The sequence below is a fragment of the Lithobates pipiens genome, unplaced genomic scaffold, assembly GCF_037356315.1.
Source record: "Lithobates pipiens isolate NorthernLeopardFrog02 unplaced genomic scaffold, aLitPip1_a1.2 Scaffold_17, whole genome shotgun sequence".
Classification (NCBI taxonomy): Eukaryota; Metazoa; Chordata; class Amphibia; order Anura; family Ranidae; genus Lithobates; species Lithobates pipiens.
In genome coordinates this window covers 5,685,200-5,829,378 of record NW_027507755.1, presented here as the reverse complement: position 1 = coordinate 5,829,378, position 144,179 = coordinate 5,685,200, and the positions used below count along the sequence as shown (strand labels likewise).

Below are 144,179 nucleotides of genomic sequence, written 5' to 3'. Positions count from 1 at the left end.
TCTCAGACCATGAGAAACAAAATTCTCTGGTCTGACTCTTGGGTCTGAATGGCAAGCGTCATGTCTGGGGAAAAAAACAGGCACCGCTCACTACCTGGCCAATACCCACATTTACTTCTATGGGTGACTCCTGTCTCTGAAATCAGGTACCGGTCTGCAGCACTATTTTCCAGCTCTCCTCCCCGCCAGCATCAGCTCCGATCCTGACACATACTGCTGTGCTTCCCACTTACTTCTGTTACTGCAAGCAAGGTGACATCGCCAGACAACCGCAGTTTCTCCTCCGCACCCTGTCACCTCAGTGTAACAGACAAGGGCAGCTTTCCCTAGGCTCCTCTTTGGCTCAGTTTTGTCTCCTCTCAGATCACTACAATGAAGGGCCTGGGAGGGAGAACATCTCCAGCCTAGATAGAGCCGTGCTATGTCTGAGGTCTGTGTTGGGGGGGGCAGAAGGATTTTGAATGTACTGGAAGGGGAAGAGGGTTTATACTGGTAGGGGGAATAAGGGGGGCTCGTTTGATAAGACCATGCACTCCCAATCTCTGCACACCACGTACTCCTGATCTTGGCACTCTGCACACCGCACACTCTGCCAGTGGTAGATGGTTTGTCTCAACCCTCTAACTGCTAAATCTGCAGGACAGCTTGTTCTGTTAAAAAACATCAGAATTACTGGCGGAATAACCAAGTAAAAATAAAGTAAAGAAAGTCTAAAAAAAGAAAACAAATGCAGCCATCGCATCTAATAATTGTAATTTGCAATAAAATAAATGTTTGTTTTTGAGTTTAATACCACTCGAAACTCTATTAACCATGCTCCTTTAAGCCACCTCAATATTCAGTGCATTTTTGCCATGCTGCACTCCGCATGTCTTTTCCATCTCTAGGTGTCCCTCAGTCACAAGTTCCAAGTTTGAGCGGTATGAATCTTCATCATTCTTCTGTCACCTTACACCCCCTGGCCACCTCCTCCCCACACTAGCAGAAGAAAGTGGGGATAGGGATCTGTTAAGCAAACCCTGCAAAGTCCTGGTCTGACAGAGCAACCGGTAAACCAGTAGCACTGTTACGGTAAACCGTTTGTGGGCTTTCTTGTGCATCATCTTTAGAAGAGGCTTCCTTCTGGGATGACAGCCATGCAGACCAATTTGATGCAGTGTGCGGCGTATGGTCTGAGCACTGACAGGCTGACCACCCCACCCCTTCAACCCCGACAGCAATGCTGGCTCCACTCATACATCTATATTGCAAAGACAACCTCTGGATATGGCGCTGAGCATATGCATTCAACTTCATTGGACGACCATGGAGAGGCCTGTTTTGAGTGGAACCAGTCCTGTTAAACCGCTGTATGGTCTTGGCCACCGTGCGGCAGCTCAGTTTCAGGGTTTGGCAATCTTCTTATAGCCTAGGCCAGAGATGGCGAACCTTGGCACCCCAGACGTTTTGGAACTAAATTTCCCATGATGCTTCACTACACTGCAGAGTGCATGAGCATCATTGAAAATGAAGTTTCAAAACATCTGGGGTGCCAAGGTTTGCCATTACTGGCCTAGGTCATCTTTATGTAGAGCAACATTTTTTTTTCAGATCCTCGGAGAGTTATTTGCCATGAGATGCTGTTAAACTTCCAGTGACCAATATGTGAGAGTAATAACACCAAATTTAACACACCTGCTTCCCCATTCACACCTGAGACAAGTCAAATGACACCGGGGAGGGAAAATGGCTAGTTGGGCCCAATTTGGACAGTTTCACTTAGGAGTGTACTCACTTTTGTTGCCAATTTAGACATTAATGGCTGTGTGTTGAGCTATTTTGAGGGGACAGCAAATTTACACTGTTATACAAGCTGTGTATATATATATATATATATATATATATATATATATATATATATATATATATATACACACACACACACACACACAGACACTGAAAGAACTTGAGGACTTTAGTATATCACTGCCAGGCTTCAAAAAGATAGTGTGCGATTATATTATTGCGTGTGATTTTTATAAACCATACAGCAAAACAACAAAAGAAAAGGAAAAATAAATAAAAAGTTTTCAGAAAATTGTTTTTTTTTTCATTTCAATTGAAATGATAATGTACTGCTCTGTTCTGCAAAGATTATGCCCAAAAGAATGCAATAATTACCCAAATTGCAGGACTATTTACTTTCTGAAGAAGGATCACTTTTGTATTTTCTTAGTGGTGCATTATGAGAAGTACAGGCGGTAATTGCAATTTTTGTAGTGCCCACTCTCAAGGAAATTAGGTTTACCAGAAGTAATTATAGGGATTGTAAAATCGTCTTGTTTTTTTTTTTTGTTTTGTTTTTTTTAAATGTTATACTTACCTCCTCTGTGCAGTTGGTTTTGCACAGAACAGCCCGATCCTCTTCTTCTCGGGTCCCCGTTTGCTGATCCTGGCCACTTCCGATGGGGGCACTGGAACCGAGTCATAGCTCCGTGTGTCCACTCAGATATGGAGCCCCAACCCAGCCCGCCCCCTCTCCCCCCTGATTGGCTGACTTTGATTGACAGCTGCGGGAGCCAATGGTGCCACTGCTGTGTCTCAGCCAATTTGCTCCAGTGGGGGAAAAAATAATTCCTTCCTGATGCCCAGAAGGCAACTAATATTGCCTGGATCAATAATCACTGGCGTTATTACCTACAAATGTTCAAGTGGTTGTAAAAGGAGAATACTTACTAGAGCCTGATCTCGATCTAGCATGAAAGCAAAGGCTATCTCCTCAATTGTTGGAATACAGAAGCATTGCCTACTACTGCTGTTAAATACAGCCAGCGATGAGGGATTGGGGCTGAGCCCTGTTCTGTGTGTCTTATGAACAGTGGGGCTAGGGAGTGAGCATGCATTCTGCTATGAGGGCACTCGAGGGGGGATGGGGGGAGCCACAAGCACTGGCGGAGGAGCCAAGAAAAGCAGGATCAGGGCTGCTCTTTGCAAAACCAGAGAGCAAGTAAGTATGACAGTTCTTTTTTTTTTTTTTTTATCTACTGAAAATGCCAGAACTAGTTCTTGAGAGAGTTTAGCTTGCATTTTAACAGCTTTACCTGTGAAGAAGCCTTTCCTTAAGTGGAGGTTAAGGGTCGGTTCACACCATGCCATCGTACAGAAATGCGCTTTGCGTTTCTGTGCCATTCACATCGCATTCAAAACGCAGTCCATTTGCGATCTTTAGATGGTGTCAATAACGAAACCTCAAAACGCAGTGTGTGTGCCCACACTGGACTGCTTGGTACAGATGAAATTTAGAAGCATATTATGTTTTCATGTTTTTTTAATTCAGGTAAATATATTGGTGTTAGGCTTCATGTACACGGGACATTTCTCAACCTCTCCTGAACACTGGAACAGAACAGCCAGTAACCCGTTTAAAAGCGTGTGTTCAGCAGCGTTTACAAGCCGGTTTAGCCATGTTTGCATTCAAAAGCGTTTACTAAAGATAACCTCAGGAGACCCTCCCAAATGATTAGAAAGCACTAAAAACAAGTATTTATCAACTATTTCAGCCATTATGTGAGAGAACAGTGTGAGTAGCAGCTGAGAAAGCAGTGTGCTTGTAGATAGATGTTATTTTTTGGTTGGTTTGTTAATGTGGATCCCATGACGAGCCCAACTGCTCCTAAACGTCCGTTTGCCAGCAGCAGCGTACATGAGGCCTTAATCAGCAGGTATTATATCTTGGGTCAAATCTTTTTCAAGACTAATTTTATCGGTTTTCATTTTTTTTTCACTAAAGGTTTACAATTCAGGTAAACATCTCTGATGCTGTTGGAGATCCTGTTTCCTAGGTATTTTGTTTCTTGGGTTATGTTTAAATTGGTAGTGAGAAGATAGAGATTTCCATTTCTCATTAGTAACATTAATATTAAACAGTTCTGACTTTGTATAATTGACTTTGAAGTCGACGCTGTACTAAAAATGTTTATGTTTTGCATATTATTCAGAAGAGAGATCAATGGTTCTGTGATAAACATAAGAAGGTCAACTGCAAATGCTGAAACTTTATAGTGCTTACTGTCATTGATTAAAGTCACGCTAAGTTCAAACAAAAATGAAGCCTGAAAACAACAGTAGGAGATTTAAAAAGAAAAAAAAAAAAAAAAGTGGCTTGGTATACTTGAAATTTTGTAAGCATTGATGTAAAAATGTGAGTTTAGTATCACATTAAACCTCTAATGCTCCCACTGGCTTAGCTTATGTAAAATCATTTTGATTGCAACAAAGAGGATTGGGGAGAGTTGACAACGGGTTCTGTTTTTAATCTGAATTTTTATTCCAATCAATCCATCGATTTTAATTCTTGCACTTGGGTGAAGCATAGGAGGTGGCAATAATCCTGCTACTTCGGGAGCTCAAAACCGCGTCTGTGGACCACGGCTTCTCCATATCCTCAAACGGCGTGGCAGCCAGCCCAGCCTGCAGGCTCTTGGAGACTGGCTTGTCACTTTCCGCACACCGTGGCTTCTTCTCCTCTCCACCAGAATGCCACCCAGCCAGCCCAGAAAGCACTTGTGAGAGGGTCCATTGTCCGTTTTTGGGTGCCTCCTATGCTTCATCATTCCATCTATGGATGCCGTCAGCCACTCACTGCCCCGGGGACCTTGAGTGATATTGTAAGCACTTTCCAATTTGATGTGATTTTACTTTATACTTCCCCTTATATTTATTACCCTATGACTGGTATTTTGATTCGGTTTCTGTAAGATCATTTATCATTAAACTTGGAATTTTTTACCACTGTCACTGAGGGATTCACCTGGCATTCCTTTGACCCATGCAGCGCTGACTTCTTTTTGATTTTGAATACTAGCAAAGTGATAACTTCTTCCAAGTTTTGCTTTTAAGTGGAGGCATAATAACATTCCTAAAATATTCTTCAGTTTTGTTACATTTCTCTTTTTGTTCTGCTAAGGTTATATTACCAATAGGTTAAAGAAAGAAAGGAAAACTTCCCAAGACCACGCACCCTGGACCTACAAATAAATAACAATATTAAATAAATATATAGTGAATACAAAATACAAAAATAGTGATAGAATTCAAAAATCAGTACAAATATACAGTTGTGCTCATAAGTTTACATGCCCTGGCAGAATGTATGATTTCTTGGCCATTTTTCAGAGAACATGAATGACAACACAAAAACTTTTCTGTCACTCATGGTTAGTGTTTGGCTGAAGCTATTTATTATCAATCAACTGTGTTTACTCTTTTATTAATCATAATGGCAACAAAAACTACCCAAATGACCCTGTTCAAATGTTTGCATACCCCGGTTCTTAATACCATGTATTGTCCCCTTTAACATGAATGACAGCTTGAAGTCTTATGTGGTAATTGTGGACGAAGCTCTTTATCTTCTCAGATGGTAAAGCTGCCCATTAATTTTGTCAAAAAAGCCTCCAGTTCCTGTAAATTCTTGGGCTATCTTGCATGAACTGCATGTTTGAGATCTCCCTAGAGCCTTCACTTTATTCTACTGTAGCCAATGACAGATCAACTTGGAATTGTGTTTTGGATCATTGTCGTGTTGGAATGTCCAAGTACGCCCCATGCGCAGCTTCCTGGCTGATGAATGCAGAATGCAGTATTTTTTTAAAACATGCTGCATTTAGCTCACACATCCCCAAAACATCTGCGATCCACCTCTGTACCTTTCATCATAGGCCTTATTAAATCCTCTCCAAATGTAGCATTTATGGTTGTGGCCAAAAAGTTCAATTTTGGTCTCATTACTCCAAATGACTTTGTGCCAGAAGGTTTGAGGCTTGTCTCTGTGCTGTTTGGCGTATTATAAGCAGGATACTTTGTGGCAATTGCATAGTAATGGCTTTCTTCTGGTGACTCGACCATGCAGCCCATCTTTCTTCAAGTGCCTCCTTATTGTGCATTGAAACAGCCACACCACATGTTTTTAGAGTGTCCTGTATTTCACCTGAAGTTATTTGTGGGTTTTTCTTTGCATCCCGAAAAATTCATCAGTCCAAAATCACCAGGGTATGTAAACTTTTGATCAGGGTCTTTTGGGTAGTTTATGTTGCCATTATTATTTAAAAGGAGTAAAAACAGTTGATTGATAATACATGGCTTCAGCCAAACACTAACCATGAGTGAAATAAATGTTTTTGTTATAATTCATATTCTCTGAAAAATGGCCAAGAAATCATAAATTCTGCCAGGGTGTGTAAACTTATGAGCACAACTGTAGTATAAATTGAAAGCTGCTCGTAATGGGACCCTAAGGTCTAAAAATGAAAAAGAAATAAACTAAATTTCCATACCGCACTTACACCTAAATAATGAAAACATAAATTAATTATATTAAAGTCCGTAAACTGCCACAAGTAAACTCCACTCAAGTGAAGTAAATATTCTTTGATAATGTGAACAAGCACAGCACAAAAAATATTCACTTCACTTGAGTGTAGAATATTGGTGACAGTTTAAGGACTTTAATACTGATTCATTTATGTTATTCATTATTTAAGTGGAAGCATGGTATGGAAATTAAGTTGATAATATTAAAAAGAAATATAGATAATATTATAAAAAATGTTGATGATATAAAAAAAAAAAAGAAGTAGGGTACACACTAAGAAAATCGAGGAATGATCATTCGATTTTCTTTCTTTTCCAAGGATTTTATTGGAGTTTCTTAGCAGTTTCCAAAGAAAAAATCCACATGACGAATATATTAAAGTAAGGTGATTATGTCATACATGGCAGATAAAGTATCGTAAAGATAAAAGATAAACAGTCATATAATAAGAGGCAGGGTGGCAGACACGGGTCAAGAAGAAGGCATATTCTAAATGTTAGTTCTGTTAATACATTTATACTTTGCATTATATATACCCTTCACATACAGTAATGTGCAGCTGGGTTGGCAAAAGATCACAGACAAATTTGGAGTGGGGGGGGGTTGGAGTTTGGGAGTGAAGAGTATGGTTGTAAATTACATATGTGCTCGGGTTACAAACAGAAAACCAGAAATGGAAATGACCATCATCAAAAGGGCAGGGTGAGGTCTTGTCATAACTGGGAAGTGTGGAAATTATTATACATAGAAATGGGAGAAGGCCTCACTGTTTCCATCTCGGGTCAACGCGTTTAGGGGATCTGTCTGGTGAGAACTGTGGTATAACAGCACATAGTGAGCCTTGAAAGTCAAGCCAGCATGCCCACATGCAGGTGAATTTGTAAGGATCATCGCACGCTACACTGATGGTATTGGAGCCCCAATGAGGGGAAATGCATCTTCTGCCAGCAATTACAACAAGGTGCAGGGCTAGGTATTTGAGATAAGTGGATGTTGGCAAAGAGGAGTGGTGCAATAAGTATTAAGCAGTGGTGAAATCAAGCTTGTACCTGGTTATTTTTACTATGTCTGGGTGTATCGCAGACCAAAATGATTGTAGTTTTGTGCATTATCACTAAGTGTAAAAAAGGGGCAGGTGCAGACTCACATCTCCAGCATAGAGAAAAGACTGAGGATGAAAATTTGTTAAGTAAAGGTGTCCTTTACCACCCCTGAAAATCGTATTCTGCTTCCTGGATCGTTATGTTTATTGACAGTGGTAAAGAATCCTGTCCAAATCTTCCCCTGTGAGGTTAAGATCAAATTGGTATTCCCAGTTTTGACACATTCTACTGGCCTTTGGGGAGCTGTCTGAAAAAAGGAGAGCGTATAGCATAGATAGTACGTGGATTGTGGTGTGTATCTGAAGCATATAGCCGTGTGCGGGCGAGACCAGTCTGGAGAAGTTTTCGGGTAATTAAAGAAGTGCCGCAATTGGTGGAAAGTCCAGAAGGGGATAGAGGAGGTGCGCATCTAAGCTTTCAGGGCATTGGAAGATAGAAAGGTGCCTCTATGAAAGAAGTGTTCTGCAGAAATCTGCTCATGAGGCCAAATCTCTTTTAGGAATTGAGGGGACAAGCCTGGGGAGAAGTCAGGATTATATCGAAAAGGAGTAAGGGGAGAGAGAGAGATGAAGAGAGGGTGAAAGATTTGCATGCCAGTCTAAAGTAGAGCAAGGATGTTCCTAACATTGGGTGATCTACACAGTCTTGAGGAGTATGTTGCTTGGGTAGCCAGGGGATCAGGTGTAGGGGGACTCTTGAATTTGCCTGCTCTAGGCGGACCCATACTTTCAAGTTTTGGCGCAAGTTCCAGTCAACTATTCTTGTGAGATGACTGGCCAAGTAATATTTGTAGATGTCTGGCAAACCTAAGCCTCTTTTCAGTTTTTGTAGCGTAAGTATGTCATAACTAATTCTGGGACGTTTCCGGCCCATACAAAAAGAGTACAAGCTCTGCGGTAAGCTAGAAAGAATGCTTTAGGCAAAAGAATAGGGATTGTTTGCAAGACATACAAGACACATGGAAATACATTCATCTTCATGATGGCTGTCCATTCAAACCAAGAGAAAAGCCCCTTGTGCCAGGCTTGGAAGTCAAGTTGGATGTCACGGAGTAAAAGCAGATAGTTAAGTGTGTAGAGGTCAGATACGGAGGATGGGAGCTGGATCCCGAGGTATGTGATAGATCGCCTTTTCCATGAGAAGGGAAAGCTAGATTGGCATGCAATCTCCTCAGATTTTCGGCAATGTCACATTCAAGGCAAAACAATTTGGAGAAGTTGATTTGCAAGTTAGACAGGGTGTTATAGTGTGAAAAACATTGAGTAGATTAGGGATTGTAAATTTTAGGTTAGAGAGGAAGAGTAAAATGTCCTTAGCAAATGCTATTTTATAGGTACGTCCCAAAACATCAATCCCTGTGATATTGGGATTATCTAAGAACAAATATAAGTGGCAAAAGAGGGCATCCATGCTTGGTGCCATTGGATCGATTTTCGTATAGTGTGTACACAACTTTCAAAATCCGATTCAGACTTTCCAAATTAAAATTTCCAAAGGGACAAACTCCAAAAATGTTCCTATATGTAAACAGAATGAATGACGTTCATTTAATGTGTACTGTTTTCTTATCGCTTTCGTATGACAAAAATCGTATACGAAAAACTATGGACGATCAGCAACAAACAAAAAAAAGACTTAATTGTTTGAGAATTTTCGTGAAATTAGTACCATCCCTGGTTTGGACCTGCTGTGAAGCATCGAGGAAAACAAGACGATCGTTCACCCAATTTTCTTGTAGTGTGTGAGGCCATCACTCTACCAAAGGACTTCTTACATTAATCTGTTCATGGTTTTAGTGATTATAGTGTGTGGAACATTTAATTGTCCTGGTAAATAATGTTACTTTTAATTTAGTAATAATTGTTTATGTGTTTCAATTGAGAGCTTTCTTTTTTGGATCTGTTCCAGTTTTGCTATTTCTTCTGGTAGTGAATTATTTTCTCTTTCATTTTGTTTTTCAGTTCAGGGTGCTACCTGGGTATTTCTATCACTTTACCTAGTAGAATGGATTTATGAACGTCTCATAAAATTGCTGGGGAAGATACCGAGTGTTTATTGTTATCAAAATAGTCTTCTATTGTTAAACTTATTTTTCTCTATTGTTTATTAAAGTACCATTTAATTACCAGATGTATGTTGAGCTGTTCCGTTGTTGCAATGAAGTTTCGAGTAAATTGGTGTTTGGTCTGATAAATTGAACTGGCCTACATGAACCGCTGCAATTCATTTAACAAAGGCTTGAGAGATAAGGAAGTAATATATTCTAGAATATGAAATCAGGTAGTCTTTCGTATTTGGATTATTCACTCTCCAGGCATATGTAACTTAGTTTATATAAAATCTATTTAATCTTCTTTAGAGCTCTAAAATAAACCAGTGAGGTAGCCTGTGAGGAAGAGTCTTGATGTGGTTCAATACACAGTTAAATTTTCCTGCTGTTAATAATATTCCCTCCGTAAAGCTGGATACTTTCTCTTTTAGTTTATTATAAATTTGTCTCTTAGGGCTTGTTCACACTTGCTCAAAATACTGACGCTTATCAAATAGAAACTTGCACCACCTTAAATAACAAAAAAGAGAAGATAGAATCCCTGTCAATCAAGCTCCAACAGGCTGAGAGTAGACTCAGATGATCTAGAGAAGGTCAGGAAGCGTTAGTGGGCCAGATTCAAAATACTCAGGCCTTATATGAAGAGTCCAGTCACCTATTGAAAAAACTGCAAGAGAAAAATCAAAAATGTAAACAAGAAATAGAACATTACAAACAAGAGAGAAAAGGCCCCATTGAAGCAAACTCTGCTGCTGGAGATAAAGAGTAAAGCAGGAATTAAGAGACTCAAATTCGAGGAGAGAGTAATGGAGAAACGGGCAGAGAAATTAACATCCCAGTTAGACTATGACTCCATGAGGAACTGGAAATGGAAAGATGTAAATATTCATATTTCCATGGGAAACAGGTCACGATGAGACAGGGTCAGAATACAGGTTACCCCATAAGCTTCAAAAATAGTCCCCAGAGTGTACAGAGAAGGAAGTAGAAAGGGCTTCATATGGGCAGAAAAGGAAGCCTAGCACCCCAGTTAAAAAGTATGACACTCCAAAATGATAAAATTCTTAAAACAAAATGTTCCCATTTTTTACAAGAAAGGATCCCCAACCATCACTGACCATCTAGGAACATAAGAACGTACCTTAAAAAATCTTAGACATTCAGGACGATCGTACTAAAACTGAGTTACTACCATGGATATTTGAAGAAAAGTACAGTCAATTCTTTGAATCATTACAGGCCCTGTATGGTCAGTCATGGAGGGAGATTAAACATAGGTGTCAAATGGAGTTCGGACCCTACAAAACTGTCACCGCTGCCAAAGCCTCGGCCTACAATTTAAAATCTGGCCCTAATCAGTGTCCCACATAATTTCTGGACGTATTGACGTATTGAGAAGCACTTACTTTCTGGCTGAAAAAGACCCCAATCTGGGCCAGCCAGAATTCAAGACTCTATTTTATGAAGCATTACCTGCTTATATAATATTGGGGCTGGCAAGGGATTTTAAAAAGGGATGTGCCCTGGATTGGTTAGTCAGAGAGAGTGATCATCTATACTCACTCAATCTAGCGAAGGTGGGGTGAAAGGAGAAGCGAAACCCAACCCTAAAACCGTAGCAGCCACTACTGTGACCCCCTCAACCTCTCAGTCTGCAAACAGAGAGAAAATGATATGCTGAGGCAGTCCAAGATGGGAAACCCATGGGACCTCCTGGAGTTATGCCCCAGCCTACAGATGATGGGGGACACACAGAGGTTGCAAGGTTATGGTAGTGAGGATGAAAGGGGCACCGGGCACACAAAGAGCCAGAGGGTATATCCGCAGGGGTCCCAGAACAACCAACATTCAAATCTGAATTCAGATCACAATTTTAATAGGTACCCCTACTTTAACAGGAACCCTAACTTTGACAGAAACCCTAATTTTAAGAGAGACCCCAACTTCCAATTGTACACCAGTTATTACAGAAACTCCAGCTTTAACCGAGACCCCAACTTCATAAGAGACCGTAATTTTAATGAAAATCCTGATAATCACAGGTCATTTCCCAATCAGGAACACGTCACTAACCCCAGGGTTGGTGTAGCTCCCCTAATTCCCCAAAATCTAAGGGAACCACAGGAACTCCTGAGAGAAAGGACACAGCATCAAGACCAGAGGAGTGCTGATGAGTCTGATGCATCTCTGCAGTCCCGTTCTGAATATAACCAGGTCAGGCAAAATAGGGCAAATCGCCAAAGTGCCATGGGCCAGCGAACTGAACAGGTAGAGACTCAGATTAATTGAATGTGCAAACAAATGACACACCTGATTAACCGCCAATCTGCTAACCCATCTTTTTTAGGGGCCTCTCCTGTGACTAACCCAGTGTCACAGAATGCGTAAAACCCCAGACTGTCCTCCAGCAGAGGACAACCCTGAGTGCGATGACAGGAGACACACACCATACCCCTGACATTTTTCAGTATCATTCTAACTACTCTAATGTAGCTGAGCCGCTGAGAGTCAGGGAAATCAGTGTTGGATTGTTAATTCTGCTGCTGTTTTTCAGTATCCTTCTATCCCCGCTAATGTAGCTGAGCCACTGAGAGTTGTTGTAAATGACCAATCGGGCAGGATGCCTCCTACTCCTTGTGCTTGCAGTTCGAGTAGGCCTCGCAGGCCATCCGGCGGGAATCAGAAGCGTAAAGAAGCTGTGACATGCGGTGAGATAAATGCCAACTGTAAATTATTGGAAAGCCCACAGATCCTCAACCGCACTAATTTCATGTGCGAGTTGACTGAATCTGATGGAAGACATTTCAGTACAGAAAAGGCACATGAGGCCGGTGATCACCCCATTTCATGTTTACTTGACACGGGATCCCAAGCCACTATCCTGTTGCAGGAACAATTTAATGAAGTAGTAAATTCAATGCCCAACAAACCAAAACTTAGGAGCTTTGACTGCTCCTTAATCGGGGTGGTGGGAGAGGTACTGCGTGGCTTAAACTTAAATTAGGTAATAAGGAAATTAGGCACCCTATTATTATTGCAAATCTACCACACCATCATATGATAATTGGAATGGATCTCCTTAATCGATCCATTCCACAATTATTGACTGTGTGAACTGAGTAATGTGGTCACATTCAACTCCCTGATTAAATATGAGAGACTTAAAACTCCCCGTTCCCGGCAACACTGCCACCTGGTGGAAGAAAGGCCTGGTTCCCTAGAAATTTCAGGAACAGTCAGTTCCCCCGATGTTACAGTAATCCAACCTGACAATCATGGCCTGGGAGTAGGAGATGAGGACCATATTTTTAAAAATTCCCTGTGATAAAATAAAAGAGATCTCCCTCCAAGATAACGTACTGACCATATCCTTTCATTAGGAAAATAAAACTAAGAAAGGAGGAAATCACGGCCAGTTCCCCACAGAAGTGGAAAGGGTTAGCAGCGACCTATTTATTCCTATCCGGATAAATGGTCTTAATAGCGCAAAATATGCCAAAACTGATTTAAAGCAAGAGCATAGTTTTGTGAGCCATGGGCTTGTTAAGCACCTTTGTAAAATGTAAATGATCCGATTGCCTGCACAAGCGCCAGCACGGCAATTTATGTGTGTAAACACACAAATCCCAGTGCTGTCAGGGAAGAGGAGCCATATTGTTTGTTCCTAAGTAGGAAAAACAACATGTCTCCTCTTCTAGTCAATTCTATCCCCATACGGTTAGAACACACTGAGGAAACACACAATTAACCCCTTGATTGCCCCCCCTAGTGTTAACCCCTTCCCTGCCAGTGACATTTACACAGTAATCAGTGCATTTATATAGCACTGATCACTGTATAATTACCAATGGTCCCAAAAAAAGTGTCAAAAGTGTCCAATCTGTCCGTCGCAATGTCGAAGTAGAGCTAAAAATCGCAGGTAATTACTAGTAAAAAAAAAAAAAAATAATGATAAAAATGTCATAAATCTTTCCCATAGTTTGTAGATACTATAACGTTTGTAGAAACCAATCAATATATGCTTATTGCGATTTTTGTTACCAAAAATATGTAGAAGAATATATATTGGTCTAAACTGATAAAGACATTACATTTTTTTAATTTTTAATTTTTCATTTGGGGGATAATTATTATAGCAAAAAGTAAAAAATAGTTTTTTGTTTTTTATTTCAAAATGTATGCTTTTTTTTGTTTATAGTGCAAAAAATAGAAACCGCAGAGGTGATCAAATACCACCAAAAGAAAGCTCTATTTGTGGGGAAAAAAAGGAAGCAAATTTTGTTTGGGTATAGCGAACGACTGCACAATTGTCAGTTAAAGTGATGCAGTGCCAAATTGTAAAAAGAGGTGGCCACCGAAGGGCTGTTGAGCAGCCATTATCTCCGCCCCAGGTGGGGTGAATTAAGGAGGGGAAGGATTACACACCGGCAAGTGATAAACAAACTAATTACAAGGTATTTAAAGGTGCACTTGTCAGTAGATCTACTCAGTCGATTCCTGACAAGAGCACAATAATACATACACCACAAGGACAGGGTAAGGATAGCAGCCCACTGTGGGATTTCTGCAAACGTTTATAACTTACCGTAATTACCATTAGTAAACAGCCCATACTAAGGTATTTTCTTTTCACATAGATGTGGTATCGTCTTTAATGCTTTGTGATTCAAAAATACAGGCATTGCACACTAACTTTTAGACCCCAGCATCCTAATTATCCTCAACTATAACTAACAGGTATAGTTTGTTCTATATGTCTATAAATGTATCGCTTTCACATCAAGCACTTTTATATGTCTTTTTTATATATTCTTTACGGCACTTCCCTTCTAGATGCATGTCATAATGATAACATTTCTTTTTCACCTACTTTCATTCATCCTTTACTCTTTCACATCATCAATAACAGCATGTTTGCAGTGTTTTTACATCACATACATGCTCATTAAAACGCTCTTCTTCTACTGTGTTCTCACTTCACTTCATGTACACGCACCATGTTTAGTGTTTCACATATTTCTGACCATCTGAGGTATGCTGAAATATGCATTCAGCACCCCTCTTTGTGTGGTTTTAATTTTTTTGTATCCCATTTTATACATTCGTAATTTTAGCATTTTATAAAATATTGAACTATCAATTAAATCATGATGCTAACTGGGTTACTCATTGTGCCCTTATGGGAGATGTAGAGGCGTGTTCTTATCTATTAATTATATATTGACTGTTCCAATCCTTGTTGTAACTGTTTAAAAATCACTAAATACTATATGTAGCATGCTAACTTATACTACCTCATGAATTTATAGGTGTTCCGTTGCCCACGCTTCCCCCACGTGCCTTTGTGTGGGGAGGGACACGATTCAGTGATCACCTGCAAGCCTCTCGGACTGCCCTGCTGCTTGGAGGCGAGGATTAGGGGGTCAGTTCCCCAGGAAGATTTGGGATTCTCTCTTGGGGGGGGGGGGGAATCTTCTACTCTATTCTTTTACATTTTAAACAAAGTCTCTGGAGGATGCAAATTAACTGAATGGAAGGGGTAAATATATTGTGATTATTAAGTTGCATACATGACTGTATGTCATGAAATGTGCCCATGTGTCACTAAATATTGTAATTTGTACATTTGATGTTTTTATAGAAATGTAAGCACCCCCTGAAGAAGACTAGAATCTCTAAAGTTGAAATGCATTGGGGTTTTTCTATACATTGGATGGTATAATCCACTATTACGGGCTAACACCCGTTAATAAAATCAGTGATTTTTTAATGAACTTTTTCGATTGATTTTTGCTGCTAAAAAGCCCCATGGGGAAATTTCCATTCCTTTCAAATATTTGTTTTGGGGTGCACAGCCTCATCAGACTCCCATTTATGTGTCGCTTTATGCTATAAAGTGCTCTGGTCAGGAAGGGGGTAAAATCTTCTGGGGCGGAAGTGGTTAATAAAGATTTTGGATGTATTCAACGATCCATGGTGTGCTGCCGAAAATGTGCATTTGACCTGCAATGTCTCCAGTTCCAGCTGGTTGTTGCTTCAGCACCCACTGCTCCTAAGCCTTATTTAGGAAGGTGTGCAATGGGGATATTGGCACTGCTTTGGTTGACCATACGCACAGATGGAGGGAGCCTGCTGCAGTGAGGAATAAGGTAAGTATTACACCTTATTCCTCTATCCTTAGACTTAACAAGCAGGTAACCCTTCCAATGCATGTGTTTTACTCAAACTTAAAAAGTATTATATAATGAAAGTAAATTGTTCACTGCAAAGGTTATCATTTTCCTCCTTTTCATTTTACTGAACGATCAGTAGCAAGGACAATAGTGTTAGGTTAGGGGTTTGTGGCATTACCACTTACAGCAGCTTACTGTGCATTAAGTCCGATTAGTCATGTAATAACAGTAAACTATTTAATGGCCACTTGTGCGGCTGGAGCATAAAGACCCTGCCATTACTTCCTGCAAGGGTCCTTTGAGGCAAATTATATTGAAATGAACAGCAGAACAATGAAGACTGACAATGAATAGGACCTTGCTCTTCCGTGTTAGTCTCATTCATATGAGAAGCCATTACACAGAATGACTCCACACTTACCTCATTATCTCTTGTCAGTCGCAGGATCTCATCAAAAGTCACAAAAGTATCATTCCCTCGTACCGCATCTTTCTCCATATAGCCCAGGTGGATGTCAGTGGCCACCAGGATCTTAAATGTGTCTTCATCATCTCTATAGACAAAGAAGATGGGTGAAATTGTAATTCACAGTGGCACTGACCTGAGATTGAGAGTTATTATTTCATAATACAAAGGACTGCGCGTTCCTTATCCAGTTCCCAAAAGGCGCACGCCGATGTACGTCGGCAGAATGGCATGGGCAGGCAAATGGGCGTACCTGTACGTCCCTTTAAATTTGCCGCCCTGCCAACGCGAGCGCCCACGGGACCACAGTGAGTCTGGTCACGGGTCCTGCAGACTCGATCACCGCAGGCATACCCGCGATCGTCTCACAGGGCAGCTGAATGGAGAGATGCCTTTGTAAACAGCATCTCCCCGTTCTGCTTAGCAACTAGGGACGCTGATCTCTGCTCCATGTGATTGGAGCCGAGATCAGTGTTCACTAAATTAAAGCCCAGCCCCCAACAGTTAGTAACACACCCCTAGGAACACTTAACCCCTACACTGCCACCCACTGGTTAACCTCTTCACTGCCAGTGTCATTTACACAGGAATCACTGCATTTTTTTTACAGCAGCGACTGCTGTATAAATGACAATGGTCCCAAAAATGTGTCAAAAATGTCCGATGTGTCCGCCATAATGTCGCAGTCACAATAAAAATCGCTGATCGCCGCCATTACTAGTAAAAAAAAAAAATTATTAATAAAAATGCCATAAAACTATCCCCTATTTTGTAAACGCTATAACTTTTGCGCAAACCAATCAATAACTCGCTTATTGTGATTTTTTTTTTACCAAAAATATGTAGAAGAATACATATCGGCCTAAACTGAGGGGAAAAAAATGTTTTATCTATTTTTGGGGGATATTTATTATAACAAAAAGTTAAAAATTTGTTTTTTTCAAAATTGTCGCTCTATTTTTGTTTATAGCGCAAAAAATAAAAACCGCAGGGGTGATTAAATACCACCAAAAGAAAGCTCTATTTGTGGGGAAAATAAAGGACGTCAATTTTGTTTGGGAGTCACGTCACATGACCGAGCAATTGTCAGTTAAAGCGACACAGCGCCGAATCGCAAAAAGTGGTCTGGTCTTTGGCCAGCAAAATGGTCCGGGGCTGAAGTGGTTAAATAATAAACATGAATGCTGCGTTCTAAAATCCTTTTCTCTGAAGTTGATTGACGGACACAGCACCTTTAATCTTGACCTTAGGGTTATATCGCCCCCTTCAGGAGAGGACTAGGCAAAACATGTAAGAGCCTCTGAGAGTCAGGGGGATTAGTGTTGGATTGTTAATTCTGCTGCTGTTTTTCAGTATCCTTCTATCCCCTCTAATTTAGCTGAGCCACTGAGAGTTGACCAATTTACCGGTTCAAGACCGGTTCGAGTAGGTCTCACAGGCCATCCCGCGGGAATCATAAGCGTAAAGAAGCTGTGACATGCGGTAATATAAATGCCAACTGTAAATTATTGGAAAGCCCACAGATCCTCAACCACACTAATTTCATGTGTGAGTTGACTGAATCTGATGGAAGACATTTCACTACAGTAAAGGTACTTGAGACCGGTGATCAACCCATTTCATGTTTACTTGACACGGGATCCCAAAGGGCAGGAGACCTTAGCCACCAGAGAAGGGAATCCCTGACTAGCTGGCTCACCCGAATTTGACAATCCAGGGATGATGAAGAAAAGTCCCATTTGGACAGGATCTCTTTCTGCAAGACTCGAGTGTGGAATTGAGCATATTGTACTGCCTCGAAAGTTGCTACCATGAGACCCAGGACTCGCATTCAAAAATGCAGTGATGACCACCTGTGGGGGACACCAACAACTTCACCGCAGCTTAAAGAGTCTGCAGCTTGTCTGAAGGGAGAAAGACTTTCGCCTCTGAGGAGTCCAGAATCAAGCCCAGGGACTCCAGACGTTGAGACGGCACCAACACCGACTTCTGGAGGTTCAGTACCCAACCAAACTCCCGAAGAGTCTGTATGGTGATCACCACATCCTCCCTTAATTCTTAGGGGTGAGCTGCTCTCAGAAGGAAGTCATCCAGGTAACGCGCGTTTGCGATCCCTTATTGCCTTAGCAACGCCAGAATCGGGGCTAGCACCTTGGTGCAGATGCTAGGCCAAAAGGGAGAGCTACAAATTGGCAAATCACAGAAACCTCTGATTCCGGATGCATATGGCAACATGCAAGTATGCGTCCTTGGTGTCCAAGGATGACAGGAAATGCCCCTGATGGAGTGCAGCAACCAGAAAGTGAACTGATTTCATCCTGAACCTTTGTACTTTCACAAAGCAGGTGAGGGCCTTTAGATCCAGGACCGGATGGACCCCTTCCTTCTTTGGAAGTACAAACAGATTGGAGTAGAATCCCTGAAACCTTTCCGGCGTTGGCACAGGTACTATCACCCCACGCAGCAGCAGGTCCTGTACTGCCCCGAACAGGGCTTCTCGACGTGCCGGAAGAAGGTTGAAGGGAAAAAATCTGTTTGGTAGACAAGAAAGAAACGATCTTGTATCCTGATGAAACCAGTTCGGAGGCCCACTGGTCGGAAAGTAGGGCGGTCCACCGGGCTGCAAACTCCCGAAGGCGATCACCCACCCGAGAGTCGGGCGGGGGCAAACCTTTATGCGGCAACAGATTTGCTCACAGGTTTGTTTGGCTTGCGAAACCAGGGACACTTTTGTCCCTCAGCAGGCACCTTGTCAGATTGGGAGCATTTACCTGCTTCTGAGCAGAAAAGGAGGGCCCTTGCCTACAGCGTGGCTCTTTACCCTTCCTGGACTGTGGGAGTAAAGTACTCTTTCCCCCAGTAACATTCTTAATAATGTCATTCAGCGAGCCTCCCGCCCGGAAGGGCAAATCCGCCAGTGCTTTCTTAGATGCCTGGTCCGCAGACCAGCATTTTATCCCAAATAGGCAACGTAGCACCACAGCTGATACTGAGACTCTAGAAAGCAAAGGGGCCATATCTAAGGCCGCATCACAGACATACCCCTCAGGCCCTGCACCAACTGGTCTGCCAGCTGCACGCAGACCGAGGAAACCTGTCAGGACCCAGAGCCCCCCCCGAGGACCCCCGGCCAGGTACGTGCACCGCACTCCCTATGCCCAGTCAAACAGCGGCCCATAGCATGGGGAGGAGGGAAAGAGACAGGGACAGAAGAAAGGGAGAGTGAGAGACCCCCTAGTTGACATCCCAGGGAATGCCCAGCTGCTCCATCCTGCAGAGACAGGTGGAACCATACTTATTCCTCCTGCAGAGACTGCTGGACGCATTCTACGGACAGACCCATCACACGAGCAGTACAGGGAGATTGTCGGCCACAGCACACTGTGACACAGACAGCAGTAGTCCGGTCATATGTGTGCCCCAGAGCATATAGCTCACCGGCCGCCCCTGGATCAGACGGGGCATGTCGTGGCCGACCCAGAGCATAGCTAAAGTCTGCTAACACTCGACAGGCTGGGGAGACTACCATGTTCTATATTATCCAGCCTGTCACCCAGCCCGACCGTTGATTGTAGATCACAGGAATCCAAAAGCAGAAATAATTCCCAGGACCAATGGTCCCCACCGGGAGCAAGGTCCTTCTCATATACTAGGCATAAAAAAACTGAGCTGCTGGAAGCAGAGTGAGGGGTTATAGAAAGTAGGACAGCTCTCTGGGCAGTAATGTGCAGTTTTGCTGTTTTTACATGTTCTGCCTAGTCCCCTCCTGAAGGTGGCGATATTACCCTAAGGTCAAGATTAAAGGTGCTGTGTCTGTCAATAAACAAAAAAGAGAGAGCAATTTCCACACTATACAGTACATTTATAAGAAGAATTATTATCATTATCAAATTATACCTGTGGCTATTGCTGACTTTTTAAACATTTTTAAACAGGCACACATTAAGTCTTGATTCAAATAGTGTCTACACATAAAGATGATATCATTTTATACAAATTACACATGTCATTGGCATGGTGAGTTCATTTTTAGTATCTAAATTAACTAAACTGATATTTGACATATGGAAAAAAACATTTTTTAATTGACTTGTATATTTGATATCCTAGGAGTACAGAACAAGACAAACACTGGATATTCATAGACCCTGGGTTATTTCTGGTCATGCCCATTTGGGGGAACCCCTGTCTTCAGGTGATTCGACAATGGCAAAGCTTTTCATCACACGCCTTTGGGCTTTACTCATATAACCTTACCCCACTCTCTAAAACCTCAGAGTAACAGAGGAGAGGGTGTCATGAGTCCTATCCTGTACTCAAAAATGCAGGAGTTTACGGGAAAGTCAATTGACAGCCACCAAGAAGACCAATCTGCACCACCCAAAGGGAGTTCTCTAATGGATCCCAAAGGTGGTTTCAGCAGGGAAGAGGAAACCAAATTGAGTTCCCAAGGAAGCACAGGGAGCTGTAATGGGGGTCTGATCCATAAGACACCTTGAATGAAGGTTTTTACAAGTGAAAGTAAAGCTAGAGGTTTCTAGAATAGAATGAACAAGAAACCTGTTTCTTAATGTAGTTGTAAACCCCATTCATGAAATTTGATCTAAGCACATATATCTGTAGTGTTTACTTATCCCTCTCCAAAGCTCTAAGTGCTGTTTCTCACTGGTACTCCATTCCTCTGTTATCAGCAGAGTCACTTCTGACAATCTCTGACACGCGATAACATCAGCTGAAAATTTGTGTCGGGGAGGGTGCTTAGAGGGAAATGAGCAGGGAGCTTTTCTATTCATAATACAGCTGTGCATGTTCCTTTGCTCCTCTGCCTATGTGGAGGGGAGGGGGTGCCTTTCCTCCAATCAGCTCTCACAGTGTAAGTGCAGACTCCCCATCCACTGCTAAAAGAGAAAGAAAGATTTCTAACACGATCTTTTCAAAGAGTGTAGAAAGGGGAAGACAGTAGATATACATTAAAACGTATGTAGAATGATTTGTTTCATCTGTGGGTATCATCTGAGGCTATTTACTTCACTGGGTATATCTAAAGGATTTACAACCAATTTAAGAGTTATGTTTTGGTCAAGTTCCGACTACAGGAAGGCAAAAATGCAAGTTAACAAGTAACTCTGTGTTTAAAATGATTGTGTGCACACCAGTTGAAAAGGGATTTCCAGGTAGTATAGTAGATGTTTCTATAAGTGGCCTTTGAGTAAAGTAGCAATGACAAAGTCAGCTATACTTCAGTCTTTCAAAATCTAGGTTTCAGCAGTCATGCTGAGTAGCAAGACAGGACAGGTGCCCTGAGGCAGCCAACCTAGCCTGTTTGGAGGAGGCCAGAGGTTGTCCCCTAGGAATTTGAGCATGTCTGTGTACCAGGTTCTTCTGGGTCAGTTTGGTATAATGAGAAACACTGATTTATTTTCTTCCTCTATTATGCAGAGCAGTCAAGGAAAAATCTGCACTGAAGGGAAGGCATATACTGTACTGACTTAACTTAAGTTCAGGGAAATAGCAGGGCATTCAATGCCATTGGAAGAGGGCATTCATTTGGTCCTGGCAACAAACAGGAGTAACTTGTTGAACCTGAAGGTCAGGATGTCTACATCTGGGGTCCCCCATTTCTGACACATGAAGATGTTGAGATAAAGGGTTCATTCCCCTTTGTTCAGGCAGTGATGACTGGGGAAATCCACCAACCAATTATCCACTCCCAGGACGTGAACAGCAGAGACTGCTGGACAGTATATTTCTGCACAGGAGATGATCAGACTTACTTCCTTCAAGTCTGCCTGACTCCTAGTAACCCTTCTGATCATTTACATAAGCTACAGAAAATAACTGTACCCTAAATGACTTTCCCTGAAGAAAAGGGGGTCCAGTGGTGCAGATTATTGCTTTGAACTCTAAGATGCTGATGGGAAGCTTTACTTCCCTGGGTGATTAGGTTCCCTGAATTTTGAGAGACTGGAATACTCCTCCCCAGCCTCCAAGGCTGGCATCTGTTGTTACCACCTTCCGAACGTGTGGGAGAAACAACTTTCCTATTTCAATAGCTGGATTGGAAATCCAGCAAGCTACAAAGTTTTTTGCTTGATTAGAGAGAAGCATAGTGAAGTAAAGAGATGGGTGTTTTTGTTCCAGGCCAACAGAGTGTTGTGTTTGAAAGGCTGTAAGTGGAACTGAGCAAAGGTAACCATGAGGCCCAGGACTCTCACGGAGAATGCAAGGGATGTGTTTTGGATTTTAAAGTAAGAGAAGCTTCATAAAGGATATGAGATTCAATACTTGAAGCAGAACTCCAGGCAAAAACTTGTTTTCATAGTTTTAATGCTGCTTTTTTACCTTTCTAGAATATGATGTCCATCTTCTGATTGCCTCTGTAGTTTCTAAGAAACAGCTTGTGCATTATTTAAATAATGAGGTTGATTCCCTGTTGTTTCTGTTTGCAAGATTACAGGTTGCTGTGCCTTGCATTACACTGGCCTTGTCACGTCCCTCCTGTAGTTTAGTTCAGCCAGCATTTCCTGCTCGCTGCAGTGGGTGGACCAGAAAGTATGAGATACCCAGTTTGAATCTCCCACAGAGGCAGCGCTCCCCTCCTCCCATCACAAGCCCAGTTGGAGCTGAAAAGTTCCCGCAAACCATTTAACCCCATACATGCTGGGCAATCGCACAGGTAGGCAGGGGGTACAGATCTCGCTAGTGACATTAAGAAGGCACTGTGACAGCCCAGACATCGGAGATCAGTATTAACTATCCTGATCACTGGAGACACACAGGGGAGAGATAAAGAGTTTTATAGACTTTCTGTATAAGCAGAGGAGCATGGGGGAAGGAACTGGGTGGCTGTACAGACTTAAAGCGGGAGTCCACCGGGACTCCGCGTTTTTTTTTTTTTTTTTTAAAAGCCAGCAGCTACAAATACTGCAGCTGCTGACTTTTAAATAGTGACACTTACCTGTCCAGCGCGCCCGCGATGTCGGCACCCGAAGCCGATCGCTCGCTCGGCTGCCGGGTCCCGCCGCCATCTTGGGTATGGGAATCAGGAAATGGAGCCTTTCGGCTTCATTTCCCGGTTCCCTACTGCGCATGCGCGAGCCGCGCGGCGCAATCCGGACGGTCCCCGCTGCCTCTGGGAGCTGTGTGTTTCCCAGCAGGCAGCGGGGCACTTGCTGAAGGGGGCGGGGCATTGCGGAACGGGGGCGTAACCTACGCTCGTTCCGCAGACAGCTAGCCCGGAAGTGGGTGCAGTTACCTGGATTATCCAGGTAACTGCACCCCCCTCCCCCCTGAAAGGTGCCGATTGTGGCGCCGGAGGGGGGGAGGGATCAGATGAGCAGAGGTCCATTTTAGGGTGGACCTCCGCTTTAATCTCATAGCTCCTGGGGAGTGCGTGCCATTCACTTGGCATGATGTTCACATTTAACATGTGTAGGCCTAGTGTACCCTCCTACATTCACTGCAATTCCCAAAACATGATGGGAAGTGTAGTTTCATTATAGTGTAGAGAGTGAGGAGAGGATATGATGCAATCCCTGGTGTAACAGCTCCTCCTTGGCAGAATAGATGTTGCATTTTTATGAATTACAGAGATGATTTCCTGAAAATTCAATTAGACTTTTCTGTTCAATGGTAAGGAATTTCACAAATATATTAACAGTTTAGTGTTTTATGTAGGGGTGTACTAATGGGGGAGTTTTTTTGCCGTTCCCAGAGTTCTGCTTTAAGAAAACTAGCAACAACAGGTCTCGCGTGCCTGTTTTTGCGGCTGTGACTAGGAGGCCGACTTTCTACATTGCTTTTGGGCGTGCCCAATGGTCCAGGATTTCTGGAAAGAAGTGGGTGCTTTCACCTCACTGGTGTTGGGTCTCCCAAATGTACTCCACCCCAAGAATTGCCTTTTAGGCGTCTTTGGTGATCCACCCATATCGTCCCATGCCAAGAGACTGCTCCGTATACTCCATTTTTATGCTAAAAAAACGATTCTAATGTCCTGGAAGGGTGCACAGATCCCTCTGAAATCCTTCTGGATAAACCTTATTAAGGACTCTATCCCACTTTATAAACTGACTTTTGAACTCAGGAAAAGGAACAAAACCTTTCACAAAATTTGGGGTGGATGGTTGGCTAGCCCGCTAACCCTATCCCAGCGCTGATTATACCAACCTCAGTTGTCTATTGATGTGCCGTGCCCCAAAGATGTCTATTAATTGGTTACACTCTCTTGCTCTGACTTGGCAACATATTTGCACTTTATACCATTATGCCCATGTTAAATCTTTTGGACTGATGTCTGTATAAATTACTATGATTGAGTATACTGCCTAAAGTTGTATACCCTCTGTATGACCAGACTGTCTGGCACTATTGCTGTTTTTTTTGTATTTTGTGGTTTGTGTATTTCTGTTTGTTGGTTTGTCTAAAACCTAATAAAAAATAACGTAAAAAAACAAACAAACAATAGGTCTCACGTAGTGGAATAGTGATAAAGGAGTATGTCCAATGTCCAATAACCTGAAGGTATTTTCCAGAGTCACAGCCTTTGACTTGTACTGTACAATTAGGATAATAAGTACACCCCCTACATTTAACATTCACTTCAAATCTATTAAATCAGCATCAGATTACATGGCAGTGATTATAATAAGCAGGTGGAATCTGGTTAAAGACAATGAAAAAACCCAGAAGAAAAATAATAAAAATGACCACATCTAAGGACGATTAAGCTTTATTATAATACATTTTTCTGAAATTTAGATACAATTTCATTGTAGAAATGGCCTTAACAATTTACTTACAGAGACCCCCCAGATGAACTCATTTCTACTCTTTAAGTGACTGCAAAGAACCAGTTGGAATAAAAGTTCGCCTACAAAAATAAGAAAAGAAAAAAATAATAAATAAAAGTAAGCATGTAGCAGTGTGTAATTCTTCCATTAAATATCACATACATTGGTCATTTATGATACATGAGGATTTAGAAATGTGTGCAGCACAAAACAGGCACTAGTTACCATTTTATAGGGCAGGTCTAAAAATGTAACTGAATTTCTTGTTAAAAAAAAAAAATTAAACTGAATAAAACATTTGAGCCTGATGTATATGTGTTCGTGGAACAAGCATGAGAAAGATTTTTAGACTGAATTGAGAATTAGAACCTCTGTCATGTTTTGCATTCTGTCTGTGTCACCATTAGTGAGTTTTCCATTTCATTTTAGTCCTGAAGACACAGCAGGAAGTGGAGGAAATTTCACCAGAACAGGTATATCAAGATTTACCCTCTGCCCCTGTTCTAGCAACAACTACGCAAGTCCTGGGCTGGCCATACATTATTCAATTTCATTTAGATTTACCTTCAATTATGCCATGCAAGGGCCTCTGCCTGATTGCATACAGATTGAAAGTGTTTAGGTTTGACCTCAAATTATATGGTTTTGGTAAATCTAAAGGAACATTGTACAAGAAAATTATATAATGTATGGCTACCCTCAGAATTCCCCTCACTTCAAAAACACATTCACCCCTGTGAATGGGCCCAACACATGGAATAACCTCAGCTCCAGGAAGCAGCTCCATTGAGAATAGGAATGGGCTCGGGCATGTCTGGATCGAATCTGCCAGGAACCCGTCTGCACACCTATCATAGGCAGCATGTGTATGTGCAGCTGCTGGTTGGGAAATGCCTCACTGCCACTATGATTGGTGGTGTGCAGTGATGGCTTCCTGGTGGGTTCGATCTGAACACGCCCGAGTCCATCATAATTGAGAGTAATGGCAGGCTCCCGGATCCCACAGGAAATCACGTCCACTCGCAAGTTATCGCTCATACAGTGATCACCTGTGAATGATCATATCTGGACACAAACAGGCTTATCTGTCTTCAATTGGAGCTAATCAAGTGAAAATTGTGCTCCATTAGTTTATTCCCTGACCACAACGGATGGGAAAATGACAACAGAAACTAGCATAGGTGTCTTACACTCATTCTAGATAGGGGGTGGGCCGCGGGTGGGACAGCGAAGCTCGGAAATCGTGGCAGGGGGAGTGGAACACTCATGGAAAGCGATCGAGCAGCTGTACATCTGCTCGATTGCTTTCATTAGGAAGCCGACATGAGGCTTATGAAGAGTTTGTAACCCCCCCCCCCAGCCATCACTGTAAGCCTTTTGGTGATAAAAGGGTTAAAGGATAACGCCACTTTTGTGGGGGGGAAAAAAACGAATGAAAGAAAAAAAGAATAAAGCACATACAACAGCTACACAAGCCATGTCGTAATTTATGGGGTAACTTCACTTTTGTGGAAAAAAATAATAAGCAACAAAAAAAAAACAATATAGCATATACAATTGCGACAAGTCATTCTGTAACTGAATGTTATTAAAAAAGACCTTTCCTTTTCAATCTGAAGAACTATCATTTTATATAGAATGTAATGCAATATGGTTACCTGGAGGAATTCTGTACACAGATGGTATACAGAATGCAGCTCTCCAGAAATCTAATTTCCTGCTTGTGTGATTGGCTTACTGATTTTCCCAGAAAGCTTCACTAAGATACAAGTCAGATTTTGCACATCTCCTGCAACAAAAATGTAATTTTTGGTAAGATACTCCCAAAGGGAAATCATGTCTAAAAGGATGCAGACCCTGCCACTTTCTTCATTAGCCACTTCAGCCCCAGAAGAATCTACCCCCTTCCTGACCAGAGCACTTTTTTACGATTCGGCACTGCGTCGCTTTAAATCGGTTGTATAGTCAATTTGATAACTTTTACCTACAGGTAAGCCTATAAGGCCAACCCTAGATTCAATCTGCAAAGGACATGGTTAACTACAATATATACATTGGCCGGGTGGGAGCTCTCTCCTTCTGACTGGACGTTCAGGAACGTCCTTCAGAAGGAGGGGGATCGTGCGCGCTTGCCTGCGCAGAGGCGCAATCCCAATGCGCTCGTGTCACCCGGACATGGCGCATCTCGGATCGGCAGGAGGGCTCTGTGATTGGCCCTCCTGATCACATGACGGCCGTGTCCAATCACAGCCGTCATGTGATGTAAACAAACAGCCAGTTGTTAGGCAATCGGCTCTCCACTCCTCACACGGAAGTTGCCGCTGAGGAGAGCAGATCGCTACAGCCGGCTGGTGATCAGTGATTATGAGCTGTTTTTTACAGCTTTTACTCTCTGATCATCAGTCTAGTGTAAAACACACAACACACCACACAGTGTAAACACACATGTCCCCAAATAATAAAAACACGTCCCCCACATATGTCCCACTAAAATCACATGCCCCAATGATTATATGCACACATATGTCCGTGATCACCTGCACACATCTGTACATGATCATTTGCGTACACATGTCCGTGATAACACAAACCAATTATTATACACTTAAGGAAAAAAAAATTACCAAAAAAATAGCAGAATACATTTTGGCTTAAAGTGGTTGTAAACCCTTACAACCAACTTTGACCTACAGGTAAGCCTAGATTAAGGCTTACCTGTAGGTCCGAGAAATATATCCTAAACCTACACGGTTTAGGAGATATTTGCCGAAAGACAGGCACCGTTGTCTACGGCGAATGCGCCGTAGACAGCGGCACGCAGGTGCACTGAGCACGCCGCGGTCAACGGCGATATGCCGCGAGTGGCGGCTCCCGTGCACATGCGCGGGAGTGACGCCATCGCGGCTTCACCGAATGACAGCGGCGGAGCAGTGAGACCCATCGAGAAGATGGATGTGCCGGACTACAGGGGACAGCGGTGACTTCGCTGTTTCCTGTGTCAGGTAAGTGACACATAATGGACTACTATGCGATGCATAGTAGTCCATTATGCTTTACCTTTGCAGGGAATGAAAGAGGAAGTAAACTCATCAGGGTTTACTTCCTCTTTAAATTTACAACAAAATTTGATTTTATTTGATTTCTTTTAAAATAGAAAGAAGAAAATAAAGTTTTTTTTCAAATTTCTGCTATTTTTTCACTTACATCGCAAAAAAAAAAACAAATAAATACCACCAAAATAAAGCTCTATTTGTGCGAACAAAATGATAAAAATTTCATTTGGGTACAGCTTAAGATGACCGCGCAATTGTCATTGAAAGGCTGGGAAGGAAGGGGGCGAAAGTGCCCTGTATTGTAGTGGTTAAACAAACAGCTATTTCTTCACAACAAAAGGTAGGAATGTGCTACAACGTTTGTTAAAAAAAAAAAAAAAAAAAACTCTGCAATGTACATTGATAAACCTGGAGGTGATTTCTTTTTTTTTTCAATAAAAGTGGAGTAATTTAAAAAAAAATAACAAAAAAACAAACGGCACAGAAAGATTATAAAAAAAATAGGAAGGATATATTTCTTTTTTTGGGGGGGGTGTTACAGGCCACTTAAAGTGGTCTGAAATCGTTCGATTGCCTCTACCAGACTCAAACTTGGGGCCAAAGATACATACAATCCAATTAACGTACCAGTCTGTTGTGGGAAGAATGCCGAACACCCACACAAACACAGAGAGAACACAACCACTCAATATATAAATAAACAAGTGCATTCATTATACTGACACAAAAAAAGCAATGACCATAGAAGAAAATGAACTGATCCAGAGATTTCATAATGTAATAAATCTACCAAACAATAAAAAAAAAAAAAAAGAAACAAACAAGCAGCAAACTCCTTTGTGCTGGGATTAGGCTGAAAGAATAAGATATGTGGTTACATGATTAACGGAGGCACAGGGGTATCTGAAACAGGGAGGCCAGAAAAATAAATTGTCTGCATTGCTTTGCTTTTACACTACATAGTTGAATTATTCAATATCACAGACGGTATAAATCATTTGAAGATCCAACTAGGTCGAAAGGAAATTATTCATCAAAGTAGGGGACGTTAAAGAAGCTCTACTGAAAAAAAAAAAAAACAGGCCACATAAGCCTTTATATACTGAAAAAAACAAGCATGCCTTCAAGAGAGATCCCACTCTAGTCAAGGAGGGGAGCACGGACTAGGACACTGAGGCTTGTTAAAGGCGGGATCTTCATCTAGTCTTGCTACTTGACAACATGCCTGGTTGACCTGTCAACCACAAGATATTCTAGACATTCCAGATGGAACACACTGCACATTTTTAGTTAACCCTTAATTTGGCATCTTCCAGCAATGATAATAAGGGCATACCACCAGACAACCAATTAACCATTTGCCTTGGACACCTGTTGCCTGGGGTACCCGAGCACTGATCATTGGCTTTTGTAATAGCTCCCTGCCTGACTGTTCACAAGAGCAATGGACCTGCATGGCTGATAAATCCTTGAAAAAAATGGATTATAGGAGAACATCTACCAAAGTATGATCCAGATTGTCACTATATTTCAATAATGAAATTTGTTTAACTGCCACACTGTCCTTCACACTTATCTGCATTTTCCTGTGTAGAAGTTCTCCAACCCCAACTTATCCATCAAGATCAAAAGCACAACCATCAGTCCCTTTCCTCATGCTAGGGTAAAATATGTCATTTTGGACTCTGACGTCTCCTTTTGGCCCCATGTCCAATCTACATCCAAATCTCTGTAACATTGCCAAAATTTGCCCCTTCTCAACCAATGACTATTAATTAGTTTGTTATCTCTCACCGACTGCTGCAACTTCCTCCTCATGTGCCTACCTCTACCCACAAAGTGTCAGAAACCATGAATTAGACTGAGACAGAAGTACAATCAAATCACACTTGTTTATTAATAAAAATAAAAAGGTAAATAGAAAAATCGTAGTCAAGCATAGCCAGAGTCCAGTAACCAGATCGGGTAGTCAGCCAGTCCAAAGTTCATTAACCAGATCGGTAATCAGCCAGGCCTAAAGGCAGGGATCCAAGAAGAGCAACTGCAAGCAGGATAAGGAGCCAGGAGGGATGTCAGCAAGCCAGTCTTGAAACAAACAGCAGGGGATGGTTCCTTGTGATGTGACCAACGCGAAGGCAGAGGAGAAGTGAGCTGGAAGGCTTTAAATAGGCAGGTCAGACGAGCATCATCAGGAACAGCTGGTAACTGTGGAGAGAGAAGAGAGCTGGCAATTAGCCAACAGCTGAGTGGCCAGCCCAGAGGAGGAAGGGCTAAGCCAAATCTGACAGTACCCCCTCCTCAATGACCCCTCTCCCTCGGAGGGCCACCGGGCTTGAGGGGAAACAGTCTATGGAACTCGCGGAGGAGAACAGGGGCTTGTATGTCAGAGGATGAAACCTAGGAGCGTTCCTCCGGACCGTACCCCTTCCAATGCACCAGGTACTGTATGCGCCCACGGAACCTACGGGAGTCAACACTGGATTGTACCTCATACTCCTTATGGTTCTCAACCTGAATAGGGTGAGGACGTGACACCGAGGTGGTAAATCGGTTACAGACCAATGGTTTCAATAAGGAGACATGAAACACATTTGAGACGCGTAAGCTACTGGGTTAATCCTGCGAAGGATACAGAAAGGCCCAATAAACCGAGGTGCAAACTTCAGTGAGGGAACACGAAGCCAGAGGTTGCGAGATGACAGCCAGACCATGTCCCCAACCTGGTAGGAAGGCGCAGGCAGGCGTCTGCGGTCAGCATGGAGTCTGTACCTATCATTAGCATGACGCAAAGCCTCCTGGACTTGTACCCAAGTGGAACGAAGACCACGGAGATGCTCCTCTAATGCAGGAATACTCTGCGGAACAAAAGAGTCAGGCAACATGGAAGGTTGGAAACCATAATTCGCCATAAATGGAGACAATCGGGAGGCAGAATTCAAGGCACTGTTGTGAGCAAACTCTGCCCAAGGTAATAGGTCAGACCAGTTGTTATGATGGTCAGAAATATAGCAACGTAGGAATTGCTCCAAGGACTGATTGGCTCGTTCTGCGGCCCAATTAGACTGCGGGTGATACGCAGAAGAGAACGCAAGCTGGATTCCCAACTGTGCACAAAAGGCTCGCCAGAACCGGGAGACAAACTGACTGCCCCTGTCCGAGACAATCACCTTGGGTAGCCCATGTAAGCGAAAGATCTCCTGAGCAAAAATGGAAGCCAGCTCCTTAGAGGTGGGAAACTTCTTAAGTGGAATACAATGACACATCTTTGAGAACCGGTCAATCACCATAAGGATAACGGTGCTGCCTTGGGAGTTGGGCAATTCCACAATGAAATCCATAGACAGGTGGGTCCAGGGCCTCTCTCCATTGGGTATGGGTTGTAGGAGGCCCACTGGAAGGTGTCATGGAGTCTTACTCTGAGCACACACAGGACAGGCAGCTACGAAGGCAGTAACATCAGCCCGTAGACTAGGCCACCAGAATTGGGAGATGGCCCAAATGAGTTGATTCTTCCCAGGATGGCCAGCTGCCTTGGGAGAATGGTAAGTCTGGAGCACTGCAGTACGGAGACTCTCTGGAACAAAGCAGCGGTCACAAGGTTTATCAGGAGGAGCATAGACCTGAGCAGCAAGAATTTTGTCACCCAAAGGAGAAGACTGGTGCGAACCGTAGCCAAGATACGATCAGGAGGAATCATAGGAACCGGAACCGACTCCGACTTGGAAGTGGAGGAAAATTGTCGTGACAAGGCATCAGCCCTTACATTCTTAGTACCGGATAAGAATGAGACAATGTAATTAAAGCTTGACAAGAAAAGAACCCATCGTGCCCTTCTGGGAGAGAGTCGCTTAGCCTCAGACAAGAATGTAAGATTCTTATGGTCAGTAAGAATAAGAACGGGCACAGTGGTACCTTCAAGGAGATGTCTCCATTCTTTCAGGGCTAAAATGATCGCCAACAGCCCTCTGTCACCAATCTCATAATTGCACTCAGCAGGTGACAATTTCTTGGAAAAGTAGCCACACGGATGCATAGTGCTCTCTGAGTTAGGACGTTGAGACAGAAGGGCTCCAACTCCAGTGTCAGAAGCATCAACTTCTAGGATAAAAGGCAACGTAGGATCAGGATGTGCCAACACAGGAGTAGAAACAAAGGCAGCCTTGAGAGTCTCAAAGGCCTTAATGGACTCGGGAGACCAACTCTGTGGGTTACCGTCCTTTCTGGTCATATCAGTCAGAGGCTTGACCAGAGACGAGAAGTTACGAATAAACCTACGATAGTAGTTGGCAAAGCCCAGGAAACACTGCAGAGGACGTAAACCCACGGGTCGAGGCCACTGTAGGGCCCAGAGAAACTTTCGGCAGTCCATCGAAAAAGCAGCAGTGGAAATGGCATAGCCCAGGAACATAACCTGTTCACGATGGAACTCGCACTTCTCCAGTTTACAATAGAGATTGTTCTCTCTTAGTTTTGAGAAGCACACGACAGACATCTGTGTGGTCGTTCTCCAGGGACTTGGAAAATATGAGGATATCGAGATAAACCACCACACACAATTGCAACAAATCTCGGAGGATATCCTTAATAAATTCCTGGAAAACAGCCAGGGCGTTACAAAGGCCAAAAGGCATTACCAGGTATTTATAATGGCCTGTTCTGGTATTAAACGCAGTTTTCCCACTCGTCGCCCTCCTTAATGCGCACAAGATTGTATGCCCCTCTCAAGTCAAGCTTCGTGAAAACTGTTGCTCCCTTGAGGCGGTCAAATAACTCTGTAATCAATGGAATCGGTTAGGCATTCTTAATCGTGACACAATTGAGACCCCTATAATCTATACAAGGTCTCAGTTCACCGCTCTTCTTTTTCACAAAGAAGAAACCAGCACCAGCAGGAGACGAGGATTTGCGGATGAAACCTCGAGAAAGTGCGTTAGCAACATACTCCTCCATGGCCTTATCTTCCAAGACTGACAAAGGGTAAACCCGGCCATGAGGAGGTATGGCACCAGGTTGAAGGTCAATTGGGCAATCATAAGACCTGTGTGGAGGCAAACTACCGGCTTGACCTTTATCAAAGACATCGCCAAAATCACGATACTCCTCCGGCAGGGAGGGGAGTGAAGCGGTGCACGGGACCTTGGATACCTTCAGGAAGCATGTCTCACTGCATTGTGGTGACCAGGAGAGAACTTCAGCACGGAGCCAATCAAAAGAGGGGTTGTGCCTCTGTAACCAAGGATAACCAATAACCAATAACCAGCGGAAACCTGGGTGAGGAAATAACTTGGAATTGGATTATCTCATGGTGAAGAGCCCTTACGGCCATGGACAACGGAACCGTCTCATGAGTTACATGGGCAGGCTGTAAAGGTCTCCCGTCAAGAGCCTCAATGGCAAGTGGAGTGTCACGCAGCTGCAGCGGAATCGAGTGCTGCGAAACAAATGCAGCATCAATGAACAGGCCTGCAGCCCCAGAGTCGATTAGAGCCTGTATCTCGATGGACGACTCAGCCCAAGAAAGGGTGACCAAAACCAGGGGCTTATCCTTCTGGATAACTGGGAACGAAACAACGCCACCTAAGGTCTGTCCATGACAGGACCTCAAGGTTCGGGCGTTCCCTGGATGGGTAGGATAAGACTTCAAAAAGTGACCTGCCTGGCCACAATAAAGGCACAATCTCTCCCTCCTCCTAAAGGCTCTCTCATCCGCAGAGAGACGTGTGAAGCCCAGGTGCATGGGTTCATCTTCACTGACCAACTCGGTACCAGGAGGCATGGGAGGTGAGGGAGGCATGGGTAGGACTACAAAGCTCGGAGGCAAATGTACAGGAGGCTTCCGCAAGCTCTCCTTAAGAGAAAATCTTTCTCTGAGTCTGGAGTCAATGAGGATGGCAAACGAGATCAAACTCTCCAGCTCAGTGGGTATATCTCGGGCTGCTATCTCATCCTTGATGGAATCGGAGAGACCATGAGAAAAAGCAGCCACGAGGGCCTCATTGTTCCAAGCACCCTCTGCTGCCAGAGTACGGAATTCAATAGCGTAGTCGGCAACAGTTCTCATACTCTGTTTGATGGACATGAGGCACTTGGCAGCAGAAGCGGAGCGTGCGGGAACGTCAAAAACCCTTTTAAAGGAGGCCACAAACTGAGGGTAACTCAAGACAACAGGTTTTTGTGTCTCCCATAGAGGGTTAGGTCAGGCCAAGACTCTCTCAGAAAGCAAAGATATCATGAAACCTACTTTGTTTCTGTCCATGGGAAACGCCTGGGGCAGCATTTCGAAGTATATCTCAACCTGAGTGAGAAACCCGCTGCATTGAACTGGATCGCCCCCAAATCACTGGGGAAGCGGAGCAGAACCAGACATACCTCTTAGGCCGCGTACACACGCGGGGACTGTTCGCCCAACTTTGTCCGTCCAACAGTTTCGGCAAACAGTCCGCTCAAACTTAGCATGGACGGACATGGCCACACACGACGGACGAACAGTTTGCTGAAACCGTGCGCGATGACGTGAACGGCACGCACGACGGGACAAAAAATACGACGTCCTATACACTGCATTATAGCTTTCGGCGTGAAAATCCTTTCTGAGCATGCGCGCAACTTTGTTTGACGAACAAGCCTACACACGAGCGGACTGTTCGCTGAAACAAGGTTTCAGCGGACAGTTTTACGGAATTTCCGAAAAACCTTGTCCGTCCAACTGTCCACTGAAACTGTCCGCTGAAAGCCCACACACGAGCGGACTGTCCGCCCAAACACTGTTCAGCGGACAAAGTTGGGCGAACAGTCCGCGCGTGTGTACGTGGCCTTATAGAGGTAATACTTGAGGCGGGTGCCTGCACAGAGACTGGCACAGCAGCAGGGACGGCCTGCGACTCAGGTTGTATCGGATCAGCCACTGTGGGGATTCCAGGTGAGCCGTGCGATTCAGGAGCATTTGTAACGCCAAGGCAAACTGATTCATGCGGTGATCTTGCTCATCCAAACTGGAAAAAATATTACCAACAAGTGGATTGACTGTATCTTCTGAATTCATGGCCTTTGCGTACTGTCAGAAACCATGAATCAGACTGAGACAGAAGTACAATCAAATCACACTTGTTTATTAATAAAAATAAAAAGGTAAATAGAAAAATCGTAGTCAAGCATAGCCAGAGTCCAGTAACCAGATCGGGTAGTCAGCCAATCCAAAGTTCATTAACCAGATCGGGTAATCAGCCAGGCCTGAAGTCAGGGATCCAAGGAGAGCAACTGCAAGCAGGATAAGGAGCCAGAAGGGATGTCAGCAAGCCAGTCTTGAAACAAACAGCAGGAGATGGTTCCTTGTGATGTGACCAACGCGAAGGCAGAGGAGAAGTGAGCTGGAAGGCTTTAAATAGGCAGGTCAGATGAGAATCATCTGGAACAGCTGGTAACTGTGGAGAGAGAAGAGAGCTGGCAATTAGCCGACAGCTGAGTGGCCAGCCCAGAGGAGGAAGGGCTAAGCCAGCCTTGACACAAAGTGTCCCACCTTCAGCCAATCATAAATGCTGCTACTACCAGACTCATCCGCTTTGCTGAACAAGCAGTTCACAAACAATTAAAGAATTAGTACACCTTAAAGTGGATATAAAAATGAGTCATGAAATTTAAGCTTGGCACATATATCTGCAGTGTTTTCTTATCTCTCTTCAAAGCACTATGTCCCATAGCTTTCTCCTGTTCCGTTCTTCTATTATCAACCTGAGAACTTCTGACAAGTTCTCCGTCAACTGAAATAAAAGCAGCCAGAGTTTTGTGTTGGAAAAGATGCTATAAATAGATTAGCAGAATGCTGAACTGTTCAACGAACAGCTCTGAAAGTCTCTACCTATGAGAAGAGTGTGTGTGTGCCTTTCCTCCAATCAGCTCTCTCGGCTGTATGCCCAGGCCTCACTGTAGTGCTGAACAGGAACAGAAAATCTTCTAGCATGATCTGAACTATCTAAAGAATATATAAAAAACTGAAGACAGCAAATATACATGTAAAACTTATGTAGGGAGATTTGTTTCATCTCCGTGTATAACCTGAGGATATGGAGGGTTTATATCCACTTTAACAAAAAAAACTGCCTATGCATGTAAGGGCTCCTTCACATGGACATGTTCATGTACGGAGCCCGCTCTGCTCAGCAGGAGATCGCTCCGTCGATCCCCGCTGAGCAGGAAGATGACACACTGTGCAGGGACGGACCTGTCAGAGCGCCGCTCTCCCCTATGGGTGATCGGATGACGACGCCACCCGATCCAATCACGGATTGAAAAATAGGTTTTTCCTCTATCACACTTTTTCGGATCGGAGCGGGTCGGATGTCAGCGGACATGTCATCGCTGTCATCTGTCCCTCCATAGACCTCTATGGAGTGTCCATTCAGGTCCGCCTAAAAAACCGACAGCTCGCCATGTGAAAGGGGCCTAAGGGTTCCTGTAGATAAGATCAAATTGTGCAGCTTTGACTTAAGTTGGATAGTGCCCTTGCTTCAGGTTTAGGCAATTTACGAATATATCCCAAGACCTGACAGAAATACTCCCACCATGCTTTGTTTCTAGGAAATTGTGAAGAAACTGAAAACTGTCACTGCTTACCCTCACAAGAGCAAGTTCTCAAACCCCAACATGTGTGGTCAACTAACTCCTCCATCACAATATTTCTGAGCTCAGTGCTACTGTGACAGGGGACAGAAAGTGCATGCAAGGGGATTTGAATTGGCTCAGAGTGGCCTAGCAATGTCCAAGCAACAGGGCAGTGCAAGGTGACACCATTTCTGGGAGTTTTCCAGCACTCCTTACTTACATAGGTTTTTTGGGAAGATGAACTAACCCTTGAAAGCTCAGGACTAACTGCCCAGATTTCAGTCCCACAATATTAAGCCCTGACGAAGGGGGAATTGTTCATACATCTGAAACACATTGGCTTTCAACCAGGGATTCTCATGCATCTGAACCTATCCCAATGGCTTGGCACTCTCATCCTTTTACTGCATACAGGTTATTATGACTGTCATTGTTGTACTGTGCCAGTGATACTCCCTCCCCTGTCAGACAATCATGGCAACAAATATATTCTGAAGGTGACCAAAAATGACAGCCGCATACTCCATGACAAGTTTGCTTTGAAGATATAAACAGGGTTAAGAGTCTTCTCAGCTTTTTATTCTTTGTTTATGTACGGATATGGCAGTGAAAGTGTTAAAGAGTGGACGTGAATAATGGCTATATGCACTGCTGTACCCAAACTATAAATCCCATTAAGGCCTTGCACTGACATTGCTGCTGTGCATGCATTTGGTAGCTACAGTATTCATGCAGGTCAGTGCTATGGACACTATGGGCAGTCCAAACTTTTTTTTTGCATGCCAGTGCTGCCTACATGGACACTTACAATTGTAGTCCATGTCGGGAAGAGAGGCCAGCTTGGATGTCCTCCAGACTCATCTCTCACCCAAACACTGAAGTCCTGCTTTTTTGTACTCCAATTAGCTGTATGCCGGGTCATTCCCCAGAGCAACGTGCATGATGGTAACCAATGTGCACTGCTCCTTCCAAACACACAGAAGTCAAAGGGAAAATGAGAGGTTCGGTAGTTCACGAAGGACATTACAAGGAGGCAGAAAAATAGATTACATGGCCATTAAAGAGGAAGAAAACGTCTATAGCTAAATTTTACCTATAGGTAAGCCTATAATACGGCTTACCAATAGGTAGTGTAAAGCTCTACTTAACGTGCGCAGTTCAAGGCAGTGTTTCTCAAAAAAAATTGTCGTCGGTGCACAAAAAAAGACCTAAAAAAATTTGCGGCACACCTGAAAAGATTTGCAATGCAGCCTCACCAGTAGGATGAGCTCAGGTGTGTTCGCATGGAACACGTGCAGAGCCCGCCAGGAAGTCGGTACAGCGCTGCACTAATCACAGGCAGTGAGACATTGCCCCGATGCGCAGCTGCAGAGATCGGGCAATGTCTCACTGCCTGTGATTAGCTCAGCGCTGCACTGACTTCCTGGCAGGCTATGCACGTGTTCCATGCGAACACACCTGAGCTCATCCCTACTCACCAGTATCCATCAATTCAGACAATGATTTTGGCTGAAGTCAGCTGATTGGCTGTGGCCAATCACACACATAGTTCTGCGTTTTCAAAAACACCCAGAACTCTGTGTACTGTGAACAACAATCTGGCTGAAAAAACAGACAGATAGTAAAGTAAAAGTAGCACACATTACATGTTGTTAGGTACACAGTTAACCCTTTGATTGCCCCAGATGTTTATACCTTCCCAGCCAGTGTCATTAGTACAATGACAGTGTACAATTACAGTATTAGCACTGATCACTGGATTGGCATCATTAGTGATGTCAGTTAGAGACCCTCCCAGCCAGCATCAGTTAGTGCCAGAGTGCCCGCTACATTATCACAGTCCCACTATAAGGCCCCTTTCACACGGGCGCCTCCGTTTTTTGGGATCCACTTGCTCAGCGGGGGGGGTCGCTGCGCTGATCTCCGATGAGCAGGCGGACAACAGGTCCATCTCCACTCACTGTGCAGAGCGGAGACCGACCCAATCCTGCTCTCCTCTATGAGGTGATCAGGTAAAAATGGACCGCCTGTCTGTTCTTATCCTATCCAACCTGCCAGACAGATGGAAAATAGGACACCCATCTGTCTTGTTTTTGTGGACAGGATCAGATCGGATAGGGGCGGGTGTCAGCAGACATATCATCGCTCCATAGGAGTGAATAGAGGGTCCCATCAGCTCTGCCTGAAAAACTGACTGGAGGACCTGATCGGACAGCCCATGTGAATGAGTCTTAAGTCTGTTATCACCACTATTATTAGTATAGTGTCATACAATTATATTTATTTAATTTCTTTTTACCCAAAACATGTAGCAGAATACATTTTGGCCTACATTTATGAATAAATTAGATTTTTTTTTATTTGATATATTTTTTTCATTTTTCATAATTTTCTTTTTTTTCCGTTTATATGGCGAAAAAAAAAAACCCCAGTGGTGATCAAATACCACCAAAAGAAAGCTCTATTTGTGTAAACAAAATGATAAAAAATGTAATTTGGGTACAGTGTTGCTTGACCGTGCAAAACGTTAAAGTAGCTCAGTGCTGAATAGCAAAAAATGGCTTGGTCATGAAGGTGGTAAAACCTTCCGGAGCTCAAGACTAAAGTTGCGCTCTTTCTCCTCCTCCTTTACATTTGCCCCTTTCACATGATAAGCACACTTAGATTCACCTGTCCGTTTTTCAGGCAGATCCAAATGGGCCACCCATTGACTCCTATGGGCAGGCGGATGCCAGCGGGGATGTCTGCTGACACCCATCTGCCATCCGATCCACTCAAAACAGACGTATGGTGGATCAGATTGGATGAGATCTGATGAAAACGGTCACGCTGTCCGTTTTCGTCCAATTACCCCCATATAAATCAGTGGGGCTCTGACAGATCCCCCCCGCTCGGTGAGCAGAGACGGACCTGTCATCCGTCGGCTCAGCAGAGCCTTCCCCCGTTGAGTGGAACCGCTCTGTGTGAAAGGGGCCAAAGGGCTCCTTACAATTGCGGATGAAATGGCTTTTTTGACATCCACCAAAACCGGCCCTCCCCCCTTTAAGCTGCAATAGGCAGTAGACTGAGCGCTTTACTCGCCTTGGCTGTGATGTTTTGCAGCTGCAAAAAAGTTAGCACAGGATTCATATCTCAGCAATGCTGCGATGGAGGAGGTAGTGGACCACATATTGTACAGGGGAGGATGACACCTCGCTCCCGTGATGATGGATAAGGATGAGCTCAGGCGTGTTTGCAAACAGCACATGCAGAGCCCGCCAGGAAGTTGGCAATTTCCTGATCTCTACAGCCGCGCATCAGGACAACGTCTCACTGCTTGTGATTAGCGCTCCGCAGTGCCGACTTCCTGGCGGGCTCTGCCCATTCTGTTTGCGAACACGCCTGAGCTCACCCGTAATGGTAGAGACTGGGAGTGTCGTAGCAACATCCTAGCAACAAGACAACATGGGAGGATGCCATCTCTGGGAGTTTTTCGGCCAGTACATAAATGGCCAACACCTATAGTAAGGGCATTACCTAACTTTATTAAAAGTCACAGTTTGTTTTCATCTACAGGCACCTCTTACGCCTCCATAGGCAGCTTGTCAGTGAAGTGAGGTGAAATAACCCTTTTTAACTGCCTGTTGAGGTCAGTTCTATGTCTATGATGAACATTGACATGCATCAGAGGTATCTATACCAAAGTCAGTCAGCTTATAATGTGCATTCACATATGTGCTCATGCATTTTGTTGGGGGGGGGGGGGGGATTTGCACCTAGCCGGGCAGCTGACATGGCAGAGCAGGCAGTGGTAATGTATAGATATCTAGAGGAAGAATGAAGCAAGTCCTGGCACAGCGCACAGAAGAAGCGCCTTGCAGCAATACCCACCTCACCTCACTCTGCAAAATCCCGGGAAAATGTGAGCATGCTGGGAGGAGCCGACTAAACTACCACTCCCAGCATGCTCTGCTCTAACCTCACCGCACAGCCTCACACACACCCAGTATCTGTCCCTCACTACTTCACAACATCCCACCTGACACAAGAAACACTCTTTACACTCAAAAGTGCATATTTTACAATTCTTCGTACGTATTTTATAGAAGTGTTTTAAAGAAGCCTTTACAAAAGAATGTCTCCAATTTCTCCGCTGTATAACTCTCCCTGGCTTCCATTTTCTCAAAGACCACGTTTCCCTAACTGCCTAACCAGGGGACCTACACAAAATGGCCACCAAACGGAGACACTTAGAGCTGCCTCTGGCGAGTGAATGTTAGAACGATAATGAGAAAGCAAGTGGTTGCTGTGGGAGACTAAGAAGTGCGGTGAAGCATCCTGGGAAGTGTAGTTTTCCTACCATGTACACAGAAGGGACTCTGAGCAGTCTGCAAGGTGAGGAGGGGGATGCAATGTTTTTGTAATATCTCCCCACATAGGACTTTGAATGCAAGGTTTGCATGTGCTAAGCTTTTGTTGGGGATCATAGTGTGTCTGATTAATAATGAGGATTGTAGATGGCACACTCTGTCTGCATCTTATTATTATATAACATGTATCAGGGACAGGCTGTATGGGGCCAGCAGTCTCTTCATGTGCTGACATCTGGTAGAGGAGGAAAACCTGCAAACCTTGTGTCTGTCAGCATTCCCTTTGTACTGCGATCCCTCGGTGTCTCTTTTCTAAATGGCTTTTCATCATTGCCACCCAAGTCATACAGATCTCTGAGGATCAGCTACTAAAATGGTTGCATTCCTCTTCTGTCATTCCTACCTGTAACCAGAAACAATCTATGACCCATCTCTGTCCAACACCAATAAAGGATCATTATAGGTCACATATTGGTTTCCCTCTGGGATGTATTGTTCCTTTCTGTCATTGTTTAAAAAACTGGGCGCATGCACACGCAGTATGAAAATCTGGCATCTAGTACAGGGCTTGCAGCAAGATCTTGCATTTAAAGTGCACCGCATGCAAACATTTACATGCATACAGTATTACAGGTAAATGGCCCTGCTGCTAGGATGCAGGCAGGTTCACAAGGAAGCACCCTTCGTTTCTAGGACACGCACGCCTTCTAGCATCGTCTGTTGCTAGGTCACAAGTGTCTTCTGAAGGTCGACCTCCAGCTATCCCCATTGCTAGAATGGAGGCAACTTTTAAAGGTAGTCTCCTAGCATCCTTAATTGCTATGTGGCAGGCAACTTGTGAAGGAAGCCTTCTGTCATCCTCTGTTGCTAGGTCATCTGTGAATTTTAAGGATGGGAGTAGACGTGGAACAATTATAACTCCACGGAGGCTCCGTCCTTAAGACCTCTTTCACAATACCGATCCGTTCAGGTCCCCTGTCAGTTTTTCAGGCGGGCCTGAACGGATGCTCCATAGAGTTCTATGGAGGGACGGATGTCAGAGGTGACATGTCCGCTGACATCCGACCCGCTCCAATCCAAAAAAGTGTGACGGAGGAAAAACCTACTTTTCCATCCGCCATCGCATCCGGTGACAACGGACTCTGTGGTCCGTCGTCATCCGATCTCCCATAGGGGAGAGCGCTCTGACAGGTCCGTCCCTACGCAGTGTGCAGAGACAGACATGTCATCTTCCTGCTGATCGACGGTGTGATCCCCGCTGAGCAAGCGGATATCCACAGGGTGGATCATCACTGATCCGCCCCACGTGAAAGGACCCTAAATGTTAAAAGAAGCCTCCTAAAGTTCTCCGTTGCTAGGACACAGGGGACTTCTAATGCACCAGAATAAAGGAAAGGGGTGGTCGGCACTCAGGATGACATCCAAAATAGTATTTCTTTATTAAATGTATGTTCAAAGCTGTAAAACAGCCTACGCGTTTCAGATGTTAGTCCTTAGTCATGGCTATGGAATAAGGACTAATGTCTGAAATGCGTAGGCTGTTTTATAGCTTTGTACATGCATTTAAAGAGGAAGTAAAACCCTGATGGGTTTTACTTCCTCTTTGTTCCCCTGCAAAGTAAAAGCATAATGGGCTAGTATGCACAGCTGGTTGAATTGCTTGCTATTTACCTTTTTTGACGCCTATTAGAGCCTATGGTGCCCGAATAGGGGGCCATGGATAGATTCATGCAATGCACAAATCTATCTATTGGTTATAGAGGGGGTGGCTGGAGAGAGGGTGTGGCAGCCGTGCGCCCTTATGAATGCACTGCCACTGGTTGGGGTGAAGCCAGTTATGAATATTAACCAGCTGGGATGCCAGATAGTAGAGGTAGATGTTGGGGGAGGCCAAGCCAGCCAGGTGGGATGGGAGGCATAGTGTTTCCAGTGCAACTCTAGGAGGTCGTCCCTTCCAGAGGAACGCAATACAAATAGAGTCGATACTTTTAAAAATAGATTTGGGAATCCTAGAGTCCTCGGTTGCTAGAATGCAGGAGACTTCTCAAGAATGCTGCCCAGTGCCCTCCATTGTTAGGAAGTAGGTGACTTCTAAAGGAAGCCTTCTAGGGTTCTCTGTTGCTAGGACACTGAAGCAGGGGACTTCTAAAGGATGCCACCCAGTGCCCTCTATTATTAGGACATTGGTGATGTCTTAAAGAAGTCTCTTATCACCTACCGTTGTTAGGACACAGATGACTTCTGAAGAAAGCCTCTGTTGCTAGGACGCAGATGACTTCTGAAGGAAGCCTCTGTTGCTAGGACGCAGATGACTTCTGAAGGAAGCCTCTGTTGCTAGGACGCAGATGACTTCTGAAGGAAGCCCCCTAGCATCCTCTGTTGCTAGAATGCAGGTGACTTCCGAAGGAAACATAAACACATCAATAACACAACTGGTGTAGCTTACAGGGAGGGTGGCACCATCATGTCAAAGATGTATCTCTGCGTTTGTCTAAGGAAAGGCAAAGTAGAAGCACCACATCAAAAATTTAACACAGGGTGAAATTTGCAGTCTTAACCAATTTTTTTGGATGTGTGACTTCTGATGGAAGCCTCCTAGCTGCCCGCTGTTTCTAGGAAGCAGGCAATTTTCAAATAAAGCTGCACAGTGCCCTCCATTGCTAGGATGCAGGCGATGAAAGCCACCTAGCATTATTCTGTTGCTAGGATGCAGGTAACTTCTGAAGGCAGCCTGGTAGCACCCTCTGTTGGTAGGATAAAGACGACTTCTGAAAGAAGCTGCCCAATGCTCTTTGTTGCCATAAGTGATGAAAGCCTCCTAGCATCCTTCTGTTGCTAGAACGCAGGCGACTTTTGAAGGAAGCAGCCTAGCTTCTTCCATTGCTACGTTTTAGGCATTTTTTTAAAGGAAGCAACACTGTGCCCTCTTTTGCTAGGACGCTTGTGATGAAAGCCAATTAGCATCCTTCTATTGTTAGGACACAGACAGCACTTGGACTCCAAAAGAGTACATTTGCGCTGTACACATGTAAATGTTGGCAGAAACATGTGTAGAGTTTAAAATACTGGCTATACCCAAAAGCTCAGACACAGAGTTGTGTTTTATTTTATTTTTTTATCCTTATACACCGTGTGCATGGGCGCATAGAAAACTATACATCTGCATTTAGACACGTTTAAAGAAAAACTAAAAGTTACTGATAAAACTGCTGAGTTTTATCCTCCGCTTTTATTTTTTTTTGTTCTTGTAGCAGCTCCACCCCTGCCACAATTCTCACCAATGTGCAAATGATTTATCCATTTCTCCCACAGCATCCTGAGATATCCCTGTCACACCCATAGGGTACGATGGGGCTCCATGGGACCCTGCAAGGCATCAGGGCTTCCCTCAAGATGGAAGTAAGATACATTTCTAGGGCAGAATCCAAAGAAGTGACTGGTTGCAAGCAGAAAACAAACAAGCAAACATTGTAAGCCTAAAGCCCCATACACACTATCAGATTTGGTGCAGATTTTTGTCTTCAGATTTACCAAAACCATGTAGTAGAAGGGCCTGCCTGATTGCATACAAACAGAAACTCCTAAGGTTTGACCTCATATTATATGGTTTTGGTAAATCTGAAGAAAAAAATCAGCAGAAAATCTGATAGTGTATATGGGGCTTTAAGCTTCGTACACACGATCGGATTTTCCAACGGGAATTGTATGATGACAGGCTGTTGGCAGAAAATCCGACCGTTTATGTGCTCCATCGGACAATTGTTGTTGGATGCCAGGTTTTTAAAATTTTCCGCAGACAAATGTCTGTTATTGGATTTTCCGAGCGTGTGTATGTACACAAGTCCATTGGACAAAAGTCCAAAGTACAAACACGCATGCTCGGAAGCAAGGACTAGCGTTCGTAATGGAGAATTAACATTCATGACGTGGCAAATTATGAAATCTCCAAATGCAGCGCACATTTTCTTCTTCTTTAATGGGATAATAATGAATCTGCTTTGCTGGTGATACTGATGGAGTTTTTGCAAACACATTTTGAAAGGCTTTTTTTTTTCTTCTGATATCAAGAATAATATTATTATGTTTTATTTATTTATTTATTTTTTGGGAAAGTTGCCACAACAACATTATGCCAAGAGTTGGTGAAAGCAGGGGTCATCCGGAGATAATTCCGAAAATCATCCGGATTATTCTCCTGGAGCTCCTGGAGCAACGGCATATGACATAATTGGTCATGATTAATAAAGAAACCAATTTTTGGTCCAAGAAGTCCTCCATCTCCTGTTCCTGGACTGGGTTTGGGTCAAAGCAATAACTCCAATGCCAATAATAAATAACACGTTATCTCCTCCGATTCTGCAACATGGCTGGTTGACGAATGGCCATTCAGAAACAGCCTGAAAAGCGCTAAATAAAAAGCAAGAAATGAAAAGCACAAATCAACACTCCCCAAACTTCTACTAACACAAAATTAGCAGAAGGAGCCCAAAGGGTGGCGCTAAAGAGCTGAAAAACCATGTAGTACGTCACTACATTTGTCTTTGTTGGCTGAAAATTCCTAGCCGCTTGTATGCAAGACAAAATCCAGGCACACGCCTTCGGACAAAAGTCTGAGGTTTTTGTCTGAGGAAAATCCGATCGTGTGTATGAGGCTTAAGACTTACAATATGTGCCACTTGTTCTGTTATTAAAGTTTTTTTACTTTGCTGATCTTCTGTGCACTGACCCCACATTCCATTTCAGGATGGCACCTTCCCCATGCAGGGTCCTATGGAGCCACCCTTGCATGCACACTCCTGGGGAGGACTACAGGATGCAGAGCTTTCACATGAATAATGCATTTAAATTCCAGACACACATCTGCCGTGGTGCTCTGCAAGATGGGACATATTCTCTTTTGTATCTACCCCCTCCCTTTTACAAAAATGGGAAGTGGGAGGGGAATGTATTATAATTTGTACCTTATGGTGCTGCAAGGCAGCACTTCCTACAATGTGGCCTAAGATGGACCCCACTGCCTCCTGGCATTGCTACGTCACAATATCCCAGAAGGCTGCTGTTGAGCTCCATCCAGGATGAAAGGCATTGCCAACTAATGCATAACCACCCCAAATGTATTTCACTTCTGGGTGGTGCATAATCCTAGATTAAGCTTCACCTGGGAGTGAAACATGTTGGGTTGATTGTGCCTGGTGGATTTGTCTGTGCATCGGCGTGTTTCAATAAACCTATCCTTGGCTTTTATGGGGAATTTTATTGCATTCAAGTGTAAATGTAAGATCTGAGGTCTTCTTGACCCCAGATCTCACATTTAAAGCGGGATTCCACCCTAAAGTGGAACCTCCGCTGATCGGAACCCCCCCCTCCGGTGTCACAATTGACACCTTTCAGGGGGGTGGAGATACCTGTAAAAGACAGGTATTTTCACCCACTTCCGGGCATAGACTCCCACGGGAGTCTATGCCCTTTCCTGCCCTGCCGCGCTGTCTGCTGGGACACACACAGGTCCCAGTGACTGCGCGGAGATTTCCTATTGCGCGGCTCGCGCATGCGCAGTAGGGAACCGGGAAGTGAAGCCGATTCGCTTTACTTCCTGATTCCCTCACCTCGAATGGCGGCGGCAGCAGCCGAGGCCCGAGCGGTCGATCGGCCTCGGCTGCCGGCATCGCTGGAACCCGGGACAGGTGAGTGTCCATTTATTAAAAGTCAGCAGCTGTAGTATTTATAGCTGCTGGCTTTTAATATTTTTTTTTTTGGGCGGAATCCCTCTTTAAGAGGTCCTGTCATGCTTTTTTTGTTTACATTCCTTGCAATAGGAATAAAAGTGATCCAAATTTTTTTTTAAAAGGACAGTGTGAAAATTAAAAATTGAAATAAATAAGAATTTTTTTTTTTTTTTTAAAGCGCCCAGTACCACCGAGGTAACGCGCAGAAGTGAACGCATACATAAGCCACGCCTTCATATGAAAACGATGTTCAAATCACACATGTGAGGTATCACCGCGATCGTCAGTGTGAGAGCAATCATTTTAGTCCTATAACTCCTCTGTAACTCAAAACTGGTCACCTATAGAGATTTTTAAGGGTCAAAATTTGTCACCATTTCACGAGCAGGCGCTATTTTGAAGCATGACATGTTGGGTATCAATTTACTCAGCGTAACATTATCTTTCACAGTATAAAAACAAATTGGGCTAACTTTACTGTTGTCTTTTTATTCAAAAAGTGTATTTTTTCCAAACAAATTGCACTTGTATGCGCTTGTATAAGTTTAATTTATTCTTATTTATTTTAATTTATTCTCTATGGTGTCTGAAAATAAATAGATATATGTATGTGTGTGTGTGTGTGTGTGTGTGTGTGTGTCTATATATATATATATATATATATATATATATATATATGTATGTATGTATGTATGTTTGGCGGTTCTAAGTAATTTTCTAGCAAAAAAATATACATATATATATATTTTAACTTGTAAACACCAAGTCTGAAAAATAGACTCGGTCCTTAACTAGATATAATACTGTGTCTTCCTTACTCTGGCTGCCTGGGGTGAGAAGGGGCAGGATAATGAAATGGCTAAGGGATAGAAAGACAAGAAAGAGCAGAGAAGGAATATAAGAAAAGCACATCAACAGGCAAACAAGACATGAACTTCACTGGAGAAGGATCAATTCTTCTTTTGTATGCCTGAAAGGGGGTCACAGAGATGACTTTCCAGAACAAAGGTTGTTCCTGTGACCTTAGGAAGTCTTTGTACTCCATACTAGAGTAGAAAATTAATAGAACTAGACCAGCGGTCTCCAAACTGCGGCCCAAGGGCCTGTGGCCCTTTGCTTGCTTTTTTCTGGCCCTATTCCTTCCACTGATACGAGACACTATTCTGCCACCTGATACCAACAATGGGGCACCGTTTCTCTCGCTGACACAAAAAATGGGCACTATTCCTCCCTATGATACCAGCACTGGGGCACTATCCCCCCCCCCCAATACCAAATGGGGCTATGCTTACTCCTATTATTGCCAGGAAGATTTCCACTCCCGCTGGCCAAAGTTCAGGCCCTGCTAGAGTGAAGGACAATAAACCAGCCCTTTTTTTAGAATGTTTGGAGACCCCTGAATTGGACCATCCAAATTGTCCCATAGATATATGGAATTCCTCTGTAGAGTTTTGCTAATTCCAATGCTATACTGGTTACGATACCACGTGATAGTGGTGGATTACATGTAATGTCTTTCTTTTAACTTCATTATTATAGGATTTGGAGCTTCTGGTCCCTGAGATTTTTAAAGTAGTATTAAACCCTCTGTGTTATTTTTATTTTTTTTATATATCACCCTGAGCACAATAACATAAACTTTCCCCAATAAAATATTTGTTAAAATTTTCCCATCACTTGCAGTTTGCCACGTTCAGTGTGCTTCACGTGCTTCCCTGAACTTCCAGTCTTGTACGGGAATGAGTGGACCTAGCAGCCTCCAGTCAGTCTGTGAGCTTGGAGGAGGAAGGAGGGGTGAGGAGTATAAACGTACCTTTCCTTCTTAGGCTATTGGGCTGTGTGCTTCTATTGATGCACAACAGGAAACCTAGGGCAGTGGTCATGGCACCAGCTTAAAGCGTTTGTAACCCTAGGAAAAAAATAAAAATTGGATCTTGTTCCTTTGAAGCCCTTTCATATTTAGCCATTGGTGCATCACTTTGCCGTCGTTTTAGCGGCACTGTTTGGCCATAAGCATTGGTTTTTAACCCCCGCTAATGGCCAAAGATAGGGTTAAATGTGCACAAAAAGCACCGCTGCAAAAACGATTTGCAGGTGCTTCGGCAGCGGTGCCCATTCATTTCAATGGACAGGGCGGGGGAGGAGCTCCTCCACCGCTCCAAAGATGCTGTTTGCAGGACTTTTTCTAACGTCCTGCAAGCACACTGCTCCAGTAGGAAGGCACTTCTACTGCAGCTGCAGGGGAGGAATATTTCAGGTGCTATTTTTAGGCCTTTAGCATTGTGAAAAGGGTCTAAAAGCATGTTATACAGCACAGTGCTTGTGCTGTGCAATTTGGCCCCACTGTACCACCGGAAAAACCTGGCTGATCCTGCCCGGTTCTGCCCTCCCCCTGTAAACTGACCACATTTTATCATGGCTGCTGAGCCCTGATACCATGGTCACCTTACGCACCTCCGTCATCCACAGCTCTTCTCTGTCCTCTCTCCTTGCCTGTCAGCTCTTACCAGTGCCCGCCCCTCCCCTCCTGCTGCTGAAATAACTGTGTAAAGTGCACACAATCCCCTCTGTTAGAAAACCTCCTATGCTGCCGTGTATATTCTTTGTAAAAAAATAAATAAATATGCCCATTACTGCCTTTTCATTTCATTTCAGTGCGCCACTTGGCGCCCACTTGACTCCTTACTGCTCTCCTCCCCGGCTGACGTCTTGGCTCTATCCTCCTCTCCTCCCTTCCTCCCGACTGATGTCAGTGGGGGATTCTTGGCTTCTCTCGCTGTAGCTGTCAGATCAGGAGAAGGAGCAGGAGTCAGTCATCTGTGCGCCCAGTGGCACTGTGAAATAAGGTAGAAATGGGCATATTTTTTACAAAGCCTAGACGCTGGAGCATAGGACGTTCTCTATCCAAGGGGATTGTGTGTGCTTTACAAAGTGGCTTTACAACCACTTTAAACTGGAACATACTAAACAAATGATTAAATCAGCTGCTGAAAGTTGTTCTAAAGCCAGGACAGTCTTTACCTTAATGCATTCCCTGCATTAAGAGCTATTAAGAGGTAAACAATGTCCAGTTATTTCATAACACCAAGCCCCCCCCGCTCTCCGATACTTACCTGAGTCCTCCCTCGATCCAGTGGTGTATGGTCTGCCCATCTCTAGCGGCTCTCTCCTCGCTCCACATTGACAGGGCTGAGAGGCAGGAGCCATTGGCTCCTGCTGTCAATCAAATCCTATGAACAGGGAGGGGCCAAGCCACACTGCATATGTCCGAAGCAAGCCCACACATGCAGCCAAGAGCGGGGGGCCTCAGAAAAGGAGGTTCAGGGCTGCTCTGTGCAATAACCTTGCACAGAGCAGGTAAGTATAATATGATTGTTATTTTAACAAAAATATATATTAGCCTTTACAATCACTTTAAAAAACTGAGGGTTTATTATTACTTGAATAATGTAGGCTTGTTTGCTCCTGTTTAATCAGGCAGTATTGTATTTTTCAACCACTTGTTTGAACAAGAGTAAATTCACAGGGCCCAAAACTGCATTTTAATAATGATAAAGATAATCAGTTAAGGATGTAGTATATGGTTATGTGCTGACATCTAGAGGGTGGCATTGTTCCTACATACAATGGGAACATGGAGAAAGAACGTAGCCACTCTCTAAGGCCGCGTACACACGCGGGGACTGTTCGCCCAACTTTGTCCGCTGAACAGTGTTTCGGCGGACAGTCCGCTCGTGTGTGGGCTTTCAGCAGACAGTTTCAGCAAACAGTCCGCTGAACAAGGTTTTTCGGAAATTCCGAAAAACTGTCCGCTGAAACTTTGTTTCAGCGAACAGTCCCCTTGTGTGTAGGCTTGTTCGTCAAACTAAGTTCCGCGCATGCTCAGAAAGGATTTACACGCCGAAGGTTGCATTGCAGTGTATAGGACGTCGTTTTCTAGTCCCGTCGTACGTGCCGTTCACGTCATCGCGCACGGTTTCAGCAAACTGTTCGTTCGTCGTGTGTGGCCATGTCCGTCCATGCTAATTTTGAGCGGACTGTTTGCTGAAACTGTTTGACGGACAAAGTTGGGCGAACAGTCCCCGCGTGTGTACGCGGCCTAACAGTTGCTGCTTACTGTCCAGCACTGTTTAGTGGCTCTTGTTGTGTGTAAGGCCCCTTTCACACTTGTGCGACCTGAAAGTCGTACAATTTTTGCGGCAATTGTTTTTGCAGCGATTTGAAGCAATGGCTGTAATCTTGAGGTCTATGGACCTGAAGTCGCATCAAAATCAGACCAAAGTAGTGCAGGGACTACTTTGAAGTTGCACTGATATGATAGGGCCTGCAAATATTTGTTAAATTTACAGTGTAGCCCTCAAACTGAACAGTTTGGAGACCCCTGCTGTATATTTGTTAGTCACACCTTATAATCCAACTGTACAGTCCCAAATGCATTTACAGATGACTGTTTTGTCGTGCAAAATTAAGCAGTTTGTTCAATTTATGTCCAGTCAAGGTAAACCTACACACTACATCAGTGTTTCTCAACTCCAATCCTCAAGGCGCCCCAACAGGTCATATTTTCAGGCTTACCATTATTTTGCACAGGTGATTTGACCAGTTTCACTGCCTTAGTAATTACCACAGCCGTTTCACCTGAGGGAAATCCTGAAAACATGACCTGTTGGGGCTCCTTGAGGACATTGCACTACATCACTCTGTACACCTTTAGATTGCAAAGTGTGGGGCCAGCTTCCAAGTAGAAACATATTAAAAATTCTCGTTTTGCTGTGGCTTTCAGATGACTAGTTTTCAGGAGGACACTTCCATCTCCATCCAGGACAAGATCACAGAGAGTCCAGAGGACGACCTCGAAGCCCAAGAGAAACTCGATCACTTTCCTGATGACTTCAATCAGCTGGAACTTCTGGAAACCCACAGACATTTGATTCCAACTGGAACCCAGAGCCAGTGGCCTGGAGAGTCTGATGACGATGATGAGGAGAAGTCTGAGGAATGGTACGAGACGCAGGAGGCCCAGCTACAGCATAGTCCTAGAGATTTGCTGCTGTTCGCTGCAGAAAATAACAGGGTATGAAAAAATGTTCACATTTGTCGTTTCTTAAATGTATAACACACTTTTGTATCTCTCCCTGCACGAAGTATATGTTTTGCTATTTTATTTTTGGCCACGTTAAAATGGAGCTAACTCTGAACCAGGCATGTACTGGCCATTGGGACTACAGGGAGTTTCCCGGTGGGCCGATGGCTCAGTGGGCCGGTCAGGTGCAGTCCTGGAGCCGCTCCTCTCCAACAGTGAGTGATCGCGATTTCATTTCTGTTAGGTGGAGCCCTGCTCTGAACCCACAGTTAGCTCCAGTATTGTACATGCAAAGCCTCCCCAGAAATAGTTGTGTGACCCCAATACACATTACTCTGCCTGTGGATACTGCTCTCCAATTGAGAACAGTGGCAAGGCGGCCATGCTGGTCATCATGGTTCCTTCTGCCTGAAAACCAGCCAAATCACTATGGAGATCTCCCTTGGGGGCTTTATACTGTCATTTTATGATGTGCTTTCCCCTACCTGATTGCGACATTGAAGAAATGTGAGTCTACAGCACCCTTAGTTTCTATTCTTTACAGTTGGTGGAAAGTGTAGATGAAAACTTGACCTGCAGCACCATCTTTCTTCCTTGTGGTAGCACTAATTAAATCCACAAGACAGTTCTTGGTCTCACTTGTCTTTGGGGAAACCTATACCAAGTGTTTTTTTTCTTACATAGTCATCCTCCCAGTCCACAACATGTTTCCAAAATTGCTATGAGGCTCTTATTCCCTGCAAGTAAAATAAGTTGGCAAATCCATACAAATATGTTCACAATACTGATAGCTTTGCGTAAACAGTACTTAAACCTCTAAAATAGTGGAATAAATAATGGCGCTAAAATGAAACTACTAGTAAACCAGCAAAATTTTGAAGAATAATATACAATAATTAAATTGTAAATATACTAGCGATATCAACAAATATTGGTGACACCTAAGTGATCAGTGACTAAATGAATATAAAAATATATTTCATAACACATTGCAAAAAAGGGTGCTGATAAATAGTCCATAAAACTGTGCGGTGTGGCTATACGGCAAGCATCTGAAGCGTGACGGAGGACGTTGTGACACGCTGCATCGGATAGTGGAAGCTTGGGGTGAGGAGTGGGTGAGACTAGTAATAGCTACCGCACTACCCTGGGTCCGCCGCGACCGATTTGTAGATCGATTCACCAGTACATGGATTTTCTTGTTGTGATAACCTTTGGCTTGTTTTAAATTTGACACATGTGAGTGCAATGGTGTGGGATTTTTTTCAATTTTTAATAAATTGGTTTGTACTATATCACACTATTGGAGGATTTTTTTCATTTTTATGTGGAACAATCATTTCTTGACGAAAAAAGGAATTGTGCCATACACGCTTGGAGTTTGGAAATCAATTTTAACCCCTATATGTGTTGGTTGAGGCAAGTTGTGCCAATTAATCGATTACTATTTTCATAATCGATTAATCGTCCAGTAACATATTGGGGTTAAAAAAAAAACTAAAATGAGCCCTTTATAGTACAAAAATATAATCACTACTGTAAATATTACTTTCACTGTTCTACAGTAAAAAAATGAACCCCTTCCAGTAATTATATGCTTTTTTTTGTACTTTTATAAAGGGCTAATTTTAGTCTTTTTAACCCCATTATGTTACTAAACGTCTTGGCCTGGTTCACATCTATATGTTTATTGGTGCTTTTTGAAGAAACAAGTTTATTTACATGGTTTCCTATGGGACACGTTCATATCTGTGCTTTTTTCAGCCGCTGCATATTTGGAAAGGGTCAGGGACTTTTAACGCAAAACGGTGCTTTTTTGGTTCAATATACTTCAATGGAGAAGCTGCAGAAAAGAATGTAATGCATTTTTGCAGCAATTTGTGTTTTTAAAGCGGGGTTCCACCCTAAAGTGGAACTTCCGCTGATCGGAACCCTGCCCCCCTCCAGTGTCAAAATTGGCACCTTTCAGGGGGGAGGGGGGTGCAGATACCTGTCAAAGACAGGTATTTACACCCACTTCCGGGCATAGACTCCCACGGGAGTATATGCCTCTTCCTGTCCCTGCGCGCTGTCTGCTGGGACACATACCGGTCCCAGAGACAGCGCAGACAATTCCTATTGCGCTGCACGACTCGCGCATGCGCAGTAGGGAACCAGGAAGTGAAGCCGCTTCGCTTCACTTCCTGATTCCCTCACCTAGAATGGTGGCGGCAGCAGCCGAGAGCCAAGCGATCGATCGGCCTCGGCTGCCGGCTTCGCTGGACCCCGGGACAGGTGAGTGTCCATTTATTAAAAGTCAGCAGCTGCAGTATTTGTAGCTGCTGGCTTTTAATATTTTTTTCCGCAGTGCAGTCCCGCTTTAAATCTGCTCAAAAAAAATCCAAAAAAACACAAATTGCAGTAAAATCACATGCGCAAAAATCAAACAGCACTGCAGAAACAGATCAAAAGCAAAAACTGCATAGGTGTGTACCGAGCCTTATGCTGGCCTCACGGATCAATTTTCAAGTGAGAATATTCAGATGAAAAATCTTTGTACATTCGCTGAATGAAAGAATTTTTTTGAAATTTTTACTTAATTTCTGAACAAAAAACACGTGCACTGTCTGAAAATTCCTTTGACCGAGAAGTTTTCTATGATTTCCAAATTTTCCTATCACTGTGGTTGAAAATGAACGTCAATTTGACCCACTTTTTTTTTTTTTTTTTTAAGGTTATTAACCGATTAATCAAAACAATAATCGGCCAACTAATCGATTATGAAAATAATCGTTAGTTGCAGCCCTATTTGATTTTACACCATTCATCAGATTATTTAGAGTTTTATGGACTATTTATCAGTACTCTAGCAATAGAGACTGAAATATTTCACACTTGTCACAGAGTGTTTTTTGGAAATGTGTTATGAAATATATGTTTATATTCATTTATTAATATTTTTTTCACTGACCAATATTTGTTGATATAACTAGTAATTTAACATTTTAATTATTGTGTATTATTTTTCAAAATTTTGCTGGTTTACATTTTAACGCCATTATTTATTCCACTATTTTATTCCACTATTTTAAGTACTGTTTACACATTTGTTCTATTTAAGTGGCAGCTGTAGTTTTTTTTTTTTTTATACATATAATTTTTTGCACTTATCCAAGAGCGCAGTGGTGGTAACACAGGTGTGAGGGCAGTATACTCGTGGACCATCAGTTTTGTAATACTGATAGCTTGTCTAGCACAAAATGTACAAGATAATTTTGTTGTTTAGAGCACAGATGGTACTCTGAGGGGGGCAAGTCCAGGTGACTACAGAAGGTGATCAAACTATTTAAACTGAAACTCATGGATGGCAACTTTGGTAGCTACTGAGGAACACCCATTTGGTCAATGATGTTTATAATTGTCTTTTGAATTCTGAGAACATTTTCCCAGTTTGCTGGTATATTCTGCCACAGTGGTGTTTTGGACTCTCCCAATATATCACAACCTCCTCCACATCTAAGAAAATGGTTGTAAAATAATGCACCTAGGAAAGGATAATCCCTTGAGAGAGTACAATATTGGGGGCACAGTGTTGGCCAGCACTACAGAGGAAAAAGATTTGGGGGTACTTATTTCAGACGATTGCAAAATGAGTAGACACTGTGTCCAGGCAGTGGGAAAAACGAATAGAATTAAAGAATGCATCACCAGCAGGAGGAAGGAGGTCCTGATTCCCCTATATAGATCCTTAGTGAGACCTCATTTAGAATACTTTGTCCAGTTCTGGAGACCTCACTTACACAAAGGAGCTCTGAAGTTCTGGCACAATACGCCAGATCTCCAGAGCGCATGCATCGCTGACGTCAGCGCCTGCATGCAGGGTGAAAATCTCCATGCAGCTACAATGGAATGGTTTAGATGAAAGCTTATTCCTTAGTCCGCCGTACTTTTGAAATGAACGGACTCGCCCACACACACGGAGGAAAGTCCGCTCATTTTGAGCACGTCTCCAGGTAACTGGGACCAGCGAAGGAGGCGTCGTTGGCCCCGTCACCTATTATGGACATAAAGGGGAATGCCTACGCCGAAAAAACGGAGTTGGGGTCCCCTCCTAGGTCCATATAAGACCCTTATCCGAGCATGCTACCCGGCCGGCCAGGAAAGAGGGTGGGGACGAGCGAGCGCCCACCCCCCCTACCGTGCGGCCCCCCCACCCCAAAGCACCTTGTCCCCATGTCGATGAGGACAAGGGCCTCTTCCCGACAATCCTGGCCGTTGGTTGTCGGGGGGTCTGTGGGCGGGGGGCGATGGGTAGGGGTACATTGTACCCCATAATCATTCACATAGGGTGGGGGCCGGGATCCGGGGGCCCCCTTATTAAAAGGGGCTCACGAATTCCGATAAGTCCCCCGCCCACAGACCCCCTGACAACCAACGGCCAGGGTTGTCGGGAAGAGGCTCTTGTCCTCATCGACATGGGGACAAGGTGCTTTGTGGTGGGGAGTCCGCGCGCCCTTCCCCAAGGCACCCCCCCATGTTGAGGGCACGCGGCCTGGTACGGCTCAGGAGGGGGGTCACTCGCTCGTCCCCACCCCCTTTCCTGGCCCAGCGTGCTCGGATAAGGGTCTGATATGAACCTGGGGGGGACCCCCACGCCGTTTGTTCGGCATAGGCATTCCCCTTTAAGTCCATACCAGGTGACGGGGCCAGCGACGCTTCCTTTGCCGGTCCTGGCTACCTGGAGCTGCGCTCAAAATAAGCGGACTTTTCTCTGGGCGGGAAAAGTCCGTTCATTTCAAAAGTACGGCGGACTGGCACACACACGGCCGTACTGTCCGCCGAAATGCGAGTCCGGCGGGCAGATTGGTGTGCAAAACTCCAATCTTAGTCCGCTGGACTTTTTGGTAAAAAAAAGTCAGCCGGAGCCTACACACGGGCGGATTGGACTTTTCCCCAGATTGTTTGATCGCGTGTATGCGGCATTAGAATGGCCCAGTCAAAGTCCAGACCTAAATCCAATTGAGAATCTGTGGCAAGACTTGAAAATTGCTGATCACAGACGCTCTCCATCCAATCTAACAGAGCTTGACTTATTTCGCAAAGATGAATGGGCAAAAATGTCACTCTCTAGATGTGCAAAGCTGGTAGAGACATCCCCAAAAAGACTTGTAGCTGTAATTGTAGTGAAAGGCGGTTCTACAAAGTATTGGCTCAGGGGGGCTGAATACAAATGCACGCTACACTTTTCACATATTTATTTGTAAAAAAATAAATTAAAAAGCATTTATCGTTTTCCTTCCACTTCACAATTATGTGCCACGTTGTGTTGGTAACAGCATATCTAACTGAAGTAACGGCATGGCATGCCACTGTTTCAGTGCGCGTGTGCCAATCACTTCGGCACATGCAGACACAGGGGAATATCTCCTAAACAGTACATGTTTAGGAGATATCCAGGGTAGCTACAGGTAAGCCTTAAAGAGGAAGTAAACCCCTTCAAACCACTTTGACCTACAGGTAAGCCTAGATTAAGGCTTACCTGTAGGTCCAAGCAATATCTCCTAAACCTATATGGTTTAGGAGATATTTGCCCGAAAATGGGCACCGCTGTCTACGGCGCATGCGCCGTAGACAGCGGCGCGCAGGCGCACTAAATGCGTCAAGTCCAAGAATGGATTTGCCTAATTTGTCGACTCCCGTGCGCATGCGCGGGAGTGACGTCATCGCGGCTTCGCCGCTGTCATTGGTCGGAGCTGCGAGACGCCACCAGCAAGATGGATGCGGCGGACTACAGGGATCAGCGGCGACTTCGCTGGCTCCTCTGTCAGGTAAGTGACACATAATGAGCTACTATGCGATGCATAGTAGTCCATTATGCTTTACCTTTGCAGGGAAAAAAAGAGGAAGTAAACCCATCAGGGTTTACTTCCTCTTTAATATAGGCTTACCTGTAGCATAAATTTATAAAAATGGGTTTATAACCACTTTAAGCCCACTTACTGCATCAAAGTCCCCCATTATCAATGGTTTAGAGAAGCGGGATCTTTCATTCTATGGATAGCGTAGGACCCATTGATAATGGGGTAAGTGGGCTTAAGCATTATATAGCCATATGGTGTGACTAAATCCCCATTTTTTTTTTTGAAAATGTTCAGGTGTTTTAAATAGCCAGGTAAATGTGTGTGTTGTTTTATTTGTATGGTCTTATGGCTGCACCATCTTTAACCGCTTCGCGCCCGCCCTATAGCCGAAATACGGCTGCAGAGCGGACGCTAACTGCCGGGAGGCCGTTCCTGAACGGCCTCCTGTTTACTTCCGCAATGCGCACTCCCTCGAGCGCGCATCGGGGAAGTTCCGTGCTGGCCGTGTCCCTCGGACACAGCCAGTCACAGATCGCTGTAAACGGCCAATCACAGCGGCCGTTTACAGCGCGATCGGTGTGTCCATATGTAAACATATGAGATCATCTCTCAGCGCCGCTCTCCCTCCTCACACAGACAGCGCGTGAGAAGGGAGAGATCAACGGCTGCAGCGGCCGTAAGTAAAAAAAAAAGGGAAAAAAAGTGCCATCCTCCCCCAGTGCCATCCGTCCCAGTGCCATCCTCGCCCAGTGCCATCCTCCCTAGTGCCACCTGTTAGTGTTATCTGTTCCCAGTGCCACCTGTTAGTGCCATCTGTCATCAGTGCCACATATTAGTGCCATCTGTCATCAGTGCCACGTATCAATGCCATTTGTCATCAGTGCCACCTGTCAGTGTCACGTGCCATCTGTTGTCAGTGTCACGTGTAATCAAGGCCACTTATCAGTGCCATCTGTCATCAGTGTCACGCGTCATCGGTGCCATGTATTAGTGCCATCTGTCATCAGTGCCACGTGTCATCAGTGCCACATATTAGTGCCATCTGTCATCAGTGCCATGTGTCATCAGTGTCACGTATCAGTGCCATCTGTCATCAGTGATAGGTAGTCAACAAGTTAGATGTGTAATTTATGCTCCTAGAACATGTGACGGTGCTCCCTGCATGTTGGGCCTCTCTATGTGGCCAGGCTGTGAAAAAGTCCCACACATGTGGTATCGTAATACTCAGGAGGAGTAGCAGAATTTTTTTGGGGGTGTCATTTGTGGTATACACATGCCACGTGAGAGAATTAACCTATTACAATGACAATTTTGTGGAAAAAAATAAAAAATAAATAAAATCTTAATTTTGCAAAGAATTGTGGGAAAAAATGACAACATCAAAAAGCTCACCATGCCTCTTACTAAATACCTTGGAATGTCTACTTTCCAAAAAGGGGTCATTTGGGGGGTATTTGTACTTTCCAGACTTGTTCGGGTCGCAAGAAGTGAGATAGTCCACCAGTACATCAGATGTGATCAATTTTGTGCCATTCGCACCACAGCTTGTAGACTCTCTAACTTTCTCAAAGATCAAATAATATCCACTAATTTGGGTTATTTTTACCAAAGACATGTAGCAGTATAAATAGCGGCCAAAATTTATGACAAAAAATTAATAATTTGCGCCCTGAGCAGGGATTGTTGATATGAAAATGAATGTCTATGGGTTTTTTCCCTATCGACATTAGTTGGCCTATTATTGTCTGGCCCCCCCATCCATTGTTTTGACTCTTTCTTACCCTATGCATGTAGGAACCAGGGGACAATCTTGAGTCTGTACCGATTTATTTACTCTTACAATGCTTAGGTAACAGCGTATATGATTATCTTTTGTCGCTATTTCTGTTGTAAATTGTTCTGTCTATTTTATTGTACCCTGTCTGACTCTTCAATAAAAAATTTGAAAAGAAAAAATTTATAATTTGCATAATTTTGTCACAGAAACAAAGAAATATGCAGGGTTTTTTTTCAAAATTTTCGGTCTTTTTTCATTTATAGCGCAAAAAATAAAAATCCAAAAGGTGATTAAATACCAGCAAAAGAAAGCTCTATTTGTGGGAAAAAAAGGACAAAAAAATGATTTGGGTACAGTGTTGCATGACTGAGTAATTGTCATTCAAAGTGTGAGAGCACCGAAAGCTGAAAATTGGTCTGGGCAGGAGGGGTGTTTAAGTGCCTAGTAGGCAAGTGGTTAATGCATCTTTTAGGGTGTGCCCCCCAAATATTTGTGTTAATCTATCACATTAAATCCCAATAAAATACATTTAAGTTGGTTGTAACATGACAAAATGTGGAAAATGTCGATGGGTGTCAATATTTTTTTCAATGCACTGTAAATGAAGCTATTTGTAGATAAATGTAATATGCCCTGAAGAGAGGGTTTCATAAAGGTACAAGCAACCTAGAGATGTGTGCTATATACAGGTGAAATTGGACCTGTGTTGATGGGCCACAGTGGGCAAGCGCAGCGTACTTTTCACATCTGTTTGAGATGCTTCAGAAATGAATGACAATTCATGCAATTACAAAGCATAAAGGGGCTTTTTGCCCTCCCGTAGAGGTCTATGGGGGGGAGAAGTAGTCCTAAAGCAAACAAATGCCTGTTGACACTGGCCCCTTTAATTTGATGAAGTTTATGAGTCAGTTAGATCCCTTATTATAGTTCTAGGTAGAGATCCTCTTGATTCATTTGCCATCAGTATAGATAACTATATAGAAAATGAATTGAAAATCAGATCTGCCGTTTGTTAAAAATCCAGGTTTTTCCACGACTTGCATGTCTCTTATTCATATATGTTAATTCTGTTCTCTAGTTGGGAACCGTCCAGAGAGTTCTTGCAACACACCCAGATTTTGTGAATGTAACTGATGAAGATCTCTATACACCGCTGCACAGAGCCTCCTACAACGGTCACCTAGATGTAGTACGGGAGCTGATTTTGAAGGGGGCAAACATACATGCTGTCACACTAGATGGATGGACCCCACTGCACAGCGCCTGCAAATGGAACAACACCGCTATTGCATCTTTCCTACTCCAGCATGGAGCGGATATCAATGCACAAACTGAAGGTTCCCTTACCCCTTTACACCTGGCCGCAGCCAACAGAGATAGCCGCCAGATCCTGGAGCTTCTTCTCATGAACCGTTACCTCAACCCTCATCTGACTAACAAAGTGGGAGAAACTGCTCAGGAGATTGCCCGGCGGACCGACGTGTTTCATTACCTCTTTGAAATGACAGAATATTGGACTTAATCTTTCTTTGGATCGTATTTGGTGATATTTATATTTCAACTGATGATAAGTTTGGTGAAAATTGTAAATATTTGTGTATTCATTGAAGGGATTTTCCCCACATTTTTATGTGTGCATTGTTTTCCCTGCCAAAAGTTTTGTCAGTGTGCCAAGTCAGAGCTGATCCTGCCAGACAGCACAGAATAGTTAAAGTGGAATTCCACCCAAAAAAAAACAAAAAAAACTGTAATTTCTATGTATTAAAAAAATAAAATAAAACATTTGGAGAATTTTTTTTTTTACTTACTTCTAAATGCCTGTTGCTAGGGGATCCCTCATAGTCTGCCTCCTTCAGTCCTCCTCCTCCTGGGCTCTTGATGTCACTTCCCTCAGCACAGGAAGGGATCTCATCTCTCCCCCCTCTCTTGTCAATCATCTGGGACATGTCACAGGTCCCAGATGACTGCGGGCCCAATCGCGGCGTGTGGCGCCGCTCACCGCTGCGTAGTGGGTCCCCGGCTGTGAAGCCAGAGCCGGGCACCCACAGTTACTATGCCGGCGCCGCTGAGCGGAGGGGGAGACGAGTGGGGCTTCGATCCCCCGAATTGCTGGACCCTGGGACAGCTAAGTGTCCGATTATTAAAAGTCAGCAGCTGCAGTATTTGTAGCTGCTGACTTTTAATTTTATGTTTCTAAGCGGAACACCGCTTTAAGTTAAAGTGCTCCTGCGGCTGTCAAAGTCAGTTAACCAAACGGGAGAGAGGGCCCGGGTCCGGAACCCGTGCCTGAATGGACACACAGAGCTGTGACACGGCTCAGGTGTCCCTATAGCAATCTGCTTGCTGTGGGGGCACTGGACAGGAAGGAGGGGCCAGAAGCGGAGAAGAGAGACCCGGGAAGCAGGCAAGTTACATAAAAAATGCACAAAAAAACAACAAAAGTTCCAATGTGAATAGTTCTTGGTTTAGCAGGTGACTTTCGTGCTCCCCCTCTTAGTTCCCCACTCACCAGCTCATTTAACCCCTACAGGGGTATTTCGCATATAGACTCAGATCCTGATGGCTTTGAATGATTGATCCTCCAAATCGCAGCATCTACAGGTTCTTGGTTATAATTTGATATCCAGGTATTTTTCAGCTGTAGATACACTCTTGTATGCTCCTCATAAAAAAAGAGATAATGGATCCCACGGTGTAGTACCAAAAAAATATTATATTAAAAAAGTTTAAAATAAGTTTTAAAACAGTTCCATACAGCATAGGTGTTAATACTTGGCAAAAACAACACTGGTGGATAGCAGAGTAAACCAGAGCCAGAGATTCACAGCATGCGCTCCAGCTGCGTTCTACCCGACAGCTCTCATTAACCGGAAGTGACGTTATGTGCGTGGCTCCGCCGTACGCATTTTGTCATTGATGTTGTCTGAGGCAGTCAATTGAATGGCAATGTTTACATGAAAACATTGCCATTTACAACTACAATTTCTATTCCCATAATGGAAATTGTAGTTTCACCAACTGGTGCCACACAGAGTGGAAAGCCACCATAATGCTGCCTCCAGGTTCCATGTCAGACCTGCATTAATGAAAGCAATGACGTTGCAGATTTTGCAAAGGTAAATTTATACTAAAGAGACAGATTTACTGTAAAGGTTCATAGGCTTAAAGAGGAAGTAAACCCTGATGGGTTTACTTCCTCTTTCATTCCCTGCAAAGGCAAAGCATAATGGACTACTATGCATCGCATAGTAGCCCATTATGTGTCACTTACCTGACACAGGAGCCAGCGAAGTCGCCGCTGTCCCCTGTAGTCCGCCGCATCCATCTTGCTGGTGGCGTCTCGCAGCTCCGCCGCTGTCATGCGCTGGCATGCGCACGGGAGTCGACACGCGTGGCAGCTCCATTCTTGGAAATGCTGCGCTCAGTGCGCCTGCGCGCCGCTGTCTACGGCGCATGCGCCGTAGACAGCGGTGCCCGTTTTCGGGCAAATATCTCCTAAACCATATAGGTTTAGGAGATATTGCTTGGACCTACAGGTAAGCCTTAATCTAGGCTTATCTGTAGGTCAAAGTGGTTTGTAAGGGTTTACAACCACTTTAAAGTGGTTATAAAAGCAGACTTTTTTTTATCTTATGGCATCCAGACTGCCCCCTCTGACATCCAGACTGCCCCCTCTGACATCCAGACTGCCCCCTCTGACATCCAGACTGGCCCCCCAACATCTAGACTGCCCCCTCTGACAACCAGACTGCCCCTTCTGACAACCAGACTGCCCCTTCTGACAACCAGACTGCCCCCTTCTGACATCCAGACTGCCCCCTTCTGACATCCAGACTGCCCCCTTCTGACATCCAGACTGCCCCCTTCTGACATCCAGACTGCCCCCTTCTGACATCCAGACTGCCCCCCCCCCCGGCATCCAGACTGCCCCCCCCCCCGGCATCCAGACTGCCCCCCCCCCCGACATCCAGACTGCCCCCCCCGACATGCAGACTGCCTCCCCCCCGACATCCAGACTGCCCCCCCCGACATCCAGACTGCCCCCCCCCGACATCCAGACTGCCCCCCCCGACATCCAGACTGCCCCCCCCAACATCCAGACTGCCCCCCCCCCGACATCCAGACTAGCCCCCTTCAGACATCCAGACTGCCCCCTCTGACAGACTGCCCCCCTCTGATTTTGCAAAGGTAAATTTATACTAAAGAAACAGATTTACTGTAAAGGTTCATAGGCTTAAAGTGGTTATAAAAGCAGACTTTTTTTATCTTATGGCATCCAGACTGCCCCCTCTGACATCCAGACTGCCCCCCTCTGACATCCAGACTGCCCCCCTCTGACATCCAGACTGCCCCCCTCTGACATCCAGACTGCCCCCCTCTAACAGACTGACCCCCAAAATCCAGACTGCCCCTTTTGACATTCAGATTACCCCTTCTGACATCCATACTGCCCCCTCTGACATCCATACTGCCCCCTCTGACATCCATAATGCCTCCTCTGACATCCAGACTGCCCCCTCTGACATCCAGACTGCCCCCTCTGACATCCAGACTGCCCCCTCTGACATCCAGACTGCCCCCTCTGACATCCAGACTGCCCCCTCTGACATCCAGACTGGCCCTCCTCTGACATCTAGACTGCCCCCCGACATCCAGACTAGCTCCCCCTCTGACATCCAGACTGGCCCCAGACATCCAGACTGCTCCCTCTGACAAACTGGCCTCCGACATCCAGACCGTCATTGCCGCACGGAAAGAGATTGAACTGTGGCGCCGCCCACCTTCCGCCCCTTTCCATTACAGTTCACAGACACTGGCAGCGGGGTAGGGGTGGGCGGCGCCACAGCATCTCTATTGTAGCCATCCGCCATGCCTTCTGGTCATCCAAATGGCGGACCTCTAGCGGCCGGCGGCGAAAATCGCGAATAACCGGATTTCCCGGGACATTTCCCGGAAAACAATTAAATCGGGAAAAGGGTCCTAATCCCGGGAATGTCCCGGGAAATTCAGGACAGTTGGCCACTATGGGCTTTATTATTTGTGCCTGCCTTGGGTGTAAACCAATTTACTGAGGAACTACAAGAGCCAGCATGCCTGGCTTGTACTAAAATGGCATCTCATCCAGCATAGACACCATTAAGGTACAGTAAGTTGTTTGTAGAACTACAAGAACCAGCATGACTTGTTTGCTATATAATGACATTGCATCACCCAGCATGGTCTGGTCTCTAGAACTACAAGAGCCAGCATGCACTAGGGTACTTGGTATGATTACAGCATTTACAGATAACTAGGCTGAGGAACTACAAGAACCAGCATGCCTTGTTTGCTGCATAATGACATAGCATCATCAAGATCATATGATCTGGGGTCACTGATACTAGTAACACCAGGAGACATGTTGTCTGTAGAACTACAAGTGCCAGCATTCACTCGGGTACTTGGTAAACGTTGCCACATTTACAGATATCTAGTCTATACAACTACAAGAGCCAGCATTCACCGGGGTACTTGGTATGTTGGTATGATTGCAGCATTTACAGATGAGGCTGAATAACTACAAGAGCCAGGATGGGTTGTTTGCTATATAAAGACATTACACCATTCAGCATATCTGATCTGTAGAACTACAAGAGCCAGCATGACTTGTTTGCTACATAATGGCATTGCATCATCCAGCATGGTTGTACCACACAGCATGCTGCCTCTTGTAGTTCTACAGACCACTTATCTTCTGTTGTCACTTACCAAGGACCCTAGACCACGTTGTATGATGCAATGTTAGTGTATAGCAAGCAGGGTGGGCTGGCTCTTGTAGTTCTATAGCCAACGTATCTGTAAATGATGTAACTTGCATTAGGTACCCCAGTGATACTGGTTCTTCTTATTCTGTTGATTGTTTATCACATGCCACCACTTCTCCCAGGTACCCCAGTGCATGCTGGCTCTTGCAGTTCTTTATCCCATTTATCTCCTGCTGTCAACTGTACCATGGACCATAGACCATACTGGGTAATGCAATGTCATTATAAAGCAAACAGGGCATGCTGGCTCTTGTAGTTTATCACCCTGGTTTGTACCAAGTACTCCAGTACATGCTGGATCTTGTAGTTCTACAGACCACTAATCTGCTGGTGTCACTAGTATCAGGGGCCCCAGACCATGCTGAGTGATGCAAAGTCATTATATAACAAACAAGGCATGCTGGCTTTTGTAGTTCTTCAGCCTAGTTATCTGTACATGCTCCAATTATACCAAGTACCCTAATGCATTCTGGTTCTTGTAGTTCTATAGACTAGTTTTCTTTGGATGCTGTCTCTTATACCAAGAACCCTAAGTCATGCTGGTTCTTGTAGTTCTATAGACTAGATATCTGTAAATGTTGCAACGTTTACTAAGTATCCCAGTGAATGCTGGCTCTTGTCATTCTACAGACAACATGTCTCCTGGTGTTACTAGTATCAGGGACCCAGACCATGTTGGATGATGCAATGTCATTACGTAGCAAACAAGGCATGCTGGCTCTTGTAGTTCTACAGATCAGTCCTATGCCTACATACATTTGCTAGTAGGTGTCCCTCATTCCCATCTTAAAATGTTGGGAGGTATGCTATGTAGCTTAACCTCTTGGTGTCCGCGCTATAGCCGAATGATGGTCACAGCGTGGATCTGAATTCCCGGGAGGGCGTCATATAACGTCCTCCCCTGTGCACACGCCGTGATCACTGAGTCACTGAGGCTCGGGTGATCACCGATCTGAGTGACAGCTGATCACAAAATCAAAACAAAAGCTTGTGATCTTTTTTTTTTTCCTCCTTACGCTGACAGCATGAGGAGAAAAAAAAGCAGATCACTGGCTCATCTGCCAGGGACATCGGTCCCAAAGAGGAAGAGGCAATTATGCCTCATCTGTGCCACCTATCAATGCCCACGAGTGGTGACAATCGGTGCTGCCTAGTGGGTATTGTAGGGTGGGTAGTGGGTGTTGTAGTGTAGTGGGTGGTGTAGTATAGTGGGTATTGTAGAGTAGTGGACAGGTAGGTCACTATACTGGTCAGTATCGGCAAGGTCAGTGTAGTGGAGAGGTAGGTGGGTGTAATGGTCAGTCTAGGAATCATGTAGGTCAGTGTAGAGGTCAGTACTATTGTAGGAAGGGAAGGTACTCAGAGAGTGCTAAAAGTCTGTAGGTTAGGGGGTGCAAATTTCTTGCCTTGCACCAGGTGCTGACAACCCACGCTACGATGCACACACCTGATGCAAGGAGGGACTCTGCTGGGGGCACCTGATGGTATCTGGTGGCAGGTGACACACTGGGGGGCCCCACTGATTGTGCATTATGCTGAGCTGAATGATTACATTTTATATTACAATGTAATAATAGAAATAATGCGCTTCAATCATCCTGACACCATAACAACCATGGTGTCAGGTTGATTGAAACACTAACACCAGGTGTTTGGTGTATCTTTATCTATTGATTGTTAAACAATGGAATACACATATTTCTACTGTGGTGTAGGATCTGGGGCTGCTGTCCCTCCATCCCTCTCCCCCCTTGATCACTTATTCATCTCAGACTCTAACCACACCCCTTTGAGCCACGCCCACTATTTAGCGTAACCACGCACGTTGCCCTATCTGGTTATCCACAAGGATAAGGTGGTGTTGTGTCCGCAACCGTCTTTTCTACCGAAAGTGGTCTTGAGGATATTGTATTGCCATCTCTGTGTCCTAAGCCGAAGCACCCTAAGGAGGTGGCCCTTCACACTCTAGATGTGGTTCGGGCTCTTAAGGTGTATTTGTCTGCCACGGCTCCCTTTCAGAAGTCAGACTCACTATTTGTTTCGGTGGCTGGTCCAAAGAAAGGCATGGCAGTCTCGTTGGCCACCATTTCCAGGTGGATCAGACAGATTGTAGTACAAGCCCATGCCTTGAAGGGGCAGGTGCCCATGCCTTGAAGGGGCAGGTGCCCACTCCACAAGGGCAATCGGAATGTCTTGGGCCTTCCGACACCAAGCGTCTGCCACTCAGGTGTTTAGCGGTGACCTGGTCGTCTGTCCACAGGTTTACCAAGTTCTACAAGGTAGACGTCAGTGCATCGGCTGATGCCTGTTTTGGCCGAAAGTTTTGCAGGCAGCCGTATAGTTGCAATTGAATATGCAATATATATTTTCTGTTTTTCAATAAAAACACAGTACTGTTATGTTAATGCATAACTTCTGCAGTTTGGTGCGGTTTTGGGTGATCACTCCTGTTGAGGATACCCGTTTTTTGTGGTGTTTTTTTCCACACACTGTTGTTTTTGTGGGTAAAGTTTCACTAGTTCCCACTTGCCATGGTGGATGAAGTTTTGTTTTGTTTTCCCACCCCTCGTTTGGCACTGCTTGGGAAGTCCCATTTGTTACAGAGAGGAGCTGTGACAGTCAGTGAATATAAGAGAAAATAGGATTTTTTGTACTCACCGTAAAATCCTTTTCTCTGTAATTCACCGACCGACACAGCACCCACCCCTCCTTTTATCTTTACGTTATACTGCTTGTTGACGTACTGAGGTCTGTCTACAGACGGGAGGGTTGTTACCCAAGGGACCGCCCCCCTTGGCGGAACTAAGGGTTCTGAGTGTTGTATTACAACTATGCCTAGTATTCTCCTAGTGATAAGGCTATCGACCCATTTGTTACAGAGAGGAGCTGTGTCGGTCGGTGAATTACAGAGTAAAGGATTTTACGGTGAGTACAAAAAATCCTATATTTCCGACGGAAATCCGCTCAAGCTTGGCTTGCATACACACAGTCACACAAAAGTTCGCTGAACTTTCGACCGTCAAGTACACAGTGACATACAACACTACGACGAGCCGAGAAAATTAAGTTCAATGCTTCTGAGCATTCGTTGAATTGTTTCCGAGCATGCGTAGGAATTTTGTGCGTCGGAATTGCTACAGGCGATCAGAATTCTCAAACAGAACTTTTTCCAACTGAGAACATGCTCTCAATCTTTTGCTGGCTGGAATTCGGCCAACAAAAGTCCGATGGAGCATACACACAGTTTCAGACCAAAAGCTCTCATCGGTCTTTTGCTGGCCGAATTTCCAATCATGTGTACGCGGCATTAGGCCCTTTTTCCACTATTGCAACCCCAAAGTCACGCGATTTACAGTGTGCGATTTTACAATGCGATTTTTGATGCAATGTCATGCAACTGGTGAAAACCATGTGAGAACAAGTCAAACCGAACTCGTAACAAAGTAGTGCAATTAGAACGAGGACTATTGAAATACAAGTCGCACAACAACTCGCAGTAGAGGTAACAGAGCCTAAATCTTACATGTAAAGAAAATCTAATAAACAGTATTTCTATTGTAGCGCCGGCTCTTTACGAGCACGTGCTATTTGTTTTTGAAGATGAATATTCCTGAAACCACAGTTGGGTTTTGGCTAACTATGCTAAATTATGGTTTCAATACCAGTCTAGCTGGATTGCACTGGGTTCTCCTTGGCCGCAGGTGTTGCTGTCATCGGCGGCGAGTATGAGAACGCAGTTTAGCTGGGCGTATTGAATGCCATTCTTCTCTCTGAACCAACCCAGTGGGAGTGTTCTCCTCCTGCACATTCTGGGAGATGGTATTTAAGGTACTGACATCACGTGTTTTGGGGTTCTGGTCCAGAAGATATTTTCTGTCTGTTTGGTCCTGGTCCTCCTGACCAGCCCCCATGGCCCTCCTGGCCTGGGGTGCGGATCCATGCAATTCCAAGGCTCGGGGCTGGATAGCCTGAGGCGAAACAACTGCAGGGACAGGCCTGAATGGATATAGGGGTCTAAGGATTCAAAGGTGGTCCGGTGCCGTCTCAGCTAAGGAGAGGCCCAGCAACTGGAGGAGCATCCAGGGGAGGACTCTTCAGGAGAAGGCCATGCACAAGGCTGGCTTCTCTGAAGGAGCCTGGAGGCTCAGTTGAAGGACACTACATGGATCTACACTCATACGGTATTGCCGGACTGGCTGAGAGATACTGGTACCGTATGATAGCTCTTTAAATTTGTCTACGTCCCTCAGTTCTACATCCAAGTCTGTGGCAGAGACTTTTCTTTTACTTAACACCCTACCGGCTGCTAGGCCTAGTGAGAGGAGGTCTATCCGGGGGTTGTGACAATCCAGCTGTGAAACATTTTTTCTCTGGATTTATTCTATGAGAGACTTTCCTACTCTTGCAGTTCAAAAGTGCCTGAGCTTTCCCTTAACCCTCTACCCTCAATTGAGAGACTGTTTTATCTTTCAAATAAATAACCCAAAAGAAGATTCTGTGTGTCAGTTTCTACATTACTTTAGGCCATCTACCACGAGAAACCCTAGACGGAGACAAGGTCAAGAAGGTAGCGGTAAGCCCAATAAAACCAGCAGCTCCTTCGGGGGTCAGTGCTACCCTATTATTAAACCTTAGTTAACCCTAATCAGTCCTGCATAGTTATTTCTTCCCCTTCATCCCATAGCTACTGTTTTTCTGCAGATTTTTTTTTTTCACCTTCTATTTTATTTAGTATTAACATTTACATTTTTTTAATTTTCATGTTTTTTATTTATTTATCATTATTGTTTTTGCAGTAAATATTTAATTATACCACTTAACCTGAAAATCAAAGGCCCCTTTATCCCAAAAATATGCATATATTGTAAAGGAAGATAAAGATGTCTTTATTGTACAGTATGCAAATACTGTTAATTCATTCAAGTGATTGTAAAGTCTATTTTTTTTTTTCAATAAAAATAACAAACATGTTATACTTACCTGCTCTGTTGCAGTGGATTTGCACAGAGCAGCCCGGATCCTCCTCTTCTCAGGTCCCTCTTCTTTGCTCCTGGTCCCTCCTTCCTGTTGAGTGCCCCCTCAGCAAGCAGTTTGCTATGGTTTCACCCGAGCCAAGTCACAGCTCCCTGTGTCCAGTGCCCTGCCCCCTCTTCCTCCTGATTAACTGACTGACTTTGATTGACAGCAGCGGGAGCCAATGCCGCCGCTGCTGTGTCTCAGCCAATCAAGAGGGAGAAAATAAGGTAATAGTAGGGGCGCTGAAAAAATTATAAATATAAATGTCAATTACAAATGTGAAAATTAATAATCATAGAACACCTCAAGTAATAGACAACCTATCACCATGAATTAAAAAACAAATAGTTGCAAAGAAATGGATAATATAGACAATAGAAAATAATAAATAATTTATTTTCTATTATTTTTTATTTATTATTTTATTTATTATTTTCTATTGTCTATATTATCAATTTCTTTGCAACTATTTGTTTTTTAATTCATGGTGATAGGTTGTCTATTACTTGAGGTGTTCTATGATTATTAATTTTCACATTTGTAATTGACATTTATATTTATAATTTTTTCAGCGCCCCTACTATTACCTTATTTTCAGCACGACAAGTTTTTTTCTCTTGTTTCTAGGGAGCAGCTATTAGTGTTTCATTTAGTTTATTTGATTCACTGACTATTAGTTTATTTCTCTTTTTACATTTGTATAAGTGGCGCAGAGTTTATTAGCTGCTGTTTTTCAGCTATATTTTCACAATCAAGAGGGAGAGTCTCGGACAGTCGTGACACTCGTGTACATCGCTGGACAGAGGTGGGGCTCAGGTAAGCATTACGGGGGTTGAGGGCTGCTGCTGAACACAGAAGGCTTTTTATCTTAATACATCGAATGCATTAAGATAAAAAACCTTCTGACTTTACAATACCTTGAAAACCAACAAGAGATATCCAAATATGAATGTTAGAATGTTGACAAATGATCTTCGCTCAACATAATTCGCCAAACTGCTTCTTCAGGAGTAACACTGATCCTCCTCCCAGCCAATTGGGAAGCAGAACTGACACCCATCACCCAATTGGCTGAAAGGACAGGCAATCCTATTGGATGCCTAGGAGGAGGGGAGGAGACTCACAGCGGAAGCGAGGAGGAGAAGAGCCGTCCAGTCCCCGCTGATGCCTGGTTCGTGCCGCCGCTGCATGGATGTCCGATCCCCACCGCCGCTCTACGGCTGCCGATCCCCGCTGCATAGATGGGGTAACTGCCTAGACCGACGGACAGCGGGGGGGTTGGTTGTTTTCTGCTCCCCCAAACAAAATAACACCAGCCGCCACTGAACTACACCAATATTGTTCTTTGCTTTTGGGATAAAGGTTTTACATAACTAAATAAAATCTGATCATTGCAAGCACCCCTGTCAGTGATCAATGGTTTGTCTCATCCCTGTAACTGATACATCTGCCTGAAAAAGTTAATGAATGCAGCCACCACATCTAAGCTGTATTATACTTGAAGCACCCTGATGTTTAGGCAGGGTTGCTAGTAAATTTACCTGTCAGGTATGGTTGCTTTGGCCAATTGATAGGACATCAATTAATTCCACACTAATTCTGGAATTGCTGCCATTCTCTCTTCTGTTACTAGATGGCCGGGTATCTGGTGGCACTGGATAAAACAAGGGCATTGCAAGGACAGATTAGGAATAGATGGGGTATCTCAGCCAATGGGCAAGGATATTCTTGGGTCCCTAGGCCTGCTGGGAGAGCCTGTTTATTTTGTTGAGGTCAGGTGATCGGCAGGGTTCTGTGCCACTGGGGTGGTGCGGGCGTCAGCGGTAAAGCGCTGCTATTTTTAGCAGCGCTTTACCGTAGTTTTAGTGGCCGAAAAAAACCTGCTAGCGGCCGAAAAGAGTTAAAACCGCCCGCAAAGCGCCGCTGCAGCGGCACTTTGCCGGGGATGTAGCCGCGCTGCCCCATTGATTTCAATCCTTCACTGCTCCAAAGATGCGGCTAGCAGGACTTTTTTCACCGTCCTGCTAATGCACCGCTCCAGTGTGAAAGCCCTCCGGCTGTAGCGCTTGAAAACCACCTCGGTGTGAAAGGAGCATAAGGGACCATCCACCTTGTTACTAGGAACCACCATAAGTAGCTGAAGCAAGTACCAGAGCAGTATTCTCCCCAACCGGAGACGGTGAAGAATCGGGAAACTTCAGCAGATGTCAAGCCAGCGACCCAGCCAGCGGAGGTGACGCTTGCAGCGCAGTCTTGTGTGCCAAGCCAGGGACCGAGCAGGCCAGTGAGGTGACGTTTGAGGAGTATCTGTGAGTGCCAAGCTAGGGACCCAGCAGGGACATGGGGGGTGATGCTTGAGGAAGATACTCAGTGAGAATATTTGAGGAGCACAGGAGATCCGGTGGCAGTGGATGAGTGGGTCTAGGTGATAGACTGGGAGCTCAGTTGAGTGAAGATCTAAAAAGGATATTGTGGGGGAAGTGAAAGCGTTCATTTCAACTTGTGATAGAAACTGTTCAAGTTTGTTGCCATAGAAGACAGCGTGTCTACGCATGCAGATGTGGTGTCCGGCTGGGAGCCTTTCCCTGCATGGCTGTCTACCTATAGAAGTCTTGGAGCCTGCTAATTAACATTGCAACCACTAAAGGGTGTCCTGGCCCTAACCCTCTCTCCCACAGTTCTGTTCAAGAGAAAATAAACCTCTTTGCATTCAAAAGTGTCTGGCACCCATGAATCTACTTAGCACTACACCTACCATGCCTCCTAACCCACTCTACATAAAAGGATGTCAGCTGTCCCTAACTCTGGAGGTCACCATTATGCCTCTGGGACCTCGCTACATACTAAATGTTTGCTATGCGTTTAATAATGCTTAAGCCCTGTGGCTTTGAAATCACGTTACTTCGCTATACTTCAGATATGGAATTTCATGCAATGTTCACGTCTATAATAAATGAGGCACAGGTAATGGTCATATACCACCAACCTTGCCAGATGAGAGGATATTCCTTTAAAAGAAATCTGTACATGTAATGTAATGTAATGTAGTTCCTGAGGGTTTCCTGAAGTCTGGCTATGACAACCTTGGTCTGTTACTGAATAGCCTGTCTGTGCAGTCTATGGAAGAGTTAACGGCAATCCTGCTCAAGTGTCATCAGGTGTCCTGTACTCCATACACTCCTAATATAAGAGTCCAGGTAGGATATCCTTTAGCTTAAAGTGAGGTGTTAGGATGAAGGGAGCCATGTCTCTGAGGGTCCTGGTCAGTGCATATTGTGCAATTACTGGGGTTTTTAGCGTTTTGGCTGTACAAGATGAAGACCTGGATGTGCAATGTGGTATGGAGAATATGCAAGTTGTCATTCCAAGACATATAAAGCATGATGCCAAACTGAAGGTTCTACGTAAGTTTCCTTTAATAACAAACTGATATGTTGTATATTTCATGGTTGGATATTCCTTTATTTCAAGGAAAATTTGTGTGTGTGTGTGTGTGTGTGTGTGTGTGTGTGTGTGTTGGTTTGTGTTATATTTTTATTTTTTTTTTGCTGAAAAATTATCCACTATGTAACTCTTGGTGGGCTTTGTGCAACCCATTCAATTGAATGTAGAAGTGTTGCAAATGCCCTGGTTGCTGTTATACAAAAAGATGGCAACCAACCACCCCAATTTATAACTCGCCTTTGCAGTGAAGTGCACACGGGAGGGCAATGCACAATACAAAAAGTTCCTGACGTTTACCAGCTAGGCTGTAAAATTGCTAAATTGGCCCTGTCTTTCAACTTCTGTTTGAAACCAATGGCTTAGTTGTGCGCTTTTGCAAATATGTCAAGGCTCCTCAGTATGCTGTGGTCCTTTTTAGATTGTTATTGTTATTATTATTCACACTGCGTCCCTAATAATGATGTGAATGTAGCTTTGTGCTATATTGAGTGCAGAGAATGCTTTAGCTCAAAACCTTCTGCCTTTACAATCAGTTTGAATTTTAATTCCTTTTGATCGGCTTGCCTGTTTAAGGTTAGTAATTCAAAAGTAGAGATGCCAGAAACTGTTGAGCAACCAGTCTTACTGGCTAGCCGAGATCCCCTGTACAGTATTCCTCTTATACCTCTCTGGTTTCTGTCTGCATCCCTCCCTTGACATATTCTTTCCCTAAATGAGTAAAAAACTATCCAACAAGGACTCCAATCTCCTGTAAAAGCTTGACAGAGGTTATATTCCCCTCCACTCCAAATCTGTTCGTGTAGCTCAAAACCTGCTGGACACTGTGCTATATACCAAGTAGCAGATTTGGTGTGAGAGGTATCTGGATATGGATAGCTTTTTGTGTGTGCATGAGGCCCTAGAGGAATTTCACTTTTTTTTTTTATTTATTTTTTGTGAAGTTCTGCTTTAATGAACTGGACTGTCTATTTACCAAAGCTTTTTTAGGTGACCTTAAACTGAATGGCATCTGGAATTTGCGCTGTGTGATCTGTCATTTTTAGCAGATTGATTTGGACTCCCTGGCAGAATCATGGCAATTCTGCCCACAACTCAAATGCCCAGGTGTGAATGCAGCCTAAGAGAAGGCTACTATTGCCAGATTAAAAACCTGGTATAATTACTGCTTCCCTTCAAACTTCATAGAAGCAGTAATTATACCAGGTTTTTAATCCGGTAATAGTAGCTTTCTCTTAGGCTGCATTCACACCTGGGCATTTGAATTGTGGGCAGAATTATTTTGGACGCCGTTAAAAATAGCGGTGCTTTACTGCCAACGCCCGCCCCAGTGTGACAGTAGCTGTACTCCAGCTCGTCTATGGTGTCACACATGGGTCTCAACCCATGTTTGCCACCATGGACGAGCTGGAGTAAGGTTACTTTCACACTGGGATGGGCATCGGTGGTAAAGCACTGCTATTTTTAGTGGTGCTATTCGGCCACTAGCATGGCACTTTTAACCCCCGCTAGCAGCTGAAAAAGGGTTAAACACTGCTGTGGTGGTGCCCCATTGACTTCTATGGGCAGGGGTGTTCTAGGAGCAGTGTATACACCACTCCTACAGTACTGCAAAGATGCTGCTTGCACTTTTTTATCATACTGCAAGCGCACCGCTCCAGTGTAAAAGTACTAAGTGCTCAGGCTTTCACACTGGAGAGACAGGAGAGGCTCTTGACAGGCGATATGCAGGCTTTTTTTTCTTTGCACTGTAGTGCCTGTAAAGCATCTCAGTGTGAAAGTAGCTGAAAGGAAAATTGATCTATGTAATAGAACTAAAGGTATAAGGTATTCTCGCGCCAAACTACGTGCCCTAAAGTAAAAATAAAGACTATGGTTGCAGCAAAACACCGGTAGGGGTGATAACCCCCTCCCCAAAATAAGTGATAAGTAATAGTTGGTGTTGCGCTCCAAATAGACAGAAAGAGATACCAATATAGTAAAATAAACTAGCTATAGTGCCTAAACATCAGTAAATGGTAAATAAACGACGTGCCTTAATAAACTCAAACAGTGTATATATCCACTCTGGTGCAGTACATCAGACTGTGCACCTAACCCAGTGCTAACAGTAACAGATCAAGTGTTATGTGTAAAATCCATAATCAAAAAATTTACAAATAGAAGTAAAACAGCGTGTAGCATAGATAAAATAAAAAATATAAAAAATAATGAAAATAAAAATAAAAATGAGAATAAATAAAATTAAAATAAAATGAATATAAAAAGGGGTATAAAAATAAAAAAGTTAATACTCAAAATATACAAAAGGATAGGACTTGTAAAAACTTAATAGTGCAACTTAGTATAGTGCAATAACATCCAGTGTATCTTAATCAAAGTGCATATAGTGCTGAAGATGATGATCAAAATCCAAACGCACATCCAGAATGTGCTCTAAAGTATAAACGTCCAGAAGGTGCTCTAAAATATCTCATCAAATAATGGTAATCTATAGTCATGCAAAATGTGGGTCCATTCAGTGGTAGATAAATCAGTATGCTGCGTGACCAAAAAAAAGGGGGCTGATTCCACCGGTGCTCCTGTGAATCTTGTGTTCACACACTAGGTGCAATAACTACCTTACCTTACTGCTGTAAGGTAAACGGCATTCCAAAAAGCACTTGCTATCCGCTCGTGTGGGTTCAGTAAATGGTTTACTCTGGACACTCAGTCACCATGTATATGTAGTCATCATAAAGGAAAGAAAGGGGAACACTCCAATGGTGAAGTATGTATTCAAAGTTTCGATTTATTCAATAGGAAAAGTCTTGGGTACTCACATTTAAAAGACATAAAATGCACAGTTTCAAAACCCGAACGAGCACCGCGCTCGTACTCCGGACGTCACTTCCGGTGTCCTCACTCTCCAATAGCGTTCCTACGCGTATCGTCATGTGACTTCATCAGGGAATCCCGGACGTCCGGAGTACGAGCGCGGTGCTCGTTCGTGTATTGAAACTGTGCATTTTATGTCTTTTAAATGTGAGTACCCAAGACTTTTCCTATTGAATAAATCGAAACTTTGAATACATACTTCACCATTGGAGTGTTCCCCTTTCTTCCCTTTATGATGACTACATATACATGGTGACTGAGTGTCCAGAGTAAACCATTTACTGAACCCACACCAGCGGATAGCAAGTGCTTTTTGGAATGCTGTTTACCTTACAGCAGTAAGGTAGTTATTGCACCTAGTGTGTGAACACAAGATTCACAGGAGCACCGGTGGAATCAGCCCCCTTTTTTTTGGTCACGCAGCATACTGATTTATCTACCACTGAATGGACCCACACTTTGCATGACTATAGATTACCATTATTTGATGTGATATTTTAGAGCACATTCTGGATGTGCGTTTGGATTTTGATTATCTTCAGCACTATATGCACTTTGATTAAGTTGCACTATTAAGTTTTTACAAGTCCTATCCTTTTGTATATTTTGAGTATTAACTTTTTTTTTTATTTTATTTATTCTCATTTTTATTTTCATTTTTTATATTTATTTTTATCTATGCTACACGCTGTTTTACTTCTATTTGTATCTTTTTTGATTATGGATTTTACACATAACACTTGATCGGCTACTGTTGGCACTGGGTTAGGTGCACAGTCTGATGTACTGCACCAGAGTGGATATATACACTATTTGAGTTTATTTACCATTTACTGACGTTTAGGCACTATAGCTAGTTTATTTTACTATATTGGTATCTCTTTCTGTTTATTTGGAGCGCAACACCAACTATTACTTATCATCACTTATGTAATAGAACTATTCTGTTGTAACAAGCTTTTCATGACAATGTCTGTATTCTGTATAGTGGGTCTCAAGAGTATTATTTTTTTTTTCAGATAAAAGTGGAAAAATGGACATCTTGCAAACTTACACTTCCTGCAGCCTTTGGGTGACCCAGAAACCAGATGGCTCTGTGATTGTTGGAACTGCTTACAAAGGCTGTTATGTCACTCAAACTGTAAGATCCATCAAGACAGAAATTGTATAGGGTGGTATATTACATTTTTCTCATACTGGCTTAATAGAAATGTGAACTTGCCAACGTACTTGCAGGCATATGTAAATCATTCTGGAGAGGTTGTGGGGAGGGGGGGGGGCACAGGAGGAGGAATGGTTTGGTTTAATAGTATGTGTAGTGCAATCCCGCCCCCGCCCAAGGGCCTCCAATTTTATTTTTTTATTTTTTTAACAAAATAATGCAATGACAGTCAGGTACATGGCAAGAGTCCATAAACTGTTTAGGGGATGGTTTTTGTTTTTCATGTATTCCTTAATGAATCTGGAGAGTGTGTAGGGTGGAATGGGATGCTGTGAGAACACTACATAGTTCCAGAAAGACACTACACTGGTTACACTTCTCTGAACAGTCCTTGCACCAAGAACAAATAAAGATAATCTTAAGCCTTGTGAGGGCTACCTCAGCCAGAATCACCACTGGCACTCTCACCCAAAGGACACCAGCACTCAGTCACTAGGGCCAGAATTTTCAGGTCTAATCTCAATGTCACAGGATAGCCAGAAGCCTCTTTCCGGTATCCACCAGACACTCCTCAGTGAGGGAGAAGTTATTGCCCAAAGTGCCTCAGGATTAGGGATGGCCGAACGGTTCGCCCGGCGGTCGTTTCGCGGCGAATTTTGGCTGTTTGCGGTCTGCCTAATCGGGGGCGGGGGGGGGGGGGGTACAGGACAGCCAATTGAGACATTACAGCACATGGACACTTGGACATTCCCCCTAACTTATAAATAGACCCGATCCGGCGGCCATTTTACATTCTTTCTACTGTCACTATAGGGAGAGGTTGCTGTGTGGAGCAGGGAGAGACTGCAGTGACCCAAATCACTAGCTATTAGGTCCACAAAAGTTCTTTTCAGGACTGGTATGGTATAGGTGTTAGGTGTAGTTCAGGATATAGGTTTGAGGCACTGCTGTGCTAGTGATTGTTGCAGCAGCCTGTCTTTTGTCAGTGTAGAGAGAGGGACAGGACGCTGTATGCAGCAGGGACAGTCACTTTAATCATTAGCTGTTACTATTAGGTCCACAAAAGTCCTTTTCAGGACTGGTATGGTAAAGTAGTACAGGTTATAGTTTTGAGTGCTATTCAAGTTATTGTTCCAGCAGCCTATGTTTTGTCAGTTTAAATAGGGACAGGCAGGAAGCTGTGTGGCAGTGAGGGACAGTCAGTTTAATCAGTAGCTGTTACTATTGGGTCCACAAAGGTTCTTTTCAGGACTGCTATGGTAATAGGCTTGTACACGTATAATATTCTTTCTTCCAAATATAGAAAGAATATTATACTTGACTGCTGCCCTTCTGCTGCAGTAGTCCTTTATCAGTATAGGGACTGAGGTACAGTCTGCTAATCATTCACAACCTACTTGGTCCACAAAGGTCCTTATAAGGACTGGTAAGGTATAGGGTACTACAGTACATAGGGTTGAGTGAGGTACAGTCTGCTATTCCTTAAGGACTGGTATAGGTCCACAATATATAGGGTTGAGGTGCACTACTGCTGACTGCTTCCCTTTACTGCAGCAGTCTTTTATCAGTATAGGGACTGAGTTTTGTCACAGGGTCATTTAAAAAATGACAGGCAGAGGAAGAGGCAGGCCTTTCCGCAGGGGTGGTAGGGGTAGGGCAGGAGCCAAAGTGGGAAGTTGCAGAAGGTGCGTTCAATTACTTTAAAGGAAGCACCAGACTTGGTTGAGTGGCTCACTCAGCCTTACTCTTCTGCACCCTCCTCATCCTCTCGATCTGAACCCTCTTCTAGACTCTCTGCTATGTGCACCCCCAAAGACACTACCACCAACACCGCCACATACCTTCTACTTGAGTCACAGGAATTATTTTCCGATCCATATCAAGACATTTCTGATGCGCAGCCACTCTTGGTATTGGATCAGGAAGAGGCGGTAGCAACAACTGCCACTCAGCAGTCTGACGACATTACCCAGATCCAACCAAGGAGGAGGTTGGTCCCCGGTGTTGCTGCCTACTCCGAGATCTCTACTTATAGCGGTGGGGAAGGTGACGTTGATGGTGACGTGTCTAGTGATGTCATGTGGGTGCCCACAAGAGGAAGAGGGGAGTTCAGAGGGAGATATGGACCAGCAGATGAGGAGGAGAAGCAGGAATAACTTGCATGGCACAGGAGGGACAAAGCAGACTGCTAATGTATCAGGAGCGAGTCATCAACCATGTACGGTCACATCGGCGCTCCCAGGACGCCGGCACATGGCTCCGCAGTGTGGGCTTTTTTAACGTGTCCACTGCTGAAAAATAGTGTTGCCATCTGCAATCTTCGCAGTCAACGCATTAGTTGCGGTAAGCCCAACACTCACCTAGGGACGACCGCCTTAAGAAGGCACATGAGCAGCCATCACCGAGCCCAGTGGGAGCAACGGAACACACAAAGCCACACTCCAGGCTCTCACCGTCCAGCCTAGTCTTCTAATTCTCCTTCTCCTCTCTCCTCACAATTATCCTCCACTCCACCTTCCATCACGCCAAGCTCACGTTTTTCTGCAAAAAAGGCAGGCTTCCGTGGGCCTAATGTTCGAGCGTAAAAAAATGATGCCGGATAACCCTCTTGCCCAACTGTGACAGCTGGCTTGTCAGAACTGATAGCCTGCCAACTACTGCCATATAAACTGGTGGACTCTGAGGCCTTTCGCAAATTTGTGGCCATTGGAACACCACAATGGAATGTCCCAGGAAGGAAGTATTTTTCACAGAAGGGCATCCCAGAGCTATATGGACATGTTCAGCGGCAAGTGAATGTATCTCTGGCACAGTGTCGGTGCCAAGATACATCTGACCAGACACGTGGTCTAGCAAACACGGGCAGGGAAGGTATATCACTTTTACTGCCCACTGGGTGAACCTTCTGACGGCCGTCAAGCATGTAACCCATGGCACCCATGTAGATTTGGTTTTTACCGCCACGGATTGCATGCAGGCCTGGCTCTTCTTCTCCTCCATCCTCCATCCTCCTCCCTCTCCTCCTCAGCTGACTCCTCCTTTTCCGCTGCTAGCATCTCTACTGCTGCTCCGCCCAAGCTCCCCAGAACCTATTCGACATGTCAGGTGAGACGTTGCCATGCCGTGTTGTGCCTGGAAGCCAAGAGCCACACTGGCCCGGCACTCCTTTCAGCTTTGCATTCACAGGCAGATCAGTGGCTAACACCGCTCAATTTGACAGTTGGTAAAGTGGTGTGTGACAACGGTGCCAATCTGCTTAGCACACTGAAACAGGGCAAAATTACACACGTGCCATGCATGGCACACGTCTTAAACTTGGTCGTGCAGCGTTTTGTTGTCAAATACCCTGGGGTCCAGGACATCTTGCGGCAGGCAAGGAAAATCTCGGCCCATTTCAGAAGATCTTACACGGCCATGGCTCGCCTTGCTGACATTCAGCGGCGACACAATCTGCAGGTCAGACGTCTTATTTGCGATTGCCTGACGCGATGGAACTCAACCTTCTATATGCTTGATAACTGCACGTTTCTGCTGGAGCAGCCTAACGTCTACCTGTATGAACTCTGCGGCAGAATAGGTTCTGGGGAGCTGTTTTTTTTTTTTTTTTTTTTTTTCAGTGGCTGCTCATGCGCGATGCATGCAGACTTCTGCGGCTATTTGAGGAGATCACCAAACTGGTCAGTCGCAGCCATGGCACCATCAGTGACATGGTACCTTATGCCTTCTTTATGGAGCGTGCATTGCGTTGTCATTGATCAAGCTGTGGAGGAGCAGGAGCGGGAAGATGAGGAAGTAGCAATGCTGGATGAATTCCCAGGGGGGCTACTCTGAGACAAGTGAACAGGAGTCTGAAGAAGAGTCAGAGGAGGATGGTGCCGGGGCAGATGAGGAGGAGCAAGAAGAGCATGCTTTAAACCTTTCTGGGATCCCTGTTGTGCATGTATGGGGAGAGGAGAATGAAGAGGACGACATTATCCTGGATGAGCAGGAGCCAGGCCACCACACCGCTTCCAGTTCAGTGCAAATGGGGGGCCTTCATGCTCCAGTGTTTTAATAGGGACCCCTGTATAAAAAGCACAAGGGTCAAGGACCAGTACTGGGTGGCAACGTACTTAGACCCCCGGTACAAACACAAAATGGCGGAAATGTTACCGCCGTCAGAGGGCTGTCAGAATGGAGCACTTCCAGGCCTTGCTTCGAGAAATGCTGCATTCTGCTTTTGCGTGTGCGCTGGCAGAGGAGCAATTCCCACTCTCAGAGAAGGAGTTGCGGGTACCAATCCAACAGCGCCTGCAAGAAGAGGCCGGTTTGAAGATGTGTTGGTGACTTCGGATATGAGGTCATTCTTTCAGCCGACCCATCGACAGGTGTCATCCGGATCCAGCATCAGGGAACGCCTAGACCATCAGGTGTCCGACTACATCGGGTTAATGGCCGATGTGAACGCTCTGAGGAGTGATGAACCCCTGGACTACTGGGTGGGCAGGCTTGACCTCTGGCCAGAGCTTGCCCAATTTGCAATCGAACTGTTGGCTTGCCCCTCATCCAGTGTCCTGTCCGAAAGGACGTTCAGCGCAGCAGGGGGGGATCGTGACTGATGAGCGTACTCGCCTAGCTCACCAGTGTTAACCATCTCCCATTTCTAAAAATGAATGAGGCATGGATCTTGGAGGAATTCAACACATGTGACCAGTAGACCATGTATATGTCTAGAAACGTGTGTGTTTTTTCATTTCTTCATTTTGGCTCACTTCCTTGTCCAAAAAAAGCACACCGTACTACCGTATATACTCGAGTATAGGCCGACCCGAATATAAGCCGAGGCCCCCAATTTACCCCCAAAAAAACTGGCAAACTTATTGACTCGTGTATAAGCCGAGGGTGAGACATGCCTGTCCATCCCTGTGTGTGTGTCCGTCCATCCCTGTGTGTGTGTGTCCGTCCATCCCTGTGTGTCCGTCCATCCATCCCTGTGTGTGTGTGTGTCCATCCATCCATCCATCCCTGTGTGTGTGTGTCTCCATCCATCCATCCATCCATCCATCCCTGTGTGTGTGTCTCCATCCATCCATCCATCCCTGTGTGTGTCTCCATCCGTGTGTGTGTGTGTGTGTGTGTCCAGCCTACCTTTGTCCCGAGCCTCCGTCCCGTGCCTTGCCTCCTTGCCTCCGTCCCGTGCCGTGACTTGCCTCCTTGCATCCGTGCCGTGCCTTGCCGCCGCCGTCCCGTCCCGTGCCGTGCCTTCCCTTGCCTCCGTCCCGTGCCCTCTTCGTCGGCGGCCATTGTAAAGTTCAAAAGCTGCGCCGCCGCCTTCGCCTGTGATAGGCGGAACACTGAATTTCCCAGCAGCCTGTGTTCCGCCTATCACAGACGTCGTATCATCCTCGTCCGTAGTACGAGGATGATACGATGTCCGTGATAGGCGGAACACAGGCTGCTGGGAAATTCAGTGTTCCGCCTATCGCAGGCGAAGGCGGAGCCGGAGGCGCGGCTTTTGAATAGAATGGCCGCTGTCTGTCTGCTCGACACGCTGATCGAGCGGGCAGACAGCGATGACTCGAGTATAAGCCGAGGGGGGCACTTTCAGCCTCAAAAAAGAGGCTGAAAATCTCGGCTTATACTCGAGTATATACGGTATATGCCCGTACCCTCCTCTTTGAAGAGGTTGAGCCGTGTCCTATTTTTCTACTGGGGCTGCTTATTATGAGGGGCTCCCACCATCCCTGTGCTATGCTGACTTCCTCCTGGGGCTGCTTACGCTGCTGGTGTCAGTGCTGTCTATCACGCTGCTGGTGATCATCTCCTGCACCCTCTTCTTGGCCTACCCTGACCTTCCCTCTCCTCCATTGCCTTCATGCGCTCCACAGTCCTGAATTGTCATAATTTCACATATAAAAAAGAGTGCTTGTAGTTGTCGATCCCAGATTCACCTCATACATGTGTTATGTCATTGGCCATGTGGTGGGACTATGTGTGCACAGCTAGTAATTATATTGTGGCTGCAAATTTGACCTGTAAGTTTGCAAAGTTCGCCTCCCATTGAAGTCAATGGGGCCCGCCGCGAACGTTACGGTTTGCGAACTATCGGCCGCATTCGCGGTCCGCGAAACGTCCCGTCGGAAGTTCATCCATCACTACTCAGGATAGCTAGACCCTTTTCAACCTCCACCAGGCATTCTTCAGTGAGCTCTTAAAACCAGATCTTCTTTCCAAGAAGATTTAGAAATGGGCCCCCATCTGACACAGGACCTCAAAAATCAGCTTGAACCAGTAGAACTACCGTAAGTTGGGGTAGAGCATGGAATCCCTCCAACTGGAAGGCCCTGCTGTCAACATCAACAAAAAATAAATAAATGCACAACTGTGCTGTGCGGCGGGCCTAGGTGAAAATGTGTACTTCCATTAGGTGCTTAATGGATGGCTTCTGCACGCCCCACTGCCTTAGCCAACTAGGGGGAGAACTAAAACAAGGAAAGAGCCACGTGGCCTAGTGCATTATCCTTGTTAAAACGTTTATTAAAAAGCAGACGGAGTACTCACATTTGGTATCTGGAATAACATTGTCATGAGGCATGTCATGCTCAAGCTGTTGCAGAACTACAAGTCCCATGAGGCATTGCAAGACTGACAGCCACAAGCATGACACCCAGAGGCATGATGGGACTTGTAGTTTTGCAACAACTGGAGGTCCGCTAATTGCATATCCCTGCTCTAAGAGGTTTTAAAACAATACTCATATCTCGTAGGATAGTAAGATGGAGTGATCGTCTGATGGGTTTCTCTTCCTCTGAACCTTTTGAAACCAAGTCTGGTCTGCATATTTGTGTAGCGCTTGTATTTTTGCCTGTTGGTACTATGTAATGTTAAGCTATGGACAATGTTATAAATTTGGTACTTGCCACCATCTAGTGGCCTAAATGTAGAAGGGACTTATTATTATTTATTATTTATTATTATTATTTGGCCATTTTCTCTTTGGGACGCGTGGCCTGCCTACAAGGACCTGTGGGGAGGCCTTCCGGAGAGCACAGCCTCCAGCAACTGTGGAGCGGAGCAACCAGCGACTCTGCTTCATAACTGTGTGCTAAAGAGACAGTGTGACCAGATCAGGAAGGATCCAGAGACGCCTGAGTCATCTGAGGGCCCTGTGTCTTGCGCAAGAGAAACAGCGTGACGACGCTGGCTTAAAGCAGGACTGAGACAACCAGAGCAGAGGTTTCCTATTCTTCCAGGCCTGGTTTGGTGAGAGGGCTGTTGCCCATAATTCTTAACAGTTAGACTAATACCACAGTGCTGCTGGGACTGGTAGTCCCGCAGAGGAGGTGACACACTATTAGACTGAGTTCAAGCAGGCCTCAAGCCTATGCTCCACTAGGACCCGATACTGTGCGGTTTGGAGACACCGGAGGCAGTTATAAGCAAGCTACATCATAAGAACCGTTTCTATGTTCATTCTACACTATTCTTTATTTGTTTAAACCTTTTTGGATTACAATTTCTTCAATACAATAGTTGGCAAAAGACCAACTTTAATTGCAAGGCCTTGCATTCTTTCACTATAAGAAAGGACTGCATTATAAAGCAGGGGGAGCTCCCTAGCAATTGTATTGTACAGTGTTGATGGCTTTGCATTTCTGTGTCTATTACAGCATGCTGGAAGTGGGAAGGTGAACTGAGTTGAGGCATTGTCCCACTTGGAGACACGCATGCAGGGGTTACCCAAGAATTCTTTAATTGTTAGTACAGTGGGTATTCTCAACAATCCTATCGCATTAAGTTTGTGTGACAGTGTAGTTATTGTAATTACTGTTATACCAGTTCCAGTAAAAATATATGTTCTGGTTATTTACAATTGGTGTGAGGCTTTGTTCCTTTTTTTCCTACAGGTGGAGCAACAGATACCTAGGTAATGGTACACAATTGTTGTATTTGTACATTGTGGGGTCATCCTCTGTTAGCTTCACAACACTGCACCACAGTTGTGTCAAGCGGCTTGAGCCAGGTTATTGGGGGTGTAATAGCAGAGTGCAGGCACAATCAAATACCAGCAGCTCCTTCTGGGGTAAGTGCTACATGTGTAGTGGACTGGATGGATGGTATATCCTTGGAGAAGTCCTCCTTTGAAGATGGAATAGTCTTGATTTCATCACAGCACACCAATAAATGGTGATGGCATGGCCCTTCTACCAGATCCTGACCCGTTGGGCTGAACATGCAGTGCCTTGGGGTCCCTTGGTGTCAGGGAACTCACCGTACGTATGCCCGTCCCCGTATAGCAGCAGTTCCCCTTTAGAGGCGTACGAGTTCCGGGACGAACGGACGTATGCTAATCCGAACACTTGGACGTACGCCAATCCGAACACGCGGAGACACCCGTGCAAACTGAACAGATGTACGTATTCACGCACGGACGGCCATTTCCACCAATCCTGGCTCACTTCCCTCTATATAAACAGGATCCTGGCCTGACACCAGTGCTGGATCGTCTTCAGCTACTCCTGAAAGACCTGATCGTTGCTCCTGTGACCTTGTTCCTGTGACCTTACTCCCCGTGATCCTTGTTCCTGTGACCTTGTTCCTGATACCCATTCCTTGGATACCCCTTGTTGCGCTCTCCTGGACTACCACTGACCTCGGCTTGGACTTTCGACTTTTTTGGCTTGCTTCCTGATTCTGTACCTTATTTGCTAGCACGTTACCAGACCTTTGCTCGTCCTTGACTACGCACCTGCCTCTTGTTCCTGTACCGCATTGCCCGCCAGTTGCCGACCTTGCCTGTTACAGACACGCAGTGCTTCCTGCATACCTGCTGAACTTCCGCTGCCTACCTCCGTGACCAGTCTACGCCTCTTCTACCGTGAGGACCCAGCGTCTCCAAGGTCTTCAACTTCCACCTGCAGGCACCTACACCCTTTCGTTGTCCTCATGCTCCCTGTTCCCATCTCCAGGGGCGTGGAGACTGGAACCGTGCGAGAGGCCACCCTCAACAGTCTGACTCCGCTGTAAGGTACGTGACACCTGGACAGATGTTGGACAGATGTTCAAGTGGTAAGGTTCCTGGAGAGACGAGTCCTGTGCATAAAGGCTGTACAGTGCCAGATCTCCCTCTCCCGTCTGCTCATTTGACTTTCATACTCGCTGTTCCAGAAGCCTCTAGAATGTTTACACACACCTCTACAATCAAACCTGCAGCCTTTGAGATCCAGAACAGCCCAAAGTGATCAATAGGTGCTCCAATGATTGGAGAAGCCAACAAAAATGTAATTTACCTAGCAACCTATCTAGGAGGATGCTACAAGTCTTTCAATCTCAATCAACCACATGTGTGGTTAATACTTTCAAAATTGTCAGCTGTCTTGTCTTTATCAGCAGAATCAAATGCTATTTTAATTTGATAATTCATTGTATAAAATGGGACTTTACACCAGTTTTCATTGGGGGCAAGGATCTTTACATACTCTTAACCTTTTGTGTATACTGCTAACTACAAGAGGTTTGGACACGTTGCAGACTAAAAGGGACCAGCTCCTAGTGGCTATATGGTGTTGCAGGGGTGGGCAACTGTAACCCTCCAGCTGTTGCAGGACTACAGGTTCCATCATGCCTCTGGGAGCCATGTCTAACAGTCTTTTACAATGCCTCATGGGACATGTAGTTTATCAACATCTGGAGGGTGACAGTTGCTCTTGATGCCTACTTGCAAGAATAAGGTAGTACTTGACCCTTGACTTCCTTTTTGCCCATGGTTGTCTATTCCATTTTAATATGCACAAAGTACCACTTTCCTGTGTAGGGATTGCCACCCTCTGAATGTGTATAAAGCATTTGTTTACCATACTTTGCTTATAGATGGGTATTGCCTCTGCTTGCTAGCTGGGTCAAAAATTTCAATTTGAGGACTACTTTGTATAAAGGTAAGTAGCCACAGAACTAAGCTATATGACCTTCCACACAAGCAGCTCCTGTGTTTCACCCAGACCAGAAGGAGACTATTCAAGTATTACTATGCTTTAATAGTTTCACTGTCTCGGCCATAACTTCTTGATCTGAACCTTAGTGACGGAGTCTCTGTTCTATTCTCTCACATGCACAGTGCCAGATATCTGTGTGTGTGTGGGGGGGGGGGTGTTGATATGCAGCTCCTGCTATTTTAGTTAATGCGGTCCCTTCTGGTCTGGGATTCTATAGCTAGTTTTGGCTTGGGGCACTAGAGCCAGGTTAGGCGTTTGATAGTCACTTGGTAGTTGAGTTCTAGTTGCGTGGCAGATTATAACATATTAGGGACTAAGATGTAGAGTAGATGAGCCAACTGAGTTCCAGCGGTCCCTGCTGGTGAGAAGCTGCATTTCCGCTGGTTGGACAACAGCTGGAGGATCTATTGCTCTTGTCAGGTCTTCAACCCCAAGACGGACACAATCAGGATCCTCCTCAGGGGTCAGTGCAACTGAACCTTGCTGCAACATTCATCTGTAGGTTTGACACATTTTGCCATCTTCAGTCTTCCAGATCAAATAACTAGGCATGATTCAGTGAGTGCCAGTTGTGTGGCTGAATATGCCTTGTTGATCTCAGTAGTGAATGGGCAGATGGGTTGTAATGAGTGGTTATTGGTGTTACTGTTGCCTTTCTATCATCTCTAACCAAAGTATGCAGAATACCATCTATGAATGCACAACTCTTTGAAACCTTGAAGCAGATGGGCTACAGCAGCAGACCAGACCCAGCACCACTCCTGTCAGCTAAGAATAAGAAACTGAGGCTACAATTTACACAGGCTCACCAATAGATTGGAAAAACAGTGCCTTGTCTGAGTTGTGATTTCAGCTGTGACATTCAGATGGTAGGGTCAAAATTTGACAGACCTGTAAGCATGGCTTCATCCTGCCTGAGGGTGATGGTGTGAGGGGATATTTTCTTGGCACACTTTGGGCCACTTGGTCTCAAATGAGCATCATTTAAATGGCACACCCTAGCTGAGTATTGCTGACCATGTCCATCCCTTTATGACTACACTGTACCCATCTTCTGATGGCTCCTTCTAACAGGATAATGCACCATGCTACAGCTCAATCTCAAACTGGTTTCTTGAACATGACAACAAGGTCACTACACCAATGACCTCCAGTCACCAGATCTCGGTCCAGTAGAGCACCTTTGGGATGTGGTGGAATGGGAGATTTACATAGGATAGCATCAAGCAGTTGCTGCATATTTGTCGGATGCACATCTATCAATATGGCCTAAAATCTGAATAATCCTTCCAACACCTTATTGAATCTATGCCACAGGGGATTAAGGCAGTTCTGAAGACCAAAGGGGGTCCAACCCAGTACTAGCAAGATGTAACCTAATCATGTATGTGTATTTATATTTTGGGGGTTTCGTTTAATTTTCTAGCAACAATGCTCCCCTTTTTTTTTTTTTTTTTTTTTTTTTTTTTTGGGGGGGCTACGCTATTGTGGAAATGTATTAGATGCAGGGACCCCCATTAACAGTACGTAATGAGTAGATGGTCACTTTTCAATGACAATTAGTAATGTGACTATTAGATTTGGATCCAAAGCACTTCTGGTTAATAACTTCTCCTCCTTTAGGGCAGAAACTTTGTAATGACTATCGGCTTTCCAACAAAACAAGATGGTGGGAAGAAAGTAATTTTAAGGAAAGAGCTTAAGTGTTCTATGGAGTCATGTAAGTATCTAAGCTGATGTAAATTGGCCCATTACTGTTCTAGGAAATTGTTGTAGAAATCTAAAAAAAAGGGGCATCAAAGCTCAAAACACTTGGTGACTGAATAGGAAAGGAGTCACAAGAAATGGTTGTAGTTTCAGATGTTTGTTTTTTGTTGGGTGCTAAATTTTTGCAATTTGAAAAGCGGGAAATGAAAGGTCTTTTAAGTCTTTATGTAGTCTGCCATAACTCATTGTAGTTTTTAAAAGGTGGCACTGGGTCATGTCAACCAACTGCCAAACCAATGTATCTAAAGCAAAAAGTCTCCTACTCCTTGTTGGTCAAATACTCTTACCTGATGAAAAATGCTGTGACTTCTTCTATTAAGTTGGCCCTGGTTTTTCCTGACTTTAAAAAAAAAAAAAGACCACCCTATACATTACTTTACTTTACATGCAGGAGTGGCAATCGAATCTAAAGTGTTTCTGGTACCTTCCAGGATTGTAAGTCTTTCTTTCTTCTGATCTTCAGATGATGATGATCCAAGTCCAGACCAATGTGCTGCAGTCTCTAAACCTGACAGACTGAGCTGTCCTAGTTTGCTAGACTCGTGTATAAGTCTAGGTTGCTGCTATGAACCTTCAGACCAGACAACGCCATGTTACTTTGGCAATAAAGGTAACCTTTTAAATCCAACTTATTTATTTTGGATGATTCTAGCAGAAATTGTCTTATATGGTATTGGCAAATTTGATTGCCTTTTTCAGAGAACACTGAACAATTCACAAATATAGCCTCCTGTCACTTGCATAAACATAACTCTAGAGTTGGAAGTCAGCATTAAAAGCTTGGAAGTAAATTTCTGCTCCAGTGCGCTTAAAGCGGTTTGGTACCTAAAAATTTTATTTCAGATGTTTGTGCTGACTTCCGGGTTGTCCTCCCATGGGAGTAGGCGTGGTTATCGTCCTTGCAATGGTCCCTGGGAAATTTCTAAGCTATTTCCCAAGAATCCATGGGGAGACAATGAAATTGCCAAATCTTGCGAGATTTCACTAGGACGCCGGTCACGTGATGAGGGCGTGTCCGAATTTGCCATTTTTAAAGTGGGCAGGCAGCTGTATCTGCCATTACCACTGCTATCACGGAGCATGCTGGGAGCCGAGCGTCATCGATATACAGGAAGTAAATGCCTGTGGACTTCAGACGCCCACACTTAAAATGGGAAAACACCAGAGCACTTTTTTAAGTCATCCCGAGGAAAAGAATCGTCGCGCCGGGGGTCAAAAAAACGCCGGACATGAATGCTAAGCGAAGGTAGCAGTCGCCCACCTGTGACACAGGTAAGGAAAAAAGAGCGGAATCCCGCTTTAAGCCACTTTGCTCAACAAGCTTCAGTAAGCTATAGCACTTAAATATAGGATCAATCGGCGTAAAACGTATCCCTATGGAGCAGTTGTAACGCTCAAGATCAATATATTAAATCCTCAATGGAAATTCACGAATGGTGCAACTCTAATATTAAAATAAGTCGTGTCTAATTCATAAAATGCAATCTAAAAGGTAATGGTCCAAAATAGAGTCCATACATCAACAGTGCTGTAAAAAAGTCAGGGAATGGATAGAAAGATATGACATGTGATCACTGTGCTTGGACATCTCAGCTGTGTATCCATAAGACCTCCGCCACAGGCAATAAAAGCTGCTCACCTCACTGCATGGACCTTCTGAGCCAACAGATGGGTCAAACAAGCCTTCCCATAAAGGGTTAAGAGATGACTGGTGCAGTTGCAGGACTACACCGCTACAGATCGCCAGCCAGACCTCAGTCAATGGGGACCAGATAAAATCGTTGCACCATGTAAAATTTATGCTTCAGGAGCAGGCCAGGTAAAGAATGTGTGATTGTAAAAACCAAACTCTCCCAGTGCCCGCAACAGCCTGATTCTGAAGCATGCATTTATACATTTTACATGGTGCAACAATTTTATCTGGTCCCCATTGACTGACTGAGATCTGGCTGGCGATCTGGAGCAGTGGAATCCCTGCAGAGGTGCCAGTTGTTTCTTATCGCTTGTTTGACCTGTTGGCTCAGAAGGTCCATGCAGTGAGGTGAGTGGCTTGTATTGCCTGGTGGAGGTCTTATCACAGATGCACAGCTGAGATGTCTGTCTAGGCAGCTGAGGATATCTTTCTATCCATTCCCTGTTCCTACTGCTTTTTTCTTCACTGTTGTATGTACTTATCTCAGATTTTGGACCATTATCTTTTAGACTGCATTTTGAGTTGTACACATGTATTTTAATAGTGCAGTGCTAATATCATCTTTGCAGCTATAGCGCTTGTCACATATTACAAAAATTAAGAGACATGGGAGTGCAAGATTAACCACTAATACATCGATGGTGATTAATAATTGAATCACTTACCCCTTAGGGCGTTGTTGCCGTAACCAATTGGCATATAGGAAAGGGGGTGTACATGCCGGTGTTCTGGCGTATAGAGTCCGGGCATCATAGTGTCCACTCCGTACTGCGCATGCGCAGTACGGAGCAGACGAAGCTTCGGAAAATCTCCGAAGCTGAACGGCGCCTGCGCCGTGAGTGGAGGTGGTAGCCCCACCATCCAAGCGGACATAGGGTTGTGAATTTTAGAGGGCCCCTCGCGGGGGCGAGCTTCGCTCGCCACGCTTCGGGCTCGGCCTCGCTGCGTTCGGCTCTTTTTTTTTATTCTAACTCTATGTCCACTTGGATAGTGGGGATAGAACCTGGACTCATGGCACAGGCGCCGTTCATGCTCAGCAATTTTCGGAATCTGTGTTCCTGTGTACTGCACATGCGCAGTACGCAGGGGACACTATCTGATGGAGGACGCTATTTGACAAGACACCGGCAGACCCAGCATGTAAAGAGGTTACCACTGACAACAATAAATGGTTCAAAATCTTTTTAATAAAGCAATAGTATATTTTATTTCAAAAATTTATTTTAATGTAAACTATCAATTAAAGCCAAGTGCAGTTCATGAAAGTTACCCACATAAAATCCAATTTCACAGACCAGACTCGCAGGACATGCATAACACACATGCACGAATAAACGCTCATCGCAGGTCCGGACCAGTTGCTGTAAGCCACTAACCATCATTTGATCTAATAAAATTGGGTTTTAATTATGGTTAAGTATCATGCAAACAATTGTTCTAGAAGTCAAATTGACCACTAGATGGGTTAAACAGTAGTTTAGAGCAGACAAGGGAAGGGGGTTTGGCGAGCGGAATTGAAGTAGATAATTTAAATAGCAACTTTAATAATCTCTGATGTGTTAACGTAATAATTACTAGTGAAAGTACCAAGTCAATACTAAATATCTGCGACAGCTTGCTGTAAAATATGCTCCGATCACTGATTTTTATGAACTCCTTATCTGTCAGCCTTATTTATAGAAGGCACTGTAATCTCTTAGGTAGCGGCAGCTGATAAAGATACACCTTTATTGATCATTTACCACAGATCAAATTGCAACAGATTTTCAGAGGTTATAAGTCTATCAGACCCCGTTGAGATTAGAGCCACACATTCTTGGCAGGTAACTTAAAGTCTTTCCATACTTTACCACTGCCATATATGTATTAGCGCCTGGATGATCAAAGCAGTCTATCAATGTTTCAGCGGTATCCTGGTTCTGCTGCTTTATGGCCCTGTGTCAAGCAGTGGACCCAGTGGAAGCAGAGTGTCTAATAGCGGTTTCAATATTCAGCAGATACTGCTAATGAAAGCTGAATCACCCGCCACTACATAATGGCGAGTTCAAAGGGAACATAGCTGTAAACCCGATCAGTCTTTCTCGTGTTTTCTCTTTCGTCCTTTTATTATCGGTATGTTGTAATTGGTAACCAATAAGAATTTAATCATAACATCTCTTATCCTGTTTTCAAAGTAACCCGTCTGGCAGGCTAGCCTGTTAAATACACCACTAGCTTATCTGTAATTGGGATATATTTAGGTTGACACCGCTAAATGGTAACTGAGCAGGACTTGGCGGAATGCAAGGAAACATACCCTTCGTTAGTGGATACTCCGACGTCGCGTCAGGCTCTTTCACAAATTCAGAGCGAATCGACGTATCGCCCAGACTTCTGGCTCATCGGCCCACAAGTTTGGGAGAATCACCCACTATAGCACTTGTCACATGCCTGGTTTATGCAGAGGAAGGCTTCTCTTGCACCTCTGATTCGGGCCCCTGGTAGGGTAAACAGGTGGCGCAGGAGTGCAGAGTCGCGAGTGACGGTAGACATGGTTGCTGCTGATCCACTAATCCACCAAATGGCAGCAGATCTGTGTGGGCAGCAACAGGCTGGCAGCAGGTCCCAGAGGTAGCTTGAAAGGTGCTAGCAACTTGGTGGCTCCTGGAGGGGCTGGAACGTAAACGGGCAAATATGCACAATATCTGTAGTGTTTGGTGCTTCTGTAACAAGTGACTCCCTCCCCCTTGGTGTCCCCACTTGCCAGAAGTATTAGATCCTCAGCTTTGCAGTCTGGGATCAAAAAGGCAGTGATCTGATATGCCGGATGCTTCCTCAGCAAACCCTTCCAAGAAGATATTTTATAACAGGAAGGATATACCACACTACACTCCAGGGGTGTTGCTAGGTGGCAAAAAGACCAGGGGCTTCGGCCTGAAGTCAGAGCCTGGTTCCGGGGGGGTTGGTGTCAGGGGTGGTGTTGCCTACCTGACATACACTCACCTGGTACCATCTTAATCTTTTCTGTCAAACTCCCAGCCCCCTCAGCTGTAATTCTAGCCTCCTGCTGGCCGCTTAACATAGCATGACTCTAGAGGGCGAAGGGTGTCACTGTGCTGGCTCCATACAAGGAGAAATGGAGCACCACCGCTGTTCTCCTGATGCTTTCCTCAGTCTGGACGGCATAACTGTGCAGTGAGCAGTGCTGTAATGGGAGAATTGCGAAGAAGGTAAAATGTGGCTGCCACCACTGCTGTCTGTCCATTCTTTGCCTCTTTCTCTACAGTGACTGCTGGACCCGCTTAGACACACTGGGCTATTGGCCCCACATTCAAGGCTCCAGCCTCAATAATCACCTGTTAATTATGCATATGCCACACTCCATAAATGGTGAATACAGAACTCTTAGTGAAATACCGTTCAGCATGAGTTATCAAGAGCACTAAATGCGCAACTTACAGGATATCTGGCAAAGACTGGCATCGATTAAAAAAAAAAATCTGTGTGTGCGCTCCAGAGGCTGAAATTGCATCACTGGTTAGCACAAACCAGAAGTATGTTGACCCCCCCCTACAATCTACAATGGGGAGGACGGGAGGACAAGGCGACCAATCACGGTCAGTGTGAAAAACACACTAACTTCCTCCTTACATTTGCTGTTGCCAAATAAAAACTTTAATCTAATTGGAAGCCCAAACAGACAAAATTACATGTTCGGCTATAAATCTACAATACAACACATAATGTGATGGACATAAGCAAAAGATTTCCAATAACTGATCTTAACGTATGACAATTAAGAAAGTATAGCATGAGAATTAAAACACAAAATTAAAAATAAGGGGGGAAAAAAATAGATTTATACATAAAATTAAAAGAAGAAAAATGACACGCAACAATCCATTAGAAAAAAGGGCACTTCTCAAATATTACCAGTTGGACAAATAATTGCTCTAGCTCAATGTTAAGGCCATGAAGATTAGCCTTTTTTTTTTTTTTTTTTTTTTTGGGCAGACAGAGCTTCATGTCTTGCCTGTATAGTCCAGGTTTAGTTACACTACTTTTTTTTTTCTTGTTGTAAATTATCAGTTATTGGTAATCCTTTGCTTGGGTCTACTGCATTTTGTGCTGTATTGTAGTTTTTTTATTTTATTTCTATAGCCAAACGGGTAACTTTGTTTTTGGGCTTCTGTATAATATATATTTTTTGAAGTGGATGGAGCTAATGGCCATTAGCCAAGACTTGGTAGCATGTTGTCTATACATACGTTTTTATCCTACTGCAGCATAAAGATTGGAACAGCCCCTATTAAGGGGAAGTTGGACCTGTGTGTTGCAACAAATGTTGGGAAAACTGCAGTGTAAAATGGCTTTACAATTTGCCTGAAGTTGGCTTTCATTCTCTTACAATATTCCTAATGTCCCTTTGGAAGTCAAAGAAATGCACATACATTTTACATATAGCATTTGTGCAGGGTGTTGAAATGCACTGTGCAGTCTAATGGACACCAGGTTTGACCCAGTGTACTCTGTCATTCCCTTCCTTATGCGGTAAGTCTTAGCCCTTGTACACACGGTCAGAGAATCTGCCGGAATGAGTCTTATCGGACCGTGTCGTCAGATAATCCGACTGTGTGTGGTATGCATCGGACTGATTCCGTCCGAATCTCTCCGTCCAACCCAATTTTCCAACATGTTGGAAATATTTCCCCACCAACTGGGCCGGTCGGACCTAATCCGATCATGTGTAGAGCATTTTCTTCGGACCAAGTGCCACGCATGCTCAGATCAAATTCCTACATCAAAGCTATTGGCTACTAGCCTGAATGTAGTCCCATTGTAACGAAATTAAGTCATCACGTTCTGAAAGATCGCATTTTTCGCCAACTTGGCCCGACCGTATGTATGCAACAGTTTCAGACACAATCCGTCGGACTAAATCCGGGCAAAATCCGACGGATTTGGTTGGCAAAATCTCCAACCGTGTGTACGTGGGCTTAGAACCAAGCAGAAGAAAAGAGCTGCACCAATTAAAAAAAAAAAAGAGCGCTTATAATAAAACAGCACCACATTCATCAAAGTCCTGGACTTGTTAGATTAATAAAAGTCCATAGCGAGAAAATCTTTGGTTTTGAAGCCAAGCGATTCTCCTTCACCACAGTGATTCCACACATCTATCACTAATGTGCCCAGCTACCGACAAAAGATTGCGCTTACCAGATGGTAGAGCGTAAGGAGAGTTATGGTAAAAAGCCAGTCGCACCTCTCGCCTACACCAAATTTCATACAATTCAGGGGCAACGCTTCATGTATTGTAGATCTTTATGATGCTCCACACTCCCATTCACACAACAATGAATATGCACGTTGAGACTCTTTTGGACCCGCCATAAGAACTGTTGTAAATTCCTGTGTTTTAGCTTAAGAGGTCTTAAGCTAAACACAGAGGAATTTACAACAGTTCTGGCTCTAGCTCCCATATCATTACCCCCTACGTGTAAGGGCAATACATCCGGGGTCCTGTCCAGCCGGGAAAACCTGTGAACGTCTCCCAGTACCCTGCTCCATCTCATGCCTGATCCACCGGACCTGTGCCTCCTGTCCTGGATATACGCAGCTGTCTGCTGTTCGGCCGAACGTCGGCTTTCCTGGGCCCCCCAGTAGACGTATGAATGGCCAAGTATCCACACCATGCCAACTTCCTGACCTGTGAACAACAAATAACACATGTAATGCAATACCACCATGACTTAACAACACAAATATTTGTGAGCCCCCTGCTATACCAACAGCTGTGGGCAAACCTGTCAGAATCCTACCTGCCAATACGCTTGACCACCTCCTGACCCAAACATGCCCTGGACACCTCTGTAGCAGCCCCTATACGGCACGAATGTGAGGGGGAAAAAAATCATTGGATCAAACCCGGCAAAGGTGAGACCCTTCCGAAATACTGCAACAAATTGGAATCGTGAGAGGCAGGACCCATCCTCGTGGATGAGCAAGGAACCTGCGACCTGTGGCGTATCTCCCAGAAACTCCTTGCCACCAAATGCTGGACTCCGCGATCCTGCTGACTTCTAATTGACACCCCCTCCCACTCTGATCGGTCTTTGATCTCCTGATCCATATTCTGAGATGCTCTTGACCAACTTCAACATCACCCACCATCAGACCCCCTTGTACCCTTTTCAACAGACTTGCCAACTCACCCATGCTTAACGCCCAAAAAAAGCCATCGCGCTGCTCTGAACAAAGCTTGCTTGTAACCAGAGTTGCAGACCTTGTCCACTGCCGTACACAAAACCTGAAGCATGTCGAATGAGACAGGGCACCTACCATCACTCCTCTTATGTGCCTTCCTGTACCCCTTCACTGCTTGTTTAACCCAAAAATCTTTCTAGTCCCAGTGCCCTTGCCCCTTAAATAGAAATACCAAACCTGCTAGTTTCCTATCAATAGCCGCAGGTGAGACAGCTGTCTCCAACCCTGCACCAATTAAAAAAAAAAAAAAAAAACGCCGCAATAGGGCACACCCGGATCATCACTGGACATGCCGATCCTAGTCAGGCACTCAAACCAATCGCTCCATACCTTAGAGTAGGTATGCCATGTGGCCGTACTCACGGATTGCTTGACCCACTTTGCCACTGTCCCAATGCTATGCTCCATATCCAGTTGACGGATGACCCCGTGTTGCTCTGCCTCTGGTGCCAACTGCCAGAACCTGTCCCACTGAAAACAAGACAAAGCATCAGCCAAAGTGTTCTCAACCCCCGGCAAGTGCACAGCATAAATTGAATGCATTCACCTGCAAGCAGGGCTCAAGTCCTGCGGGAACGCATTGGAACGGAGTTCCTGTACTTTTTCCACAACAGGAACTCAGTTCCCATTAGCAGCCGTGTCCTGCAAGACTTTGAAGTATGCAATCTGTGTGGCAGGTGCTACACCAGCAGCCGCCGACACAGCTTGCAATAGTGAGTGCCGCACACCTAAACATTCAGGCATTGCCAGTAGGGGGCCCCATGACAGCTTCCGCTTCGATCTACCCGTCAATCACAGCCAGCTGTAGATCAGGTCCCTGCTGCTAAGAGATTGTATTTAATCAGACCTCTAGTGATGCGCTCCTCCCCGCTGGCCCCTCCTGATTTCCCATCTCCTCATCTTCCACCCTCCAGTCTCCTGCATACTTGCTTTGTGCGTCCCGCTGAATCCCCCCCTCCTCTATCTTCAGTGCCATATTATGAGAGAACCCAGAGGAGGAGCACAGCTATTTTGCTTACAGGACATGCAGGGAGAGAGGTGAGCTGAGAGAGGAACATCAGTTTGGGGTGGTAAGCTATCCAATACCTGGCAAAGTTTAATGGAGGGAAGTTTATGTGGAAATATGTGAAGGGTTGGAATAGCAGCGAGTGTGTGTTGGAGCCCTGCAGAGTTTGCAGCCCCCCCAAGCTAACATACATCTCCTAAGAAGGAACACATCCCTATCTCCCCAAGCATTCTGTCCAGATAATGTGCAGTTAATTTATGACCCTTCCGTTTAACCCTGTGTTATCCAAACTCTGTTCAAAGAAAAGTGTAAACTCGCCACATAAGCACTCTATATACAAAATAAAATTCCCCAATAAAGATCAGAACATGATGTTCACATTTGCACGGAAGCACAATTGAATGAATGCTGATTATTCAGAGAATTACCGTATTTATGTTTATTGAGGATTTTTTTTTATGTACTAACAGTTAAGCTTCATACACATAATACGAAAATTGGATGAAAAATACCACTTTTGAAGTGTTCGTGCATATGAGTGTATCTTTTTTTTTTTTTTTGGTGGGCGAGTGGATCTTGGGTGGGAGTTCCCACACTTTTTTTCCCCAGGACTTGACCCCTGCCTGCAAGCAACGCAGTACCAAATGTCGTAATAGTCTAACCACCGGCACTGATGCTGCCATCGGCCTGTTGACCACTTGTACCACCCCCCCATGTCGCAGTTGAATCTCACCTTCAGGCTGCGGAATGATTCCCCCCCCCCCCAAATCTCCATTGCCACCACATTTTGGAAATGGCTCCAACAGTACCAGGTTCTTTAGTACCCACTCCTGTGGCCATTGAGCCTCACACCACTGTCCTTTTGCAGAAGGCCCCGAACCCCGTAGAGCCCGCTGCATCAGTGAAGAGCTCCGGTTCGCAGTTGCTGACTGGGCCTGATATCCACAGGGTGTGCCCATTGAGAGACTCTAGGAAGTCTTGTCATACCGTAAGTCCTCCCTGTGCTCTTTAGACTCAAAGTGTGGACGACTGAACTCCTGCAGTTGCCGAGGACAACCGGCGGCAGAAGACCCTTCCCATTGGCATAATACGGCAGGCAAAGTTCAGTTTCCCTAGCAACGATTGAAGTTGACGCAGTTTTCCCCTGGTCCCCCAAACCTCCTCCTGAAGCTTGTCCCTCGGCAATTGGCATTCAATCTTCACTGAGTCTTTCTATGCCTAGGAATGTGGTGGTCGCTGTAGGACCCTCCATCTTCTCCGGAGCCGGAGGGACCCCAAACCGCTCTGCCAGGTGTTGCAACGTTCCCAGTAGGACTGCTCAGGTATTGGAGCCTGCCGGGCCAAAACATAAATCCTCCAAATCATGAATGACCGAATTGCCCACTCCAAAAAGGAGCTGAACTTTCAAAATGAGCACATGAAATGGAATAACCCATCGGAAGGCACCTGTCCACGTAGTATCCTCCCTCCCATGTGCAGCCCAGTAGCTGAAAGCTATCCGGGTGAACTGTTAGCAGGCGGAACGCTGACTCGATGTCTGACTTGACTGTACCCAGGCGACCGCCGCATCAAAGGAGGTGTATGTTACTGCACACTCCTCGGGGGGGGGGGGGGGGGGGGGGATGGCATCGTTGACAGACTCCCCTTTCGGAAATGAAAGGTGATGGATCAACCTGAATTTGGTGTGTTTTTGGCACAACTCCTCCCAGCGGAGAAACTACAAGGTCTGGAAGCAGTGCTTCTTGAAAGGGACCTGCCATGTGCCCTAAAGCAACCTCTTTGCCCAATTTTTTGGAGACCATTGCAGGGTGCAGCAGGGCTCACCATAAATTCCTAGCCACCGGGGTAACTATCGCTAATGAGCAAGGGACCTTGAAACCGGCGGCGAAACCCAATTCTAGTAACTTTGCTGCCTGGTCGGGGTATCTACTGAGGAAAGTAAGCATCCTTTCCACCCGCACTGTAGACTCCCCAGGACATCCCTTCCCTCTCAAAACGCTTGGACAGAGCGTGATTTCCACCGCAGTCGCAACACGTGTTTAAAACAGCAGTTCGCCCCAAATTTGCACATGCTGTCATTAAACTGCCAGCAAAAACCCCATTGTCTTTCGGTCGAATGTCCTGAGGCTGTGGAAGCTCCGACCCTCTGCCTGAAAAAACTGGTTGGGAGCCCGCGTTGCCGTCATCGGCACCATCCACAGGCTGATATCCTTGTGGTCTCAGTGCAGAGGGATGCACCGCCAATCGTTGACAAAATTGCTTGTCATATCTAAGCCATGCTACCTCACCGTACGTCCTTTGTGCCTCTTATTTTTATTATTTTTTTCTCCCTATGACTCCTGCCATGGTAAACACTTGAAGCCAATTGGTGAACGTACGAGGAAACAACCAGTACAGTCTTTTCTCCTCCTTACTTCTAGCTTCAACCTGTCCAGGTTGAACTTCTCCAACGGCAGCAAAGTGAATATTTATACATATTCACCCTTCCAGATTTTGTCTCGGACTTGAGCTTTCAAATGTGCTCCTAAGGGGCCCTCGAAGCAGACCTATTCTTCGCTGCATCCGCCAGCCTGATGGACTAAGACCACTTTTCTTCCGGGTGGTGTTTTTTTTTTTTCCTCCCCCCCCCCCCCCGGCCCTCTGGAGCCGCAACCCCTTTCTGAACCCTGGACAGCTCACTTACCTCTTTTTCTGGTCCAGCCACCATCGCAGGCGCCTCCCCGCAATCCTCTGTCACCACCACTGTACCTGTTAGTGCCTGAGCTGGTGCCTGAGCTGGCCAGGCACTTTTTTTCCTCCCCCCCGGCCCTCTGGAGCCGCAACCCCTTTCTGAACCCTGGACAGCTCACTTACCTCTTTTTCTGGTCCAGCCACCATCGCAGGCGCCTCCCCGCAATCCTCTGTCACCACCACTGTACCTGTTAGTGCCTGAGCTGGCCCCCCAACGCGTTTGGTTCAAAACGTTTAACCAGCTCCTTGAGCCCCAAAAGCAGGCCGCCTAACCCATGCACTGAATTCGCACTAGTCTCTTTTTGAAGCCAGGGGCATCGCATTGCTTCCCCCAACCACTACTGCCCCCCCCCCCCTTGTGCCGCTGGCCCTGTGACTACCCTGACCCAACAAGGTATGCAATAATGAAGCAATAGACAAGGATTGCACTCGCCAGGCTGCCCAGGACTGGGCCCAATATCCGCTGCGCTCGGACCCACTGCTGTCTGGCTGACCTCCTCACCACCTTCTGACTCTGACAGTTCTCCCTCCGATCTGTCGCTGCTGACTTCTGGCTGACACACCGTGGCTTGCGTTCCGCATGGACCTGCACCGTCCGTGAAGGGTCTGCAGTGCCGCTCCTGTACCAGTCTGACTCAGCCCGCTCCGTTCCTCTCGTGACTGGCTCCTCTGCCTGTGGCTCCAATGCCTGTCTGCCGGCTGCATCTCAACCTTGCTGTGCTTCTCCTGGGCCTGGACTCCATGTGCCTAGGACTGGGGGCCATGCCAACCAACATGCCCCCCACCTGCTGCTCACTGGGCCCCTGCTGCGTGCCTTGGGTGTCCCTGCATGTTCTCTCTGCTCCTGCTGACCGTCCTAGGCATTTCCTCTGGGCCGGGGGAGCAGAGCCATGTACAAGAACACCCCCCCCCATCCTCTCCTATTCTGCATGCCCCTCCCCGCTCCAGCGGTGGGGGTGAGGTTCTTGTTTGCTGCCTGATGTGGCCCTGCAGGGCCTGCATCGGGGCTAAATCTCAGGTGGCCAGGATCATCTTGCCACTCCCACTGTAATGGCCGCTATCTGGTCCCTGAGCCACTCGGCGCCCTGACTAGTGATTGCCGCCTTCAGATGTGCCACGAGGCTGTTCGTCGCCATTGCAGAGTAGAGCAGAGCGGTGAGGATGTGAATCTTTCCCCCCCCCCCCCCCCTCAAGACTGACATCACTTCCTCCTTCCTTCACTATGTTAAAGCTGACGTGCCATATCTTAAAGTGGCGACTGTGCATTCCCAGCACTGTCATGCAGTCCCTCCTCCTATGTCTGTCTCTTGCTCCGGGACTCTGTACTTGCAAGGCCTTATGATCCTTAGCTGCCACTGGACCCTCTTCCACACAACCTATTTTTTTTTTTTTTTTCTCCAGACCTTAGGGAAGCTATGGCTGGGACCTCTGCCCTCCAAACAGTGTCTCCAGAGCCCAGAATGTTACAGGATCACCAGTGTTAAATGGTTGACTGCCTTCTTGGCCAGTTGGATAATCTCTGTGGGGTCTCCGTATTGCCAAAGGTCTGATGGATGCCATCTCCATGGGCCCCGACAACTGGACTTTGCTGTAAAATTCTTCTCAAGTTACTGTATCTCTCTAGTAATGACTATATATACCAGGGTATATGTGCACAATTCTACCAGCACTCCTATTGGGCTCTTTACTGATAATACCTGTTTGTACATTAAAGGTATCGTCTTCGTCGTCGTCCTCGTCCACAATCCTGTGTGTGGTCAATGTTATATGCTGATTGCAGTAGTTCTTCTCCTCCTCCAATTACTTTACATGGATTACTGATTCCATTCCCAGGAATGGAATCCCCCTCTGTTCAGATGCCCTGTCCTGGGATTTATTTATTTTTTTCCGCACCCAGTGCAGGCTCCTATATTTACCTACAGGTTTGGTGCAATATCCAGTTTGGGGAGGGCTGTTTATCATACCCCCCTCCCCAAAAGAGGGCTACAACTTTTATCATTAAAGTATACTTAATGCAAGAATGTTTTAGCTTTATGTTAATGAGACGTTTCTTATTCAACTTCAACCTTTCCTCCCCAGTTACTGCTAGCTGCACGCCAGATGGCCTTTTCTCAATTGCTGTTCCCAGCACCCTGACTGCACCAATGCTGAACCTGAACTCTGTTCACTTACTTGGCAGTGGTGCCGAATGTGACCCAGTGGCCAGAAATGATGCATTCCTGCTGTATACGTTCCCTTTTTCTTCCTGTGGGACAACATTCAAGGTAAGGGTACTAAAATCAAACATTTTACTGCAAATTATGCTATGAGAAATATATACCAGAACATTTATTGGAATTCAATATTTAAAATTAAATCAATAACGTGAGGTATATTCTCTAACAATTGGACATATGGCATGTGAAGTTCTCTGGAAACAATGGTAGTGGTGGATTGAATCTATATTTTCTGTGGGCATTTTTATTTTTTTACCTCGCCCTCCTACCTAGAATGCGGTACACACCACCTGTAAAGGGAGAAACTCCTCTGCCATATTGTACTCTCTAAATCCCCAGGGGAGATGAGTGCTAATCCCAGTGAAAACAAATCTTGTCCTGCAGTAAGAGCCTCCACTGCAGGCCTGGTTCCACTTAACAGATATGCAGGTTCTCCTTTTCTTTAGGTCCATGTTTGCATTCATTCTCCTTTTCACTATAGAAGTCAGAGTTGGCCATCTTATTTAAAACTGTCCCTTGTGTAGCCTTGGCTTATGTCAATGGTTTGTGCATTTAAATAGAATGGAAGTGGGGGTGTTTAAGACTTAATAATTTTTGATTTTTTTTTTTGTATAAAATCGTTTTATCTTGACTATCTTTTGAATGATGTTATGAATGTAAGGTGTGTAATCCTAGGTGGTTGGAGATCAGGCAGTGTATGAGAATGAGCTGCTTGCCACAGAAACTGTACAGACATGGAAAGGAATATCTATTACCAGAGAAACCACATTCAGGTAAATGGTGGGTGTGTGGGGATTTTTTTTATTTTTCGGTAAGGGATTCACTTTTCCCATTATGCTTTCAACGGTTTTGGCAAGCAAGAAAACTGACATAAATTTAAAACTGCACAAGTAGGCAATTATTACTAACCTAGTGTGCCCCCCCCTCCATCAAAAACGCATGGAAAGTAGGCCATATGGGTTCCAATGGCATAGTTCACACCCGTGCAGTGTGTTTCAGTTCCAGAAACAAAAGTACAACATGCTGTGTGAAGTGTTTTGTGTAGGATGCACTATAACCCACATGCTTTGGCCAATTATGGATCAGGGGGTAAAAGGGGTGTTTAGCATTAAAAAATAAAATAAAAATGCTAGTCACTATATAAGGCCACCTGCATGTCCGCCCTGTGTAGTGTGTTGCTGGTGTTGACCGAGTGTCATTTCATTTAGATTGAGCAGGCAATAATATAAGATCTAGCTACAGTAGATATAGATAGGACTGCAGGCTGTTCCTGGTGTACTTTTTTCTAATATGCCATCAGGTAGGCAAGTGATTCAGTGAGCTACAGTGCATAATTAATCTCTAATCTCCTTTCCCTGCCAAAGTGGCCTATTACATCAGCTCAATGTCATCAGTCACTCCTTCCCTAGCCCCATCATTGTGCACGGAGGAGTCCTCCGAACTGTTCGACCAGTGTCGGGTACGTGCTGCAGGAGGATGCGCAGCGTTTTGAAGGATCTGATGATGGTACCCAGGTTGAGGAAGGCAGTAACATGAGCCCAGAGAGGGGGTGCCCAAGAAGGACAAACTGGCAGTCATGTTTCCCCAGCTGCAGTGTACTGCCAGGTTTGCTCCAATGACAAGAAGGGAGGGGCTGATGAGGTCACTGACTTTACGTGGGTGCCTGATAGGAGGGAGGGGGGAGGCACATCTCCGAGGCAGGATGCCCTCCAGGGGCCAGCTTAAGGGCAGCCACCCATCTGCGTCACACCACAGAGCCCTGCACATGTGCGGGGCGCTACTGAGTCCCCACGTATTTTGAAAAGTTCTTTGGTGTGGGACTTTTTGATACATGTGCAGCAGACCGCACCACATGCTTGACCAGACATGTTGACCTCCCATGCAGTCCATTGGCAACAGTACTTAAAGACCTACACCAAAGAACAAGGCGGACCTCTCCTTGCTCCTCATCAGCTGGGATCTCCAACCCCACTATATTTTCAGTCCTTTCAAACTTGCACTGAGAGGTGTAAGATTTAGGTGTGCCAAGTACTTGCGGGCAATCTTCTATTGCTACACTAACATTGTAGCAGGCAAATTTCCCTACCCCATCTGCTAAACTTGAAAAATTCAGTCCCAGCCATCCTCATGCTCAGCGGCTGAATGCTAGCTTGGCTAAATTGCTAGCACTCCAACTGCTGCCTTTTCAGCTGTGGACTCTGCCCCCTTTAGTGAATTTGTGGAATATGTGGTACCTCAGTGGCAGGTGCCCAAACGCCACTTTCTTTTCACGGAAGGCCATTTCAGCTCTCTACCGGCATGTGGAAGGCAATGTCTTGGCCTCATTGGACAGGGTGGTCAGCACTAAGGAACATATTACCGCTGACTTGTGGTCCAGCAGGCATGGACAGGGACATTGCCTTTCTTTCACAGCACAACTCTGCTGGCAGCTGGGAAGGATGCAGGACAGGGTGCAGTATTGGAGCGTGTTCTGCCACCACGCCTCCAAATTGCTAGTAGTGGTGATTCTGCCACACCTCTTCTCCACACCCTCTTCTTCTTCTTCCTCTTCAGTTTTCTCCTGATCCATAGTCAGTCATTCAAGGGGCTACTCAGGCAAAAATATGCCATGCGGTGTATGAGTTGGTCTGCTTAGGGGACAGGAGCCACACTAGGGCAGATATTGTCTGCTCTGCAGGGGCAGACTCAGAGGTGGTTGATGCCAGCTTCCGCCAGGAACGGTGGGTTGCAACAATGGCACCAACCTCTCCGACAGGGACACTTGACCCATGTTCCCTATTTGGCTTAATTTGAGTGGTTCTTGTGCAGGTAGGTACCCGGGTTTTCAGGATCTCCTGAGGCAGGCCAGGAAAGTCTGGGCATTTTTGCCAGTCATATGCTAGGGCTCGGCTGGCTGACTTTCATAGGAAATGCAACCTGCCCAAGAACCACCTCATTTGTGACATGCCCACCAGGTGGAACTCTATGTTGGCAATGCTGCAGCGGCTGCACACGCAGCAGAGGGCCATCAATGATTACCTGTGAGTATGGCACCAGGGCAGGGTCAGCTTGGGTGTGTGTGCTTCTTCTTTTTTTTTTTTTCTTCTCCTGACAGTGGTTACTAATCAAGGATGTGTGCGCTGTCGCCATTTGCGGAGGCCACAAGGATGTTGACAGTGCATGCATCAGTGATACTGTCTCTTGGCTTTGTGGGATAATGGACAGGGCACTTGAGGCAGAACAGAGGGAGGAAGAGGAGGACTTCCTTGCCTCTCAAAGCCCCCTTTTATCCAGACAGTGTTCCTGCGGGCCTGCCAATCGCACAGGAAGAGGATAGGATAAGGATTGTCAGCATGGAGGTGGAGCCTAGCACTCGGCATCGGCAGCAGTCTTAAAGGGATAGTTTTCAGTCCCCAGGACCCCATGCACTTGATCCACAGACACCTCCATCCCCCCCCCAGCCACGTACATGTCATCCTTGGTGACCCAGAGGACTCCGGATGAAATGCCTCAGCAAACCTTCACTTCAATGCCTCCCTGTTCCTGCAAAGCCTGCAAAAGGACCCTTGGATTCATGGTATCAAGGAGAGGGATCATTACTGGCTGGCAACACTCCTTGATCCACATTACAAGGGTAAGGTTGCGAAATTTATCCAGCTTCTGCAGAGGATGAAACCTCTTTGGGAGGCCTTGCAGAAAGGTTTGTGCAATGCGTTTCCAGAGCCTGGGAGGTTACAATTTCATGGTCCTCCTGGGCAACGTGTTGCTGAGGCTTCAGTCAGTCATAGAAGAAGCGGTGGAGAAGGTGGCTGTCTAACCGATGCGTTCAGACAATTAAGTCCACAGCCCCAAGGTCTGATCGGTTCCAGCAACCATTGCTAGCGTCTGATTTACATGGTGCAGGAATACCTAGGGGCAAGATCAGACCTGGAGACCTTTTCAACTGAAAATCCACTAGGTCACTGGGTCTTGAGGATGGGTTATTTCTGAATGCACATTCAGTGCTGCTGCAGGCTTTGTAACCGATCAGAATGTGCCTGTCCACAGACTCGGTTTATCGGCTCACCTTTCGATAAAATAAAATAAAATTAATCAGTCTTCGATCACCAGCTACCAAGCACCTGATGCTGATTTGGGCGGCACAGTGGTGTAGTGGTTGGCACTTTTGCCTAGCAGTAAAAAGTGACTCAAATCCCAACCACAACACTACCTGCATGGAGTTTGCATCTTCTCCCTGTGCCTGCGTGGGTTTCCTCCCACACTCGAAAGACATGCTTGTAGGTAAATTGGCCCTAGTATATGAATGGGGACCTCAGATTGTGGGCTCCTTGAGGGTGTAGGGACCAATGTGAGTGTGCAATTGCAGGGATAGGGACAATTGTAGACACTCAGGTTGAACTGGATGGACTAGTGTCTTTATTCAACATTACTAACTATGTAACCGATTTTACATTTTTTTTTTTTTTTTTTTTATGCATGTGGGATCCCTTGAAGACTGCCTATGCTGAGACTATCCTATTCCTCCTCCATGTTCATAGCTAATAAGAACATTTTTTTTTTTTTTTTTTTTTTTTTTCCCTTTTCAAGGCACCAGTGCCTAAGGCACAATTTTTCTGCCCCTGTTTAACAGGGGCACGTAATTACAATTTTTGATCTAATATTTCACAGCAGGGCCCGTCCTGGTTTCACCAGCACCTAAGGCCTAATTTTCCGCAAAGTATAAAGGGCAGGCCGTATAGTCGGGGCTGTCTTTAAGGCAGGGCAAAAGGGGCAGCTGCCCTGGGCCTTGTCATTGTTGTGGGGCCCAAAGCAGCTGCCTCGTACTTGCCAACTATCTCAGTTTAAATTCCCTTGTCCCTTGAGGTTCTAGTCCTGTGCTGTGTCCCAATATCTGTGTGAAGTGTTGGTACTAATGCTGCCCATCTCTGCCCTATTGTGTACAGAGGACTCAGCTGCAGACCTGTGTTTACATGTAAATAGCGGCGGCATTACTAAGCAAATGGCTGTGGCCGTCAGCATTGATATGTAAATAAAGGCGGCATTCATATGTACAGTATAAGTATATCATCCCCCCCCCCCCCCTGCAGTGAGATGTGCTGTAACCTAGCAACCAATCAGTGAGCAGCTTTACTGTACAGTAATTTCTAGCAACCAGTCACTAAGCAGTAATGATATGCTGTAACCACTGGCAACCAATCGCTGCTTGATCTGATACAGTAAACAGAGTTTAAGTCTAGCTGCTATTTATTGTATGTCTCAGAGCAGTTGGAGGGTGAAAATGGGGGGGCAAGAAAATGTTTTGCCCATGGTCCAATCAATGTTAAAGAGGGCCCTGCAGGGTTCTCCTTAATATCCATACAAGACCCAAAGGGCCTGGTAATGGGTGGGGGGGTTACCCATTCTTTCTTTTCTTTCCATTTTCATCCATATTGCTGGGACCCTACATTAGTTGCCAGCAGTTTTTTTAAATGACTTTTATTCCTTTAGAAATGTCATGTTGTGCAGGGACTGTTTTAAATACATCGAAAAATGTGCCACTTTACAGGCATACTATAGTCCCCCCGTGCGATATTTAAAGGAATAGTTCACTTTTATTTTTACACTATTAAAATCACTGCTCTCAACCTTTTATTTTTTTGCATTGATGCATGTCCCCTGGGGCAGGTCCCCAAACACTTTAGGACATTAACGTGCATATTAGCCTTTACAATTTGCCCTTTTGAATTTTCACTTTCAGGTCCCATAGAATTTAACGGCGTTCGAATGTTCGCGCCAACTTTCGTTCTGCCTCAAACCGAACCAGGGGTGTTCAGCTCTTCCCTAGTTTTGACATTTACAAATGCAGCAATTTAGTCTTTGGATGAAAAGGCTTGGTGCTGGTAAACACCACCTTTTTTGAATGTCAAATAGTTCATTTTATATACAACTATATAAATCGGATCACAAATGAGGAAAGGAAGAGGGGGACATTGCTCCTAATTGGACAGTTGGGAGCTATGCATACTGATTTATAGGTTCTTGTCTGATTCCCTTACCCTACTTTAATTGGGTTTTTCTTCAGCTAGCACATTCACATAGGAAGCTTAGTTATTTGTCTACGGGGACAAAGTCCCACCCCTTACATGCATTCCATTTAATGCTACTACGAACCTTTTAAAGAATGTCCATTTAACTGTGTTTAATGCTGGACACGATAACTGTAACCAATATATCTTTGTGCTTTTGTCTATAAAACACTGTTAATGTTATCGCTGTCATTTACTAAGTTTGTATGTGCTTTTGCCAAATCTATAAAAAAAAAAATCTGGAGGAAGTTTTTGTGGTGTACACAGGTACTGGAGGCAGGTAACTAGCATTTTCTCGAGGCCTTCAAATAAAAAAATTGACCTTTTTTAGTCTAATGCCTTTTACACAATAAGGGATGCTCTACAGCCTTTTGGCCCAATTTCTTTAGAGTAGCTGAGGCCCTGATTTTGTGATTGGTGAGAATCTAAGAATTTTTAGCTGTTGGAATTTCATGTGGAACTATATATTGCAGTGTTTACACCATTTTGGGACTTCTGCTAGCCTGTGGGTAACAGACAATTGAAGGTCTACCTTACAGGTATTCTATGGTCAAGCTTATGCCCAATCCTCAGGACACAATGGTTTTTCTGTAAAATTGCAAGCCAGAACAGTGTTCCTCATCTTCAATAAGGTAGTGTCTGGTGCTTGGAGAAAAAAAAAATGGTAGCCACAGAAATAAAAGGAAAGAACCTAATGTCGTAAATGGGTACATTTTGAAAAATTTAAATGGTGTGTTTTTTTTACATCTGAAGGGCTGCAAATGACCTTTTTGGTATATGCACTCATACAATGCTTGTGTAGAGCATGGCTGTCTCCCATGCAGAGAAGATCATGGTGGCTCTAGATTCTGAGCCCGATCCTATATCCTTTTGAGGGACTTCAGAATGGCAAGTGGAAAGTGCACTTGTGGACACCCATTTAGTAGGTTTATGGTGGTATGTTGAAAGGTGTAACATGGATTTTTAAAAGGTTCCAAACAAAGCTGAGTACAAGCAAGATGTCGCTTTTAAATGTGTAGTTTTTGTTTTTAAATTACCAATGTCACATCTCAGATTATAGGTGTAACATAAATTCCAAAATATTTCTACAATTCAACCTCCATCCCAACATGCAGCTGTTCACTCTGTCAAAGATCCAACTCTTGAAACTATTTCTATCTTCACCCATCTATTCGCCCCCCCCCCCCCCCCCCCAAAAAAAAAAACTTGAGCATTTGAATCTATATTCTGGGGGAAACTTGCTTTAAAATGTATATTTTGCCATTTAAAGAACTGGAAAAAAAAACTGTTGGTCATACCTATAATCACCAATTACGATACACTATATTTCCAAGTCTTTAGTCCGTAGAGTTCAATAGTGAGTTGGTCCACCCATTGCAGCTATAACAGCTTCAACTCTTCTGGGAAGGCTGTTCACAAGGTTTAGGAGTGTCTGGTCAAAAACCTTCCCATATTCTTCCAGAAGCACATTTGTGAGGTCAGGCACTGATGGAGAAGGCCTGGGTTGCAATCTCTGCTCTAATTCATCCAAAAGGTGTTTTATGGGGTTAAAGTCAGGACTCCAGCAAGACAATGCGAGATGGTACTGGGACCTGATGCCAGAAGTGATGCAACAAGACGTTGCATCAGCACTGGTCATAGCAAGTGCGTTTCACTGCCAGAATGCACTGTAGGGGTGGAGGAGGATGTCGGGCCAGTCAAGTACCTCCAGCCCAAACTCTTCCATGTCTTTATGGACCTGCACTTGCGCCAACTCAATATTGAACCCTACTGATGAAGACTGGGATGCTATTAAAGCTTGCATGTGTAAAGGCAGGTGTACCAATACTTTTGGTAATATAGTTGTAACGCTTGCCCCCGAAGGAGGGGCTGAAATTGATTCGGGGCCTGCACTCTGCTAATGAACCCCCCCCCCCCCCCCCCCCGAATTTACTCGGTCCCCTTGACACAGTTGTGGTGCAACATAATACAGTACAATATAATGTAATGCAATATACCTGTATTGGATACTCTGGCTTCACCTGCTGGGAGAAACACTCCACAAAAGCTTGATACTTAACCAGATATATTTTACTGTAAATATATTTCAAAGGTGGTTACAGTAATTGTGCTGTCACCCCAACATAGGACAACAGTACAATGAATTTCAACATAAATGATTGCATTATAATATAATGTATCTGGGAGCTCCCCCCTACTTTTAAAGCTATGCCTGAGATCTCACTTAAAGTACTTGGTCGTTGATCTTGTCTTCGCTAGCTAAAGTAACTCTTTAATCCAAAAGGTTATAGTAAGTTGAGGTAAAGGTTCTCCTGGTGTAGCTTCAGTATCTGTTACAACACTTATCTACGTCAGAATAGATAGGCCTCAAACCTGCTCAGTGTCAGTTACTCAGCTCCTCCTTTGTGGAACTATAAATCCCAGGTGAGACCTGTGTAAATAAAAAAAAAAAAAAAAAAAAAAACTGACCCGCTCACGATCAGAACTCCATAGCGTAGCTTCAGTCCGGTGACTGTAGCTTGCTCTTCTGTCAACTGACTCCATTCCGCTAGGCTGAGTGAACCCGATCTTCTGATGCTCAAACGAGTCTCTGGATGTCTCCAGTCAGGTCACTCACACATGCTGTAGAAGTTGCGATCTGTGATGGCTGTGGGCCCCTTGTAATGGGAGGCCTCCACACAGATCCTCACAGGCTGGCCACGTGATCCCAAGAGCTAAAATGGCCGCTTGGGGTCCTTTATGTCCTACCCAGCATGCACTGCTAGAGAAGTGTTCATGGGTAGGTTAGTAGCCTCTTCCTGTATTGTGTTCAACCATAGTTATCACAGTCCACTTCCTGTATTTGACTACTAGCTGGTGCCAAATACTAAGCCATAGAATTGTCCATAGGCTTTCATTTTAGAGTATTTGCATCACAGTAACCACTTCTCGATGGCACGCGACTATGTACGTCGGCAGAATGGCACGGGCAGGCAAACTACTGTACAGGTACGTCCAGTTGAAATTGCCACCCTGCCATCGCGTGCGTGAGTGCCGGTTGGGACCCCCGTGAGTCCGGTCATGGGTCCCACGGACTCTCCACGGGGATACCTGCGATCGTCTCACGGGGAGGCTGAACAGGGAGATGCAGAAATAAACAGCATCTCCCTGTTCTGCCTAGCAACAAGTGACGCTGATCTCTGCTCCCTGTGATTGGAGCAGAGATCAGTGTTCACTAACACAGCCCAGCCACCCACAGTTAGTAACACGCCCCTAGGACACACTTAACCCCTACACTGCCACCCCCTGGTTAACTCCTTCACTGCCAGTGTCATTTACACAGGAATCGGTGCATTTGTATAGCAATGATTGCTGTATAAATGACAATGGTCCCCAAAAATGTGTCAAATGTCCGATGTGTCCACCATAATGTTGCAGTCACAATAAAAATTGCTAATCGCCACCATTACCAGTGAAAAAAAAATTACTAAAAATGCAATAAAACTATGCCCCACTTTGTAATTTTATGTAAAGTTTGTGCAAACCAATCGCTTATTGGGTTTTTAATTTTCCAAAAATATGTAGGATATGTATCGGCCTAAACTGAGGAAAAAGTTGTATATTTTTGGGGGCTATGTATTATAGCAAAAATTTAAAGAGTGTGTTTTTTTTTTTTTTTTTTTTTTTTTTTTTTTTTGTGTAAAAAAATAAACCGTAGGGGTGATCGAATACCACCAAAACTCCGTTTGTGGAAAAAAGACATTCATTTTGTTTGGGAGCCACGTCACACGACCGTGCAATTTCAGTTAAAGCGATGCAGTGCCGAATCGCAAAAAGTGGTCTGGTCTTAAGCCAGCAAAATGGTCCAGTCTGAAAGTGGTTAATAGGCAAAAAATGTGTCGGCGCTACATGGTGTACATGAAAACTATACATACAGTATTACTCCGTTACTCAGAACTAGACCACCATTCTGAAACTAAAGTGCTCCTAAATAAAAATTTAAAAAAAGCACTACCACCGCACACAGGAAAACGCATTGTGTTCTCGTGTGGGTGTGTTTTTTTTTATTTATTTTCCTTTTAGGATCTGTTGCACCTTTTTGCTGGAGAACTGATTTTTAGTAAAGCAAAGTGGGTTGTTTTTGGGTATTGCCCAGAGAATGTAAGATTACCTAAGGTGACTATCCAGAAAAATGAGACCTCCAGTGTTCCACACTGTACAAAGTTTCCATCTCAGTAATGGATACTAATATCACATTGATGCCCTTCAGATTGACATTTTGAATGGTAAAAGTTGAAAAGTATCCCTCCCAGGGGCCTCAATTCCTCATAGAAGTGTTGCCCTAAGGCTTCCAAAAAAATGGCTATACATACAGGTTTCATTGTGTCTTAGCTCATTGTGCACTTGCCTTCTTTACAGGTTGCTGATTCGTTGCAGTTTTGCAGTCACTGGTTTCCTAGCACTGAAGGTACAAGTTATAACTTTTCCACCCCCGCCACCAGTATCCAGTGAAGGGCCAATGGAGTTTGACATGAGGATTGGTGTAGGTATGAATCTTTTATTATACACCCATGTTTAAAACTAGAATATAAAGTCCTAATTGAATCTTGCTTCGTGTTCACTTTTTACAGAACATTTGTAAAGGTGGCCTTACACCAGACCCAGTCCCCACTGTACTTGCCTCCTGTGATCCAGAGCTGTCAAAGCTCCTGCGAAGGTTTGGGGATTTGAAATCCTCATTGCTTTCTCTCCTCTCCATACAAGTACAGACTAGACAAGTTCTAATTTGTCAGCGCTGTCCATGTTTAAAAATTTCTGCTGGCTAAAATTCTTTTGCATGCTTTTTTTAAATCGTGGCCACAGTGGAATATGCCTGTGCAGTAGCTTTTATTTTGGTAATTCAGCTTCTGTAGCATTAGGCCTGCAGAAGCGCCACCCAACACGCAAGACAATATAAATTGGTGGATCTTCACCTCTCCACGGCCTCCCTTTATCTGGCTGATCAGGGCTCTCTCCTCAGAAGGCCAGTACTGGTTTGGGGTCCTGCTCCTTGGCATCCCCCGCTGGGGGGTCCACCAACAGCTGTCATACCTCCCGCCATCTGCACAAAGTATCTCTTCTCCCCCCCCCCCCCCCATTCTCACACAAGAGGGATCCTAGGGGACAGGCTAGACCGGCTGAGTCCCAGGGCGGCAGGTGGAGGAAGCGGGTGCTGCGTAGAAATGCCTGGGACATGCCACCTCAGAGGTGCAGGGGGGTGGGGGGAGCAATAGGCCAAAGCACACTTGGGATAGCGTAGGAATCCTTTTTCGCCGCTCTAAACGTTGTGCTCAGGATTAGTGCACCGCACTACACCTCTGCATATAGTGCTCACCCCCAGGGGGCTGCTGGAAAGAACCCAGTTATCCCTCACCTGTTCAGAGGCTGCCAGCCCAGGTACTAGCTCCAGAGCACACCAACAATTTTAGACAACATTGGTGACCTAACAGATCCATTCAACACTAAAACTTTTCCGTTGTGCACTTGCATAGCAACTTCTTCCTAATCCAGGCTCCTTTAGGCCCTTTGCCCCTAGGAGGCAGATTGAGTTACTGAAAAGCTGTTATCAGCATTATGCTTGGCTAAGGCCCCATAAAAACTCTGAACAGGCCCTCCCAAACACTTAACTTCTCCCCAGCTATACCTCCCAGGGATTAGAGGAGGCTCAATTTAAAATATTCGTAGCCCAAAAGATGGCCTCCTATTCTAATTCTGGAGGCTTCTGCAACTGAGGTAAAGAATGTGTCATGAGAAGGTGGTTACTGGAAATGGTGGGGTGGGTGCTGGTGAGTGTTTAGCCTCATACACACGATAGGACTTTGTACAAACTTTCCCTTGGATTTTTGTACAAAGGGCGTCGGCCCTGAACTTGTATTGCATACACACAGCAGGACTTTTTCAGCCAACTTTCACCAAATCATGTGTTTTTTTTTTTTTTTTTCTGCTCTTTACTGCCACCTTTGGTCAACTTCTGTATTGTTGTCTGATCTTTTGCATTGGTTCTGAGCATGCCTGTTTGTACTTTGTACAAAAGTCCTATGGTTTTCTATACACACAATCAGACTTTGCTCCATCGGACTTTTGTTGCCAGAAAGTTTGTCCGTGCGCACAGCCAACAAAAGTCCGATGATAACCAAAAAAGTTTGTCCGATGGAGCGTACACACAGTTGGATGTTGCTCCAAAACAGCTAATTTGCATGTTTGTTGTCAAAGTCTGATCGTGTGTATGGGCCTTTAGAGTTTCAAAGCTCTTTCTGGAGATGAGTGGACTCCCAATGATTGTAGGCATAATTTTTGCCCCTGCCTGTTTCCCCCTCAAAGCTCTTGAAAAACAAAACACGATATATTTTTGGGATTTCTAAAATATTTTAATTGCTGTCCCTTCCCTGGTTTGCTTGACCTGGGCAGGCCAGGGCTTATGAGGAAAGGGCCACCAGTAGGGTTCTTTTTTTCTTAAAAATTCTCCAGGGTTTCTCCTTGTGAGATAATGGCAGAGGAGTTGGAGGATAGAGGGCAACCATACCAAAAAATATAAGGTAAGAAGAACCTATATGCATATAACAAAATTACAAAAATTTGCAGCTGGGAATGTTACTCTGGGGCAATCCAGGGCATGAAATTTCGACTAGACTATGAGGGATTGAGGTGCCAAGAGTTTTATACAGAGTGGGGCTCAGATTACTGTGCTACAGGTGATATAGTTGCATGTGTGTATCTTTTGCTACTACCTCTTTTGGCCCATCCTTGCTCTTCCAGCTACGTTCCATTTTATTTTTTTATTTGTTTTGTTCAGATTCACAGTACAGTAACTACTATGAAGACCAGGACTATCCAGTGGTAAAGGTACTGCGGGAACCAGTGTATGCTGAGGTTCGGTTACTTGGAAAGAATGACTCAAACCTTAGCCTTGTGCTTCACCAGTGCTGGGCTACACCAACCGCAGATGCATTATATGAGATGCAATGGCCAATACTTGTTAATGGGTAATTGAAGATATTATATTATATATATTTTTTTTTTTTTCTGTAGAGGAGCTCTTGTACATCGTAAAAAAACGAATCAGTAGCTCCAAAACGGTAGCTGCTGACTTTTAATAAACGTACTCCCCTGTCCCAGGATCTCACGCTGTGCTCATCCAAGCCCTTTTTCTCTACCAGTCTTTGGTCTCCGGCGCCAGCATCTTAACTGTGGGCACCCTGTACATTGTGCATTCTCCAGGGGTCTTCTGGGACCTGTGCCAGAAGACTATGGGGAAGAAGAGGGAGAGGAGAACTTTTTTGGCTGGTACCTGTTTCCGCTTGGATCACCTAGGTGACATTTCTGAAAGGGGAGTGGGGGAGGAGGCCTTAAAGGGGAGCTCCACCCAAAAGGGGAAGTTTCACTTTTAACAGTAAGCGTAGGCAAAGAACGTTTTCCAGTAAAGTGTTTGTTACAATACCTGATGGGAAGTGAAGTGAGAATCTCTCCAAAAGGAAGGAAATGCCATCTTGGACAAGTGACAAAAGTGCCTAATCAGAAGATTTTTAGCTCAAAGAAAGGAAAAAAAAGTTGGCTTTTATGCCTTACGCCAGTGGTCAGCAGAGCAGAAAGAATGAATCTCTGCCTGGAAAGCAGATTGCAATAAAAACTTGCCAAGAGTTCTAACCTAACAAAATGTAGTGTTTGCTTTAGATTCACTGAACTTTATTTTATGATTTTGTAATTTTTTATTTTTTTTCACCATATGCAGTGATTGGTCTGGTTTCTGACGAGTTTATCTTTATATATATATATATATATATATATATATATATATATATATATATATATATTTATTATTTTTTAAAGCAGCTTTATGTAATTGCAGATGCCCATTCACTGGTGACAATTACATCTCTGAGCTGATGCCAATTGATGGCACCTCCACAATTCTGTTCCCGACCCATTACTCCCGCTTCAGTCTGAAGACCTTTCTGTTTATTGATGAGAACACTGGTCAACCACTCAGAGGACAGGTAGGCCAAGCTATGGGCTTTGTCTTTGCGATTGGGATGCTGTATAGGCAAGGCCAAAATTCACAATGCATACCGGGTCCAATCCTATAGCTGCAGAGGCATCGTCTCATGTGGTGGCCATTATAATATTTATATTTAAAGCAGTCCTATTTCAACTTTTTTGCAAGCCCCCTGCCCTCCCAGCACAAATGTCTTTGTTTGCAAATGTTTTTATTAGGGTTAAACATGGGGGGGGGGGGGGGGGGTGGAAGAGGGAGAAACCGTGTATAAGCATCAAAAGAACATTCTGTATAGTTATATGTAAGGGTAAATCTGCTGACATGTACATCTCTCGCTTAGGCTATGAACAAGGTAATGGAACAAGAAGTCAACCCAATAATTAGGGAGACAAGAAAACATAAAAGTAATAAAAATAAAGGGAGATCTAGAATTCTTGCTGTATAAGAATACAGTACAAGCACAGGCTATAACCTTTCATTGCACTGTAATTAACTGCAGCTTAATATGACTGTCTGGTTTGGCTACCTCCTATATTTATCTTGTAAGTCATTCCAAGCAGCCAAGTCCAACTGGGCAGTGATTGCAGAGATCTAGGGGTCTTCGAGTCCTGGGCTATGTAGGTGGGCAGTCCACATGTTCAATTTACGGTCAAAAATATGCATGGAGTCCAAGAGTATGGTGAATTCTTTCCATCAGTCTAATGGACACCATGCGGAGGAGCACCTGTGACCATGGTACTGAGGGACCTTTCCAGTTTAGTGTGATTGGCCATTGAATGGCACTGAAGAGTGTATGAATTAACTTCTGTTGTGGAAGGATATCTCCTGGGAGTTCTGCGTATAATATGCACATTTGGTAGGATAGAGTAAGAGAGGCTCCAGTTTCGTGATCAGAATGGCAGTTTTGTTACAGATAGATTCTAATACCTTGCAACGCCAGAACTTATGCAGGAGTGTGCCCCTGTCCCGACAACCTCTAAAGCATGTGTCGGGAACCAGTAGCAACATCCTGTGCAAGCGATTCAGGGGTGTAATACCACCAGGTATGTAGTTTGAGAACCGTTTCTTTGGATATGGAGCGTGTGCATATTGGTAATGTCTTCCTCTTGGAACTCCAAGCTGTCTCGGCCTCACAACCCAGCATTGCTGCAGATTCAGAAGTGTTGTAGTCATTAAGGTATCTGTATAGGGTTGAAAGGCCATATCTCATATCTCATAACACAGATACTCAAATGGTGTTTTGGACAAATCTATTGCTCCTCTCAATTTGAGTAAAAGTGCCTTATCTGTAGATATTGGTAAAAACTGACCGGTCAAGGGCAAAAGCTTGCTGTAAGTGTGCAAATGAGCAAAAGCAAATGTCCTGTAGCAGAGATTCCAAGCTTACAGTCCACATTCTGTCCATTCATGAAATAATGCATCTGTGTTAAAGGCCAGGGGGAATAAAGGTTCACCTATAAAGGAAGATGGGAGTGGAACTCTGGGCTTTAATTGGAATCTCTTCCAGTAGAGAGTGGCCCACAACGCAATTTAATGGAGTGATATCCTTCTGGGTAATTGAGCTCAAACAAGGAAGACCCAGGAGGTAATATGGAGCAACCGATACTCGCTCGAACTGCACCTACGGTATGGAAGCGGGAGAAGCATGCCAGCTCGATAAGGCGGGATGCCAGAAAGTATTTCCATAGGTCTGGGAATCCCAAACCACCTCTTCGGGCTCTACACAACATCAGGTGACTCAGTCGGGACTTCTTACTTTCCCATATAAATTTGATTAAGTTCGATTGGATTTTTTTGTACTGTAGAGTGGGATACATAGAGGCAGGGATCTGAAAGGAACAGGAGCTTTGAGAGGATAGACATTTTTACAGCTTGAATGCGGCCTAAGCATGATATACAGTAAGAGGACCATTGGTTTAGAAGGTTTTTGATAGTGGAAAAGGCTTGTGGGTAATTCAGTGAGTACACCTGCTTGAGGGGGCTAGTTTAATACTTCCACCAACTCCCTCCAGCTGAACCAATCAAAGACAGAGCTTCTTATCTTACACCCAAATCATAATCCCGCAACCAAAACCTCCTGGTCTCCACCAACCGTCTTTGGGCAGACTATCTCCCCAAAGACCAAAGCGAAGAGTCTCGGGGTTATTTTAGACGCACAAATGTCAATGGATGCGCAAATAGGATCTGTAGTCAGTCGATCTCACAATCTGCTACGCATGCTTCGCAGACTCATCCCTTTTATCCCAAAGAATGACAAAGCAGTGGTCGTTGGAACAATCATTAATTCACGACTGGACTACGCAAACTCGCTTTACATAGGATTACGACAATATCAACTTGCGCGATTACAACTAATCCAAAACATGGCGGCAAGGCTGATAACAGGAAAAAAACCCTGGGAATCCATTTCTCCTTCACTGAGGAGCTTACATTGGCTAACCGTAAAAAATCGGATCACGTTCAAGACCTTTTGCCTCACCCACAAATGCGTGCATAGAGAAGCTCCGCAATACCTAATGGAGAAAATAAATCATTACACACCAAACCGCAGTCTTCGATCAGCCAACAAAAACCTCCTCCTCGTGCCCAAAGCCCAGTATAAATCCAAGGGTGATCGGAGATTCACTGTCCAAGGGCCTCGGCTATGGAATGCTCTACCAATCAACATCCGCCTGGAAGAAAATCACCTGGCTTTTAGGAAAAAACTCAAGACCTTCCTCTTTTAGCAGATGATCAAAGCTCGCCACAGCGCCTAGAGGCGATTCAGTTCGCATTGTGCGCTATATAAGTATTTCATTCATTCATTCAATACTTAAATATTGCAGTGAATTATGGCTCCAGGAGAATTTTTAGATTTGTCTTTAAGGGTGATCATTAATGGTTGGGGGAGGTGGGTAGGCAATGCTGTGCATTTAGATGGGTTCACTCCTAATCCTGTGAGTTGATAGAAGGAATCTAGAGACCTAAACAGGTTAGGGAGGGGGTCTGAGATGAATAGGAGGACATCATCTGCGTATAAGCTGATTTTTGAATTCTTGATCACCTTTTTGTATATCCTTTATGTTGGCGATGATGCTAGCCAGGGGCTCCATGGCAAGGGCAAATAAGAGGGGCATCCCTGTCTGGTACCACGGCTTAGGGGCCAGTATGAGAAGTTACAACCTGGGATTTTAATACTTGTATGGGGATGGTGGTGGTACAGGGCTTTAAATACATGAATAAATTCACCACTGAAACCGAATTTAGATGGTGTCCTTTGGCCCTACTTAGAAATAGTACTATCAAAGGCTTTATTAATATCCAGGCTCGGGAGTAAGGCTTTCTTGGAATTGGTGTCAGCATCCTGGATAATGTTTGTTTGCCAGTCGATTGTTATTGATTTGTTCAGATGGTATAAAGGCCGTTTGATCGGGGGATATCAAGGTGGTAATGACTGAGGCTAGATGGTCTAAGGTGTCCAAAGATTAAGTTGTTATGACAGATGTGGGGTGAAAATTTTGGGGTAGGGTATGGGCTTTCCCCGGTTTGGGTATAAGGGATATATTCGCCAATGGCATTAATTCAGGGTAGTGTTTCTTTTCTTGCATCGGGGAACACAGAGCCATAGTATTTACTAAGGGCCACTGATAGGTGATGGACACTAGCACACCCTAAGGCAAGAAGTGTACTTGCTATATAACCCCTCCCACTACTGGGAGTCCTTGGAGTTTTTTTTTTTTTTTTTTTTTTTTTTTTTCCCTTCTCGCCAGTGTCTATAAGGTTTTGGTCACAAGTAAAGATGTGCTGTGCTCCACTGGAAGCTTTCCTGCTGGGGCTAGCCATGCTGACCAGATCCATTTTGATGTCCTTTCAGGGGCTAAACTAATAGTACCCGGTCCTAGTGTCTGAAGAAACAAGGTTTTGCTTGCGAGCACTTCTTAGAGAGCCTGACCCTGGGATCTGGTACTTTTTGGTAGTAAGGCCATAAAGGTGTGTGTGTGTGTGTGTTGTTTTTATTTTTTTTCCCCTTACTGGCAGGGTGCTGTCACAGGTCCAGGATTGTGGGTAACCTAAGATTTTGGAGCCCACTGTGAAGGGTGAAGATTGGGTTTTATCTCAGATAACCCTGCTGCGAGCAAAGGTAAGGGAGATTTTCTCAGGAATTTCTCCTCTGTCATGCCTATGTGTCATCACTGAGGGCTGTATTGAGCACTCATCGACCTGATGCTGGAAATGGCAAATGAAGCCTTCATTTCTCATCTTCTCCGGCCACAAACGGATCCTCTGATAAGAAAGGGGGGGGGGGTCTGGATCTCCTCCTGTGCCCCCAATGATGGTTTTGTTTTCCCCCTCGGGATTGATATGCCAAAGCGGTTTCCTTTTTTTTTTTTTTTAAAACCGACCACGCCGGCCGCTCAGCAGAGGATTTACCCCCCCCATGTCTGCTGTTTCACTGGACGCCGCTCGCTCGGAACACTTTCCTTTGAAAGGAAAGGGGGGGGGGGGTTAATTCTTGTGGGGAGCATGGCTAATGGTGTCAGATGCTGGCCACATGTGCAGGAAGTTGTTAAAGCACTCTGTAGCTGCTGCTTGCTGTGGAGGGACAGGGCAGGAGGATGGCTTGTTTCAGGTTTGTGACACAGGCTTTCCCTTTGACACATACGTTACCAGGCTAGGATTAATAATGGCTATTAGCGCTGGAATATAACGTAGCAGTGCACATTCTTTTGCTGGTAGTGCCTCTGCTTTATGCTTCAGGCTATGAGTGATAATGGGACCAGGAGCTCTTCCTAAGGGTTCTAAAGGGGTTAATGGTTTCACAATAAACTAAATCAATTTCCAAAAGAATGTCGTCCTCTTCTGAGAGGGATGCGGCTAGTCAGATTGAGCTGTCAGGGGGAACTGTTGTAGCTGTGCTAGACACTTCAGTCCCTGTATATATCACACAAGGTTTTTATTTTCCACCATTTGTAATGTGGAAAGGAGATTGATGCTATATCTCCATAGTGGGGCCAAACATGGAAGATTCCCATCTAGTTCTCAGGGCCCTGTTATTGAGGCACAGGAGGTTGGGGATCGGGTAGATATTCCCAAAGTTTTGGAAGATACTTTTTTACCCTCTTCCGAGGATCCTAATATAGGAGTAACCTCACAAGACAGGTTGCTTGTGCACTCACTTAACAAATTGGTTCGTTCAACCTTTTTTGCTGCCTGTATTCTGCATGGGAACAATATTATCTTCCTAAGAAATTCTCCACACTTATTGGTGTATCCCAGTCCATTAGGGAACAGGTTGTGGAGATACTTAAAGTTCTGCCTGATCAGCAGGCCCAGCAATGAAATGGTGCATCAGATGCATGATGTTTCACAGTAGATTCTATGAAAGATTCCATCATTTAAGCCTCACGGCTTATGCTTGGACTAGTGCACTATGGACTATGGCTGAAAAAACTAGTCAGCTGAAGCACCCTGTAAAAAGCTCCTAGCCAGTTTCCCCTTTTTTTTCATGGTGAATGGCTATTTGGAAACTATCTGGATAAAATGCATCCAAAGGATCTCTAATGGGAAAAGCTTTTACCAGTAAAGGCGTTCAAATATTTCTCTAGGCATGCTGCCTCTCCTGTGCCAGGGGCATCAGCCTCTAGGCAGTCTCGATGGCCTCAACCGTCGGCTTCAAGGAGAAGACCTCAAGGGCAGCACCAAGGTCAGAAGAGATCTTGGCGCAGAAGGCCCACAAAGCAGGATGCTAAAGCCTCCTCATGAAGGGGTGCCCCAGCTCGCTTGGGTGGGGGGGGGGGTAGGCTCCTGCAAGTCTCAGAGGAACAATGTCAAGACAGGTGGATGGTTTCTCTTAGTTAGTTTTGCTAGTGTGTGTGTGTGTGTGTGTGTGTGTGTGTGTGTGTGTGTGTCTTTTTTGACCCAAGAAGAAAGGGTTCCCAAGGATCCAGAGTCTTTCTGGCATTGGATCATTTATTATCCCAGTCGGGGTTATCGGAGGTTCCCTTAGTGGAACAGGGCACAGGTTTTGATTCAAACCTTTTCACAGTTCCAAAACCAAACAGAGGGAAGACCTCTTCTAGATCTCAAGTCTGAATCTGCACTTGTACATCCGATCCTTTTTTTTTGCATGGAGTCAATCCAATCAGTTTTGTCCATCCTGCAAGGAGGAGAGTTTTTGGCTTCAGTCGATATGCATCTGATATCTCCACGTGCCAATATTTCCTGCTCACCAGAAATTTCTGCACTTTGAAATGGAAAATCATAATTTTCAGTTGTGGCCCTGCCATTTGATTTAGCAACAGCAGCACAGGTGTTCTCAAAGATTCTGGCACCTCCTTTAGCCAGATTAAGGGCTCAAGGCATAACAGTCCTAGCCTATTTAGACGATCTACATTTAATAGATCATTCCGTCTCAGGTCTAAACCGGAGTCTGATCACAGCTGTAAACTACCTGGAATGTCTGGGTTGGATACTCAACCTAGAATCCTCCTTAAAACCATCAAGGCTATTACAGTACTTGGGGTTGGCTATAAATACCGTACAGAAGAATGTATTCTTACCCCAGACAAGAATCTGTTCCATTGTAGGACAAATTCTTCCATTCGGATGTGTATGAGATCATTGGGGGAAATAATGGCCTCCTTCAAGGCCACCCCTTATATGCAGCTTTTTATTTAAGACTGCTTCAAAACACCATCCTGTCAGTCTAATAAAGATTCAGGCCTTTGTTTTTTTTTTCCCAATACGCTTGGCTCCCAATGTACGGTAAGTCAGAGCCTAAATTGGTGGTTATCCAGCAAAAGGGAAAATCTTTTTTTCTCTAGTCTGTCCAGGACTGCACTAGAGATATGGGCTCCACCTCCAGAGGCAGGAAACATATAATCCAGATCTTTAAAGGGCGGCCTCTGTCCCTTCCCCTTCAGTCTGTTTCCTCCACCGGAGGAGGAGGCTGGATCGGAGCTCTCCTTCCCCTGACGGTGGGAGAGCCCATAAGATGGGGAAGGAGGTCTGTGTACCTGTGAGGTAACGGACATCTGAGGTCCTCCGGTCGGGTTGATGGCAGCTACAAACCAACGTTCTCATTCTGAAAGCCCGGGGATGGCTGGTGTCCCCCCCCCCCCCCCCCCCCTTGGCAATTGGGTTCGGATTTGGCACGAGTCAGGTGGGAGGTGGGCACAGGCATAGAGTTCTGGCCTGTGGAATGCAGGCGGGGTACAGGATTTCAGGCAATCCACTTCCAGTTCCGGGTCGCACGGCGAGTGTGGACGACCAGAACTTTGGCGGCTATTTTAAAAAGCCCCAGCCACATAACGAACGTTCTGCATCACAAGCGAAGGAAAGCCTCCAGGCGGTCAAAAGATTCCGAACGGACATGGATGCAGTGGAAAGTGGCAGTGAAGACAAACACAGGTGTCTTTGTACCTACGGGGCTGGGAGAGGGGGGAGTGATGGATTAATCAATGCAAAGGCATTATGAAATGGTCCAGGTGTGGTTCTCCCTAAAACAGGATCCGGACTAGCGTGTCTTGCGAATCCGGTTGGCAGGGTGCACATAGACGTTTGAAGGCATCCTATTTTTGCTAAAGGTTTCACTGATGTTGGCTTGTCTGTTTTCCCTTTCTTTCCTTCTGTTGTCTTAGGCTTTGCCCAAAGAACCAGAGAGGTCAGGGAGGAAGAGGGTGTCCATGTATGAACAAATTAAAACAATGGGTTAAACCCTGCATAGACAAATTGGTCTATAAGGAGGCTACAGGGGCTTGTAAGGATCTGATTTGTGGGGTACAGAAAAATGCAATCCATCATGACAATGCTAGCGAACCTTGAGACCCCAAAACCAGCCGCAGTCCCCCCTGCTTCCACCCCAGAGGGTGACTAATTGGTAAGAGGAATTTGATTCTCTGGATGGACTAAGTGAGACGGCATCATCCAGAGATATTCCAACTCAAGGGACAAGCTCTCCCAGATACAGGCTCACTCAAGGAGGTTGATTTATGATGCTCAAAATTAAAGGGGAGCAGGTCTCCCTGTCCTTGATCGGATGTATCAAACCTTAAAGAAAGATTCAGCCAGGGTTTTTCTGGTTCATAGCACACTGGTAGATTCTATTAAAGCCCTTTTTCCCTAAAAGGGTGAAGCGGAGATTCCGCCTTCAGTGAGGACCCCACTTGCCTCTGGAACAAGGTCCCTAAGCCTTTTCCCAGAATGCCAAATCAACTTACCTCACCTTTGAGGACTTGGGTGTCCTCAAGGAACCTATGGATAAAAGGTGGAGGTACTGCTGAAAGTCATGGGAAGTAACCATGACCAATTTAAAACCTGCAATGACCACAACAATAGTGGCTCGTAATGTGGAGGTCTGGCTGGAACAGTTGCAAACGCATTTGGAAGGAGGAACCTCCAGGAAGGAAATCCTGGATTCCCTTCCTATGCTGCATAAAGCAGCAGGCTACATGGCAGACGCCTCTGTGGAGTCAGTCAAATTGTCAGCTAGGACCGCTGCCCTCGTAAACGCATCTTGCAGGGCACTTTGGTTGAAGTCTTGGTCAGGGGACCCAGCTTCAAAAGTGAGGTTATGTGGCATTCCCTTTGAAGGAGACCTCTTGTTTGGGCAGGATCTTGAGAAGGTCCTGGACTGTACTGCAGACAAGAAGGCCTTTCCTGTTAAAACCAAAAAGGCACCAGGTAATTTTTATTTTAATTTTTTTTTCTTTCTGTTCACAGGGACAGTCACAAGGACGGACCTCTAAGGAGTTGGTTCCTGTGGGGGGGGGGGGGGGGGGGCAGGGGACTGGGGCAGTTCCTCCCACAATGGGGGGAAAAAACTACCCCAAATACTTTCATTCTGAAGATCATCGGGAGGGTTACAAAATACAGTTCAAACACACCCCACCTACAATGATGTGTCTGACCAAGCCTCCCAAGGATCCTCAGAAAGCGACGGCCTTGCTGTCGCAAATTGGCGATGTAATGGATCAGAGGGTTCTAGTGTCAGTCCCAACACAGGAGGTAAACCATGGTTTCTACTCGCATGTGTTTGTAGTGAAGAAACAATCAGGAAAATTTTTGGTTAATTTTGAATCTAAAGTTACTAAACAATTGGGTAACGTACAAAATTGTGGATGGAAACAATTTTACAGTAAGGTCAATACTTCCTCAATTTTCATGGCCTCCCTCGATCTGAGTGACTCCTACCTACACATCCCCATTCCCGAAAACTCTCAAATATTTGAGAATAGCAATTCAATGGGGAAGGCAGGCCTGATACTTCCAGTTGAGGGCCCTGCCATTCAGTCTTGTTCCCCCAGGATATTTACCAAGGTTCTGGCGGAAGCATTGGCTCCCCTGAGACTGAAAGGGGTCACGGTCATACCATACTTGGACGACCTTTTTATTCTTCGCCCCCTCAAAACTCCGACTGCAGGGAGACCTGAGAGTAGCCATCTCCTGTCTAAAGACTGGGGTGGTTAATAAATGAAGAGAAGTCGCACTTGACAATGACACAGGCCATATAGTATCTGGGTTTCCTGGTAGATTCGGTGACTGTCTTCCTCAGAGGAAAAAGTAGAAAAGGTGAAGGCGACAGGCTATTTCCCTCCGCTCAACTATGTTGGGATTGGGCAAGGAACAATCCCTGCAGTTCCTTGGGCAAGGGCCCATTTCAGGCACCTTAAGGGCCAACATCCTGAGCAGCTGGGACGGAGCACAAGAATCCCTGGACAGGATTATCCAACTATCATCGAAGACCAGAAGGTCTCTGTGGTGAAGGAAAGAGGAGAACCTAGTACTGGGTCTATGGTGGTCTCCTCCAGTGTGTTTGCATCACTATGGATGCCAGTGCTTGGGGGGGGGGGGGGGGGGGCATTTTGGGTCGAAATTGGCCCAAGGGCGGTGGGGAAAGGCACAGTCCCAGAGGTCGGCCAAGTGGAGAGTTGCAGGCAATCCTGGGAAGCATTAAGGGCGTTTGCCAGGGATCTGAGGGGCCACCACATACAGGTCCTCTAGGACAGCGTGGTGGTGGTTTCCTACCTAAACTGGGAGGAACAAGATGCCCGTCCTTGATCAGGCTGAGGAAAACCTAGAGTTGGTCCAGGGGAGATGGTCCAGGTTGGAGGACCTTGCCTATCAACATTTTGGAAGATTCAAGCAGTACGTCTGGCCCTAGAATCTTGGATGGTCAGATTATGGGACTGTCCTGTCAGGATTTGGTCTGACAAGGCCACTGCTGTGGCTTACATCGATCACTGGGGGGGTACAAGAAGTCATGCAGCCCAAAAAGAGGTGACTACTGTTCTAGCTTGGGCAGAACACAACATTCCTTGCCTATCGGCAATTTACCTTCTAGGAATAGAGAATTGGCAGGCGGACTACTTGAGTCTCCACCAATTTCTGGGAGAATGGTCTCTTCACCTTGACGTCTTCCTAGCGATATCAGAGATGGGGTATTCCGGACATGAACCTATTTGCGTCCAGATTCAACAACAAAGTCGACAAGTTTGTGTAGAGAACAAGGGATCCATTAGCAGGCGGAACAGATGCATTAGTCTTCCCGTGGGTTCAGTTTTTTACTGATCTATGCCTTTCCTCCAGTTCTTCTACTTCCACAGGAACAAAAGGAGGTGATTCTGGAGGCCCCAGCAGGCCATTATAGCCAGACCTTCTTGCACAAGGTCCAGTATTCCATCCTACCTTACAGACAAAAATTTAACAGGTTTGACTGTTCCCACTTTATAAGGGATCATGGGTGATCTCCTTCGATGGTGTCTACTTTGATTAATGCCAGGAAGCCAGCTTCCAGAATCATTTACTATAGAGTCTGGAAGGCTTATGTTTCTTGGTGTGGATCCAGGGGTTGGCACCCCAGGAAGTATGTGATGGGCAGGATCCCTGATTTCCTGCAAATGGGATCTGAAATGAAGCTGGCCTTGACTTCTATCAAGGGCCAGATCCCAGCCTTGTCAGTAGTGTGCCCCCCCCCCCCCCATGGCCTCTTGCTTCCCAATCTTGGTGCATAACTTATTCAGGGGTTAACATTGATCCCCCTATCAAGGCACCTCTAAATCTTTGGGATTTAAACGTGGTCTTATCGGCTTTGCTGTATCAACCATTTGAGCTTCTACAAGAGAGCGATCAGCCTATTTATTATTTTTTTTTTTTTTTAAGGCGACGCTCAGGTTTGCAAAACGCATCTTTTGTTTGTACTGCCAGAGGGTCCAAAATGTGGACAGGTGGTGTCAAAATCCACCATTTTCCAAATGGATTAGTCAAGTCATTGTTCAAGCTTTGACTTAAAGAAAATTCTTCCTTTTTCATGTTGGAGCACACTCATCCATGACGATTGGTGCCTCTTGGGTGGTGTATCAGACCTCTATGGCTCAGATCTGTAAGGCCACGACTTGGTCTTCGGTTCATACATTTATCAGATTTTATCAAATCTATAAAGTCATGAGGATATTGCCTTTAGGTGCAGTATATTGCAGGCTACAGTAAGAGTCCTCTGGCCTCCTTTTTTTTTTTTTTTTTGGTGTCCCTTCAGTTGCCATTGCGATGGGACATCCCACATAGTTATTACTATGGCTCTGTGTCCCCTGGTGTAAAAAGAAAACCGGATTTTTATAACCGCTTGCCTGTAAAATCCTTTTCTTTGATGTACATTCGGACACAGGTCCCTCCCTTCTTGGTATACACTTCTATTGCTTGCAGGGGCAGACTGACAACTCGTGGTGCTACCTGGGCAATAAAGGATCCTGGGGCCCCCTGTCCCCGCCCATGTGCTCACTCAAGCCACACCCACACAAATCCCCCCACCTATATATATTGCACTGCGCACACTACATGTGTTTGTCATAGAATTTCTCTGCGCTATGTTCAAAATGTTTGTTATAGAATATAAAGGGAAATAAACTTGCGTTAAAAGTGCAACAGCGGTACATTTCCAAAATTAAAGGCTCGTTATGTATTTTTTATTTATTTTTTTTATTTTTTTTATTTTTTTTTTTAAACATACTTGCCTCCACTTTGCAGCTCGTTTTGCACAGAGTGGCCTCCGATCCTTGACCTCCGGGGTCCCCCGGTGGCTATCGTCTCCCCCTCCCCCCACATCAGATAACCCCCCCCCCCCCAGGAGAAACGCGCTTCGGGTGGGGGCTACAGTTGTCATGGCATCGGGTGCCTGTATATGGCAACGCTGTGGCACTCTGCCGTAGACGTTCTCGCGCTGATCACCGATCCTCCCCTATGTGAGGAGGGATGTGTTCTGTCATATGGGCGTGTTTCGCCCTTGGTGATTGATTTGAGATGGACATTATTTTTTATGATGTTCCCCTGTGATAGTAAAGCGGTAGGTGGTTCTGATTGGGGGTTCGCTCCGCCCCTCCCTTTTAGCCCGCTTTGATTGGGTCCATGTTTATCCCTCCCCTTGATTGGTTTTGAGTGGGAGGGACAGAAGCTAGGTGTGATACTGCCCCTTCACTGATAGGTTTATCCCCTGTCAGTGTCAGCAAAGGTGTGTAGGAGTAACTCCTTTTTTGTATTAGTTTTGCCGCCCCAGTCTTTGAACAACAGCTGATGTTAGTTTTGTGGTGGTGATAGAGTAGTATTTGAGCGTGGGATTTCACAGCAGGTTATGCCCCAGTTGAAGCAAGTTATTGCGAAACATGTTGGGTACATAGCCCGCAGGTGAGATTCTCCACGCTTTTTTATTGATATCTGTATTTTTGTACCCTTTCTTCACTGAGGGCTTGTACATGCATGTATCTTGGTTTTTTAATTTTAATAAAATTTATTTATTTATTTTATCGGATTAATCTGCTCTATGAAGAGGTGTTTTGTTGTTTTTTTTTTTCCCCTCCTTTTTTTTTTTTTTTTTTTGTATTGTTTTTTACGCACCTTTTTTGGGGTGTGATTGTGCCTTTTACCTCCTTGGAGTCGAAAAACGTCCCGGATTGGATGGTTTATTGGCACAGCTGAGGTTTACATCACCTGGATGGAGGAATTGCTGTCTATCGCAATTTGATGTCTGACTCATCACCAAGGTGTGTGTGGTCACACCTTCGGGTAAGCGTACCCATTACCTTTCTTGTTTATAACGTGATATCTGTATGAAGGGTGACATCCAGCTGCTGGTTTCTTCATTGTCTTCACCTCCTGGGTATTTGATGTGTGGTATTGCAACAGATCCTGGCTACTCTGCACCGTGAAGTGACCATCTAGGATTAGAGACTATTTTTTTTTCGTATATAGGGTCTTGGTATTGCCCCAGGCCATTTGGTACGTCCATTACTAGAATTTTTTTTTCTTTCTTTTTTTTTTTTTTTGTCACGAGTCACAAGAACTTTTCACATTTGTGTAGTTCTATTAAGTGCACTTGCCTTTATTTGGTGTAGCTTGGCTACGCTATTTTCTACATTTATAATTTTTGTGTGTTATAATAACACTTCTCTCCACGAGGTTTTTTTTTTTTAAGCGCTAAATTTTTTTGGTTTCTGTTTTATGCAATTGTATTATTAATGTTGGCTGCTTGTATTTTGTTTTAAATTTTTGGTAGCACAGTTGTATTTTATTTTAGGAGTTTAAATTTTAAAACTTTCAGCAATGCACACCTATACGGGGCGGGGGGGGGGGGGGTAAACATTGCCAGGGAGGGTTTATCATAACAGTGAGTCTACAGGCAGTGTATAAAGACAGCAGTGGCTGCTGGTGTTCAAAATTTTTGGAGGAGTGCAAACTGAAAAAAAACCAAACGCAGCTACTGTGCCCATCAAGGATGGATGGGCTCCGGTGTGTTCGCAAAGCCCACGTGCAGAGCCTGCCAGGAAGTCGGTGCTGCACTAATCACAGGCAGGGAGACATTTCCTGATCTCTGCAGCCGCGCATCGGGACAATGTCTTGCTGCCTGTGATTGGCGCAGTGCCGACTTGCTGGCAGGCCCTGCAAATGGGCTTTGCAAACATGCTGGAGCTCATCCATGGTGCCCATCAAGTGCGGCCACGGTGCAGATCAATTGCCACTGAATTAGGATAAAGACCTGGGGTTTTAGAGGGGATTATTGTGGCTATTTCCTCTGTTGTGCATGGGGTGTTGAGGATTTGTAACTGCTCCTCAGAGCTGGGGGGGAAGCGGGAGGTCAGAAGCTAGGGGCAAAAAATGGCTTCTGAGAAGAGAAAATGTTCAGAATGTCTCTCAGGTGAGTGGTAAGATTACCATCATTGTCTAATTTGTAGAGGCGTGTCAGTTGGGTGTTTTTGTTTTAGCTTGTGTGCAAACCATAGTGGAGGCTGAATTGCTGTGGAGGAGGAAGCGAGCCTTAGCCCATTTGAGACACTTCTGTGTGTTCTGAAAGTAAGGTATCAAGGACCCTTCCCTTTTTTTTTTTTTTTTTTCTCATTAATTTGGAGTAGGAAGTCTTGTGAATGCCCAGAGGGATGTGGGGGATATGTCATCTGTCATTGTGTCTGAAATATTCTATAATGCGTTCAGACAGTTGGGAACTCACTATGGGGTCTATGTAATGAGTTTCCATGTTCTAGTAGCATAAGGGAGACCTATACAGGAGAGATGGCTGGATACTATGTAATGATCCGACCAAGGGCAGACATGTATGTTTGTGTTTGCTGAGGTGGAATTTGCGAGCAGGGAGGGTGTACAGAATATGTAATCTAGGCAAGAGTAGCTATCATGAGGATAGGAGTAGAAGGTGCATTCTCTGGAGCCAACATTGTGAACCTCCCAGGCGTCAATCAGTTGATGAGACTTTAGGGCAAGTTGGAGAGACTTGGGGAAAGGCATTAGAAGTGGGACCTATACGGGTCCTGTCCAACACAGTGGGCCACGAAGTTAAAATCCCCCCCCCCCCCCCCCATGAGCATATGGGGTGAGTGAAATCTTTCTAGAACCTGGAAAGAGCTTTTTAAAAAGAAGCCCGAGATGCATTGGGGGCATATTCTGAGGCTAAAGTTATTAATTTGTCCTGTATTGAACCTATGACTGTGGGTCTGTAGAAGTCTGCTGAACTTGAAATATAAAATTTTTAATGCTAGCTGCCCCTCTAGATCAGGACTCAAAGGTGGTAAAGTAACAACATCGTTTGAATGATTTATCTAAATAGGATGGGTGGAGAAATGCATCTCCTGCAGAAAGATGTCGGCACCTAAAGATTTGTATGCATTTAAAGGCTTTCTATTGTGAGGGGAATTAAATGTTGTAGGCTTGGAGCTGCAGGGCAGTTTCAGAAAGATTCTTGCTCCCTTTTGAGATCTGAGTAGACCAGGGCAAGCTCATCGGGTTTGGTTTCCAGAAAGTCAGTTCTGCTGACGGGGCTGCTATCTCCAGGGTTGTGCAGCTCAGATTGGAACTTTTGGGCTATTATCATTAATGTGAGACTCTCATCTAAGTCTGCTTTTGTGAGTTGTAGAGAATACTCAGTCTCCCAGGGAGCACACTGGTGAGGAGGCAGCAGCATGTGGAAGTGTATATGCTTCGTCTGGGCGCCATCTTGGGACATCATGCTCTGTTCCCTTACACTCAAGTAGGTAGTTGGGGCCTTTTGGGCCGGTGCGCTGTGTCCTGCCAGGGGTGCGTAGATGAATCGGGAGAAAACACTGTTTATAGCCCTGGGGAAGTGCCGTTTGTCTCCGGATCACAGAGCTCTCAGCCTGTGCTTCCTTCCTGGTTCACGTCTCGCATGTGCCCCCAGCGCAAATGTCTTTTGAGCGATTTGAAAATAGACCACCCAAAAATACTTGGCTAAAGCTCCGAACACTTGCAGATGGCACAGATGAGATGATGCCTCCCAGGCAGTCCTTGATGGTGTGTGTAAATGTATCTAATGTACACACCCTGCCATTATTCATCGTGGAACCCTCTTAGCCAATATTGATTGGAAGCTTGCATTCCCATAGCATGACATCCCAGGAAAATGCATGCTTGCGATGGAGTGCTGGGGGGGGGGGGGGACATGTCAACGTCACCTGGAAGCATCAGAAGTTTGTGTGTCTGTGGGGGGGTTTGCATTGTTCTTAGCTGGTTAAAAAGCCGTGGTTCTCAACCCTTTACAATTACCCCAACAGGCCATGTTTTGGGAATTTCTCTTGGATAAAATAGCTGTCCAAATACCAAGCCATTGACTGTTTTTAAAGCACCTGTGAACATGGCCTGTTGGGGGTACTTGAGGACAATGTTGAAATCCACTGGTTTAAATGGCAATAGAACCACACCCTTTTCATTATGGACAATAGAAGGGCAGGGTTCTGTCTTGTTGCCCATGCCCTGAAACTAAAGGTTTAGGTAGTGTTGCCTTACTATGACTGAAAATTGCCCGTAGAATCTGTAGGTGGGGGGAACAAATGCAGTCTTTACATCTAAGGCTTGGGGGTAGATCCGCTTTTAAAATTCCAGTGTTTAGGGGATGTGAAAAGCCTCTGCCTTCAGTATTTGTGGTGCTTGTGACGTATAGAACTTGTTGACAGTCCTATTACTACAGTACTTCCCTACAGCAAAGACATTCACCACATATTTGACTGTTCCAGGTGTATATACACTGCAGTGTTTCAGCATGTATTCCCAGCCTTGAAGAGACCTGCACAACATGTTCTAGAAGTAAGTTTGTGTGTTTGTGTGTGTGTGTGTGTGTGTGTGTTCGTTCTTCCAAATTTGCTAAAATTCCATTTGCCCCAAAGGTTCCTCGTACATTTAGATTGTTTTTGGTAATTAAGAGCTGCTAGACCAGCATTGGGGGACCATATTTGGAGAGCTGCTATGTAAGCTCTTGTCACCCAAATGTGGGGGTAACTCCCTCAGATCCCACCTCATGTAGGTGGCACTGTAACGCAACCCTGCCTCCCGATAAAACTGCTTGAGATCTGTCAGAATGAGCTCCTACAGATTGCAGAAATAAAAATGGTTTTGAAAAAATTGTTCTGAGAAAATATTGATCAACCCTCCCTGCAAATGCAAATTGCTTTAGATTATTTCCTGGTTAGCAGAATAGAACAGATTAGCATAACAGCCAGACATTGCATGTGTATGTAAAATTTTTATGTTTTTCATTCTACAGGGAAAAGGTCAAACAGCCTTATGAATAATGGTAAGACTGTTCTGGTCTCCTTGAATACCCCCGTGTACTTTGAGGTCTTCCTGCAAAATATGCAAAAAGTCCCAAGTAAGTGACTGTGTAAAGTTTTTTTTCACACTGTGTATACTAACTGGGTAATGGTTGTCCCAAACTGATGCCATTATAGTGTATCTACAGTGTTGTGCTAAAAGTTGTAGGCAGGTGTGAGAAAATGCTGTAAATTTTAAAGTAAGAGTGCTTTCAGAAATCGTGTTAATAGTTCGTTTTTTCCAATTAACAATGGAATGTAGATGAACAAGGGAAATCCAATATTTTGTTGACCATCCTTTGGCTTCAGGGCTACATCAATTCTTCAGATGAGTGTCTGCAGGCATCAGTGAAGCATGGTGGAGGTTCTTGCAAGTTTAGGGCTGCATTTCTGCAAATGGAGTTGGAGGTTTGGTCAGGTGTCAACGCTAAGAAATATCAGCAGATACTTATCCAGTCACGGTTTGACTCCCACAGAGCCCTGATTTCAACAGTCTGTCTGGGAACATAGGAAGAGATAGCAGATTGAAGGCTCTCGGGCAGCCCACAACCTAAGTTCCTTCAAAAACTGTGTGAAAGTATACTTAGAATTGATGCTTGTTTTGAAGGTGGTTACACCAAATATTGATTTGAACTTACTTTCCATTTTGTTAATTGCTAAAAATTTTACCTTTTTCTATTTCTGAAAGCTTTTTTTCCCACTTGCCTAAAACCTTTGCACAGCACTGTGTGTAAAATGGTGTAGTCCGTTACTAGTATCACAGATGTACTTGGTTTGGCATCCTACCTGTAACTTTGTTTTATTGCATGTTGTACCCAAGGAATCCATTGTATTCCCCAGGGTGACAACACTGTTCAAAAGCTGGTGAAATCTGACACGCATTGTCACCCGTAGGACTGTGTATTCAGTCATGTGGGCTTGAGACCTGTAGTCCATGAATAGGACTCCATCTGGGACTATGGGAAGTGGTTTGAGCAGCCAGTTGCTGTGTGCAGGCAGCTCATTCAAGTTAACAATCTGATTTCACAATCCCCTTTATATCTACCAGCAACTATGCAGGGCAAGGGACTGCCTAATTGGATAGACTAAATCCTCATTACATAAATTCAGAATTGGTTGTGACCTGGATCATGGTGACTTTTGAAACCTATAGTTTTAAATATACTTTTAAAAATCCAACAATTAACATTACTAAAGTTGACCCTTGTAAACACTCCCACTGTTGGGGGGGGGGGGGGGGGTGTGTGTGTGTATCATGCTGTTCATCTGCCTTGCCTCCATTCACCGAAGGCCGTATTTTCACACAATGCAAAAAGTTTGCGACTGGATGCATGTCAAACTGAAAGCCTTCACCATTAGTGGTGATGGTAAACCCATGCAAAGCCAGAAGTTCACTGCAGTGAGGAGGCTCTGATTGCTCTAAAAATGGCAGCAGGACATAGGCTACATTTCATTAGAAGCATGTCCTGTCCCTGGTGCTGGAATTAACTTTTTTGTAATTGTCAACTTCAATAAACCATATATGATGTAGACCGAAAGTGACCAATCCTAATTTTGTAATTCACTAACTTGTGTGGGGTGTTTTTTTTATTTAGAAGTCTATGGAGTTGAAAGACTGTCTTTGCCGCAGGATCAGATGAACATTGCATTGGTGACATTAGGGATGTTGGGAGTTTTGCTATTGACTCTTTCTATCTGGGCCTTTAACAGACAGCGCAAATCTAGGTCTTTGCTCATCGGCAAACCTCTAAGAAAACATCCATCCATACATATCGGAACTGTATCCAGTGAACTGGTAATGTCTTGAAATAAAGTGATGTGTTGTGTGGTTTTTGTGTTTGCTGTGGGTTTTTTATTTTTTTGGTCCGTGGCTTTTGACTTGTGCAGTGAAAAGGTGCTGGGGAAAATGGGATCCTGCCATCCTAGAAATTGGTGATCTTAGTTTTTGTACACATGACCGGTTTTGTCATTCTTTTAATGATTTGAAGTGAGTCACTGATCTGATCTAGAATGATGCCATCGGGGTGGGCCGGGCCCTGGCAGGCTCCCCCCCCCCCCCCCCCCCCCCCCCCATATCATATTTTCTGTGATAATCCAGCTTTTTTCCATGAAATGTACAAGCCTAGTCCATATGATAAAAAAAATGGTGTGGCCACAAATTTTAGTTCTAGAGCAGGTGAAATAGTTTATAACTTGGACTACTTAAAGCTAATCATGTTGTCTGTAAAACTATTAACCACTTAAGCCCTGGACCATTTTGCTGGCCAAAGACCAGAGCACTTTTTATTTTTTGTGCTATAAACAAAGAGCAACAATTTTGAAGAGAAATTTTTTTGCTATAATAAATATCCCCCAAATTTTTTTTCTCAGTTTAGGCCGATATGTATTCTTAAAATTTCTGGTAAAAAAAAATTGCAATAAGCGTTTGTAAATGTGTCTGCCAGTAAAGGGGTTAAGTGTGTCCTGGAGTGTTTCTAACTGTAGGGGGTATGGACTAGCTGTGCACCTCACTGATCATAGCGCCCAATCACAGGGAGCTGTGATCGGTGTCACTAGGCAGAATGGGGAAATGCTTGTTTTACATTAGCCTCTCCCTGTTATTCCTCTCCGTGAGACAATTGTGGGTATCCCCGTGGACATAGTCCACAGGACTCGCAACCCGACTCAAGGAGCTGCCGGTGGCACGTACGCAATGGCACGGCGCTAAATTCAAAGGGACGTACAGGTACACCCATTTGCGCAGCTGTGCCATTCGGCCGATGTACATCACCAGTTGGGAACCGGTTAAAGGAGATATGATTTTTTAATTTATTTTTTTTTCAATCCTATGGTCTTTCAGCAAAAGATTCTTGCTGAGCATATCCAAGATATGAAACGTACAGTGCAATGTGACATGGAGTTGGGAGCATGAACCTCAATTTATCAACTGAATATTTCAAAACTTCCACGATTTGGAGGACTCCCTTACCACTCTACAGTAAAATAAGCAAATTTAAAGTTAAAACGCAATACATTTTCCTCCAGGCAGTGCAAATTAAAGAAATGTATATGTACTGTTTGAGGCACTAGCTTGGATACAATTTTGTGATTAGTTTAAACACAACCAATAATTGATTGCAAAAAGTCCTAAAATTCAAGTATGAATTGGTGCAAAGCTGAACTCATCTAATGCCTTTTTTCTTTCACCCACGTGCATTAGTGATGCATGCTCTTCTTAAATGTGCTCTGCCACCTAATATATGGGGGCCGCTCGCCAGGACCTTCAACCGCAAATTAAAAAAAGTAGAATCTTAAAATCATTGGATGGAAGTGAGTTCAAAATTAAAAGATTAATCACTTGCACCACTAAATGTTGCTTACTAACTTGCCTGTGTGGTATAAGTTTAAGATATGTGGGTAGGACCACTAGATGTCCATATAAACATCATTTAAAATGCAACCTGATAGGACCGCATAGCTATTAAACCCCGAGAGGGTGTATGTATGTGTGTGCCCTCTCAGGGTTTAGTAGCTACGTGGTCCTATCAGGTTGTGGAGGCGGAGCCACAACTCATAGGTGTATGCTGCCATGAAGATGCGACAGGTAAGGAAATGGCTTTAAGACTACCTTGTCTGGGTAGATGGTTAGGTATGGTTCCTTTGCCAGTAGGGTCTACATCTCCAAGACTTTTTAGCCTATCTAATTGCTATTAGGGAGGTGACCTTGAGAGTTGGGTTCCACAGCTGCCCTCCATCAGAAAGAACTGTTCATGGAATAAGGCCTCTAGCACTACCAAAAGGTCCCATGTCGGGAAGCAAGGTTTTCTAGGTGCCCTCAACTTTAGGCAGGCCTTTTGGAATTGAATGACAAGGGGCTTCTGTGCCCATTTCACTCCTGTCATGGTGGACAGGGCTGACACGTGTACCTTCAGGGTACTAGACCAAGGCCTTTATCTAAGCCTAGCTGGAGAAACTCAAGGATCTCAGTGACTGTTGGAGATGATGGGTTCCAGGATTGCTGTTGTGTGACTGAGAGGAACTTGTCCCAGACCCTTTTTATAGGTATTGCTGGTGCATTTTATGGCTTGAAGAGCATCTACCACTTTCTGGGAGCAACCTTGGACTAAAAACCTAGCCCTTTCAATCTCCAGGCTCTAAGGTGCTGCCTTTCCGGGAATGGGTGAAGGCGTTGAACCTGTGTGAGTAGATCCATTGTCATCGGGAGCAGCAATGGCTTTGCTGTGTTCGGTTGGAGTGTTGTGAACCATGGCTGTCTCGGCCAAAAGGGGAGGACTGCTATCACTGTAGACTCTGACCTCTTGAGTCCGAGTAGAAATCTTCGAATAAGGGGCATCGGTGGAAAGATGTAGCCCAGGTGGAAGTTCCAGTCGTGCTGCAGACAGTCTGTGCCCTCCGCCGATGGGAACTCTCGCCAGATAGCTCTGGCACTTCGTGTTGGTTGGTGTTGCTGCCAGGTCCATATCCAGTATCCCCCCCCCCCCCCCCCACATTTTGGTTATGAGGGAAAAGGCTTGGTGTCTTAAAGCTCATTCGTTGTTGGATACAAAATTCTGGCTTTGAGTCGGCCAGTTGGTTTTGAACTCCTGGGACATGCATTGCTGTTAGTCTGACAGGTTTAGCTGTGCCCACTCTAACTGGGCAGACTTCCTGCATCATGGAGTGCCTCCTTGCCTGTTGATATAGGCAACTGCCACCCTGTTGTCCAATTTTAACAGGACTTATTTTCCCTTGAGGGGGGGCTGAAGGCTAGCAGAGCTTGGATGCAGCCTTTCATGCTGGCATCTGAAGTGACACCTCATTCCACTGTCTTAAAAGTGATGTCTGAAGAGGTCTTGTGTTCCACTGGACCATCAGGATGGTTGCTGAGAATGATCCCAATATGCTGAGGTACTCTGGCTGAAAGAGTGTGGTAGATGCAAGTAGCATTTTTGCTTTTTGGATCAGACTGGGAATTTCCCCTGAGGGAGATCTATTTTGTTGAGACAGGTATCCATTTCCACCCCCAGGAAGATCATTCTCGGGGTGGGGTGTAAGTTTCTTTCCCCCAGTTTATAATCCAGCCAAACATTTGCAGGGTAGTGATCAGAATAAATTGATGCAGTAGGAGGGAATCTCGATTTGTCGGGCAAGCAGGAGGAGATCGGCCAGGTAATGATGGACTCTTAAGCCTTGCTCCCTGTAAGGCTATCTCTGGCAGCAAGACTTTGAACGTTGTTGGGGTGGTGGAGATCCCGAACGGGAGACATTGGAACTGGTGATGACCTACGGCAAAACGTGACCTTTTTTTTTTAAGTATGAATGGTAATGTGCAGCTAGGCGTCCTGTATATTGACGGAAAGCATCCATTCCCTGATGTTCATGGCCTGAAGAATTGACTGCAGGCTTTCTATCTTGAATGTCTTCACTAAGGTTGACCGAGTGAGATTTTTCAAGTCCAGAATGGGGTGCAGGTCCCTTGTGTTTTTTTCCTTCACCAAGAATAACTGAGTAAAACCCTGTTTGGGATGGTGGAACTTTCACTATGGCCTCCTTCTGGATCAGACCTTCAACGTATTGTGTTAGTAGCATCTTCCGCTCTCGAGATGCCGGTAGTCCTGGTTGTACAGAATTGGTCTCTTGGTGACGGTCTCTTGAATCTCCATTTGTGCCCGGACTGGACAGTAACCACTGTCCACGGGGTCCTTGTTTCCACCCAGACCTGTTTGTACTCCATGAGCCTGGCCCCTACTATAGCTGGTGGGCAGATGCACCTTCAAAAAGACTTTTGATCCCCTGTGGTAAGGGTCTTGGATTTTTGGAGCTTGAGGAAAGATGACTGGGGGTTCTTCTGGTTCCTCCTATTCTCTTAACCGGGCCTGTGAGATTTTGCCTCCCTGGGGTTTTTTTTTTCCCCGGGAGATTTCTCCTAGAGGCAGGGTTCTGGGCCTTCTGTCTGAAGGGCTAAGTCCCGACTTTCCGCCGGTAACTTTGGAAATATCTGGGTCCAGCTTTTCTCCGAAAAGGTTTGCCATCAAAAGTGATTTTACTCCTGTTGGACTTTGAGGCGGGATCTGCCGACCAGACTTTCAGCCAAAGCGCCCTTCTGGCCATCGCTGAACTTAAAATCTGTTTCAAGAGCAATGTTATTGTATCCACGGAGGCTTCTGCGACAGTCTCCTGCAAGGCTAAGCTCCCGGAGGGCTGAAATTACCCTTTTCCTGTTCCACCCCTTCTGTCACCAGCTTCTTGGCATTTAAAGGACTAGCTAGAGATGGCCCTACCCACAGCTGCCAGTGTCACTGCTCTACAAGCGCCACCTGCAGACAAGTAGGTTTTTTTGAGATCCAAGTCTGTCTTTCTTTTCTATCCAACACGTCTTTAAATGTGACTGCGTCTTGTATTGGGAGTGTTGCGGGCCTAGTGAGGCGCATCAGAGAGTAGTCTAGTCTACCACTGGCGGTAATACTAGTGGGTTAACATTGGGTTAGCAAAGCTCTATCCGCTTAAAGAACCTATTACTGAGACGGTCATTTTATTTAGTTTTCTCTGGCTTTTGCCACTCATCCATGATTAGATCTTCAAGTTTGTTCATGAATGGGAAGGTCTCCAGGTCTTTAAGGTTTGGAAAGTATTTCCTCAATTTTTGAGTTTGGGTGGAAGGAAAAAAAACCCAAAAAAAAAAACACCCAATCGATTTTGCTTCCTTCACTGATTTCACGAATGGTCCAATTAGTGAAAGATCAATGCTGGTGGAAGTCTCTAGATCATCATCATCAGATAGGGGATCCAATTTATTTATTTTCTTTTGAGGGAGTAGCAGAAGAGGTGCCTTGTACAGGCCTGGTGACTTTGGACCTACTTGATTTCGAGGGGTGATTCTCTAGCCGACTACTTTTTGTCTAGCTCTTTGTCTCTGGTTGCTTTGTTTGAAGCACATGCGCCAAGCTAGCTTGTCCAGAAGTGCAGTGGTGCCGCAAATCCAGCAGGAGTTCCTGGATGGACAGGGATGCTGCGTGGGAGGGGAGTGGCTGCGTGTAGGAGATTTCCTATGATAGGCGTGGCTATGCCGTGAATAGGATTTGGAACAGCTTCTCCTGCACCTTGAGCGACTTCTGCCGCAATCTGAGCTGCTTTGCCTGTGGCTTGAGCGGCTCCTTGAGGGCTCCCTTCTTGAATATGATGATTTGGAAAACCGGGTAGGGCTGTTCAATTGGACAGCATTAGTGGCAGTCGTTATCATGAAACCTCGTCATCATTCACCCATGATTATCATTCACCCACAATTAATCGTGGGTGAATCACCCACAATTATCATGACTCGCCCACAATTATCGGTGAATCATAATTGTAGGTGATTCACCCGCAATTATCACGATTCACCCACAATTGTCACGATTCACCCATGATGCACCCATAATTGTCATGCACCCACAATTATCAATTGTGGGTGATTCGCCCACGATTATCATGATTCGCCCACGATTATCATGATTCGCCCACGATTATCATGATTCGCCCACGATTATCATGATTCGCCCACGATTATCATGATTCGCCCACAATTTCATGATTCACCCACAATTGTCATGATTCACCCATGATTCACCCACAATTTCATGATTCACCCATGATTCCCCCATAATTATCACGCCGCACCCACAATTATCATGATTCACCCATGACGCACCCACAATTTCATGATTCACCCATGACGCACCCACAATTTCATGATTCGCCCACAATTTCATGATTCGCCCACAATTTCATGATTCGCCCACAATTATCATGATAATTGTGGGTGAATCATGATTCACCCATGGGTGAATCGTGATGATTGTGGGTGAATAATAATTCTGGATGAATCATAATTGTGGGTGATTCATGATTCCCCCATGAGTGAATTATGATTCACCCACGACTTTCATGATTCAACGATTGATTCACTGATCATTGGTGAATCATCATCATCATCATTATCGGTGAATCAGTGGTGAATCATCATCGGTGAAGCATTGGTGAATCGTCCTCATCGATGAATCAACATCCATATATCAAAGGCAGAATGAAACTGAGGAAAATAAGGCTATGGAGCTGATATGGAGGATAGAGAGAGTGCAGAGTAACAGACCAGATGATCCAGCAGTATGTAGATCGTTTCTCCCCTTTGCAGAGCTCAGGGAAGAAACAGCATTTTTTTTAATTGTCGCGGTGGTGATGTCACGTTTGCACATGCGCACTAGCGCTCCGTAGTGTCCGGTGCCATCTTGAAAGCTGGAAAGGGGATGAAATGGGCAAAATTCTGTTGTCTGCACATGCGCAGAAAAGTTGAGACACTCGGCCCTATGCATAGGACTACAGGGCTCAAAGGTTTTAAAGTGTGTGTTGTGGGGTTTTTTCCTCTCAGAAGGAAAGGCTGGAGGCTGCTGCAGGCAATAAACCTATTTAAGGTTTGTAAAGTGCTTTAACATACTCCTGAGACCATCAGAGTGGGGCCCTTCTGTTTAGCTAATTTAGAGGCTGTACAGGTATGGACTTCCACCCAGGAGAGGCTTGAACCTGGCTGGGGCGAGAGCGGTAAGGAATGCATGTTCGGTCCTTGACAGGTGAGGGGGGGGGAAGAATACTTGGGCGGGTGTCCTCTCAGGGTTTAATGGCTAAGAGGGTCTATCGGGTTGCGGAGATGGGGCCACAACCCATAGGTGTATGCTGCCATGATGTGGCAGGAAAAGAGGATATAGACGACACAGAGGTGTGGGGGTGTTTTTTTTTTGTGCACTTGGAATTGCAGTCGTTGCAGATCTGAGTGAGACATGCAAAGAAAATCAGCATTTTTGCTTGTACCTGATTGGATGATAAAATCGGCAGATTTCAGATCGTACCCTCAGCCCCATTTTCATCATATTCTGAGTATGGTGTTTTGAGGCACAAAATCATGTGATCAAAGGGCAAAAGGTGACAAGTGTAAAAACACCCAAATCTGCCCGATACGATCCACCAAAAAAGTCCAGAACTTGTTTGAGCTTCAGGCAACTTGGAGTGGAGATGTGAACCATCTCCATCGAGAATAATACAATTTTTTATTTTTTTTATTTTTTTTTTCTCTCCAGCGTTTTGTAGTTTCAGGCTTCAAGCTACAAAATGCTCAGGTGTGAATGGGGCCTCAGATTTGCAGCATCCGGGCTTGCAGTGAAGAGTGGATTTAGTAAATCAACCCCAACTACTTTAGACAAATGCATAATAGAGATTCATTAAATTCTATGGTATAGAGTAAACCACTTTTGACATTGATTTAAATTGCTCCAAGAAAAACTTATTTTTGCTTTGCAATATTTCATACTTTGTTTTAGGACTTTTTGCTTTTATTTTAATTTTTTTGTAATCTGTTATTGTTTGAACTAATCACATGTATATGGTTAGAATAGGGAAAGCTCATAAGAGTCCCTGGGGCTGCACAACCCAAAAGTATATGTAGCACTGACCCCCGAAGGAGCTGCTGGTTTGAATTGGGCCTGCACTCGACCTAGAAACCCCACTAACTTGATCCCCTTGGCACAGCTGTGGTGCAATGTAATACAGTACAATATATAGCAATGCAAAGTACTTGTATTATACCCTCAGGATCCACTGGCTCCACCTGGTGGGGAAAAAACATACGCCACACAACCAGATACTTAACCAGAAATATTGTTTACTGTAAATTATTTAGACAGGTGGTTACAGTAATTGTGCTGTCATCCCAACATAGGACGACAGCACAATATATTATAATATAAAATATGTATTTA

At 44.8% G+C, this 144,179-nt stretch overlaps 3 protein-coding genes across 5 annotated transcripts in view; 2 read left to right on the top strand and 1 right to left on the bottom strand.

The window, feature by feature from the left end:
• The window catches only part of MRE11 (MRE11 double strand break repair nuclease), a 594,456-nt gene extending 553,959 nt beyond the window's left edge, over positions 1-40,497 (bottom strand). For both annotated transcript variants that reach the window (XM_077484966.1, XM_077484967.1), the window contains exons 1-3: positions 40,455-40,497; positions 24,943-25,013; positions 16,100-16,232 (exon numbers count right to left, since the gene is read on the bottom strand). In XM_077484966.1, the coding sequence (XP_077341092.1) occupies positions 16,100-16,232; positions 24,943-24,965 (156 nt within the window). In that variant the 5' untranslated portion in view covers positions 24,966-25,013; positions 40,455-40,497. The remainder of the gene's footprint in view (positions 1-16,099; positions 16,233-24,942; positions 25,014-40,454) is intronic.
• Positions 40,498-40,838: 341 nt separating this feature from the next.
• ANKRD49 (ankyrin repeat domain 49) lies at positions 40,839-61,150 on the top strand. Of its 2 annotated transcripts, none has more exons than XM_077484965.1 (3): positions 40,839-40,958; positions 51,443-51,733; positions 60,438-61,150. In XM_077484965.1, the coding sequence occupies exons 2-3, from the start codon at positions 51,443-51,445 to the stop codon at positions 60,879-60,881; spliced, it is 735 nt and encodes a 244-aa protein (XP_077341091.1). In that variant the 5' UTR covers positions 40,839-40,958; the 3' UTR covers positions 60,882-61,150. The 2 variants fall into 2 exon arrangements, with proteins under 2 accessions (XP_077341091.1, XP_077341090.1); XM_077484964.1 differs by lacking the exon at positions 40,839-40,958 and adding an exon at positions 44,267-44,332.
• A 12,273-nt stretch (positions 61,151-73,423) lies between these two features.
• On the top strand, positions 73,424-136,244 carry LOC143986611 (zona pellucida sperm-binding protein 4-like). The gene is made up of 12 exons (XM_077485030.1): positions 73,424-73,583; positions 77,517-77,638; positions 89,254-89,350; positions 89,861-90,007; positions 103,149-103,333; positions 103,961-104,058; positions 113,728-113,855; positions 116,141-116,330; positions 117,194-117,341; positions 133,843-133,912; positions 134,370-134,474; positions 136,011-136,244. The coding sequence occupies exons 1-12, from the start codon at positions 73,424-73,426 to the stop codon at positions 136,220-136,222; spliced, it is 1,662 nt and encodes a 553-aa protein (XP_077341156.1). The 3' UTR covers positions 136,223-136,244.
• Positions 136,245-144,179: the final 7,935 nt, after the last annotated feature.

Bases quoted from the DNA above. Each gene is read 5' to 3' on its own strand.
- LOC143986611 (XM_077485030.1), top strand. From the start codon at position 73,424: ATGTCTCTGAGGGTCCTGGTCAGTGCATATTGTGCAATTACTGGGGTT. The intron at 73,584-77,516 runs GTAAGTTTCCTT...TTTTTTTTTCAG, and splicing joins TGCCAAACTGAAGGTTCTAC to ATAAAAGTGGAAAAATGGAC. The intron at 133,913-134,369 runs GTAAGTTTGTGT...TTCATTCTACAG, and splicing joins CTGCACAACATGTTCTAGAA to GGAAAAGGTCAAACAGCCTT.
- ANKRD49 (XM_077484964.1), top strand. From the start codon at position 44,282: ATGGGGCTCCATGGGACCCTGCAAGGCATCAGGGCTTCCCTCAAGATG. The intron at 44,333-51,442 runs GTAAGATACATT...TGTGGCTTTCAG, and splicing joins GGGCTTCCCTCAAGATGGAA to ATGACTAGTTTTCAGGAGGA. The intron at 51,734-60,437 runs GTATGAAAAAAT...TCTGTTCTCTAG, and splicing joins TCGCTGCAGAAAATAACAGG to TTGGGAACCGTCCAGAGAGT.